Source organism: Emys orbicularis, chromosome 2 (assembly GCF_028017835.1).
Source record: "Emys orbicularis isolate rEmyOrb1 chromosome 2, rEmyOrb1.hap1, whole genome shotgun sequence".
In the NCBI taxonomy this organism is placed as follows: Eukaryota; Metazoa; Chordata; order Testudines; family Emydidae; genus Emys; species Emys orbicularis.
In genome coordinates, this window is record NC_088684.1 from 2,404,411 (window position 1) to 2,529,286 (window position 124,876).

Genomic DNA, 124,876 nt, shown 5'->3' on the forward strand with positions numbered 1-124,876 from the left:
TCTCGGAGGGGGGAGGGGGGCCCCGCCAGGGGACGGGAGGGGAGGGGCTCTCGGAGGGGGGAGGGGGCCCCGCCAGGGACGGGAGGGGAGGGGCTCTCGGAGGGGGGGCCGCCAGGGGACGGGAGGGGGAGGGGCTCTCGGAGGGGAGAGGGGGCCCCGCCAGGGGACGCCCCCCGGTCAGGTCTCGATGGGGCTGAGCGGCGGGACGGCCCCCTTGAAGCAGGCCGACTCGTAGTGCTTGTTGAGATAGGACTTGAGGGCGAAGGTCTTGCTGCAGCGTTTGCACTTGAAGTGCTTGAAGGCCGAGTGGGTCTGCATGTGGGCGCGCAGGTTGGAGCGGTCGGCGAAGGCCTTGCCGCAGTGCGCGCAGCCGAAGGGCTTCTCGCCCGTGTGCGAGCGCATGTGGCCCTGCAGCAGCCAGGGCCGGCTGAAGGCCTTGCCGCAGATGTCACACTTGTGCTTGAGGTCGTGGGTGAGCAGGTGCATGGCCATGGCCGGCATGGAGACGTAGACCTTGCCGCAGGTCGGGCACTTCTTGGCCATCTTGCTGTCCAGGCTGCGGTGCGTCTGCTTGTGCCGGCTGAGGTTGGAGGAGGTGGCGTAGGTTTTGCCGCACTCGCTGCACCGGTGCCGCTGCAGGCTGCGCGCCCCGCTCACCACCTTGCGCCGCGACCGCCCGTCCGTGATGAAGAAGGCGTCCACCGCGTAGCCCTCGCTCACCGCCGCGTCCCCGTTGATGTAGCCGGCCGCGATCTCCGAGTGCGGGCTGTCGGGCTGGTCCGAGTCCGGCGCGCCATAGTCCCCGTGCGCCCCCGGGTAGATCGGGTCAGGCGAGGGCACCTTGATGGCGCTTTCGCTTTCGCCTTCATAGACCGACGGGGTGATGTAGTCACGGATGTACCCTGCGGGGAGGGGGAAGGGGAGGGGGCGGAGAGGGAGAGACACGGAGAGGCTTGTTAAATCATGGATGGGCCCGGGGAGATTAGCTGGAGAGCTCTCTGCTTAATAGATGCAACAAGCTAGTCCCGCGAGTGGCCCCCCTTGGTTTGCCTGCGGCAGGGGGGCCGGCTCCGGGATGAAGTGCGTGGCGATGAACCAGGAGCCGGCTCTCCACTGTCATGCTAATGGCCCTGGCGTTTGATGAACCTTCCCCGCCATCCACCCTCTTCATCATTCCCCGAGATTCCCGCTCGCTTCGCCGGCTGCTGGGCGCAGATAGGCAGAGGGAGGGAGGGAGGGAGGGAGGCTGGGGAGATGCGGCAGCCAAGCGCTGCTCCGGCTCCTCGAACTGGGGGCTGCAACTCCGAGCACTCATTGAGATGCCTCTGAATGCAAAGCGAGGACATGGATGTGATGTGCCCCTCCCCCACCCCACAGAGGTGACACCTGCCTCTCCGGGGAACGCTCAAGGTCAGTTTGGGGGCCGAGCCTACAGAGGGGGGCCCGGGGCATGACCTTTCCTTCCCTCCCAAACCACTTCAGCCAATTCCCTCCCGATTATGCAACACGCTGCAGACACGCTGCAGTCAACAAAAGCCAGGAGCCAGCGAAGTGCGCCGCGCCAGGGCTTGGGGCAGCCTCTGGGAGCCGGGGTCATTCCTAGAGGAACTTTTCACCCAGAGGTTTAGTCACCTCGGCCCCGATTCATCGCCTAGCGCCAGCCAGGGGGGCAGCCCGCCGCGCGGAGAAGCCCGGAGGTTGCTAACAGTTGTCCTTGAACTTGTCTAGTGGCAGACAAAAGGGCCTTCCAAACAAAAACATTTCTGCAGCGGTGAATTCCAACCCCTTTCCCCCGCCCCCCCCCCCGCCGCCCCCGGCTGGGAACTCTCCCCCACCCCTGCACCGCCTTGGTACCGTCTTTTTGTCAAGGTCTAATTTTAGTGCCGTGGTAGGAACAGAGCGATTGGGTTGCATTAAAATGTGCAGAGTCAACAGCCTCCGAGAGGCAGAGCCTGCTCAATATGGCTCTTGGCGAGCCGCATTCCAGGGAAGGAGGCAGGCGGCACATAGGAATGTGTCCCCCAGTGCATCTCAAACGGCCAGGCAGCCCCAGCCCCGGCCCCAGGGCCACCAGCCACACACGCTCCCTAGCCAGCCCCAGCCCCAGTAACATCTACACCAGCCCCCGCGAGCTAGCGCGGCTCTGTCTTTACCCTTGTCATGGAGCCGCGAGCTGAAGTCTGCCCGAGATCTGCCGTACGAGTTCTCTAGATCCGCCGAAGAGAAATCATCGAGTTTGACCTTTTTGACCAGGAAAGATCTTGGCATGGTTTCTACACGCGGCCGAAACGGGAGACACGCGGCAGCTGGCCGATTGTTGCTGGGTCAGCGATTAGAGGGGGGAAGAAATGGACCCCCCCCAAAAAAAAATCTTTAAAAAAATGCCAGTTAGAAAAGAGCTCCTGGGCGCTATGGCTTTGGGGCTTGCTGTAGGTTTGGCTCGCTCCGACGTGCAGTCCCAAGCCCCGGAGCCCGAGCAGTCTTTGCCTGGTGCAATCAGTCCTTGTTCCAGCCCGAGAGCCAGCGGGTTTTGTGCAGCAGAGGAGGCGGCTGGCTGCCCAGGCCCTTCCCGTCGCCCTCCAGCGCGGTTCCAAAGCCCACCCTGAGGTCCAGGGTCACCAGCCCAGAGCTGGGTCCTCAGACATCGCCCGCGAGTTCAGCACTGGACAGCTCCCGGCGCTCGGGAGCGGCTCCAAGCCTGGGTTCCCGGCGTCCCCCCTGCGCCGTGTGCTGCAATCCTTATTGTTCCGCTCGGGGCTGGCTGCTTCTTGTCGGCGCTGGACAGCTCCCAGGCTCTGCCGCAGCCGCGGTGGAAGGTCCTGAATTTCTGAAGACTCTCTGATCAGCTGTTTGGATTTATAATGCAGCGATCAGGTGGTGGACGGAAATGGAAGCGCTTAATTTAATCCATCAAAAAAAAAAAAAAATCTCCCGGGAACAGCAGTGAGACTAGATGATTTAGTGACGCTGTTGTGAGTCGCCTCCTGCCCGGGCTTTCTGCGAGTTAGATCAAAAAGGGAGAGGAGAAGAAGGGAGACAGGGTGCCCTGGTGAGGCCCAGGGGCTCAGGCCTGTCTTTGACCCCCCGGGCACTCAGGCAGGTTCCCGAGGGGCAGCTCCGGGATCCTGGGAGCAGAGCGCCGCCCTGGCGCGGCCGGACCTAATGAGAGACTATTTCTTTGATTGATCGGTGGTGGAATACGGAGGACCTGTGGTCTCTGTGATGCAATAAAAAAAGCGACATGTTCACTTTTTAATGAGGAAAGTACCAAGCTGGCTCGTCCTTTTGCTCCGTCTGGTTTGGGGAGGCAGTGGGGTGCAGTGGTTGGAGCAAAGGCTGGGGCAGGACTCCTGGGTTCTTTCCCAGCTCTGGGAGGGGAGTGGGGTCTAGTGGTTAGAGCTGGGGGGCTGGGTTGGGAGCCAGGACTCCTGGGTTCTTTCCCAGCTCTGGGAGGGGAGTGGTGCCTAGTGGTTAGAGCAGAGGCAGGGCGTCAGGACTCCTGGCTTCTACCCCCAGCTGTGCGAGAAAGTATCACCTAGTGGTTAAAACAAGGGGGATGTGAACCAAGACTCCTGGCTTCTAGTCCTGGCCCAGCTATGTGAGAGTGGGCCCGATGCTTCATTTCTCTGGGCCTCCACTTCTCTAAAGGAGTGGATAAGCGACACCCCCACATCCATGCTGTGAGCCCCCATTAATTCACTCTTGCAAAATCCTTTCAGATCTTCCATGGAAGCTGCCCAATCAGTGCAAAGTATGGGCAGCATTATGAGTTTCTTCCAGCTTTCATTCCTGCCATTTCCTTACAACTCCATTACTAGTGGGTTAAAGCGCGTGTGTGTGTGTGTGTGGGGGGGGGGTCCTTCCTGGGTTTTGAATAGCTCAGTCCTTACTCAGCCAAGCCTCCCGTTGACTCGCAGCCTGAATGAAGGCCTCAGGAGGTGACCCCTTGTTGGTAGTTACTCTCTGAACCCCGCCAGGGTGCTGGGAACGCGCAGTCCCTGCACAAAGGACGTTGCAAGCTCAAGGTTTGATCGATGGAAATAAAGCAGAAGAAGACAACAGACCCTGGGATTTGAAGTCCTTTCTCAAATACCTCCCCACCCCCACCCCAGGGGTCCAGATCCTGAGCACCTGCCGCTCTCATTGGGGTCGAAACATCTGCCAGGGACGGGTCCCTTCCAGGGGCTTTGCCTGGCTTCGGGCGGACAGTGAATCCCCTCTGGAATCTCCCCTCCCTCCCCCTGCAAGCCAGTAGCCGCCTCCTGCAGGATATTCAGTCCAAGCTCCAGGTTGCATTTGTTTTTCCCGTGGCCCCCGTGAATCTCGGTTTGATCCCTGCTGCTCTCCTTCCCGGAGTTCTAATTAGCAGCAGCGCTGTGCACCTCAGGGCCTCTGGAGCCGGTCATTTGTTCGGATTTTCCACCCTCCCTCTTTACCCCCAGCAGATTGATGTGACTGCAACCAAGCTAACAATCCGCAGCCGCCTGAAGTTTACAAGTCACCCTCTTACATCACGTCCTCCGGGCCAATGGCGTTCGGCTCATGCTAATGAGGCGCGCAGGGGAGCAGAAGGCCCCCCCCTTCCCCAACGATTCCTTTAGGAGACATATGTCCCTAATTAACACACACCCGGGCACGGGCCTGTTCCTATTGTCTTACACCGGGTCGCGTTTGTTCACTTCTGCAGCGAGAAACCGAGGCGGGCTCTTCAATGACCCCCCAGGCTCTTTGCAACCCCCTTGGACTTCAGCCTGGGGGAGCGGTGTCCCCCCCCGGGGGGCTGGGGGTCCTGCCGGTCTGTCTCGCTCCATTCACACGCACACGGTGCAGGGGGGCACATACAGATGTGTGCATCTGCCAGCCTGCACCTAGGTTTGCATGTGTGGGTCTGTCACACACACACGTGCATGCGATTTGCAGGTGAAAGGGGGGTAACATCTGACCCCAAGCAACCCGCGAATGAGAAACAAACTCTTGCCTCGCTGTTCAGGTTCTGTCGCCTGACAGAAAACGGATCGTTCTTTGCACCGGATTTTATTCCCTCGGCGGTTGAAATCGGGCTCACACTTGACTTCTCTTGTCATGTACAAACCGGCCCGGAGCCGGTTCCCGGCTCCACCCTGAGGCCAGTTACTGGGACGTCACTTGAGCAGAATCCCCCCTACGGGGGGTGTTTCCCCAGCACCTCCCTTTACGGCAGCTCCATGGAGGCGCTGCGGATCCCAGACCCCTGTAACCCTGGCGCGTCCTGCGGCTCTTGCCAGTTGGGTCAATCGGATCCCCACTCCCCTCCTTCGCAGCCTGGCCGCCCGCCCGGCTCAGGGACCCTCTGCCCCCCCCCCTTCTTCCAGGGGCTGCTGCCTGTATGAGCGAGCGGGAAACTGAGTCCCGACTGAAGCGAAGCGCGCGGCGGGGCGCACGGAGACTCGTGGCCGGGGAGGACCGCTGCTCTGCTGGTCCCGGCTCCCTGCAGCCGCCGGCTGGGGAAAGCGAGCTGCGTCCAACCCCCTGCCCCTGCGCTCCGCCACAGCTGGCGCCAGCGCTGCCCGGTTCGCCCCGGGGGGCTCCAGCGGCTGCTCGGTTTGATCTGATGACCGGACTAAGAATGTCCCCCGGGCGCAGGGAACAACCCCCACAGGAGACCGCTCGAGTCCCTTCCCAGGCTCCCCTAATACCTCCACAGCCCCTTGCGGGCGGCGGCTGGGCCCGGGGAGCTGCAGCTGGAGGGGAAGGAAGGCCAAGCTCTGGAAAGTTTCCAGGGGGAAAGTGGCTTAAAACACCAGGGAGGCTCAGCGAGCACCTGCTGTTCGACATATCAGCGCGGAACAGGCTGGCGGGGCGGGGGATCCGGATTGACACTACAAACCACAGGCAGGGACACGAGCCCCCGACGCAACAACCCGGCTGGCAGCCACAACCCGGGACACCCGAGCGCAACCGCACACCCCACACCAGACACACACACAACGAGACACAGCCATCCCCGATCACACACGCAGAGCGAGACCCAGACACAGCCATCCCCGATCACCCCCCCGCCTGAGCCCCACAGCTACCCCGGGGCTGCCCCCCAGCCAGGGACCCGAGCACCCGCGCGTCTGCCCGGACGCAGCGCGGTGAAGACCCCGCCAGGGAGAGCGCCCATTAAGCAGGTAAGTACAGTAATTGAGCGTTGGCTGTTGCCAAGAAGTGCTGATTTCAGCTAAATGGGGAAGAAAGATACAAGCTCCCTTCATTTGCATAATAATAGTCCATGAGGCAAAGCAACACTAAAACGTCTTGTCTGCTGTTAAATCAAAGCGCTTCATTAGCATTTAATTCTCACTCTTACGGGTTAGATTGGAAGCCAAGTGCTCCAGCAGCCCCAGAGAACCTCCCCAGGAATCCATGCAACCGAGAGCCTGGGGCGGGGGGTCGGCCCTGCTCTGCCCAGGGTCAGCCTGTGCATCTGGGCAGCCTGGCTGGTCCACACCCTCCCAGACCCTCCTCTGCCTCCAGCTCCTATTGAAGTCAATGGCCTGAGTCCCATTGGCTGGAATGGGGCTTTGCAGGGGCGAGGGGCCTCAGGGGACCTGGCTTCCGTTCCCAGTCTTGCCACTGACCTGGGGCCCATCCCTGCCTCTTTGTGCTCCCTTGCTTCCCTCCACAGCCTTTGTCTGTCGAGCAGGGGAGCAGGGACTGGCTCTGTGCAGGCCAGTTAAGGCCTTTCTGGCACTGCTGTAATGTTCCCTGGCGTAAATCAGGAGTGACTCCATTGCAGCCAGCCAGCCCCAGGCTGGTGTGAATGAGAGCAAGCCAGGCCCCCGCCCTGCGAGTGGCTCTGGCCTGCCCCTCCCCCTGACACCACGGATCCTCTCCCAGAGGGAGGCCTTAGTTAACTTCCTTTCTGTTCCAAGCACTTGATTTTTGCCTCATCATGCTTTCATCCCGAGGAGCCCTTTCTCCGCCAGGGCACTTGTGCTTGAATATGTTATTAACTTTATTGTCAGGCCCTGCAGCCGAGCTTGATCTGCATTACCATCCATGGCCCAAGGGCTTTTGCGACTCCGGCAGAAGGTGCAGCTGGGACCAAGTCACCCAAATCCCCCCTCCCCTCCCCGACCCAGCAGCTCAATCAGCAGCTCCAGAGAGGAGAGCATCAGAGACAACGCCTTGTGATTACTGGGGGGGTCCCTTTCTTCGGGCACTGGGAGCCTGCAGTGCTTCCAGTGAGGTGACAGCCAGAGCCTAGATACCATGGTGATGGGCCTTTAGATTCGGCTGTCCCATGTTATCGGCCATTTCGCTTCCCCTCAGATCTCGAGCAGCAGGTAGAACAGGATCAAGGACCTCCCGGCACCTGCTGCTTTATTTCAGTAACCAGGGTAGTCAATCATTTTTTGTCAAGGTCCAAATTTCTTGCTCAAGGTCCAGACTCCAGTGAAAATAACAACAGTAATGATAATAGAAAGTAAATAAAAAGATTTTGGGGTCCAGTCAAAAGCGTCCAGGGGTCCAGATTTGGCCCCGTTCCACCTGCTGCCAACCCCTGCAGTCCCCTTTGGTCAGAGCAATTAAGCAAAGGCATTTAAACAAATTGTGGCCAGAGACAGGGGAGCTAACATGATACAAGCAGAAGGGAATAATAGAAATGAGCCAGGGCAAACCCAAAGGTATTTAGGAGAAATTGCTGCACCTTGTGTTTGACCCACCAAGGAGCTGGGGTTGGATTTTGTGCAGACCCCCAAACCCGCAGCTACCCGGCCTAGTGAGAAGTGTTTTGTCGGGAGTGGGAGATGTAGGGAGTGAGCTTGCTAAACAAATGAAGAAAGCAGGCTGTGGATTGAAGCAAAAGCTTTTGAAGTCTGGTCTCCTGATAAAAAGGCTGCACAAAATAATCAGTGTGTTAACTAAATGGGATCCACCGAAGAAAAAGGAAGAGGAATACCCCTTGGGGTATAGTTCTGCCTGCGATATTTTAATCATGGTGTTTTATTCCATGAGCTTGCCATGGTAAATGCAGTCAGAAAGCTGGGCTTCCTTGGGTCTCCTAGGCAGGTATTCAGCCCTAGAGCCATCGACATTTGGGATTCTGCTTCTGTTCCAGCAACAGATCTTTCTGGGGCACGTTCAAGCTCTCCTTGCTTTCTGAAGTCTGCACCCTGAGGACTGGCCCTGGCCGCTCAGGCAGTGGCCAATCAGCTCAGGCTGTCAGGAACACTCAGTTGTCTCCCTGAGATAGTCGTCTGGTGGCCTGCCTGACATGAGTTTGTTGGGTCTCACCCCATTTCTGAGGGTGGTGTGTCAACATCCCCAAACTCCCCCCTCCCCCCAGGCACGAAGGCCCCTATCCTGGAAACACGCACGCGAGTGAGTTGTGCCCTTGCACTCAGGGGTACTACTCACAAAGGTAACATTACTCACGTGCGTAAGTGTCTGCAGGGTCAGGGCCTGCATGTTGTGTTCTGCAGAGAGGTTGGTTTGCACCGAGGAGCCTGACCTCTGTCATAGCAGGAGATCGCGGGAGGCAGCCTGGCAGGGTGGCGGTGGCATTGTACCTGCTCTGGATTCACGCAGACATTGCATTCTCTGGTACCACCCAGGGCCAGTGTTCACACAACTCAGAGCAGGCCGGGGACTAACCAGAGGGAACAAATATGTGGCCCAGGCTGCGCTGTCCAAACATCAGCTAATGAATCATTAAAAGGATGCCTCTGCAGACACCGAGAATTCTCCACCTCCTGCAAGACTAGAAGATCCAGCTGTTCCCATCAGTAAAGCAAGAGGCCAGCCCCTCAGCTGGGGGCTAAGCGGTGTCACACCCTGGACGTCAGGCACCCACTGGCTGTAATTGTTCACAGATCGGTCGGACAAGGGAACAAACCCTAACAGACCAATGCTCCCAGGTGCTGCGAACTCAAGCAGGCTCTGTCCCGACGGGCGGAGCACTCACAGCTCCTGGAGATTCAGTGGGTGCTGACGGCGCTCAGAGCTTCTGGAACTCAGTCCCTGCTGCCTCACCGCGGGGTATGTCTGCACTACGGCCGCCCAGCTACAGCAAAGCAGCCGTGGTGCCCCTGGGCACCAGGTTTGTATAATTTTTGGTGGTGCCCAGAACGGGTCCAAGCAGAGCCGTCCTGTCCATAAGAAGGACTGAGGCAACCGCCCCGGGCCCTGCGCTTCAGGGGGATGCAGGGGCCTGGGGGATAGTGGCGGGGGGTGTCACAGAGTGCAGGGGGAACACAAGGCCCTGCACCCCCGGCTTCCTGCGATTCACCATGACTCTCAGCCAGCCAGTAAAGCAGAAGGTTTATTTAGACAACAGGAACACGGCCCAAGATAGGTCTTGCAGGTACAGACAACAGGACCCCCTTAGTTTGGTCCATCTTGGGGCCTCAGGGACACCACAGCCCCCTTTGGGGGGTCAGAGCCCCATCTGGGCCCCCCTCCATTTCACCAGCCAGCTCCAAAACTCTAACTCCCTCCAGCCTCTCACTCAGCCTCCCCCCGGCTCCTCCCCCCACCTTTGTCCAGTTTCCCGGGCAGAGGTGTCACCTGGCTCCAACCCCCTTCCTGGGGTCTCACGTTACATGCTCAGGTCTCCTCCCTCAAGGCCAGTCTCCCATCCCCCAATGCAGACCGTCCCAGCCAAACTCCCCTGCAACCTTCTCCGGCCAACACTCCCCACTCAGCATTCAAAGACCACATTAAGAACAGTCCCAGTTTGTCACAGGGGGCCTGGCGCCGGCAGCAGCGAGCGACCTGGCCTCAGCCCCCCCCCCGTTTCGCTCCACCCCACCAGATCCCAGTGTTGCTCGGGGGAGGGGGCAGAAGCCAGAAAGAGGTGGGGGTGGGGGCAGGGGCTTGGGGGAAGGGGTGGAATGGGGGTGGGGAGGGGGAAAAGCAGGAGTGGGCTGGGGCCAGGTCACTCGCTGCTGCCGGCGCCAGGCCCTCCGCTAACCCCCCCGGCTGCCCTGGACCCAGAGCCGTCCTGTCCATAGGACGGACCGGGGCAGCCACCCTGGGTCCCGTGCCTTGGGGGGCCCCATGCTTCAGTGAGCAACCTGGCCTCAGCCCACCCCTGCTCCGCCCCCTCCCTGCCCCCATTCCACCCCTTCCCCCACGCCTCGCCTCTTTCCAGCTTCCGCCCCCTCCTCCGAGTGACTCCGGGAGCCGGCGGGGCGGGGAGGGGGCGGAGCAGGGTGAGCTGGGGCGGAGTCACTCACTGCTGCCTGCACCAGGACCCCTGCTAACCCCTCAGGCCACCCTGGACCCCACGTGCCCCCAAAGCGTGGTAAGCCCAAACAGTGGTGGAGCCGGGCCCACGTTCCTAAATATTGGTGGCGCACGGGCACCACGGGCCCATATAACTCGCCACCTATGGATAGTGTAGACACTTCCTACATTGACAGAAGGGGGGTTCCTTCAAGGGAGTTAGTCCACCTTTCCGAGAGGCAGGAGCTGGGTCCATGGAGGAATTCTGCAGCTGCCCTAGATGGATCTGCACCGGGAGTGTGGACAGCCAAGCCACAGCACTCCGGGTGCAAACTTTCGCCAGCCCTGAGAGACATCACTAGCGCCAGCAAATCTTTCAGTGGAGACCAGGCCTGGGAGTGCACAGCCCAGTGCCTGGCAGGCAGTCGCTCACCACGCAGCAATGCGCAGGGTGGATTAGAAATAGGGGGAAATGGGCAGAGCTGCAGATCCTGCGAGCCCCTTTCTCCCCGCGCTATCGTGGGAGCCCTGGTCCCAGCACCGGCTGATGGAGAGCAGAGCTGCCTTTACCGGGACACTGCAGTGCAGCTCACAGGGCAACAGGTTCCAGCCACCACTGTGGCCCACCGCTCAGCTGGAGATGGAGTATTGCCTGCTGGGAGTTGTAGTCTTTAGGGGACAGATTTTTGGAAGACACCGTTGGCAGCCAGGCCCTGGGAGCCACACTCTTTTGTGACTCTGACCCTGTGGATGGCAGCTCCAGGCTAAAGACAGGGCGGTTCTTATTGCTGGGTGAACGGCGGGAGATGGTTCCCAGGTGCATCGGCAGCTGGAAGCCGAGGTTGGATTGTCCAGTCCCTGTCGGCATGAACTTTCCCTGGATTTCCAGGAGAGCAGAGTTCTGCTCATCCCGACGGACGGAAAACACATTGTAGGGCCGTAGCAGAGATTTACATAAGGACTAACTGGAATTCATTGCAGGGGGCAGACCCAGCAACTTCTGCCGTTCCCACCAGCAGACCAGGACCCCGGCTGCCGTAAATCAGGGTCACTCTGTTGGAGACCAGCAGCTCTGCTGGTTACACCCGTTGACTGGCTCTGTCCCAGACAGGGCTGCTGCTTGGCTGCTGATGCTAGCAGGAGCACTGAGCTGTGCTGGTGGGGACCACAGCAGGGATCTGCCTGGGACACCAATGTGTCTTTGGGCAGAGCCCTGGGATTTACCGTCTCTATTCCCCATTCACTACAGCTATTACAACAAACTAGTCGTCTGGCTGGGGGCGCTCGTCTCAGCGTTGCAGTGAGCTCTCTGTAAAAGCCTCAGCGTCAGCCAGGACGCCCTTCAACAGCACCTGGAGTTTCCCTAAATAACAATATTTCAGACGTAACACAGTGTGTTCATTGTGTGTGCTGGTGACCGGCAAAGACAGCTACAAACGCAGCTCACACAACGAATCAACACAACGGAGGGAGAGAAGGGTTGAAATGTTCCCCATCCCCTGGTGGCTTTTATGGGGATCCCCTGGGAGACACATGCAACAATTCCCTGGGGGGGGGCACACTGGGATGCGCTGCAGACCCCACTCTGGCAGAAAAAGAGTGAACTGGAGTCAGAGAGAAATGCATGCACTCGGTTGCACCTAAAGGGTGGGTGAAGCCGACTTGGGGCAGAGCTGGGTGGCTGATTTAAAGCGTCTGAAGAAGTGAGGTTTTTACCCACGAAAGCTTATGCCCAAATAAATCTGTTAGTCTTTAAGGTGCCACCAGACTCCTTGTTGTTTTTGTAGATACAGACTAACACGGCTACCCCCTGATATTGATTTAAGGAGGCGTCTCAGCCCAGGGAATGGAGGTGACTGAGGAACTTCAGGGGAGGTGGAAAGGCCAGGGCAACCGTAGACCTTCTTCTGAGAAGGTAGCGCTGGCAAAAGGCTAGGAGAGACACTGAGTGAGGGCAGAAGCAGAGCAAGATCCTGTGGTGAGGCTTGACCAAAGGTCCAGACCCCAGGGCAGTACTCTGGCCATAGGGGTTCTGGGACAGAGAGGGACATGGAGAGCCTGGAGTGAATCAGACAGGAGCTGGGTCTCCAGGGAGAAAACTTTGGGAGGCGTCGCTCTGTCAGGGCTGGGAAGAACTCTGTGGAGCCCAGCCAAGGGTGACCAGTCTGGTGGGGTGAGCCAGGAAGGGGCTGGAGGAAAGGTCCCGGAGACAGGCTGAGGGATGAAGTGGTCCAGGGAGGCAGCGAGGAGGCTGAGGGAGCAGGCCTTAGCTGCTAGCTACAGGGTTAGCTGAGACCCAGAGCAGAGCGAAGGCTGGGGTTCTCCTACCAGCCACTGAGAAAGGTGGGGTGAAAGCCCCCTGAGATGAGCAGTGTGAGGGCCATTGAACCCGGGGTCGGGCGGCAGACGTGGCATAAGGTCTTTGGACTATTGTTCCATGGGACACTCAGACAGGGTGAGACTGAACATGACCTGGCCGGTGGGTTGAGTCCTGAAGAAGAAGCAGAGCACGACCGGGGGGCAGTCTGCTACTCCCTGCCCTGCCATGAGGAGGGGCCTCACTCTTCTGCGCCAGCACACCCATTGCTATGTGTCAGTGGCTGGGCGAATGGGGAGGGGCACCAGGAAAACGGAAATTAAAACTGGCCTTATAATAGCAAATATCGCAAGGGCTCTAACTCCTCCTTCTTCAGGGCATAGACCAGACCCGTGTCTGTCTCATCGTTCTCTTCCAGTGCCGGGGGTCTGCCAGGAGTCTCTGCCGCTGGCAGGGCCGTAGCAACAAAGAACGTGGCCCCCTCCGAACGGTGGCCCCCTCCGAACATATGTCCGGGCAGGGCCCCTTACAATGCAGAAACTGGAATGCGGTATTTATTTTGCCACTTTTAGGGGCCCCCTTCCTTGCGGGGCCCCCTCCGGTCGGAGGGTACGGAGGGCGCTCGCTACGCCTCTGGCCGCTGGCTTGGTGCTAAGCAGTGCCCCAGTAGATCTCCCATAGAGGGTGCCTGCTCAAGGAACATGGGCATTGCCAGTCGGGATCAGGTCCATCTAGACCAGTATCCTGCGCCAGCAGTGGCCAGCCCCAGAGGAAGGATCAAGAACCCTGAAGTGGGGAGTCATGGGATCATCGGCCCCATCCTCTCCCTTCGCAATATCTGCAGCACTAAACAAGGGTCTGGAGTGAGCGATGGGAAAGGGATGGTGCAAAACCGGGCAACTGTGCAGTGCCTGGGGACAATAAGGGGTCGAGGCGTTGGACACCTGGGCCTTTCATTGCATAGCCAGGGGTTAGTCAACTGTGGTGGGAGGCGGTGAAGCTGCGTGTCTTACCCTAGAGGAAGAGTGAGACCCACCGTGGGGCTGGCATGGTGGAGGGTGGGACGGGTTGGATCACAGAACCCACCTTGGGAGCTGTCACCTGATGTGCCAAGACTACCTCTGCCCCTGCCTTCCTGCCCCGTCAGCTTAGGACTTCTGTGCCCTGCCTGGTTTGAGCCAGACTCGCTAGCCTGCTGGAAACCCAGCCCCAGGTCTGTATCACGTCCCCTAACAGCTGCAGGTTTACCTGAAAGCAGCTAACAGAAGTGTTCTTGTCTTTAACACTCAGATGCCCAACTCCCAACGGGGTCTAAACCCAAATAAATCCGTGTTACCCTGTATAAAGCTTATACAGGGTAAACTCATGAATTGTTCGCCCTCTATAACACTGATAGAGAGATATGCACAGCTGTTTGCTCCCCCAGGTATTAACACATACTCTGAGTTAATTAATAAGTAAAAAGTGATTTTATTAAATACAGACAGTAGGATTTAAGTGGTTCCAAGTAGTAACAGACAGAACAAAGTAAGTCACCAAGCAAAATAAAATAAAATGCGCAAATCTATGTCTAATCAAACTGAATACAGATAATCTCACCCTCAGAGATGCTTCAGTAAGTTTTTTCCTCAGACTGGACACCTTCCAGGCCTGGGCACAATTCTTTCCCCTGGTACAGCTCTTGTTCCAGCTCAGGTGGTAGCTAGGGGATTCTTCATGATGGCTCCTCTCTCTCCCTTTGTTCTGTCCCACCCCTTTATATATCTTTTGCATAAGGAGGGAACCCTTTGTCCCTCTCTGGGTTCCCACCCCCCCTTCTCAATGGAAAGACACCAGGTTAAAGATGGATTCCAGTTCAGGTGACATGATCACATGTCACTGCAAGACTTCATTACCCACTTGCCAGCACACACATGTACAGGAAGACTCACAGGTAAAACACACCCATCTGCAGACAATGGTCCTGTTAATGGGAGTCATCAAGATTCCAAACCACCATTAATGGCCCACACTTTGCATAATTACAATAGGCCCTCAGAGTTATAGTTCATAGTTCTAGTTTCAGATACAAGAACGATACATTTATACAAATAGGATGATCACACTCAGTAGATTATAAGCTTTGTAATGATACCTTACAAGAGACCTCTTGCATGAAGCATCTCCCAGTTACATTGTATTCACTCATTAGCATATTTTTATAAACTCATACAGACTGCAGCGTCCCAGAGGGGTCCTCCCAGAGACTGTTGCAAAGCTGGGGCATAGCACCAATCCTGTGGCAGGTGGTGGCAGCGGTGGGATGCTGAAGTCACAAGAAGTATTTTACAATGTGACGTGCAGCAGTAAAGCAAAGGGAGTAAAAGGAAACAGCAAGAAAATGGCGTGTAACCACCTCCCTGAGAAGGACGTCACAAACCTGCGCAGGGAGACGGGGCCAAGCCTTGGGAAGCTGAACAGGGTGCAGCTGATTGCACGGCTGGAGAAGGATGAACGGGCCAAGAAGCAGGTTCCAGACCCAAGCGGGGCTCCAGAAAGGTCCGAGTGTGACAGAGGCAGCAGCAGACCCGGTTCCATGTCCAGCAGGGGGTCGTCACAACCTGGCTCCCCATCGATAGACTTGAAGCGGTGGAAGCTGGAGCCTAGAGCAAAGCAGCTAGCAGACCACGAGAAGCCATGAAAGCGTGAGCTGGAGGCGCAGAGGGGCAAGAGGACCCACTGAGGGGTAAGTGGGGAAAGACCCTGGGAGGCTCATTCTGCAGGGAACCTAGATACCAAATTGTTGCTCCTGTTTAAGGGGGGGGGGGTTTCTATAGATCCCTACGGCTCTGCCTGTGAGAAGGCTTGTGATTTGAATCAGGCTGACCCTGCGGACCAGCTCCGCTGTCTCACCCCATTCCTCATTCCCAAAGCCCTGAAGGCGCACGGCCAGATGGACGAAGTGGAGACTGGGGACCCTGAACAGATCAAACAGGCTGTGCTGCTTATATTTCAATTGACACCTGAGGCTCACAGGAAAACGTATCGGGGTGTGCAAAAGTCCCAGAGTGTGACCTGCATGGAAGCCGCCACCCTGATGGGAGAATCTCTCTGCAAAGGCGGTAGGGGAGTGAGCAGGGGTCACTATGCTGGAGGATTTGTATCCTAGCTGGATTGGAACAACTCTGAGATCTGTCCCCATGAGCTTCAAACGTGGCTCATGGGCAGGCAGGCTAAGGAGCAGCGCAGTGCGGGCTGCTTGGCAGATGAGTTTGTGGACAGTAGGTCTGGGTATGAAAAGCGGCCCAAAGGGGACTGGCCCGAGCATGGCTCCTGGGAAAGGGACTTGGGTAAACCCAAACCAGGGTCCTAGAGTCCTAGAATCTCAGGGTTGGAAGGGACCTCAGGAGGTTCTAGTCCAACCCCCTGCTCAAAGCAGGACCAAATCCCAACTAAATCATCCCAGCCAGGGCTTTGTCAAGCCAGATCTTAAAAACCTCTAAGGATGGAGATTCCACCACCTCCCTAGGTAACCCATTCCAGTGCTTCACCACCCTCCTAGTGAAATAGTGTTTCCTAATATCCAACCTAAACCTCCCCCACTGCAACTTGAGACCATTACTCCTTGTTCTGTCATCAGGTACCACTGAGAACAGCCTAGATCCATCCTCTTTGGAACCCCCTTTCAGGTAGTTGAAAGCAGCTATCAAATCCCCCCTCATTCTTCTCTTCTGCAGACTAAACAAGCCCAGTTCCCTCAGCCTCTCCTCGTAAGTCATGTGCTCCAGCCCCCTAATCATTTTTGTTGCCCTCTGCTGGACTCTTTCCAATTTTTCCACATCCTTCTTGTAGTGTGGGGCCAAAACTGGACACAGTGCTCCAGATGAGGCCTCACCAATGTTGAATAGAGGGGAATGATCACGTCCCTCGATCTGCTGGCAATGCTCCTACTTATACAGCCCAAAATGCCGTTGGCCTTCTTGGCAACAAGGGCACACTGTTGACTCATATCCAGCTTCTCGTCCACTGTGACCCCTAGGTCCTTTTCTGCAGAACTGCTGCCCACCCACTCGGTCCTTAGTCTGTAACAGTGCATGGGATTCTTCTGTCCTAAGTGCAGGACTCTGCACTTGTCCTTGTTGAACCTCATCAGATTTCTTTTGGCCCAATCCTCTAATTTGTCTAGGTACCTCTGTATGCTATCCCTACCCTCCAGCGTATCTACCACTCCTCCTAGTTTAGTGTCATCTGCAAACTTGCTGAGAGTGCAGTCCACGCCATCCTCTAGATCATTAATGAAGATATTGAACAAAACCGGCCCCAGGACCGACCCTTGGGGCACTCCACTTGATACCGGCTGATAGGTCACGGCTGATGTGGGCAGATCTCCTCCAAGGGACCTCAGAGACCTAAGCTGTAATAGCGGTAGGAAAACAGGGCATACGTGGGTAAAGTGGCCAAGGCTTGATGAAATAAGGCTTGCTCGGGGCAGAGAGGCTGCGTCATCCTCTATCCGACCAGGAAGGCAGCCCGTAGCTCGGCTGCGAGAGTGAACGGTGTGACTGAGCTTTCGGAGGGAAGCAGCCACACAGCCAGCTCTGTGGGACACGAGGGTGGTGATGGATCGGTTCCCTCGCCAGGCCCCCGCACACACATCCTGTTGGACTCTCCTGGGCTGAGGCACATCTGACCCCAGTGGGAGCAGAAGGGGGTGGTCAGTGGGGAGACAGCCCTGGGCTGGAGAGACTCTGGGACAGGGAGACCCCTTGGCAGACCCTGTGTGGAATAACCCCATTGAAGGCTGAAGGACTGTGACCTGGGTGAAGAGGCCAAACATGGAGCCATTCGCCCTGCCTATGGCTCAGACCCCTGGTCAGGCCCAGGAAGGGTCGGGGTAGCTGGGGGAGGGGGGTTCTCCAGGATAGCCACTCTGACGTCCTTTTGGGGAATGACTGTGTCATCCTGTCAGCTGCCTTGCTTGCAGCCTGGAGTGACCCCTTGGGCATTTGGTCTTCACCCAGCCTTATCTCTGGGGCTCTGGTGGCCCGGGGCCGGTGTGGCAGGGGTGCAGGGTGCTCCCCCACATTGGCAGGCTCCCTCCAGAGCTGTGTCTTAACCCCAGGACTGTGCATATGCCAGGAGCCCATTTCCCCTGTTGGGGCCAACCTGCTGCCCTCACCCCCAGGGCAGAGCCCCTCACCCCCCCGGGCGGGCTGTGCTTCAGGCTCTCCGGGTAAAGACCTCACCATGGCCATGGCCACCCTCTGACCAGGTGTCTCTGTTACCAGCAGCAGCCTCCAGCTGCGTCACCCTTCGCTGGGGCCTCTCCACCCTGGACAGGACGACCCTGTCTGGCCGTCACCCTGCCCTGCCTGGGTCACACTCAGCTGGGGGCTCAGCCCCCCAGGGCCCAGCTCTGCCCCTGCTCCCCAGCGACGGCAGGCCGGGAGCTGGCTGCCTCGGTCACAGCATCAGAGCCCGTGGGACTCACATCTCCGCTATGGAGCTGGGTGGGGCCGTTCCTCTGCCCCCTCAGGTCCAGGCATCTGGTTCCAGACAGGACGGTGTCCTCTGTGTGACAGGCCAGGGGGACCCTCCCTCTCCCTACCAGCCGAGCTCGTGCGTTATCACTCACCCCTCCACCCCCAATCTTCTGGCTGCTGTGGGTCAAACCCTGGGCTGGTGCAGAACCAGGGGCTGGATTTTGTCTTACATGGAGGCAGGTGGGGTCACCGCCCTCCTCGCTCCCTGGCAGAGGAGGGGAAGGAGCCTCGGCGGGGCAGGACCCCAGACCCATTTCAAACCCAAAGGTTTGGGGCTGGCAGAAGGCTGTGTGAAAACTCCTCTTGTGCCATCAGCCAGACCAGACCTGAGGGAGGACGTAAAACTGCTCTGGAAACTGTGACCCATCCCCAGCTCCGAACTCCCCCCGGCCGAACGCCTGCCAGGCCCAGCTCTGGCCAGGAGCGAAGCAGCGAATGCGGCTGCAGGCGGGGACCGGGGGGAGGTGCGTTTGCCGGGGGTTCTCCAGAAAGGGCCCAGAGGAGTGAGAGGCAGTGGTGTGGCGGGCACGGGGGCTCCCGGGCCCAGGCTTTGTTCCCGCGCCGGGAAGGGGCTGCCAGTGGGGACGGCAGACAAGGATCAGCCGCGCTATTTGCATAATGGAGCCGCAGCCTCGGCTTTACCCTCCCAAACTTTCCCAGAGAATTAGGTTCCCACACTGCAGGGCCGAGATAAAGGGGGTCCGGCCCCTCAGCCAATCAGCTGGCTGGGCTGCCTGCCGCTCCCCCTCCCCGCGCCCCCCCAGGGGACTGGTTATGACAAATAAGATTAATGTTCCCTCCATCACCTCGGCCTGGCCGGCACAAAGGGAGCAGCCCACGAGGTGATGCGCGAGAGAGGCCGGGGCGTCGCGTGGGACTCAAGTGCACACGTGTACGTGTGAGCCCCTCTGTGTGCACGGTGCACACCCAGCATGAGACGTGTGCAAGCACTGCATGCGTGTTCACCGGGGGGGGTGTGCCGCAGGCAGGTAGCCCAGGTACGTCGTGTGTGTGCACAGGTGTATGGACCAACACTGTATGGGCCAAATCCAGGCCTGGAGGAAGCTGGGATTTCAGAGGCAGTGCCCGGGCCCAGGATTGGCCCCAGGGGTCATGGCAGTCTCTGGGGGAGCGGGTGTATACTTGTGTGTGCATTACACACACCTGACACACAGATTTTCAAGAAGGTGCATGCCCAAGTGTGTGTGTTTTGCACCCACGCAGGTGTGTAAACTCCAGACATGCACAGTGCTGGAGATTCAAGGCCTGTGTGTACACGTAGTGTGAACACACTGTGGGCAGGTACATCCTATACCGTGTGTAAATGGACACACACACTCCACATGTGCTCTGCCAACACCCCTCAGTCCTGACCCACAGCCTCCTGCTACCCCAGCCCTGGGCACCCTCCCCCGCAAACACCCCTCAGTCCTGACCCACAACCCTCTGCTCTATCCCACAGCTCTGCCAGTGCCCCTCACTCCCGACCCACAGCCCCCTGCTAGCCGAGCCCTGGGCTTCTCCCAGCTCTGCCAGTGCCCCTCACTCCCGACCCACAGCCCCCTGCTAGCCCAGCCCTGGGCTTCTCTCAACTCTGCCAGTGCCCCTCACTCCCGACCCACAGCCCCCTGCTAGCCCAGCCCTGGGCTCCCCCCAGCTCTGCCAATGCCCCTCAATCCTAACCTGCAGCCCCCTGCTACCCTAGCCCTGGGCTCCCCATGCACACAGCTCTGCTGATCCGTCTCAGCCGCAACCTGCTGCTCCCACAGCTATTCCAGCCCTCGCCCTTCACCCAGCTTAGCCTGCGCCCCTCCTTGTGACTCGGGCACCGTCCTTTTCCTCCTTGGGGCCGTCCTTCAGCCCCAGCACCTGCCTCGCTCAGTTCATCACCCTGGGCCCAAGCCCAGCAATCTGGCTCTGGCCTGCAGAAGCAACCGGCCGGTTCCACCAGCTCCCACCTCTACAGGTCAGCGTGCTCCCGGCACTTCCAGGAGAGGGGCCTGGCTGGACTCGGCGGGCTCCAGGTGCTCAAGGGGCCTGGGCGTTGAACTCTCCCTTTGCCATACTGGGGGTGGGGGAGGGGCGCACCGATGGGCACCGGGGGAATCAAACAAATTAGCATTTTGATGAGCGAGGCGCAGAGCCCAATCGGGGACAGTTCCAGGAGGCTGCACCGAGGAGACGGCCTCATCTGGGCCAGGCTGGGCTCATTAAAAATGCTTAACGAGTCAGGGAGATTCCTGGCCCCTCAGCTGCAGGGAACCCCCTCCCCGGCACCACGGCTGCCTCCACGCATCGCAGCGCCCCTAGCATGGCAGCTGTCGGAGGGGGCCGCTGGGAGCCCGGTGCCGAAAGCTGGGGAGGCGAGTTTCAGGCTTGGGCTAAGGCGAAGCCTGGCCTGGGCCGGCTCCGTGTGCTGGCTCGTGGCCACCCCGCAGCAGACAGGAACCTGGCTGCCTGGCCCCACTTTGCCCGGCCCCCCCTCCGGGCCTCGCATGCAGAGCGCATGGACTGCACACGCAACCTCCCAGCCCAGGGCCAGCTCAGCCTCCCTCAGGCCCTTTCCTGCCCACATGCATCCCCCAGCTGGGCACCGAGCAAAGCTCTCCTAGTGCCCCCCCACTGCAGGGCAAAGTCCCACCTCCCCCCACCTACTGCAGGACTCCCTGGCACAGACCCCCCCAGCCCAGTCTCACCACCACCACCCCCGGACTCTCTGAGCTGCTGGCCTGCCTCGCTGCTCCTCCGGCCAGGGAATCCCGCTCATCTGCTTCCCCAGGGGTTGGGCCTCGCTGCCCCTGCACTGAGCAGCGCCATAGGAGGTGCTGGCTCCCTCCTGCCCTACTGGGGGCACCGTAGGGACCTGCCTTCGGAGGCAGGGCTGCTCAGGGCCATGGCTGGGCCTGGCAGCCATGGGCAGCAGGGCAAAGGTGGGGAGGGGGTGAGCGTCTCGCCGTGGCCCCACCAGACTTTCTGCCTCTCTCTCTCTCTCGGTGGGGGGCCGGGGTCCCACGTTTGCAGCTCCGCGGACGCGGCACATGGAGAGACTACCCTCCCCCCATGCCTCCGGAGAGGAGGAAGCCGAGGTCAGCTGGGCCAAGCCCCGTTCCAGGGACAGTGGGCTGGGGGGGCGGGGGAGGGAATAGAGGACAGCACCACCCTGTCCCTGGCGGATGCAGTGGGCAGGACCTGGGGGTAGAGCCCCTCCCATGGGGCACACGCCTGTCCTAGGCAGAGGCCTCTCCTCCCTCGCCGAGGAATCAGAGCAGGAGGGCTGCATTGTTCTCCGTGCAGTGTCGCTGCTGGCTCTCAGGTCCCTCGGGGGTGGGGGGTCTCCTCACCCTGATAAATTACCCTCCAGTCTGAGCAGCCCCCCACCCCCACGGCACTGGGCACCCCCCCTCCCTTGGCGGGCAGTGCTGGGCAAAGGTGGCAGGCGAGCGGGAGGCAGGCGCTGCTGCTGAGGTCTGCCCGGCCCCGGAAGGTGATGCCCCATCACCGGCTGGTTCAGGCCCCTGCCTCAGGGCCACTTAACAGAAACGGAGGCAAAACACCCCCCTGAAGTGGTTCCTCTGCCCCCCATGGGCTGCAGGTCCAGGGGCTTTTCCCCCACCTCTGCCAGCTGGCTCCTTGGCCCAGCACGTCACCAGCCCACCCGAGCTCGGCAGGACCCGGGCTCTTGGGGCCCTCACCAGCCTACACAGGGGGACTCCTCCGGAGAAGCCCCCTGGCCTGGGGAAGGAGCCAGGGGCACCGGGGATCCCCAGCCTGGCCGGATGGGCCCAGCCTGTCTGGAGCACACCCATGTGCGCTCCCATCCCTGCACAGGCCTGTGGCCTGGCACAGCCAGAGAGACCTGCCCAGGCCCTGCCCCCGTCCCGTGCACACGCAGTACCCCACGGGTGCACACGCACTCCCACGCACTAACCCGCTGGTGGCCGGGGAGGGGGCCCAGGCCCTCTGGGGGCCCCTGCAGGGCGCAGGGCCCCAGCTCCGGGCTGGGGGTCAGCTTGGGAGCCCCCAGCCCGGCTCCGACCAGAGCAACTCCCCAGCCCGGCTGCGCTCTGACCCAATTCTCCCATCCGGCCCCTGAGCCGGCAGCTGGGGCAGAGGCCCAAGGAAGGGCCGGACTCGAGGCCGCCGGGAGGGTCTGACCCCCTCCACGCCCCACCATCACCCTTCCCCAGTGTCACCCCCGCCAGGTGCCCAGCCGCCCTGCTCCCCCCGGCGGGACCCGGCGCGGATCGGGGCCCTCCCTGGCCAGGCGCCCAGCGCGCTCTCGCTCGGCCCCTCCCGGCTGCGGGGCTAATTGCGGAATAATCAAGCGGCGAGGCGCATGTGGCCGCCTGGTTAATGTGCCATAAACCCCCCTCCCCTGCCAATTCCCGGCTGCTCCCGCCCGCCCCCGAGCTGGGGGGGGGCCACATGCGCCCCTCGCAGCCCGCAGCCCCTCCCGCGCCGCAGCCGGTGATTTATCACTTCCCGGCGCGCTGGCGTGGAGCAGATGCGCTGGCGGGGCCGCTATCAGGGTCTGCGCCGGGGAAGGCTGCGCCCACATGCGTCCCCCCACCTTTAATTAGCCCCCAGCCGGCCGGGGCCGCCCGGAGCCGCGCGCGCCTGTCCCCGGGGCGCGCTCCGCTCAGCTGCGCCCCAGCGTCCGCCTTAATTGGCCTCGGTCCGTCTCCCCCCAGCGAACAGGTGGGCGCGGCCCGGGCCGGGGAGAGGAGCCCCCGCGTGGGGCGGGACCGGCCGGCCGCCAGCCGGGCGGGGCCGGGGACAGGACAGCGCCGCTCCCCGCTCTCTGCCCCTGGCGCGCCCGGCCCTGCCCTTCCCTGCGTCTCTGCCCCCGGACTGCAGCGGGACTCGCCCTGCCGCTGTCCCCGCGGCGAGCTCCGGCGGGCGAGCGCACAGGCCTGGCCCGCCGGTGTGCGGGGCCTGGGGACCCCGGCAGGGGCAGAGCCCGGGCAGAACCTGCTCGGAGCTCCCCAGCCCACCGGTGGCACCTGCTTGCCAGGGCTCAGCCAGCCCCGGGCTGTCCCTGAGCAGGGCAGGGAGCGGTGGGGTCTCCCCCCCCCAATATACACCCCAGCCCTGTCTCTTGTGGCGGTGCAGATCCCTCTGCTGACCGGCCGGGCCGGGCCGGGCCAGGCCAGGGCATACTTGGCTCCGGCCTCTACTCCTGGCTCTGCCGCCGCCTCCCTGGGTGATGGGCAAGACATTGCTCCGTGCCTCAGTTTCCCCATCCGTTCCTCTTGTAGGGCGCTGTAGCTAGACAGCTCTGAGGTGCCTGGCCTTGGATGGATGCCCTGAGCACCTTTCAAACCCCCCCATCCCCTCCCCCACCCAATATACGATGATCCACAGGTCGCCACTGAGAGTGGAGAGCTCCAAGGAAAAGTCAGGGTGCTCTGGGAAGTTGTGCCAGTGACTCAGCCGGGGGCACTCTCCCCCGCCAGCCCTGACCCACTGCCCCAGTCCTTTAGCTAAGGGCCGCTGAGCCCCAGAGAGGGAGCAGGCTCTGGGGGGGGGGGGGTGCTGTCCTCTCTGGGTCAGCCCTGAACCCCAAAGCCCCAATATGGGGCAAGGAGGCACAGGGCAGCAGGGAGGGCACTGGTGACTGAGTCAGGGGTGGCCTCCCCTGCCAGTCAGTGCTGACCCCAATGCCCCAGTGCAGTGCTAGGGGGTGCTCGCCCACTGGCCGTACTGACGCCAGAGCCAGGCTAGGGGGCACTGTGGTGCCAGGGTTACTCGTCTTTTAGCTGAAACATGAAACGGGCTGGCATGGAAGATGGCCCGGCACTTAACCCGAGGCCTGGCCAAAGTCCAGCTCAATCCCCCCCCTTCAGCTCTAGCTGGCTAGAAATTTCATCTTCACTCCCTGGCCCGCACTGCAGCACAGCGTGGCTGTGGGCTGTTAAAGAGCTGCCACGCGCCACCCCAGAGGCAGGAGCAGCGAGTCCCTTCTCAGAGTGCGACTTGGGACCCCGGAGGAGGAAAGATGGTGCAGAGCGAGAAGGCCGGAACAATTCCTCACGTTCCTCTAGTGCCCTCCGTCCTAGGCTCCTGGAGAACGTATGCCCGTGAGTGAATTTGGCCCCATGGCCTCCTGGGAGCTGGGCCAGGATCAATGACCCCATTGTACCTGGGACAGAGCTCATGCACATCACACGCTGTGCCTCTCGGGAGGCCGGAGTTACGGGGACCCCACTCACAGGGTGCCAGTGTCCTGTTCTCCTTCAGGGGTGGCACATCCTCTCTGGCCTCGGGCACCTCAGGCAGCTGGCTGTGGGGGGTTGCGCCCTCTAGAGCTCCCGGACTGGGCGAATCATGACTCATGCGTTGATTGTGCAGGTTTGCCGCTGCATCCGCGGAGAGACTGGTGCTGGCAGCAGCTCTGAGCTGCATTTACAAGGGATTCAGCCATTGGCTCCTTTACAGCTTCAGGGGATGCGAATTATGCCGGTCCCCTGCAGAGATCCAAGCCAGGCCATTGGCTGATGGTCTGTCCAGGGCTCCTGGATCCCTGGTGCTGGAGCTACTTGGGATACTGGCTTTCTGGGGGAGGCAGAGGCCTGGGGCCGCTGTTAATAACCCTCCCTCCCCCAGCACCCACACCGACCAGCCAGCTTCCTGCAACGCCTCCGGGGCAGCGCCGCCCAACAATCATGTCCTGCGCGCAGCAGCATGATAGCTGGGGGCGTTCAAAACCCGCTGGGCTGGGTTCTCCCTGCCTGGAACCTGTGTGCTCGTTAACACCAGTGCTAATGGCCCCCGCTCTGAGGGTGACTGGTACCCACGTGGCACTCTGGGATGCCCACGCAGCCTAGTCCTATGGGCTACACGCTCAAGGTGGCAACAGGGGGCACTATGGGCCATGTGCCCAGCGCTGTGACCTGGGACACGCCTAGTGTGGTGCTAGGGTTGCGGGATGCGGGCCCATGGCGGTGGCATCAGATGCCTGCCCTGGGCCTCTTTCCCGCTGCCCTGCATTGCTCTGGAGCTCATGTGGAGGGGCAGGGCTCCGTGCTAGGAGCCGGCCGGAGGGAGGTCAGTGTAGGAGCGTGCACCACGCTGCAGGCCCAGTGAGAGGCCACCGCCTGCTTGAGGGACAGAGCCAGGCTGGCTCTCGGCGGGCCAGGGCCTTGGAGGTGGCCCTGCGAGCCCCAGGGAGCGAGCTGGGCAACGGGCCGCGAGGCTGAGCCACCCGGGCCGTGACACACGGGCGTGGGAAAGGCCTCGCTGGCAGCAGTGGTGAGACAGGACCATGGGGTTCTGACACCCCCCCACCATGGCCTGGCCAAGTCAGGCAGGGCAGCTCCGCCCAAGCCAATGCCCTGCAAGTCAGCCGGGACACTGATTGGCTGGGAGAGCTCTTGGCCACTTGAGGTGATTGTTGGCTGCTTTGGGATTGGCTAGTTGAGGGCAGGGAGCTCAGCTCCATGGGGAAGCCATTGGCTGGCTGGGAGTGAGGTGGGGGGGGGGGTCTCTGGCCAGGCTGGGGCAGGTGTGGGGCAGGGCCCCTTGACTTCTCCATCACAAACCCCACCGGACTGTCGGGACCCTTGTGGCACGAGCCGTTTGATAGATATGGGCACAGGCCTTGGCTGGTTAGAGGGACTATCTCAATTCCACCCCTGGCAATGCCGACACAGCTCTGCCGGTGCCCCTCACTCCCACCCCGCAGCCCCCTGCCAGCCCAGCCCTGCCCCCCCCAGCTCTGCCAGTGCCCCTCACTCCCGACCCACAGCCCCCTGCCAGCCCAGCCCTGGGCTCTCCCCTCCCCCAGCTCTGCCGGTGCCCCTCACTCCCAACCCGCAGCCCCCTGCCAGCCCAGCCCTGCCCCCCCCAGCTCTGCCGGTGCCCCTCACTCCCAACCCGCAGCCCCCTGCCCCCCCCAGCTCTGCCGGTGCCCCTCACTCCCGACCCACAGCCCCCTGCCAGCCCAGCCCATCCCTGCCCCCCCCAGCTCTGCCGGTGCCCCTCACTCCCGACCCACAGCCCCCTGCCAGCCCAGCCCTGGGCTCTCCCCTCCCCCAGCTCTGCCGGTGCCCCTCACTCCCAACCCGCAGCCCCCTGCCAGCCCAGCCCTGCCCCCCCCCGCTCTGCCAGTGCCCCTCACTCTCGACCCACAGCCCCCTGCCAGCCCATCCCATCCCTGCCCCCCCCCAGCTCTGCCGGTGCCCCTCACTTCCGACCCACAGGCCCCTGCTACCCCAGCCCTGGGCTCTCCCCTCCCCCAGCTCTGCCGGTGCCCCTCACTCCCGACCCACAGGCCCCTGCTAGCCCAGCCCCGGGTTCCCCCCTCCCCCAGCTCCGTCGACACCCCTCAATCCCGACCTGCAGCCCCCTGCTATCCCACCCCTGGGTTCCCCCCTCCCCCAGCTCCACCGACACCCTTCAGTCCCGACCCGCAGCCCCTGCTAGCCCAGCCCTGGGCTCCCCCCTCCCCCAGCTCTGCCAGTGCCCCTCAGTCCCGACCCGCAGCCCCTGCTGTTCCAGCCTGCTTCTCTTCAGGACACAGGCTGCTGGCTTTGCTACCTACATCCCCACTTAGGGCTCCCCAGGCTGAGACCCCACCAAACTCATCTCACATGAAAGGCAGGTCCTGGTCAGATTCCATCACACAAGCAGGGGCCATTGCCAAGTGCTGCCCCTCTGACCGCCCCCCTCCCGTGCCCTTTGCCAGCCCGGATCCGAGGAGCCCCCTAGTCCCAGCCTGGCCCAGCCCCCCAGGGCCAAGTGGGTGCTGAGAACTCGGCCCTGCCGCTGGGAAGCCAAACGCGGGCGCTTCCGAGCAGGAAAACGCAACAGTTGGCATGAGAGGTGCTAATGGGCCGGCCCCATTCAGTGTGGCTGAGCCCCGGCAGGTGTTCGGGAGCCTTTTCAATAACCCGCTGATTTGCTTGGAGAGGCTCATTGTGGGCTAAGCGTTGCTCTGCCTTCGCGCCAGCCGCATGCCGGAGCCTCCCTCCACCTGCTCCAGCCGCACAAGCCCCTCGTTAGCCCTGAGTGCCGGCAGGAGAGGGGCCTTTGTTGGTGTGGGGCGCGGATGCCGGAGCTGCCTGGGCTCTTTGCTGGCAGCTTCAGGGGCAGAGGGGAGGGGGATGGGGCAGCCGGGCCTGGGCCCGGGCCTGGCCTAACGTCCTCCTGGCCCGGGCGCTCATGCTGGCCCCGGGGAGTGGGGCCTGGACCCCCTGCCTGGCACGGAGTCCCTGGGAGCCCAGCTGGGTGTGGGCAGTGAGGCTGCGTCCTCACATGTACAGATGTGGTCTCCTCACCTCAAAAAAGATATTCTAGCACTAGAAAAGGTTCAGAAAAGAGCAACTAAAATGATTAAGGGTTTAGAGAGGGTCCCATATGAGGAAAGATTAAAGAGGCTAGGACTCTTCAGTTTGGAAAAGAGAAGACTAAGGGGGGACATGATAGAGGTATATAAAATCATGTAAAAAGCAGCAGAGGGTCCTGTGGCACCTTTAAGACTAACAGAAGTATTGGGAGCATAAGCTTTCGTGGGTAAGAACCTCACTTCTTCAGATGCAAGTAATGGAAATCTCCAGAGGCAGGTATAAATCAGTGTGGAGATAACGAGGTTAAAATAAAAAATCATGAGTGATGTTGAGAAAGTGGGTAAGGAAAAGTTATTTACTTATTCCCATAATACAAGAACTAGGGGTCACCAAATGAAATTAATAGGCAGCAGGTTTAAAACAAATAAAAGGAAGTTCTTCTTCACTCAGCGCACAGTCAACTTGTGGAACTCCTTACCTGAAGAGGTTGTGAAGGCTAGGACTATAACAATGTTTAAAAGGGGACTGGATAAATTCATGGTGGCTAAGTCCATAAATGGCTATTAGCCAGGATGGGTAAGAATGGTGTCCCTAGCCTCTGTTCGTCAGAGGATGGAGATGGATGGCAGACGAGAGATCACTTGATCATTGCCTGTTAGGTTCACTCCCTCTGGGGCACCTGGCATTGGCCACTGTCGGTAGACAGATACTGGGCTAGATGGACCTTTGGTCTGACCCAGTACGGCCTTTCTTATGTTCTTATGTTCTTATGTCCTCTCCCTGGGCCATGCAGGGCAGCAGGTGGGGCTTACCCCCAGGCAGAGTCCCCCAGAACCTTTGTGTTGTGGGCCTTGCTTTGACATCCCTGCCCCTGACGGAGGTGCGGGGGTGAGGGCCCCTTGGGTGTGGCACTGGGTGATCGGGTCACAGGGCTGGCGGCTGGGAGAGGGCAGGGGAAAGCCAGGCTCTCGCTAAGGAGCCTGGCGTGTGGGACCGGGACCCCGTGATCAGCTCATCTCAGCAGGAGGGGGGCTGGGGTAGGGACTCCCCCCGGCTCCCCACACCAAGGCAGGGCTGAGGGAGATAGAGGAGACAGAGGCAGGCAGGGGAGGGGAAGATGGGGGGGACAGGCAGCAGGGAGGGGGAGGCAGTGAGGAGATGGGCAGGTGTGGGATGGGGCAGGCAGCGGGGAGTGGAGAGGCAGGGTGGGAGGGGGAAGGTGGGGCAGGAGCAGGCAGTGGGGAGAGGGGCAGGCAAGGTGGAGGGGAAGGTGGGGGGGTAGAGGCAGTGTGGGGGGAAGGTGGGGGCAGGCAGGGGGAGAGGCAGCGGGGAGGGGAAGATGGGCAGGCAGGGTGGGGGGAAGGTGGGGGTGGGTGGGGCAGAGGCAGCGGGGAGGGGGAGATGGGCAGGCAGGAGTGGGGGGAAGGTGGGGGCAGGCGGGGGTGGGGGAGAGGCAGTGGGGAAGGGGAGATGGGCAGGCAGGGTGGGGGGAAGGTGCGGGAGAGGCAATGGGGAGAGGCGATGGGCAGGTGTGGGGTGGGGCAGGCAGCGGAGAGGCAGGGTGGGAGGGGGAAGGTGGGGGCAGGGGCAGGCAGTGGGGAGAGGGGCAGGTGGCGGAGGCAGTGTGGGAAGGCAGTGGGAGATGGGCAGGCAGGGCGGGGGGGAACGTGGGGGGATAGAGGCAACAGGGAGGGGGAGATGGGCAGGCAGGGTGGGGGGAAGGTGGGGGCAGGCGGGGGTGGGGGAGAGGCAGCGGGGAGGGGGAGATGGGCAGGCAGGAGTGGGGGGAGGCATGGTAGGAAGGCAGTGGGGAGGGGGAGATGGTCAGGCAGGGTGGGGGGAAGGCGGGGGGAGAGGCAGGGTGGGGGGAAGGTGGGGGCAGGCAGGGGGGAGAGGCAGCGGGGAGGGGGAGATGGGCAGGCAGGAGTGGGGAGAGGGGCAGGTGGCGGAGGCAGTGTGGGAAGGCAGTGGGAGATGGGCAGGCAGGGCGGGGGGGAACGTGGGGGGATAGAGGCAACGGGGAGGGGGAGATGGGCAGGCAGGAGTGGGGGGAGGCATGGTAGGAAGGCAGTGGGGAGGGGGAGATGGGCAGGCAGGGTGGGGGGAAGGCGGGGGGAGAGGCAGGGTGGGGGGAAGGTGGGGGCAGGCAGGGGGGAGAGGCAGTGGGGAGGGGGAGATGGGCAGGCAGGGTGGGGGGAAGGCGGGGGGAGAGGCAGGGTGGGGGGAAGGTGGGGGCAGGCAGGGGGGAGAGGCAGTGGGGAGGGGGAGATGGGCAGGCAGGGTGGGGGGAAGGTGGGGGCAGGCGGGGGTGGGGGAGAGGCAGCGGGGAGGGGGAGATGGGCAGGCAGGAGTGGGGGGAGGCATGGTAGGAAGGCAGTGGGGAGGGGGAGATGGTCAGGCAGGGTGGGGGGAAGGCGGGGGGAGAGGCAGGGTGGGGGGAAGGTGGGGGCAGGCAGGGGGGAGAGGCAGTGGGGAGGGGGAGATGGGCAGGCAGGGTGGGGGGAGGCACTGTAGGAAGGCAACGGGGAGGGGGCCGGCTCCGTTCTCCCCACTGATGAGGTTGGTTCCAGGAGCCCCTATCAGCCCAGCCAGCTGGCGGCTCCCGGGCCTGCCTGCCCTAGATAAGGCCGAGCGCTCCCTGCCTAAGCCTGATTAGTCGGCGCTGGGAAAGGAGCCGGCGTTAGGGGGCTTTGTTGGGAGAATTACAGGGAGTGGCGCCTGGGCAGGGGCTGATAGCAGCGCTCTGTGCCCCATGGGGATGGGCCCAGGGGGGCTGGAGGTGGAGCCTGCCTGGCCTGTGCGGGCAGACGCCAAAGAGCCTCTGTCCAGCTCTGCTGGGCCACGGGTCCCCTGGGTCGCAGCGGTTGTCCTACAAGGGGGAAGGGCCAAGCCCTATTTCATAGCCTGATAAGCTGGCCCTATGTGGGGAAACTGAGGCACGGGGTGGTGTGACAGACTTCCCAGGGAGTCAGGAGCAGAGCTAGGAAGAGAACCCAGGAGTCCTGGCTCCCAGCCCCCGACTCTAACCCACTAGACCCTATTCCCCTCCCGGAACCAGGATAGAACCCAGGAGTCCTGGCTCCCAGCCCCCCTGCTCTAACCACTAGACCCCACTCCCCTTCTGTCACGGAGTGTGGGGGAGTCAGGGCCCTGCACCCCTCTTCCTGGGATTCACCGTGACTCTCAGCCAGCCAGTAAAACGGAAGGTTTATTGGACAATAGGAACGCAGGCTATAACAGGGCGTGTAGGTACAACCAGGACCCCTCAGTCAAGTCCTTCTGGGGGGTTTAGGGAGCTTAGACCCCAGCTTGGGGTTCCCTGCATTCACCACCCAGCACCAAACTGAAACCAAACCAAAACCCCTCCAGCAGCTCTCTCCCCCTTCCCCTCTGCTCCCCCTCCCCTTTGTTCTGTCTCCCGGGCAGGTGGTGTCACTTCTCCCAACCCCCCTCCCGGCTCAGGTTACAGCTCAGGTAGCTTCCTTCCCATCCCCAATGTAACCCCCCTGCAACATTCCCAGGTCAAATCCGCCCCACTCCCTGTTGCGTCACAGCCCCTCTGCCAGAGCCAAGATAGAACCCAGGAGTCCTGGCTCCCAGCCCCTTGTTTGCACAGCTTGCCCCGCACACACGGACAGATACCCGGTGTTGGGGAGGAGCTACTGGCAGGCAGTGGCAGCCAGGGAGTCCCATGACAGACCCACAGCATTGGGGGGAGCCGAGGGAATCGGTGCCCAGGGGCCTCTCTCCACCGTGCCCCACCGCCCTGACGCCCCAGTGTAGCCCCCGCGCCCCATTGGGGCCTGGTCTGGGAGTCAGGTCCTTGAACCTGCTCGGCTGCCCTGTGAGCGGGGAGCCAGGACAGCAGGCCCAGGGGTCTAGCCAGCTCCCCAGCCAGGCCCAGACCCTCCATCGGCCCCCTTGCCCATCCCGCCACCTTCTCCCCACCCTGCCAGCCTCGTCTCCTCCCGCTCCCCGCTGCCTGCCCCACCCCACGCCTCCCCATCTCCCTCCAGGATGGCCGCCTGTCCCCGACGGGCTGCACAGAGTGCTGGGGAGTTTCTTACACACGTGTCTGCAATACCAAGTGCGCGGCTTTGCGCCGTCCGCGGGAGGACTCGGGTCCCACGGGCCTCGCACACGGGACGCGCTACCTGGGCCAGATCCACAGCTGGTGTCGGGGAAGGCAGGGGCGCTGCACCCATTGGTACCAGCTCCGAATCTGGCCATTGCGCCTAACAAGCCCTGGCGAACGGGCTGTCACGTGGCATCCCAGGGTGCCATACTGTAAGGTCCCTGAGTTTCCATGGGGCAGAGTCAAGGGGGTTCAGGTGCCTTCGCTGAGGGTCCCTTTACTGGCTGAAGGTTTCAGCTCCGGCCCAAGCACCCCAGAGCCTGCACCTAAAACATTGTGCCCACAGCTTGCAGCACAATGGGCACCGTTCAGGACATTCGGGCTTCCTGGTGCCCTCCCTCTGCCTGAGTCCCTGGGCACCATCCCCAGCTCTGTGTCCTACCAGCCAGCCCTACTGACCCTCACCATCACCCCCTCCTCACCTCCTAACCCCATGGGGTCACGCATCACACTGCAGTTTGGATGCCCCCAAGCTCACCCTGGCATGTTGCTGTGTGGCTGTGAAACAGCAGCAGGTTCCACCCCAGAGGAGGCTGCATTTTAGAGGTGATGAATATGCATAGGAACAAACTGGCTAATGTGCATGTCCTCCACTGCCCTCTACTGGGCAGAGACAGAATTGCTCCCCAGTCATACCCCCTATACTGCTAACTGCTGGGAGAAGCCAAGTGGCAGGGCAGTGATTTGGGAGCCGGAGGCTCTGGGCTGGGTCTCCGCTGCCTGTGCTGGTGCCGGGTGGATAATGCAGGCCATTTCCAGCCATTAGCTGCCCCATGGCAGCTGAGACCGTTTGCAAGGTTCTGCGAGGGTTTTGAGAGGCTCATTACGGCTGGTGCCCAGATACCACGGGGATGGACACTACACTCCTGGCTGGATCGCTGGATCTCCATGGAGCATTCCCTCTTAGGCCTTTCCCCTGCCTCTTTATGGCACCTTCCAGCACCCGTGACTGCCGCTTCTTCCACCTGGCTGGGGAAACCCTTCTCCAAACCCCCCCTACCCCTGGGGCAGGTCTCTCTGCCAGTCCCAGTTAGCCCAGCCTGGATCAGGGCATGTCAATGGCCAGCAGTGTGACCTGCCAGCGGAGTGCTGCCTGCCACACCGGCAGGGAGGGTGTCTCCGGGGGCTGGGGGTACGGGAGAGGGCCCCGGGGCTGCTGGGGTTGAGGGGAAGGTAAGTTAAGGCTCGGAGGTTCCCCTCTCCCAGGGGCCCTGCAGCGAAGGCCTGGCTCTGGGCACTCAGGGGTTAACACTGAGGGTTTGATGCGGGGGGGGGGGGGGGAAAGGATGTCCAGGTGCTGGTAATTAGCTGTTTCTGCTAATTGGCCCCTCAGAAGTCAGCCGCGGAGCAGGTCAGCTGGTGTGAGGCCTGCGCCGGCCGATTGCTCGTGGCAGCGTTAATGAGACGGAAAGTTCTGCTCGGCGGCCGGGTGCAGCGAGGCCCCAGCCCGCTCGGCCCTTCCCCGAGCCCATCTGCGCGCCCCACCGATGCCACTCTCCTTGCCACGCTGCCAGCCGGGCACACAGGGACCTCGTCCCCCACCCAAGGGATGCAGCCATGGGGCACGGCGCTACCCAAGTGAAACCACTGGGCGGGCTGGGGCAGCCGAACGGGGAGGGAGAGCAGGCTGGGCCCGGCGCTGCACTCCAGAGCTTGCACAAGGGCCCTGGGTTCGTGCAGGCCACAGGCTGTCGGATCAGTTTCCCTCTGAAAAGGGGAATCTCCCTGCAGCACAGCGCCCCCTAGCACCGTACTGGGGTCAGCACAGATTGAGGGAGAGTGCCCCCTAGTGACACCCAGCCCTGCCCCCTGCAGCACAGCGCCCCCTAGCACCGCACTGGGGTACTGGGGTCAGCACAGATTGAGGGAGAGCGCCCCCTAGTGACTCCCAGCCCTGCCCCCTGCAGCACAGCGCCCCCTAGCACCGCACTGGGGTACTGGGGTCAGCACAGATTGAGGGAGAGTGCCCCCTAGTGACCCCCAGCCCTGCCCCCTGCAGCACAGCGCCCCCTAGCACCGCACTGGGGTACTGGGGTCGGCACAGACTCACGGCGAGCGCCCCCTAGTGACCCCCAGCCCTGCTCCCTCAGCACAGCGCCCCCTAGCACTGCGCTGGGTACTGGGGTCAGCACAGATTGAGGGAGAGCGCCCCCTAGTGACCCCCAGCCCTGCCCCCTGCAGCACAGCGCCCCCTAGCACCGCACTGGGGTACTGGGGTCAGCACAGATTGAGGGAGAGCGCCCCCTAGTAACCCCCAGCCCTGCCCCCTGCAGCACAGCGCCCCCTAGCACTGCGCTGGGTACTGGGGTCAGCACAGACTCAAGGCGAGTGCCCCCTAGTGACCCCCAGCCCTGCTCCCTCAGCACAGCGCCCCCTAGCACTGTGCTGGGGTACTGGGGTCAGCACAGATTGAGGGAGAGCGCCCCCTAGTGACCCCCAGCCCTGCCCCCTGCAGCACAGCGCCCCCTAGCACCGCACTGGGGTACTGGGGTCAGCACAGATTGAGGGAGAGCGCCCCCTAGTGACCCCCAGCCCTGCCCCCTGCAGCACAGCGCCCCCTAGCACCGCACTGGGGTACTGGGGTCAGCACAGATTGAGGGAGAGCGCCCCCTAGTAACCCCCAGCCCTGCTCCTTCAGCACAGCCCCCCCTAGCACTGCGCTGGGTACTGGGGTCAGCACAGACTCAAGGCCAGCGCCCCCTAGTGAGCCACACGTACTCTGGTTGGGTCACGGCAACCCTTTCCGTGTGCGTGGAGCTGGGATCCTGGTGTCTTAGAAGGGCTGAGAGGGGAGATCAGCTCGTGTCAAAGACAAGGACCAGGGGGATGGGGTGCATGGCCCACAATGAGAGCGAGGCCTCAGCCAAAGACATGCTTGAACCCAGAGCCAGACTCAGCATCAGATCTGAGCAGTCTGGTCTCTGCACAGGCCCCTCCTGTGTGCTGAGCACCTGGGGTGCTGGGAACGCAGGTCTGGGGCTCTGGGTAACCAGTCACCTGGCTGGGCTAGCTGGGGCCAACGCTGTCTTCAGGGATGTACAGGGTGGGCTCTGCCTCCCCCCACCAAGTCTCCCTGGCAGTGCCCCCTTTCCTGCGCCCGACAAAGGGCTGACACTCTTCACAAGGGCGAGCCCCGCAGCTCCATGGGGCTGAGCCGGGACCCTCAGGCTTCAGCATTCCTGCCTCACCGTGGTGCTCCAGTGGATCCACATGCGCTCAACCCCCAGCAGAGACTTCACCCCGTTGGGAGCGATGCAGCCAGCAGCAGGGATCTGCAGTGTCGCCGAGCAGCCTGTTCCCAGCCAGCCGGCATTTACCGTCAGCCGGGATCCAGGCTCGCCGGGGTGAGGTGCTGAACTCACTGGAGGGACCTGTCCCATGCGGAGCATGAGGGTGACCTGCCCTCTCCGCTGCTGGAGGGAAATTCCAACGGCTGGTGGTACGGGGTGGAGAGTGGCAGGTCCTGAGCCTTAACTCCTGCACCTGACCACACGAAGGTGTGTAAGGAGTTAGGGACCCAGTTCAGCCAGGAGGGTGTGCAGGGCGGGGGCTGACGAGTGGAAATGCCCCAATCCGGACACAGCCAGGCACTCAGAGAAGGAGGTTACAAAAGGCCTCAGCAGGGGAAGGCTCAGAGTCCGGGAGGAAATGTTGGGCACAAGGGAAGAGGGCGGGTGGGCCAAGAGGAGGCAGGCGGGAGGAGAAGGCTCCATGCACACAGGCACTGCCTCGCCACAGAGCAACGCAGGGAACCCTGAGCCCAGCCCAGAGGCTGCCCTCCGTCTGCCTAGCTGCTTCCTGCCCGGCTGGAGGTGAGCCCAGGAAAGAAAAGTCTTCCCAGTGGGGATTGGCAGAGAACAAGCGCTGACCTGGATCTTCCCCTGAGCAGGCAGTGAGCCCCCCGACGTCTCTGCTGTCAGCCTGCCCCAATCCGGGCTGGGCAGGCCGTCCCCGGGGGGGGCTGAGCCTCACAGGGGCTTCCATCCCCACCCAAAGGAGAGCCTGGCTGGGCTGTCTCTAGGCTGACAAGAGGGATGCTCTTCTCTGCAGTACCGTAGCCCCAACACGCCCCATTACAGACCGTCCCCACGGCGCCAGGCGCTGCACAGACCCAGAACAAAGAGACAGCAGCTGGTCAGCGCAGCAGGCAGTGGTCTCAGCAGCCCAGCCCAGCCCAGCTGGTAGCAGAGAGTTTTCAGGCGGGATTGGCGGGAGGGGATGGGGCAGCTTTGTGGCTGTTTACGGGGAGGGGGGCCCAGGCACCACAGGCTGGCAACAGACGGGGGGGCACAGTTATGAGTCTGCGCCCAGGGACTTGCCTAGCCATGCCCAGCCGTGATGGTGCTGCGCCGAAGGGGCCAGGCGGGTCTCTGCCGAGAGCTACACACTCGCTGGTTGTCACAGTCACTGCGGGAGGGACGTACGGAAAACACCTGGAGCGGAGCGTTCTGTACAAGGCATCACATGGAGACCCAAAGCTGCTGGAGGTGAAACTGGCCCCCCGGGGCAGGCGGTTCTGAGAGCGAACTGGCCCCCGTGGGAGCCCAGCCCCATGCTGACAGGTGAGCCGAGGTGCAGGGTGGTAAACAGCAAGGAGCCCTGGAATAGGGGGACCACCCGGGCGAACTGACGGCGACAAAACGCCCGGTTCTGAAAAGAGTCAGAAGGTCTGGCCCTGTCTAGGAGGGGAAGGAAGGACACCTGAGGGCACCCCTACCCCTGCTGGTGGTGACCCTCTGCCAGTGGGCGCGGCTTGTGAAAAGCAGACCCCAGCTCTCTGGACTGGCCAAGCACTGGCCGGCCTGGCCATTGGCTGGGAAATACCCCCCCAGCCAGGACAGGGCCGTGGTAACAAGCGTAGGCTCTAGACTGCGTTTGCTATTTGTCTCTTAGCTGTAGGCACGTGTCCAACCCTTGCACTGGCTTCTCTTTGAATCCTTCTCTTCAGCTCTTCAGTCCCTTCGGTTTTACCATGGGCCCGGCTCAGTGCACTCAGGAGAGGGCTGAATGGCGGTGAAGTTAGCGATGCACCGGTAATGACTGCTCCTTGGAACAGTTAGTCCTGGAACCCACAAGGGGAGAGGCAATTCTTGATTTAGTCCGAAGTGGAGCACAGGATCTGGTCCAAGAGGTGACTATAGCTGAACTGCTTAGTAATGGCAACCATTGAAACTATAGTAAAGAACAGAATTGTCAGATGCATAGATGATTTGTTAGGGAAGAGTCAACATGATTTTTGTAAAGGGAAATCATGCCTCACCAATCTACTAGAATTCTTTGAGGGGGTCAACAAGCATGTGGGCAAGGGTGATCCAGTGGCTATAGTGTATTTGGACTTTCAGAAAGCCTTTGACAAGGTCCCTCACCAAAGGCCCTTAAGCAAAGTAAGCTGTCATGGGATAAGAGGGAAGGTCCTCTCATGGATTGGTAACTGGTTAAAAAGCAGGAAACAAAGGGTAGGAATAAATGGTCAGTTTTCAGAATGGAGAGAGGTAAATAGTGGTGTCCCCCAGGGGTCTGTACTGGGCCCAGTCCTATTCAACATATTCATAAATGATCTGGAAAAAGGGGTAAACAGTGAGGTGGCAAAATTTGCAGAGGATAAAAATTAATCAAGATAGTTAAGTCCAAAGCAGACTGCAAAGTTTGCAAAGGGATCCCACAAAACTGGGTGACTGGGCAACAAAATGGCAGATGAAATTCAATGTTGTTAAATGCAAAGTAATGCACATTGGAAAACATAATCCCAACTATACATATAAAATGATGGGGTCTAAATTAGCTGTTACCACTCAAGAAAGATCTTGGAGTCATTGTGGATAATTCTCTGAAAACATCCACTCAATGTGCAGCGGCAGTTAAAAAAGCAAACAGAATATTAAGAACCATTAGGAAAGGGATAGAGAACCAGACAGAAAATATATTGCCTCTATATAAATCCATGGCACAGTATGCCGACAGCTTGAATACTGCTTGCAGATCTGGTAGCCCTATCTCAAAAAAGATATATTGAAATTGGAAAAGGTTCAGAGAAGGGCAACAAAAATTGTTATGGTATGGAACAGTTTTAGCATGAGGCGAGATTAAGAAGACTGGGACTTTTCAGCTTGGAAAAGAGATGTCTAAGAAGGGATATGATAGAGGTCTATAAAATCATGACTGGTGTGGAGAAAGTGAATAAGGAAGAGTTATTTATTGCTTTGCATAACACAAGAACTAGGGGTCACCCAATTAAATTAATAGGCAGCAGATTTAAAAGTATTTATTCACACAACGCACAGTCAACCTGTGGAACTCCTTGCCAGAGGATGTGGTGAAGGCCAAAACTATAACTGGGTTCCCAAAAGAATGAGGTAAGTACATGGAGGATCGGTCCATCAGTGGCTATTAGCCAAGATGGGCAGAGATACAACCCCCTGCTCTGGGTGTCCCTAAACCTCTGACTGTCAGAAGCTGGGAATGGGCAACAGGGGATGGATCACGTGATGATTCCCTGTTTTGTTCATTCCCTCTGAAGCACCTGGCATTGGCCACTGTCGGCAGACAGCAACAGAGGGTCCTGTGGCACCTTTAAGACTAACTTTCTGTTAGTCTTAAAGGTGCCACAGGACCCTCTGTTGCTTTTTACAGATTCAGACTAACATGGCTACCCCTCTGATACTTGTCGGCAGACAGGACACTGGGCTAGATGGACCATCGGTCTGACCCAGTGTGGCCGTTCTTATGTTAACTGGGGACTCTGCTTCCATGGAGGCCTCGGATCTGTGTGCACTGCGGCTGTCCAGTGGTCGAGGGACTGGGCAGTCGAGTGTGTACAGACAGATGGGAGGGACCTGTGCCCTGGGGCAGGGCAGAACTCTGCGGGTAACTATCTCCATAGATTGAGATCTCGGCTCTGCCCCAGGACTCAGGGAGCCTACGGGCTGGGGGTGCAGAGTGTCAGCCTCCAGACGGAAAGAGTGGGACTTGCGGAGCCCAGAATGGGGCCTTGTGCTACCAGCAGCCCATCGTTTGGGGTGAGTTTCCCACAGTGGGCACAGACGAGGTTCCCTCACACTGCAACCCCTTGGGTAGGCCCCATAGTGTCCCAGGGAGCTGCTCCCAAGCCCAGGGGGCACCTGGGAGAAGCACAAAGGGGCTTGTTTGAAAATGTCACCAGTGGGCGCTGGAGGCTGGCAGCCTGGACTGAGCGGCACCGAACGAGGTGACCGGTTGGGCGGGGACGGGCCGTGACGTGGCAGAGCAGGGGAGCCGGTGGCAGGAGCGAAGAGAGGGGTGACCCGGTCCAAGCGGCAGGCCAGGAGGAGGAGCTCTGCAGAAGCATTGCCGGGCAGGGCAGGGCTGCGTTCGTCCAGGCCAGAGAGCTGGAGGTTGCACTAATCGAGATGTGAGCTGGTGAGAGCCTGGGGGAGCGTTTTAGCTGCGTGGGCGGAGAGGAGAGGCCGGATCCCAGAGATGCTGCACAGAAGGAACTGGCAAGACTCAGACACAGCCTGGCTGTGAGGCCCTGGAGATGCCCTGGTTCCAGGCTGGAGTGACGGGCAGGATGGGTGGGGTTCTCCACAGTGATCCAAGTGCTGGAGGCACCTGGGGGTGGGGCCAGCTGCAATGGGCAGTCAGGCTGCATGTGTCCCCATCTCCCAGGCAGCCAGAGGCCCCCCCCTCCCCGAAAACCCCAGAGCTGGGGCTGGGAGTGTTCCTCTGAAACACTGACAGAGGCGCCGCTCCTGTACACCCCCCCCCCCAACAGCCACAGGTACCGGCGCACTGACGCTGATACACCCTGACAACCACACACACTGCTGCTGACAGCTGCACACCCTAACACTCACACTGACACTCTCAACCACACACACTGATAGCAACACCCACAGCCCCAATGCCTACATGCCCTGACACCCGCGCACACCGAGCCTGCACTCCCTGACACCTACACACACCGACACCTGCACACCCTGACCCCACACAACAATGCCTGCACATCCTGACACCCGTACACACCGACACCTGCACACCCTGACTCCTGCGCACACTGACACCTGCACACCCTGACACCCACACACACTGACACCTGCACACCCTGACACCTGCACAACAATGCCTACACATCCTGACACCCGTACACACTGACACCTGCACACCCTGACTCCCGCACACACCGACACCTGCACACCGACTCCTGCACACACCGACACCTGCACACCCTGACACCCGCACACACCGACACCTGTACACCCTGACTCCTGCACACACCAACACCTGCACGCCCTGACACCCGTGCATACTGACACCTGCACACACCAATATCTGCATGCCCCTACACCCGTGCACACCAACACCTGCATATCCTGACTCCTGCGCACACTGACACCTGCACACCCTGACACCTGCACATAATAACAACGACATGCTCTGACATCCGCACACACGCCAGCACACGCTGCTGCTGACACCTACGCACACATGCACCAACATCCACACACCCAACACCCGACACGGTGCTGCTGACATCTGTGCACTTTCTGACACCAACAATGACCCCAGCCACCCAGCCACCAACACACCGAGACACACAAGCTCTGCCGCCCTCCCGCACCGACATCGCTGCTCACACCCACCGACCCCCACATCACTGATGCTGACACCAGCCTTGACAGCGACAGGCCTGCTTGCTAGGGGCAGGACAAGCCGCTTCCGCTCTGTATCCGGGCCTGCGCCCCCCGCCCCCCGCCGGCTGGCCAGACCCAAAGCAGCCCCCGCAGCGAGGGGGAGCCCCCATCTCTCCCTCCTGCATTCCCCCTCCCCCCTCCCCCCCGTGGCCCTGATTATTCTAACGAGAGGCTGCAGCGTTAACGAGGCCGCTGTGGGGTGGGGGGGCCGAAGGAACTCTTGGCCAGGTGGCTGCAGCGGGGAAGGCGCTGCCGGGCGGCTGCGCAGGAATCTGCCCCCCGCCCCCTCCCCCCGGCTGGCAGGGGGAGCAGATGCTCTGGCAGCTCATTAGCTGCTCCTCTGCAAGGCCCGGCTGCCAGCTCCCATCTTCATCACCTCTCGCCAGCTCCTTTGTTACACAACCCCCCCCCCCCCCCCGCAGGTCTCCGTGTGCACGGGGAGGGAGCGCAGGCTAGTGGTTAGAGTGTGTGGGGGGGCAGCTGGGGGCTCAGACTCCTGGCTTCCATCCCTGGCTCTGGAAGGAAGTGGGGTCTAATGGTGAGAGCAGGGCAGTCTGGGAGCCTGGACTCCTGTGTTCGGTCCCTGGTTCTGGGAGGGCAGTAGGGTCTAGTAGTTTGGGCCGGGGAGGGGGGGGGCTGGAAGCCAGGATTGACTCAGTGTGATCCTGTGAAAGTCACAGCCCCATCTGTGCCTCAGTTTCCCCATCTCCGTCATGAGGCTGGCTGGTGCGTGGGTTAGTGGTGGCCGGAGGGCAGAGCCAGGCTCCAGGTGCGTTTCGGACCGTGGGGCCGGTCGGTGCCCTCAGTTCCATGGTGTGAGCCCAGCCAAGCCCCATGGGCGGAGCTGGGGGCCTGGTCTCTCTGCACACCCAGCTGGGCTGGGAGATTGGCCTTCAGCGTGTAGGCTGTGATCCGAGGGGCACCCCAGGGCCTGTTCGTCTCTGCTCCACCCTGCCTGGCCTGCCCCACAGTGCAGCACTCGCCCCCCCCAGCCCCGAGAGGCTGCACTTCCCTGCAGCCCATCAGGTGCCAACCAGCCCCACTGCTCCGCACAGATCTGGGGACACTGAAGCCTAGTGCCCTGCCAGGGGTGTGTGCTGTGCCCCGCCAAGGAGCCTGGGGCTTGGAGAGGGGGCTGGTGGGTAGCCTGGCCCAGCGGCCTCCGAACTCTGGGGGGGGAACAGCTTGTGCCAGACCCACAGGCCAGTCTGTGTCTGCAGGGCAGGGCCTGCTCTGTGCCCACGCCTGCCTGGGAGGAGATGGGGCAGCCGGGCTCTCCAATGCCACCCGGGGCAGATGGGCACAGCTGCCACAGGCACCAGTGCTGGCCTTGCCGGGCTGTGGGAGCGCGAACGCGGAAGGGAGGAGGTGCCTGCACGGGACCAGGAACGGAGCCGGGTCAAACACCCTGCACAGTGTGGGGCCCCATTTGGGGGCCTGTCCCTTCCCCCAGCGGACTCAGAGGGGCCCCTTCACCTGCCCTGCTAAGCAGCTGCCAAGAGCTGTTAACTCTTCCCTGAGCTCGCTGTCCCCCCCCACGCGCCGCCTGTCACTCCTCCCCAGGGTGGGGTTGCGGCGGATTCGCCATCACTGGCGATGTTTAAATCAATATCGGACATTTCTTCTACAAGCTCTGCTCCGGGAACGACTTGACGGCAGGCTCTGGCCCGTGCTGCACAGGGGGTCGGCCTGGATGGTCACGCCGGTGCTGTCTGGCCTTGGGAGCTAGGACTCCCTGGAGGTCAGGAGGATCCCAGCCTGCTGAGCAATGCAGGAGGGGCCCGGACCTGCCCCGCGCCCGAGGCCCTGAGATCACCTTTGTCCGGCCTTTGTGCTGGGTGCTTAGATGCTAGGCATCTTCAGCCCAGCAGAGAGAGACAAAAAGGGATGCATGGATGGATAGATTTTTTTGAGGTGTGGGGGGTGAGAGACAGACAGACAGCTGGCTGTGCAATGAGATGGTGGATGGATGGATAAAGGGAGATGGGGCACTAGACAGGCAGACGTGGAGAGACGGCTGTGCAGAGAGAAGAAGGCTGATGGACGGATGTGTGTGGCACTAGCCAGGCAGACGTGGAGAGACGGCTGTGCAGGGAGAAGAAGGCTGATGGACAGATGTGTGTGGCACTAGACAGGCAGACGTGGAGAGACGGCTGTGCAGGGAGGAAGGTGAATGGACGGGGGTGTAACATTATTGACATAATCTGGGACCATATAGAACATGGTGGCAACCAAAGTCCTGTAGTGGCACCAAATCTTGTATAAAGGGGGTCCCTGCATACTTTGCTGAGTTGCAAGGCGTATTTGCCTTCTCTCAATGGGTCAGTTGTATAGCTGATGGTCCTTAATGGGCCATCAAGCAGGCTAGGCAGAGCTAACACCAGCTTGTCTGGGGTGTCACCCAGAAGCAGAGCATAAGTTTGAAATACAGAGAGTATAGAGCCAATATTCATAACTTCAACTACAAAATTGATACACACATATAGACAGCATAATCATAACCAGCAAACCATAACCTTGTCTTAGACACTTCATTTGACCCCCTTTATACAAGATTTGGTGCCACTACAGGACTTTGGTTGCAACCATGTTCTATATGGTCCCAGATTATGTCAATAACGTCACACCCCCAATGCAAAATTGATGCAGGAAGGGATGATACAAACATCACTGACTGCATCCCAAGAGCTCCCCATCCTTGGGTCTGTCTCACTACAGCTAGTATTGGGTTAGAAGCCGCACCAGTGTATAACAGAAATGGTTTATCAAAGTCATGTTCAACAACATGATTGAATCTTTTTACAAACTTAAGGTAAAACTTGGTTAGAATAACAGTGGATTGGATCTGCTCTTGCAGCACGGCTCCTGTATGTTTCATGTGATCTTGCCAAGAGCTAAAGAAAACAGCTACTTTATCCATACAAGCTCTGGCAAATGTTTGGAACCCAATTAACATTACATCAATGTAGATATTAAGGTTGTTCATAGTACAGGAACCTTGGCATTTAGCCATGAAAGCAATATGGTAGTGTGCCTCAGTTTCCCTTTTCATACAGCACATTAGGTCTGGAATGTCTTTTCGCCTGTGTAAAGTTCCAATACTGTTTACAGGCATTACCTGTGAAACACCAGTATAACAAGGCCTTTTAACATAAAGTGTGTTCTCATGTATTCCTTTTAACATGTTCAAGGGATTTTCCAAAAGATTAGGCACATTGTACATTTTTAGAGTTTTTGGTAATAGCAACACATTCGTTACAAAAATTACCATTAGCAATAACAACAAATTCATTGCAAGTGTCCATTTACAATCATATTTGTCATGCCCCACCTTTGGCTCAATACCATTGGAGTTTGGGCATTTTAAGGTTAACCTGGGGCTTCCCTTTGCAAAATTCAGTTTTCTCTCTCCTCCTTGTCCTGCAGGTTCAAACCCTGATTTCTCTTGCTTAACAGAATTCACTGGCTGATGGGGTGGGCTCTCTGTGCTAACAGCTATTAGCAAGTCCTTCCTCTCCCAGCCAGGCAAGTAATTTGCATTACCACAGACAGGAGCCAGTCCACCAGTTTCCATATCCTTAACTGCTATCATTTCCAAGGCTGGACTCTGTCTTACAGAGATACCACACAAATCCAAAGAGTCTGAGGGTGAGAGTTTGCTTGATCTCCCCTGCATCCTCAAGCATTCGGCCATAAAACTGTTCTGCTCTGAAACACCAGTAACCAAATCTGTCCTCAGACCCTGAGGCACAGACTGCTCACTTAATGAATTAGCATGGAGACAGTCCTGTCCCAACACCATTGTCTTCCCAACAAGCTGGCCACACACAGCCACTTGGGTATAGGACTGCTTAACTTTCTTAACAGCTCTTACTCCATCTGAGACCTTCTCAAAGCTACCCACACTGGATCTTTCAAAAGGAAAGTCAGTGGATCCATTAACAACAGAAAATTTCTGGCTGTTAGGAACTGAAACTTCCTTGATTAAATCACTTTCACACCCTTTAGCTGTAGCAAGCTGCTTGCACAGATTCCTTAGCAGCTTCTCTAAGCAACATTTCACCCCTCACAGAAATTCTGCCCTTACCCTCTTCACCTAGGGCTTGCTCTAAAGGAACACTTCCCTGAGCAGCAACAGACTCTGTCTGGGTCTTACTCACATCCAGGATCACCTTTGGCCCATCAGGCTGATTTTTACACAATTCCCTTTCAGGCAAACCCATAGACTCACTAGATAACAGGTTAGAAACATTTCCCTTCCCTTTGCCACACACAAGTTCAGGAATCCTTTCCTTCTTGCTACAAGTTTCCACACCATCAGTAGGTAACACAATTAAATTACCTTTCTGCTCTCCTTGTGCCCTGGCTAGGATATCACCCTGATCAGACAGAGTTGCTACACCCTTTACCAACCACACATTAGCAACAGGTAAAATACAAGCACCAGAATTGTCTGGTCTCTGGGATGTTGCTAAGACACTAACTGGATGCAACCTAGTTCCAGTGCCATTCTCCCCAGCAGACACAGACTTAGGACCATTCCCTTCCTGGGCTTTAGTTGAATCCAGAACCAACTCTGAGACAACTGCACTATTCTCAACCATCACAGGCTGAAAGGCCCCTTCTGTCTGCTCCACAGACTTAGGCTTTGTCTTCACTACCCGCCGATCCGGCGGGTAGCAATCGGTCTATCGGGGATCGACTTACCGCGTCTAGTGAAGACGCGGTAAAATCGATCCCTGATCGCTCTGCCGTCGACTCCGGAAATCCACCTCGGCAAGAGGCGGCAGCGGAGTCGGCGGCAGCGCGGCAGCGGTCGACTTTCCCGCGTCCTCACCGCCAGGTAAGCCGACCTAAAATACGCAACTTCAGCTACGGTATTCACGTAGCTGAAGTTGCGTATCTTAGGTCGGACCCCCGCTGTAGTGTAGACCTAGCCTAAGAAGAGCCGGAGACACCTTCTTCCTTACCAGACACACAGCTACTCCCAACTGATAAACTGCTGCTCTTCTCACTACACTGAGCTACTTTTAGCAAATCACAGTTACCCTTTTCAGGTTCACTTTTACAAGCTGTACTAGCCACCAATCCATCACCCATTAAAAATCTACCCTTTCCCTCCTCAGTTAGGGCTTCCACCTGACCATTTACTTTAATCTGCTCCTGAGAAACATTTCCCTGACCAATGAGTTCTTTCTGTGCTTGATCTAATTCCAGATTCACTTCTGAGACATTCGACAGACATTCAGACACTCCCTTTTCAGACACACTGCTTTCTTGCACAGACAAACAGCTATTACCCACCATAGAATCATAGAATCATAGAATATCAGGGTTGGAAGGGACCTCAGGACCCCCTGCTCAAAGCAGGACCAATTCCCAACTAAATCATCCCAGCCAGGGCTTTGTCAAGCCGGGCCTTAAAAACCTCCACGGAAGGAGATTCCACCACCTCCCTAGGTAACGCGTTCCAGTGCTTCACCACCCTCCTAGTGAAATAGTGTTTCCTAATATCCAACCTAGACCTCCCCCACTGCAACTTGAGACCATTGCTCCTTGTTCTGTCATCTGCCACCACTGAGAACAGCCGAGCTCCATCCTCTTTGGAACCCCCCCTCAGGTAGTTGAAAGCAGCTATCAAATCCCCCCTCATTCTTCTCTTCTGGAGACTAAACAATCCCAGTTCCCTCAGCCTCTCCTCATAAGTCATGTGCTCCAGACCCCTAATCATTTTTGTTGCCCTCCGCTGGACTCTTTCCAATTTTTCCACATCCTTCTTGTAGTGTGGGACCCAAAACTGGACACAGTACTCCAGATGAGGCCTCACCAATGTCGAATAAAGGGGAACGATCATGTCCCTCGATCTGCTGGCAATGCCCCTACTTATCCAGCCCAAAATGTCATTAGCCTTCTTGGCAACAAGAGCACACTGTTGACTCATATCCAGCTTCTCGTCCACTGTAACCCCTAGGTCCTTTTCTGCAGAACTGCTACCCAGCCATTCGGTCCCTAGTCTGTAGCAGTGCATGGGATTCTTCCGTCCTAAGTGCAGGACTCTGCACTTGTCCTTGTTGAACCTCATCAGGTTTCTTTTGGCCCAATCCTCTAATTTGTCTAGGTCCCTCTGTATCTGATCCCTACCCTCCAGCATATCTACCACGCCTCCCAGTTTAGAGTCATCTGCAAACTTGCTGAGAGTGCAGTCCACACCATCCTCCAGATCATTAATAAAGATATTAAACAAAACTGGCCCCAGGACCGACCCTTGGGGCACTCCGCTCGAAACCGGCTGCCAACTAGACATGGAGCCATTGATCACTACCCGTTGAGCCCAACGATCTAGCCAGCTTTCTATCCACCTTACAGTCCATTCATCCAGCCCATACTTCTTTAACTTGCCGGCAAGAATACTGTGGGAGACCATATCAAAAGCTTTGCTAAAGTCAAGGAATAACATGTCCACTGCTTTCCCCTCATCCACAGAGCCAGTTATCTCCTCATAGAAGGCAATTAGGTTAGTCAGGCACGACTTCCCCTTGGTGAATCCATGCTGACTGTTCCTGATCACTTTCCTCTCCTCTAAGTGCTTCATAATTGATTCCTTGAGTACCTGCTCCATGATTTTTCCAGGGACTGAGGTGAGGCTAACTGGCTTGTAGTTCCCCGGATCCTCCTTCTTCCCTTTTTTAAAGATGGGCACTACATTAGCCTTTTTCCAGTCATCCGGGACCTCCCCCGATCGCCATGAGTTTTCAAAGATGATGGCCAATGGCTCTGCAATCACATCCGCCAACTCCTTTAGCACCCTCGGATGCAGCACATCCGGCCCCATGGATTTGTGCTCATCCAGTTTTTCTAAATAGTCCCGAACCACTTCTTTCTCCACAGAGGGCTGGTCACCTCCTCCCCATACTGTGCTGCCCAGTGCAGCAGTCTGGGAGCTGACCTTCTTTGTGAAGACAGAGGCAAAAAAAGCATTGAGTACATTAGCTTTTTCCACATCCTCTGTCACTAGGTTGCCTCCCTCATTCAGGAAGGGGCCCACACTTTCCTTGACTTTCTTCTTGTTGCTAACATACCTGAAGAAACCCTTCTTGTTACTCTTAACATCTCTTGCTAGCTGCAACTCCAAGTGTGATTTGGCCTTCCTGATTTCACTCCTGCATGCCTGAGCAATACTTTTATACTCCTCCCTGGTCATTTGTCCAATCTTCCACTTCTTGTAAGCTTCTTTTTTGCGTTTAAGGTCAGCAAGGATTTCACTGTTTAGCCAAGCTGGTGGCCTGCCATATTTACTATTCTTTCTACACATCGGGATGGTTTGTTCCTGCAACCGCAATAAGGATTCTTTAAAATACAGCCAGCTCTCCTGGACCCCTTTCCCCCTCATGTTATTCTCCCAGGGGATCCTGCCCATCTGTTCCCTGAGGGAGTCAAAGTCTGCTTTTCTGAAGTCCAGGGTCCGTATTCTGCTGCTCTCCTTTCTTCCTTGTGTCAGGATCCTGAACTCGACCATCTCATGGTCACTGCCTCCCAGGTTCCCATCCACTTTTGCTTCCCCTACTAATTCTTCCCTGTTTGTGAGCAGCAGGTCAAGAAAAGCTCTGCCCCTACCAGGTTAGAATCCCCCTCTCCATGGCCATAGCAAAACTGATTAAACACAGAAAACTGCCCAGAGTAATACCACATATCAACAGAGTTATAAACTGGATTTTCCAGAGGATCCAGTTTCTGCTGTTCTTCCCTTGCTTTTTGGACTTGGAGCTGAAGTCTGGCCGTCTCCTTCTCAGCCGCCAGAAGCTCCTTACGTGCTTGTTCTTCTCTCTTAGCAGCTTCTTTCTTTCTCTCGGCAGCCTCCTTCTTCCTTTCAGCAGCTTCTTTCTCCAGCTGGGCCAAGGCTCGCTTCTCTTCCATTCGAATTTCTGCCCGTTTTTGCTCATGTTCAGACTGCAGGCTGTCCATCCGGGCTGGCAGTTTCATTGCTTTTGCTGATGCTTTCTGGCTCATGGTCACTGATCTTTAACCAACAAAACTCTCAATACCAAAATTCAAATGTGGATAGCGTGGGGTTCTGACCCAAAGCTTAATTGACCTGGTTCTGTGGATCCTGCCGACTACGCCACTGTAACGATGTGGTTCTGGCGGGACGCAACTGAGAGTGCCAATCCAGGACAAATTGCTAGTGGGTGTCGGGGGGGTCTGTATGTGTACTGGTGGATGTCTGGAGGGGGGGTTTGTGTGTGCACTAGTGACTAGTGGGTGGCTGGACGGGGTCTGTATGTGCACTAGTGGGTGTATGGGGGGTCTGTGTGTGCACTTGGGGGGTCTGTGTGTGCACTAGTGGGTGGCTGGGCGGGGTCTGTGTGTGCACTTGGGGGGTCTGTGTGTGCACTAGTGGGTGTCTGGGGGGTCTGTGTGTGCACTTGGGGGGGTCTGTGTGTGCACTAGTGGGTGTCTGGGGGGTCTGTGCATGCACAGGGGGGTGTCTGTGTAGACACTATTGCAGGTGTCTGATGTATTTGCGCATGGGTGGGGGGGTGCGCACGGATACCTGTGTATGTGCATGCCCATGTGACAATCTACCTGGGGGTGAGGTCCCCCCACCCCTGGGCGGAGGAGCTGAGCCCTGGGGGTCAGCCCAGCCTGCCCCGGCCAGGGACTGTAGTGTGGCCGGATGGCTGGTTGCGTAGAGGCAGGACAGACCGTGTGGCGCAGCGTGTCTGACTGTGCATCACACTTGGCTGACCCCAGCCCTAGGGTGACTCTGCCCCTGCACCGTTCGCTCCAGCATCCCAGCACCAGCTAACGCCCGGGGGTGACGAAGGCCAGCCAGGAGCCCAGCGATCCCTGTTCTGCTGTGGGCTTGGAGCGGGGCCTCTCCTGTAGCCAAGACCAGGGGTGACTCGTCCCGGGGCGAGGCAGCGCTGGAGATGGGCAGGGGGACAGCTCCCACTCCTCCATTACCAGTGAGGCTGCCCAGGAAGGAGGAACCGGAGAGGTTGGATATGCAAAGCTCTGCTCTGTCTCAAACCTACCCCCAGGCCTGCTGGGACGCAGGGACTCTGAGTGCCTGGGGAGCAGCTGGCCCTGGGGCTGGGGTATGTGGGGCTCTGACCCCACAGAAGCTGCAGCTCTGGGGGAGTTTGCTCTGTCTGTGGAGCTGTACACAGGCATGGGGAGTGTCAGCAGGAGAAGGCAGGGGCCCAGGGAACTGCCATGGGGGTCTGGCAGCTCCGAGAGCCCCTCACGCCACGTCCATGCCCCTGGCAGCTCACAGGTCACGGCTGGGGCCTTTCGCTAGCAGGCTGCCAGGACCCAGCCGTGCCCACGATGGGGGCCCCCCAGCCCACTACAGCTGTGCTCTGCTGGGACGATGCAGCTGACAGGGCCTAGGATGGGGAGATAAAAGGCCCTGGACTTTGGAGCAAGCGGAGGGGATCAGACTTGGCCAAGGACCTGCCGGGCGAGCTGCTGCAGCAGCGGGGGAGCAGGCAAGATGGGCACGGCCACGCTCCGGGGCGAGCCGAGAAAGCAGGGGGGCTGCTGGGAGCGGGGCAATCAGCAGGACGCACAGCGGGCCAGGCTGGACTCCGGGGCTCAGGTGCTGCGGACACAGATCGGTAGTTGGGGGGTGGGAGACACTGACGATACCCAGCTGCAAGTCTTGCCCTATGGACCTTGTGGGTCTGATCCCTGGGAGCGCGGTCTGGGCCATCCAAGCCCCCAGGTAGGTCAGGGCCGCCCGGGCCTCCACCCCGCAGGATACGGCTCGCCCACGGGAGCAGTGCTGTGGTGCCGAGCGCAGGGAGAGGGAACCCTACCAAGATGGACAGGCAGCCTCTGTCCATGGGAGGCCGCGCGCCTGGCTGTGTCTTCCCCATGGGGCCTGCTTTGCTGCCACGTCCCATGAGCTCAGCTTGGGGGGAGCCAGAGACACGCAGGCAGCGCTGCTCCCCCTGCCATCGGGGCAGCCCCTTGCTCTCCTTGGCCTGCCCCTTTGTCTGCACCCGGGCGCCCGCCCTGTCACTGGGCACAACTGAAGCGGTAAATAAAGAAAGAGATCCCCTCCCCCCTGGGGATGCCACAGGCGGCTGGCACGGGGGGGGGGCATCGGCTTTACATGGAGTCTGGTGCCTTTGTGCACTTTATAAAAGCAATTAAAGGGCTCTGCCTCCCGCAGGCGCGAGAGCCGGATGGGAGTTGGGGGGGGAGATCCGGCCGGGCTGGGGTCTCTCCAGCGAGAGCCGGGGTGGGGAGGGGAGATCTGGGTGGGTGGCCGGGCTGGGGTCTCTCTCTTGCACTGGAAGAAGTTCAGTGGAGGCTCTGGGGTGAGCTCGGACCCTGGTTCGAGCCCTGGCGAGGTACCAGACCCCTGGCGGGCTCCCGCCCAGCGGCCAAGTGATGCCACCCTGCTCAGGCAGGACAGGCTGGGACGCCCCCTGAACTGGGCAGCCCATGACAGCCCCAGCCCATTCCTGAGCCTGGCGCTGTACAGGGCACGGTGCACAGAGCTCCCGCCAGGGTGCCGGGCCCTGGGAGTGCCCAGGGGCACGAGGGGGCAGCATCTCCAAGCTCCCCAGCCAGCCCCATCAAAACACTGGCTTGAACCGGCCTCCTCTGGGGTGAGGGCAGGCAGGGCAGCGCCAGCTCGGAGGGGGCACAGTGCTGCAGGCCCACTCCCACCACGCAGCTGGCAGGGACGTCTGTGCAACAAGACACCCGGTCCCCGGCCCCAGATGTGTCAGCTCCCCGGACGGGAGATGCTGGGAGGGCCCATGCATGCCCAGGCACCCACCCCTGCTGCCCTCACACGCCAGCCTGCTCCCCACTCAGTGCCCCGCTGCAGGGGGCAGCCCCTGCCCCATGTCTTGGGGGCAGATTCTTTCCCAGCCCCCTGCTGCCTTTGCTCTCAGGGTCTTCAACAGGTGCGGCACATGGGATCAGTTTAACCCTCTGTGTGCCAGTGGAGGTGTCTCCAATAGTCCCCTTTATGGCACCTTCTGCCCTCGGCTCTCAGGGGGTCAGGAGAGCTGGAGTCAGGGCCCCGCTCCAAACTTGGGTAAGTGTGATGACGTGGGGGATTTTCTTGGTTTTTCCGTGTTTTTCCAATGGTTTGCATGCGGAGGGGGTGGGACTCAGTTTCCCTGGGTGCTACGGGTTTAACGAGGTGATGGGAGAGGGAGTTTGTTGTTACAGAGGACCAGTGAGGGAACTTGGGACCCCAGCCGATGGTCTGGAGGATGGATACCCCAGCGACCGGTGACCTGGTGACCCGGAGACCCAGCTCAGGAGTCACAGCCGGTTCTGGCTAGTGGGAGGACAATGGGCTGCGGAGAGAGGACCCTGGTAACCTGCCGGTTCCAGCCAGAGGGACCAGAGGACGGAAGAGGGGAGAGGAGGCCCAGGCGACCCTGACCCTGTTTACCTGGAGAGAAGACAATGGACAGAGGCGGGGCTTGGGGACGGGGGTATCAGATGCCCAGCTGGGAAGCAGGGGGGCTCTGGGCTGGAGAGGGGGAGCAGGCAGAGCCCACCTGGATGCAGGGGAGACTGGGATGTGCGGGGCTGAGGGAGGCCAGGCCTGAGGCTGGAGAGTTTGCTGTGCTGGGTTCAACTCTCAATAAACCCTCCTGTGTTACGCTGGCTGAGAGTTGCTCCGGGCTAGAGAACAGGGCGGGGGCGGGGGGGGGGGAGGGCATCGTCCCCTTCGGGGGTGGAGGCCCCGGGGGTCCAGAGTGAGTGGACTCCCTGAGGGGGCCCACGGCAGAGACAGGTGTGCTAAGGCTCAGAGAGGTGCGGCTCCAGGAGGTGGAGGGGCCTGACCCTGGGAGAGAGTGGACCCCCGAGAAGGGCTGTCGCACTGAAAGGGGCACCCCCCACGGACTGCACGGGGCCAAGAGTGGGCAAGACCTGTGAGTCCATGACAGTAAGTCACTTAGATGCTCTGAGCCTCAGTTTCCCATCTGTGCAATGGAGATAGCGGCACCAGCCTGCGTCCCGGGGGTGTGAGGACAGAGACCTGACAGATGGGGCGGTGCCCAGACACTACAGTGGGGGGGCATGTGAGTACCCCAGACTGGTAAATAGCCCCCCCCCAGTGGGGCAGGTCACTGGCCCCATGTCACGGAGGGGCAGCCGGCAGGGCCGGCTCGATGGCTGGCGCCAGCTTGGCAGGCACTGGAGGGGGGAGCGGGGCTGGGATGCCAGCAGTGGGCCTGGCGCCAGAGAGCCCCTGCGAGCAGTGTCTGGGCAGGGTGCTGCTCGCGGGCCTGGCAACTCCCCTGGGACGGGCCCATCCCAGAGCTGGCAGCCGCCCCCGGTCCCCCAGGTACGTCCTGGAGGGAGGCCTCTGCTGAGGGATACCAATGAGCCAGCCATTCCCACCCCAATCTCACAGGCTTTGTCTGCGCCAGGATGGGACCCAGGGGCCCTGGCAGACGTGATTGATGGAGCCAGGCCCCCCAGCATGGATGGCGCATATCGGCCGCAGCACAGTAAGACTAATGAAGGGGGGGAAACTGACGCTCCCTCCCTTCGGAAGGGGGCGAGACCAGCGCCTCCTTGGGCCGCTCGGATCGGCGGGAGAGAGCCTGGCTGGCTCTGCGGGCTGGACCTAGTGGGCCCCAGGCAGAGATCGTCCCAGGCAGGGGACCTAGGGCTGGGGGGAGCAGGGTGCCAGGAGGGTTAAAATAAACCAGAGCTACCTCTGCACTGGCAGTGCTGGATGGTGCACCAAAGCACCCGCACGAGGGGGCTGGGCCCAGCCGTGCATGAGATGGGAAGGAGTCCTAGAATCTCAGGGTTGGAAGGGACCTCAGGGGGTATCTACCAACCCCCTGCTCAAAGCAGGACCAATCCCCAACTAAATCATCCCAGCCAGGGCTTTGTCAAGCCGGGCCTTAAAAACCTCTAAGGAAGGAGATTCCACCATCTCCCTAGGTAAGGCATTCCAGTGCTTCACCACCCTCCTAGTGAAATAGTGTTTCCTAATATCCAACCTAAACCTCCCCCACTGCAACTTGAGACCATTGCTCCTTGTTCTGTCATCTGCCACCTCTGAGAACAGCCGAGCTCCATCCTCTTTGGAACCCCCCCTCAGGTAGTTGAAAGCAGCTATCAAATCCCCCCTCACTCTTCTCTTCTGGAGACTAAACAATCCCAGTTCCCTCAGCCTCTCCTCATAAGTCATGTGCTCCAGACCCCTAATCATTTTTGTTGCCCTCCGCTGGACTCTTTCTAATTTGTCCACATCCTTCTTGTAGTGTGGGGCCCAAAACTGGACACAGTGCTCCAGATGAGGCCTCACCAATGCCGAATAGAGGGGAATGATCACGTTCCTCAATCTGCTGGCAATGCCCCTACTTATACAGCCCAAAATGCCGTTAGCCTTCTTGGCAACAAGAGCACACTGTTGACTCATATCCAGCTTCTCGTCCACTGTAACCCCTAGGTCCTTTTCTGCAGAACTGCTGCCTAGCCACTCGGTCCCTCGTCTGTAGCTGTGCATGGGATTCTTCCGTCCTAAGTGCAGGACCCTGCACTTGTCCTTGCAGCTGTTCCGCACCGTCAGAGGAGGGCAGGACATTCAGCTCCTTTGCCAAGCGCCCCTGGCCCCTTTGTGCTCCCCGGCACCCAGCCAAACTCTGCAGCTGGCCAGGCCCGGGCAGGTTCGAACCCCCTGACGGTGCCAATGGGACCTGTTGGGGTCTGCTCGGACCGGTACGCGGCTCTGTCACCGCCCGCCCTGTGACAGCAGGGGCCTCTGCGCTGCGGGGGTCTGGGTGAATTCCCTGCCATCAGTCGCCTGCCCACGAGCACCAGGCCTCACCCTGGCTCTCACCAGCCTGGCAGGGCAGCACCAACCCCCCTTCGGTCCTGGGTCCCCCACATCCACCCCTCCGAGTTCTTAATGCCCACTCGGACTGTTCCTCTGGTCCATGGGCGTGAAACCAGCCCCCCAGATACCAGCTCACTTTGGGGCACGCACTCCCCTGTTTGCACCCCGGCTTGGGAGAAAACGAAAGGATTATTTCATGGGCAAGCTGCAGATTCCCAGACGAAATTGGGTTCGGGGGGGGGAGGGGAGCAAACCCAGCCGAGTTACACAGACGTTAACGGCACCCTCGGGTGTTACACTTCCAGCCTGGACAAAGTCCTGGGTGCAAGCAGCATTCCCTGGTGCTCTAACCCAGCCCCCCAGTGTCCCCGCAGCCCCAGGAGGGCGCCAGGCTTCCCAGCCAGCTCCCACCGCGGGACTGGCCCGGGGGGCTCACTCTGGGGACGGGTTTGGGGTTGTTTGTCACTCGCTGTAGGGCCTCCAGGGGGGGAAGCTCCCTCCGGGCTCAGTGCCCGACGCCTGGCTAGCGGCTCCCATGTGCGGCGATGGGTTTATCCTGGGCTGGAGCCGGCTCATCCGAGCCCCTCCCTGCAGGGCTGCGCGGTGGGGCTGGTCACATCGCTGTTGCATGACCATTTTCGGCCTAGGCACACGTCCCTTCACCCCCTGACTGGCCAAGGGGCAGCTGTGGCTGGGAGAGGCCGTGCAGCGAACTGACCTAACGCCCACGGCCGGTTTACCTGCTTGGGGGGGTGGGGGGGGTTAAGCCACTGGGTCTCCCCAGGGGGTCTCTGGACCTGATTGCCCAGGTGTGCTAAGCACCGGCCCGAGAGAGCCAAACCCCTTCCAGCCGCCCAGCCCCACTGCTCCCTCACAGGCGGGGGGCAGAGCAGTCGGTTCTCCGCTGCCCTCGGCCGGGACCGTTGGCTGAGAAACTGGAGCTCCCGGCCAGCCTAGGGGAGCGCCTGACCCCCGGGTGGCTGCACCGCGGGCTCACGGAGCCGGCCCTGTCCCAGGCTCTGCTCTGGCCATGGGGAGAAGCAGCGGAGAGTCCAGGGGTCATGTCTCGGACAGGCTCTTTCCTGGCAGGGTGACATGCCGGGTACGGGGCGGCCGATGGAGGCTTGTTTGCAGCCGGCGCCAGCTGCTGATTAAGAGATTGTGAAAGCTACACGAAGGGCGGATCCAGGCAAAGACACTGGGGGTGGGGGGTCGTGAATAAGGCCAGTGGATGGTTCTGATACATCTGGGGGTGCAAACAGGCGCCCGGGATCTTTCACTGGGGGTGGGGGGAGCTGCCTGGTCCCACGGGCGGAAGAGCACAGCCAGGCCTGGCAGTCCAGCACTGGAAGGACTCGGGGAGCGTTGCTCTAGAGGTGAAAGTATCTTGTTAAAGAGATCGAGGATCCAGACCGTGTCCGATGGTTTTATTTGACACGTGGCCATTTGCTGCCTGCCCGTCTCCTGCCCGTCGCTCGGCTCGCTGAACCTTGTGCCGTGACCTCTGTCTCGGTTTCCCTAGAGCCGTCTGTGAGCGCCGGGTGAAGGGTGGGCAGCAGCAGGGGGTGGGTAGCAGCCAACGGGTGGGCGGTGGGGGGGGTGGCAGTGAGGGGCTGGGTGGTGGTAAGTGGGGTGGGCAGCAGCCAGAGGGTGGGCGGCAGCGGGGGGCTGGGGGGTGGTGAGGGGGGTGGCAGTGAGGGGGTGGGTGGTGGTAATGGGGGTGGGCGGCAGCGGGGGGCTGGGGGGTGGTGAGGGGGGTGGCAGTGAGGGGGTGGGTGGTGGTAATGGGGGTGGGCGGCAGCAGGGGGCTGGGGGGTGGTAAGTGGGGGTGGCAGCGGGGGGTGGGACAAGCTCCCTGTCGCCACACTGGCACATCAAGCGGCGCACCCAAGCGTGCAGCGCACTGTCTGTGGCACACGAGCGTGCAGCGGGTGTGCTAAGGCAGGAGCAGGCCGGTGCGCGTCTCACCCCAGCATGGAAGAGACCAGGAGGACCCGGCCTCGGGGCAGCTGCCCAACGGGGCAGAGCCCTTTGCCAGGAGGAGACCGGCTGGGCTCGGCCGTGCCCAGGGCTGGCTGCCAGTCACACGGGCTGGGCAGGGCAGCACGTGGCTGTGTGAACCCGCGAGCCCCAGCACCCTTCCCTCGCCAGCACGGGGCACCTCCGAGCAGGCGCTGGGCTGGTGCCCGACCCCCCCGACTGCCCTGCAGCGACGCATGCTGCTCTCTGGGGCTGGATGCCCACCGACCACTGGCACCCTTCACACACCTCAGCGCTCTCGGGCTCCCCAGCCCCATGTCCAATGGGGAAACTGAGGCACAGACCGGGACGGGACCTGCCCAGTGTCACGGAATCCCCCTGGTCGCCTCTTACCCCGACCCACACGTCCTCCTCACCCAGTTGCAGAGCCCACTTCAGCCAGGATCGGGCCGAGGGGGTGTGGGGGGGTGTCCTGGGGCTTTGCAAACTGCCCCCTGCCCCGCCCAGCCCAGTGCTCGGAGCCACCGAACTGTTTGGAGTGCGACGTGCCCCAGCTAGCGGGGAGCCCGGCCCGACAGCCCCGTGGCTAGGAGAAGGGATGACCAGCGAGGCAGGGACTGGGCCCCCGTTAGCCAGGGGCCAGGACTTGCTCTGTCTGGGGGGGCTGGCCGTGCAGGGCGGCTCGCACGGGGCAGTGCCAAGAGCCGGTACATTGCCAGCTGGTTTCCAGCAGCTGGTTTCCAGGAGCAGAGAGATGCAGCCAGGCGAGGCCCAGGGCGCTGTGCCCAGCCTCACCTCGGCCCCAGGTGCCCCCACCCCGCATGGCTGGGCATCCCCCCCAGAGAGCAGCCGTCTCGCCATGCTGCTGCCCCGTCGTCCCCCTGCCGGGGAGCTCGCCGGCCCGTTAGCCTCCACCGAGCCCTGGACCCGAGCGCCGAGTCTGCCTGGCCAAGGGACCCTCCCAACAGGCTGGGGGAGACCAGCCGAGGAGGGAAACCTGATGGTTTGGACCAGGCACCCAAGCAGGCAACTCTGACCCCGTGCGGCGCGGCCCGTGGACACCAGCCGCGATCAGCTGGGCCCCTCTGGACGCCCCCGGACACAGGACTCTCGGCCTCCCTGGACAAGCTGGTCTCGCTGACCACCGCCCGTCCCCAGCCTCCATGGGCAATCAGTCAGCCCCAGCCCCTCCTGGCCAGCGCCTCCAGCCAGGGCCAGCCTCGGGGGAGGAACCGGGCCCCGGGGTGATGCTCTGAACAGGCCCAGCCAGGGGAGCCCGGGGCACTGGGGCAGCCTGGGGGCGCTGCAATCCCCAGGGCTAGCTCTGGGGGGGGATGGGCTTGAGATGCCTGGGGGGTCTGGCAGCTGCTCCCTCCTGGACGTGAGGGGGGGGTCGGCCCCTGGCAGGCTGGGGGGCTCTTTGATTGGGCAGTTGGCACAGCCACAGGGCCGGACACCCAGGGACTGACGTGGGAGGCGCCCGCCCGCCCCCCGAGGAGGGACCGAGGTGCCCAGGCTGCCTCCCCCGGCCCCCCACGTCCCCACTCAAGGGCCAGTCGCGGAGGGGCTGTGGGGCTGGGAGGGGTGAGACTTGGCAGCAGGGTGGGGGAGGGATCGGGGTGGGCGCCAGGGCTAGGGATGGGGCAAAGCCCCAGCGGATACGCTGCAGGGGCCGCCCCCATCCCAGGCCCAGAGCGGGTGGAACCAGCAGGGCCCCCCAGTGCAAACAGCTGTGAGCAGAGCGGGAGGCAGAGCTTTACTGGGGCGCCGCCCCCCCTCACACCTGCAGCTCCTCGTCCTGCTCCAGCGGGGGCCGGTGGCGGATCACGTGGCGCGTGGACACATCCAGGTAGTCGAAGTAGTTGAGTTTCAGCTTGCGCGCGATCCGCCTGCCCAGGAACTCCATGTGCTGGGGGCGACAGGCAGGGCGGGGGGCATGAGGCCAGGGCAGGCGCCCAGGGCCAGCGGGGGGGGGGGGGGGGGTGCCTGTGGGGTGGGGACAGGAGGCCAGGCAAGGGGATCCGGACGGAGATGGGCGGACCCCCACCAAGCACCTGCCCCAGGGTGTCTCCCCCCACCCTGGAAGGGGCCACTCAGCCTGCATGGCCCCTTCACTGCCTGGCCTTGCCATGGGGCCTGGGAACATGAGCTCCCCCAAGCACCCACACACAGACACACTAGTCCTGAGAGAGCCCCTGCTCCAAAGCAGCCTCCCGGCCTGCCGACAACCTGTGCAAACTCACAGCAAAGGGGCTGGGCTGGCAGGGGCTGCGGGTCAGGAGTGAGGGGCACTGGCAGAACTGGGGGGACCCAGTGCTGGGGTAGCAGGGGCCTGCAGGTCAGGAGTGAGGGGCACCGGCAGAGCTGGGGGGACCCAGGGCTGGGGTAGCAGGGGCCTGCAGGTCGGGAGTGAGGGGCACCGGCAGAGCTGGGGGTGGGGGAGCCCAGGGCTGGGCTGGCAGGGGCTGTGGGTCAGGAGTAAGGGGCACTGGCAGAGCTGGGGGGACATAGGCCTGGGATAGGGAGCTGCGGGTCGGGAGTGAGGGGCACCAGCAGAGCTGTGGGGACCCAGGGCTGGGCTAGCAGGGGGCTGTGGGTCGGGAGTGAGGGGCACTGGCAGAGCTGGGGGTGTGGGAACCCAGGGCTGGGGTAGCAGGGGGCTGTGGGTCGGGAGTGAGGGGCACTGGCAGAGCTGGGGGGACCCAGGGCTGGGCTAGCAGGAGGCTGCGGGTTAGGATTGAGGGGCACTGGCAGAGCTGGGGGTGGGGGAGCCCAGGGCTGGGGTAGCAGGGGGCTGTGGGTTGGGAGTGAGGGGCACTGGCAGAGCTGGGGGTGGGGGAACCCAGGGCTGGAGTAGCAGGGGGCTGCGGGTTAGGATTGAGGGGCATTGGCAGAGCTGGGGGGAGCCCAGGGCTGGGGTAGCAGGGGGCTGTGGGTCGGGAGTGAGGGGCACTGGCAGAGCTGGGGGGAGCCCAGGGCTGGGGTAGCAGGGGGCTGTGGGTCGGGAGTGAGGGGCACTGGCAGAGCTGGGGGGAGCCCAGGGCTGGGGTAGCAGGGGGCTGTGGGTCGGGAGTGAGGGGCACTGGCAGTGCTGGGGGTGGGGGAACCCAGGGCTGGGGTAGCAGGGGGCTGTGGGTCGGGAGTGAGGGGCACCAGCAGAGCTGTGGGGACCCAGGGCTGGGCTAGCAGGGGGCTGTGGGTCGGGAGTGAGGGGCACTGGCAGAGCTGGGGGTGTGGGAACCCAGGGCTGGGGTAGCAGGGGGCTGTGGGTCGGGAGTGAGGGGCACTGGCAGAGCTGGGGGGACCCAGGGCTGGGCTAGCAGGAGGCTGCGGGTTAGGATTGAGGGGCACTGGCAGAGCTGGGGGTGGGGGAGCCCAGGGCTGGGGTAGCAGGGGGCTGTGGGTTGGGAGTGAGGGGCACTGGCAGAGCTGGGGGTGGGGGAACCCAGGGCTGGAGTAGCAGGGGGCTGCGGGTTAGGATTGAGGGGCATTGGCAGAGCTGGGGGGAGCCCAGGGCTGGGGTAGCAGGGGGCTGTGGGTCGGGAGTGAGGGGCACTGGCAGAGCTGGGGGGAGCCCAGGGCTGGGGTAGCAGGGGGCTGTGGGTCGGGAGTGAGGGGCACTGGCAGTGCTGGGGGGACCCAGGGCTGGGCTAGCAGGGCTGCAGGTCGGGAGTGAGGGGCACTGGCAGAGCTGGGGGTGGGGGAACCCAGGGCTGGGGTAGCAGGGGGCTGCGGGTCGGGAGTGAGGGGCACCGGCAGAGCTGGGGGTGGGGGAACCCAGGGCTGGGGTAGCAGGGGGCTGTGGGTCGGGAGTGAGGGGCACCGGCAGAGCTGGGGGGACCCAGGTCTGGGGTAGCAGGGGGCTGTGGGTCGGGAGTGAGGGGCACCGGCAGAGCTGGGGGGAGCCCAGGGCTGGGCTAGCAGGGGGCTGCGGGTTAGGATTGAGGGGCACTGGCAGAGCTGGGGGGAGCCCAGGGCTGGGGTAGCAGGGGGCTGCGGGTCGGGAGTGAGGGGCACCGGCAGAGCTGGGGGGACCCAGGGCTGGGCTAGCAGGGGGCTGCGGGTTAGGATTGAGGGGCATTGGCAGAGCTGGGGGGAGCCCAGGGCTGGGGTAGCAGGGGGCTGTGGGTCGGGAGTGAGGGGCACTGGCAGAGCTGGGGGTGGGGGAACCCAGGGCTGGGCTAGCAGGGCTGCAGGTCGGGCTCTCTGATCTCTCAGGTTCACAGTGGGCTCAAGGCTGCAGTGGTGACATGCACCAGGCACAGCACGTGGGCTCGAGTGTGGTGCCTGGCACGGCCCCCTGCCATGCCGGGAGGGCAGGGCCAGGCCAGGCTGCTCACCTCGTAGTTGTCCGACAGGCTGGCCAGGGCCAGCACCTCCAGCCCGTGGCCGTTGATGATGAGGCTGTAGAAGCGTTTCCCGTAGGCTGCAGGACAGGCCAGAGGCAGCCGGTGAGGGGCGAGAGTCCCGTGGGGGGGACGGGACGCCCTCTCCCCGGGCAGGGGCCGTACCGTCTGTCTGGGCCATCAGCCGGACGTAGATCTGGTGCAGGGGCCCCTCCTCCCACAGCCGCCTCTTGATGTAGATCTGGTAGCAGCCCCGGGCGTGGTTGATGACCAGGTGCCGCTTGTGCATGGAGCTGAGGAGGAGCCAGAAGCCGACCAGGATCCCGTAGACGAAGAAGCCGGAGTAATCCTGGGAGACCTGCGGGGACGGACCCGGGAGCCAAGACCCAGAGCCGGCGGGGGAGCAAGCGAGCCAGAGGCACCTGCTGGTCCTGGCTCCCCGGCTGGGGAAGTAGCTGGAGGACCCGGGGGGAGGGGTCCCCAGTTACCTAGAACCCACCCGGGGGCAGGGGGGAATGGAAACGACACCCTTTGCCTGGCCCAGTACCAGCCCCTGGGGCCCAGCCGGGGTGAGGACAAGGGGCTGGCGGGGGGCTCTGGGGCACGGCCTGGGACCAGCCAGGTGCTCTCCTACCTTCTCACTCTTCAAGTAGTTCTCACTCTTCAAGTAGAAGACCCCGCCCAGGACACAGAGCAGGAAGATCAGGGCCCCCTTCCACAGCGTGTCCTTGTAATACTCCATGACAAACACTGGGGGGCGATAGAGAGAGCTCAGCATGGGGCCGGGGCCAGGACCCAGACCCACCCTCCCCCGTGCCAGCCAGCAAGGCCCAGGGCAATCACCACACTGGGGGGAACCTGGGGCTACCCCAGACAGGCCAGCAGCAAGACTCAAACCTGGGACCTTCAGTTCTAAGACCGGCCCACTCTGTCCCCGGAGCCACAGGGCCGAGCGTACAATGGGAGCACGTGGCAGCAGGCTCTTCCCTTTGGCGTGTGCCGGTCAGTGTAAGGGGCCATGGGCACCCGCACGTAGGCAGTGAGTTCCACGGGGCAGGCAGAATGCCAGCGGGTTCCGGAGCAAGGGAGCGGAGGCAGCGCATTTGTGGGTTCCAGATCACATTCTGGAGCAGGGAAGGCAGACAAGTGCCGGTTCCAGAATGGGCTCTGCAGTATGTAATGCAGAACTCTTGCTGGCTCTGGAGCAGGAAGACAGAACAATTGTGGGTTCTGGAGTGGGGAAGGCAGAACCTTTGTGGGGTCCGTAGTAGTTTCTGGAGGAGAACAGACAGAAGCAGGTTCCAGATCAGGTTCTGGAGTGCAGGAGCCAGCATGGCTGTGAGTTCTAGAGTGGGCTCTGGAACGGGGAGGACAGACAATTGCTGTTTCGGAGAAGGGAAAGAGGAGTGTTTGCAAGCTCCAGAGCAGAGTCTGGAGCAGGGGAGGCTGACTGGTTGTGGAGCTGGGAGGGCAACACTTGCTAGTTTTGGAGTGGGTTCTGGAGCAGGGAAGGCAGGAGGCTTGTGGATTCTGGAGTGGGGCAGGTTGAACATTTGTAGGTTCTGGAGCGGGGTGTGCAGAACATTAGTGGGTTCCAGAGCAGGTTCTGGAGTGCAGAAGGTGGTTTCAGGGCCCCTCTTCACGACACTCCCACCCAATGATGCTGCATCAGACACATCCTCCTGTGGGCGTCTCAAACACCTCCAGGAGCTTCGGGTGACGTGGGACCATGTACCCTGGAGACCTCCAGAGCCCAGCTTCCTGGGTCTGGTGCCGGGGCATGCTCCTCACCATTGGGCTGCTGCACCTGGAAGGGGTAATGCGTGTTCTGCTGCAGCCTGCGTGCCAGGCTCCTCTCCACATTGAAGAAGGTGAGGTTCCAAAGCACGAAGGCGCCTCGCAGCATGGCTGCTCCCGAGAGGTGGGCGTCCGCCCACACCGACAGGGGCTGCCGAGGGAAGGGCGAAAAGCCAGTCAGTCAGCAGGGAAACGCACCCTGTGCTACATACAGCCAACCCTGGAATTCATCAGGCCCATGTCAGCAATGGGGAAACTAAGGCACGGAGCTGGGACGTGCCTCAACCAAGGTCACCCAGTGAGTTGGTGGCAGAGCTGGGAATAGACCCAAGAAGCCAAGTCCCAAGTTAATATCCCATGGTGTCGTCCGGGAGGATCCCAAAGGGCTCCATAGACTCTGTCCACAGCCACCACTTCCCTGACCACTGATATGCAGCCACCTCTGGGGTGGGATGCAGCAGCTGTTTAACAGCCGCTGTACCACCACACAGCAGGAGGGGCAGGATAAGCCCCGATCTACTTGAAAATACGGGGGGGAACTGAGAGGCAGAATGGAATCACCGAGCTGGGCTTTGGCCAGGACATCGGGGGGGATCTCAAAGGACCACAAGCAGTCAGGGCCTCAGTCAAAAGAGCTTCCAGCAGCAAGTACCCCTAGCATTGCTGACAGCAACCCAGCACCCCCAGAGCCATGCTGGGGCCTTGAGTTCAGCGCTGACTCACAGAGCGCCCCCTATCGAGCTCCCTGCAGCACAGCACCCCTCACGCCGCCTGGGAGCCTGGGGGTCAGCACCGAGACATCTCCCATCTAACAACTGACCTGCCCCAACCCCCTGAGCCAGTAAGAGCTGAGACCGTCACAGCCCCAGCTCTGTACCCAGGCCCCCACAGCACAGGGCCCCCCGGTCTCAGCATTTGCCAAGTCGCCTGGCCCATTGTCAGCTCCCCCTACCCGCAGGAGCTGGGGAGTCCCGGCTGGGGAACAGCGTTTCAGCAAAGACCGATTCGAGGGCCTTGTCTGTGGCAAGAGAGGCTCAACAGCAGGGCCCTTGCGGGGGGCGGGGGGCACGGAGTGCACTGCTGCGCCATGGCAACCGGCCCCTGTGGGCTCTAGAACAGGCGGACAGAGTTCTAGAGAACCCAGGACCCCGTTTCCAGGGCAACAGCGCTCAGAGAAGGGCGGTGCCAAAGCAGGCCGTGTCCCCAGCCCCATGCACCAGGCCCTAGAGGAGGGCCTGGGAGTGCGGGGGGCTTGGGAGGGACTAGCACCAAGACATTGGGCAGCCTGCGCATTGGCCTGCGGGGCAGCCTGGCTCCAGCTGGCACCCCGTGCTTCCCCCTCCGGCTCCTAGGGAGCCTGGCCTTTAAAAGCCAGGACCTCCTGGCTAAGCTCTCGGTTGCCAACATCTCAGCGGGAAGGTCCCAGGCACCGGCTAGGACCCACCCCCACTCAGCAGCTGCTGAGCACCCCTTACTCCGGGGGAAACTCTGCACCCCTCCGCATGCGCAGAATTCATGGCCAATGCAGAATTTGTTTTCCTTGCAGAAAATGCAGTTCTGCCTGAGACGTGCTGCAGTTCTGCCTTTCTCCCACCAGAGGCTGCCGTGGCGCCAGAACAGACAGGAACAGCTGACCGCGGTCGCATTCATCACAGCACCCTGCCCACGGAGCCAGGGTAGGAGGCACAGGATGGGGGAGGGGCAGAGAGTCGTGCACACGGGGCTGCTGGGGGGGCCACAGAAGCTAGTGGGGTGACAGCATTGAGCCAGGGGCTGTGTGGGGCTGCAGGGCCACATGGGGACAGGGGCAGCCCGGGTCTGCATGGGGGAAGCTCCCCAGCTCCCTAACAATCCCTCCACCCCCCACAAATCTGTTCCATAATTCTCCCCCCCACACCCAACATCCCTCCAGGTTCACTCCAAGGCTGCTTCCCCCTCCCTCAGCTCCTCCGTTACCCCTGACTCCCCCACCTTTGCACTGCTTCTGGGAGGTGCAGGAAATACCGTTCTCTATTGTAGTTTAAATGAATTACTCAGAGTTCTGTATTAATATGCCTAGTAAGGAATCTCTTTGTCAAAAAACATTTTCTGAATCTTTTTTTGTTGTCTGCATTGTTACAGACACACTTGCTGACAGGTATTTGGAAATAAATGACCAAAATAATCGAACTGGTGTGATTATGGTGTGTTATTTGAAAAATAAAATATGCAGAATTTGAAAATATTGTGGGCAGAATTTTTGATTTTCTTGGCGCAGAATTCCCCCGGGGCCGGTAACCCCGGGTGGCTGGTAACTCCGGGGCCGGTAACCCCAGGGCCGGTGACCCCGGGTGGCTGAAGCCGGGAGCCGAGGAGACCTATCCCCTGTGGCGGGAAGGGAAAGCTCACTTAGCCCATCCCTTAGTGAGTTGAAGGGCTCAGGGGTCCCCAGGCCGCTGGGGAGGCAGTGTAGGACTCATGAATGAAATTGTTTTTCATTGTTTACTTTATTAATGTAACTTCATAAGTAAAGTTTTATGAATGAAACAATATTCATTCATAAAACCGGTTACCCCAATAACTGGCTAATTAACAGTTAAGATGCTTGTTAAGAGCCATAGCTGTTCAGTCAGCTGCCTTTGTAAGTTTCACTGTCAATCCAATTCCTGCTTAAATCACTGAGACTTGCACTGTTTCAGTATTGTAATTTCTGTTCACCATTTATTACACTTGCCTACAGTGTAACTTCTGTTCACTGTTTGCCATCCATTATACTTGTCTATCTTGTAACTTCTGTTCACTGTTTGCCATATTGTAATTCAAACCCCATTTTACAACGCTTACTCCATTTTGTAAGGGCTTGCTGCAACCTTCATTTTTGCAAACCCTGCTGTAATCTTATTAGTTTAGTTTAGATGTGTGAATGAGGTATGTATGGATGATGGAATCAACCTCCAGCCCCAGCCTGTCCTGATTAAATAGAGTTCAAACACCAAGGGCTGAAGATGCAGACAAGAGCCCTAACAAAGTAAGAAGAATCCACCCTAAAAAGAAAAGGTGCAATAGAAGGAAGATCAAAGCCCGGTCCCAGGCTGAAAGTGTCTGCAATTGACGGGTGATCAATCACCAAACCCAGAGGCAGGGTGACACAGCAAGACCTATAGACTCTGGATTCAAACTAAAGCCTACAAAAAGGATGGGTGAGATGGAAAACTTTGGAGGAGGGTAACATTCTGCTGCCAACATGGAAGGGCATCGGTGCATGCCCAACAGAGACCCAGCTCGTCCTTGTGCCCGGCTTTCCTGGCCAGTTAGCCGCCACAAGCTACGAACCCAAGCTGCAAACTCAAGCCACAGACTCAAGCAGGACTGGTAACTATGCAGCAGCTGCAGAACATCTGATGGATGTGTGTGTGTGTGTGTGTGTGTGTGTGTACAGGTATTAGGTATAATGTGTGTGTGTATAAGGATTAAGATATTAGTTATTGGTCATAAATCAAATTGTTATCATAATAAATGTGGCATCTTTCTCTTGTCCCCTTTAATAAGATCCTGCTAGTTTTTATTGGTATAACAGCAGGAGGAGAGGCCAGTGGGCCCTGCTCTTGGCCTGTTCTGCGTAGGCTAACTGGAGCTGAGCCCCTGCCAGGCCTGGGTCCATTCTTGGGCGAGCTGGGCCATTGCTTCCTTTCTCCCGGCCCCAAGGCTGAGCTGAGCTGGCATCACATACAACCCCTCAACCCTGGCCTGTCTCCCACTGTCCTATTGGCCTTGGCTCTTTGCCCCCAGGGTGTGGCTGGGCCTTGCAGAGAAATACAGGGGCAGGGCCCTGCCCTGGGAGATCACAATCCTCTCGTCCCAGCAATGTGTGTTTGACGCTAGACGCCCCTCACGAGTGCCGCCCGCCTGGTCTCTCAGCCCTGTAGAGCAGCCGTTCTGGGGAGCCCATCACAGCCCAGTCTGCTCGCAGGGCACAAGACCCAGGTGGCCGGAAGAGGGTGAAGCAAGGTCCTGAGAAGCCCCCCAGTGCAGGGGAGATCAGGGAAGCGTAGCTGGGCCCAGCGGGGGGCGTCCCCCGATGCCCACTAGGGGAACGTTGTGCTGACTTGCTTGGCCAGGTCGTCTGGGAGCCAGACCCACTGAGAAGGGGAGGCCCTTGGTGGAAGCTGCACTCTGCCTAGCCACTCGGGCAGCAGAGATACCAGACCAGAGGCAAGATGTGGGTCCTTCACACCCCGAGTGCCACCGCTGGGTCCTATAGACTGGGGGGGGGGGGGGGGGCCTCAGCCAGACCCAGGAGTCCCCAGGTGCGTGTACAACCCGTGTAGGGTTCTTAACGTTCTAATCCCTGAAAACCGAACACCCCTGCCCCACCCCTTCCCCGAGGCCCTGCCCCTGCTCCACCTGCCCCCCCCCCCCGCCCCGTCGCTCACTCCCCCCAGCCCCCAGGACTCACCTGCCACCTGCCGAGCTGGGTTGAGAGGAGGTGATGTGGAGCCCGCCCAATCAGGGCTTGCCGGGGGGGGGGGGTTGGTCCCTGGAGCGAGGGGCTGGGGAGGGGAATCGGGGCACGGCGGGGGGGGGGGTCAGTCCCTGGAGCGAGGGGTCAGGGAAATGGAGGCACAGTGACAGGGGGGTCAGTCCCTGGAGCGAGGGGTCGGGGAGGGGAATTGGGGCACGGTGGGGGGAGGGGGTCATTCCCTGGAGCGAGTGCTGGGGAAATCGAGGCACAGCTGGGGGGGGGGGGGTTGGTCCCTTGAGCGAGGGGTGGGGAGGGAAATTGAGGCACAGTGGCAGGGGGGGTCAGTCCCTGGAGCAAGGGGCTGAGGAGGGGAATCGAGGCACGACGGGGGGGTTGGTCCCTAGAGCGAGGGCTGGGGAAATCGAGGCACAGCTGGGGGGGGGGGGTTGGTCCCTGGAGCGAGGGCTGGGGAGGGGAATAGAGGCACAGTGGCAGGGGGGGTCAGTCCCTGGAGCAAGGGGCTGGGGAGGGGAATCGAGGCATGGCGGGGGGGTTGGTCCCTAGAGCGAGGGCTGGGGAAATCGAGGCACAGCTGGGGGGGGGGGTTGGTCCCTGAAGCGAGGGGTGGGGAGGGGAATTGAGGCACAGTGGCAGGTGGGGTCAGTCCCTGGAGCAAGGGGCTGGGGAGGGGAATCGAGGCACAGCGGGGGGGTTGGTCCCTAGAGCGAGGGCTGGGGAAATCAAGGCACAGCTGGGGGGGGGGGAGTTGGTCCCTGGAGCGAGGGGTGGGGAGGGGAATCGAAGCACAGTGGCAGGGGGGGTCAGTCCCTGGAGCAAGGGGCTGGGGAGGGCAATCGAGGCACAGCGGGGGGGTTGGTCCCTAGAGCGAGGGCTGGGGAAATCGAGGCACGGCGGGGGGGGGGCAGACAGGTTACCCTGCCCACACGGCTCCGGCACGTACTTTGGAGCCCAGTCCGGGCGCAGCCAGTTCGGCCAGGCCGGGGTGGGAAGAGCAGCAGCCGCCGAACAGACCCGTAGCTCCAGGCCCCAGCAGCAGCTGCTCTTCCCGCCCCCGGGTGGCGGAGGCGGGTTACTGCAGGTAACTGGACTTTTAACATCCCGCCAGCTGTGCTGCCAGCTTCCCTTCTCGACCAGATGTTCAGGTCGAAAACCGGATCCCTGGCAACCCCACCCCTGTATCCGCCATCGTCTCAATACAATACCTCACGGAAGGGGTGAGTGGGGTCAGACCTGGCTGGCTGCCGTGGTCACGGCAAGAGGTTTGGACGGGAAAGAACTTGCGAGGGATGCGATGTGCAGGGTCCTGCCTTTCACACCTGTCACCCGAGCAGGCAGGTGTGAGCTCTCGCAGGCCATGCTGAGAACAAGGGACAGCCGTGGAGACAGGCTGGCCTGGCCAGAGAACCCAGGCGAGCTCCTGGAAGAGGAGGCGCTGGGCTCAGAGCCACGCACCTGTGCCTATATAAGCAGCAGAAGTGGTTCTCCATTACAGGACAGACTTTGTCTGGGGAGGGGGAAGGTGTCTGGTGACCAGTGGGCCCCAGCTGCAAGGACTGGCCTGGGGGCGAGAAATCCCCTATGACAGGAAAGGGACTTGCTAACAAGTGTCGACTTTTGATTGCGTTTTTTGTTTTTCGCTTGCCTGGAACCTTACGTTTCCAACTCCTTCTACTGGCTTTCATTTGAATCTCGGCTGAAGCTCTGTTAAAGAAACTTCAGTTTGGTTTCTCTAGAAACCTTCGGGCCTGGTGCTCAGGAGAGTGATGAACTGGGGTGAGAGCTGTGAACTGGGGTGCTGTGTCCATGGAGGCAGCGGATCTGGGTGCACTGCGGGTGTCCAGAAGACGGGGACTGGGCACTCGGGTATAACGAGGCGGGTGTGTAAATTGCTAGCCTGTAGAAAGAAGGAGTGAGGCTGGGGAATTTCCCTGGGGGGGGCGTACACAGGGCTCCCTCCTGCTATGAGCCGGTGGTAGCGATTCACCCCAGAAACCCTGACAAGTGCCACAACCCAGCCTAGGAATTCAGCTCAGGAGAGGCCTGGGCCAGAGAAGTGTTGTGTGTGTCCTGGGGTCCTCCAAGCCTCCCGAAGCCCCCGGGTGGAGAAACACCCCTTCCCCTGAGAAGCTGGGTTACAAAAGCCATGTGGTTGCTGGAATCCACTGGGCTTGGTGGCCTGCAGCTCCCCACTCCTCCTCCCCAGGGCTCTGACTCCCTGCCAGGCTGCAGCAGCGGGCAAGTCCCTCCCTGCACGGTGAGCGCCAGGCCCTGGGGACAGACCCATGAATTCCCTGCAGGAACAGCCCTTTATTTTGGAGCACCGGGCGCTGCGCCGGACAGTAAAACACTGACAAATCCAAGAGGAACGTCATACAAAAAGGGGGCGCTATCAAAATGGGGAGCGGGGGACCAGGCACGGCTGCTCCTCCCAGGGGAACAGGCTGCCTGCTGCTACAGCACCAGGTGGGTGCCCAGGTGCCACCCACGCTGCCAGGAACGTCCCAGCGAAACACCAGCCCCTGGCACTCAGCCTGTGCGTGGGGTTGCTCCTGGCGCAGGCCTGGGCCTCAGGCCTGTCTCTGGAGAGGGGAGGTGCTGGTGTCATTACGACGTATCCTGTGCAGCGGCCGGCTCGTCGGCGCTGGCCAGCAGCTTGCTCAAGCACTGGTGGATGTCCTCCTGGCCCCGATACACCTTCTTCATGCCCCGGGGCAGGTAGCGGCAGGACGACAGGTTGAGGTAGCTCAGGGCAGGACAGCTGATGATCAGGGCACTGTGGGGAAGCAGAAATGCCTCGAATTGCATCCCTCGGCTACATGGGGCGTCCCCCTAGATTTAGCACGTGGGGCGGCAGACCCAGCGCGGAGCGGAGCCATGGTGGGAGGCTGAAGGAGGCCAGGGGCCGGCCCACATGCCAGTGGTGGCACAAGAGAAGGTGGGAGGCCATGTGGGAGCTGAGCAGAAGGGCCCAGCCAGGAAGAGGCGGCGCAGCGGGACAGGGCCGCAGTGCGGAAGGAGAGCGGGGCAGCGAAGGGACTCGGGGGGCGGAGGCCGGCGGAGCAGGAGAGGCTGGTTTTCGGGGGAGAGGAGGCTGCAGCAGCTGAACTGCGAGCCAGCCATGCAGAGAGTCAGTTACACACAGCAGCTCTCCGGGCGAGAGGGAGGCTTTGCAGCTCAGGTCCCGGGGGGAACGCAGCCATGGCCGGTGAGCACCAAGCCTGGAAGAGCAGGGGGCTCCCAGCTGGCTGCCCCCAGCCCCCCTGGTGGCACTCACCTGACAGTGCTCACGGTGACCTTGGTCCCAGTCAGGTTGAGGGATCGCAGGGCTGCCCGGCTGCTGCCCTGCCCGAAGGCGGCCATGGCGCACTCCAGGTCGTGCTCGCTGAAGCGCTGCCCTGCCAGATCGAGCTCCTGCAGGCTGTGGTGCCACTTCCAGGTGAGCAGATGGCTGCCCACCGAGGGCAGGAGCAGGTGGTTATTGCTGCAGTACAGGCCCAGGTACAGCTGCTCTAGATCTGGGATGCGGAGAGAGATACGACGTTACTCGAGAGAGTTCAGTCCCAGGCACTGCGAGAGTTCCAAAGGGACCTCACAAAGCTGGGGGACTGGGCAACACAATGGCAGATGAAATTCAATGTTGGTAAATGCAAAGTAATGCACATTGGAAAACATCATCCCAACTCTACATATAAAATGATGGGGTCTAAATTAGCTGTTACCACTCAGAAAAGATCTTGGAATCACTGTGGATAGAGTTCTCTGAAAACATCCACTCAATGTGCAGCGGCAGTCAAACAAGGTAACAGAATGTTAGGAACGGGATGGATAATATGACAGTAAATATAATGCCTCTATATACATCCATGGTACACCTACACCTTGAATATGGCGTGTAGTTCTGGTTGCCCCAACCCCAAAAAGATACATTAGAAATGGAAAAGGTTCAGAGAAGGACAACAAAAATGAGTAGGGGTATGGAATGGCTTCCCTATGAGGAGAGATTAATAAGACTGGGACTGTTCAGTTTGGGAAAGAGACGACTAAGGGGCAATACGATAGAGGTCTATAAAATCTTGACTGGTGTGGAGAAGGGGAATAAGGAAGTGTTATTTATCCCTTCACATAACAAGAACCAGGGGTCACCCAATGAAATTAACAGGCAGCAGGTTTAAAATAAACAGAAGCACTATTTCTTCACACAACGCCCAGTCAGTCTGTGGAACTCTTTGCCAGGGGATGTTGTGAAGGCCAAAAGTGTAACTGGATTCAATAAAGAACTAGGTAAGTTCCTGGAGGCTAGGACTATTAGTGGCTATTAGCCAGGCTGGGTAGGGATGCAGCCCCATGATCACCTGAGACATCTGACTGACAGAAGCTAGGAGTAGACCATGGGGGATGGATCACTGGATGATTGCCCTGTTCTGTTCATTCCCTCTGGGGCACCTGGCACTGGCCACAGTCGGAGGACAGGCTACAGGGCTAGATGGACCATTGATCTGACCCAGTCTGGCCGTTCTTATACGATGGGGGTTGCTTTAGAATAACTATATCCTCTCCCATTTCCACAGCACCAGGCACCCTAGTGGGCCTTGCCACGTTTACAATGGTGTCAGCTGTGCTCAGGGCACAGGGCTGGGAGCCGGGACTCCCGGGTTAGATCCCCCCTCTCTATGCCTCAGTTTCCCCACCTGCATAAGGGTGCTGATGACACTGACACCACCTCCCATTTGCAGACTGCTGCGAGCACCACAGACCCACAGTTCTCTATACACACGGCGTATCAGCTAGCTAGCGATCACCAGTGCCTCTAATCCACCTCTGGCTCTAGGCCTCCATGATGTTATTCAGAAATCCTACAGTGGACTTTGCTCAAGCCAAACTCAGAGACCTTTTTTCTCTCCTCCCCCCCTTCTAACCCTGGCCTCCTGTGTGCCTCCACCCGAACTCACCACCACTGGGGCGAGAGCCTTCTCCTCTTCAGCAGCTGCTCTCTAAAGAGCCTGCAGTGCCTCCCCTGGGTCTCAGCAGCTCATCTCCGCTCTCTGCCCCCTCACTCTGCTGCTGTCCTTTCAAACGGTAGCACGCACTGGCCTTGCAAAGCTTGCAGGAAGCAGGACCCTACACGTCTGTAAACGCTGTCCTTCTGAAGGCTCACCTACTCCAAAGCCCTGCTGCAATGCAGCCATTTCTGGGGCGGATAGCAACTACTATTCCACAGAGTCCAAGGCCCCCCTAGACCTCGACAAGGCAGGTGGACGACAGCGCTTCCTCACCTGAGTGCTGCACAGAGGGGCCGGCCAAGGACCGGGCACAGAACCAAAGCTCTCCGGCATCTACACCAGGGGCGGGCAAACTTTTTGGCCTGAGGGCCACATCGGGTTTCCGAAATTGTATGGAGGGACGGTTAGGGGAGGCTGTGCCTCCCCAAACAGCCAGGCATAGCCTGGCCCCCGCTCCCTATCTGACCCCCCACCGCGTCTCACCCCCTGACAGCCCCCCCGGGACTCCTGTCCCATCCAACCCCCCCCATCCCCTGACCGCCCCTGGACACCCCGCCCCTTCCAACCCCTCCTCTCCTTCCTGACTTCCCCATCCAACCACCTCTTCTCCCTGACCCTGACTGCCCCCTGCCACCCCATCCAACCCTGCCTCCTTCCTGACTGCCTCCCGGGGACCCCTGCCCCCATTCAACCCCCCTGTTCCCCGCCCTCTGACCGCCCCGACCTTTATCCACACCCCCGCCCACCACCCTGAACTCCCCTGCCCTCTATCCAACCCCCCCGGTCCCTGTCCCCTTACCGCGCTGCCTGGAGCACCGGTGGCTGGCGGCACTACAGCCGCGCCGCCCAGAGCACCAGGACAGGCAGCCGCGTCGCCCGGCTACAGCCAGCCACGCCATCGCGCAGCACAGAGCTCCGAGTCAGTTGCCCGGCAAGAACTCGCAGCCCCGCCGCGGCTCAGTGAGCTGAGGCTGCGGGGGAGGCGGAACAGCAGGGGAGGGGCCAGGGACTAGCCTCCCGGGCCAGGAGCTCAGGGGCCGGGCAGGAGGGTCCCACGAGCCGCAGGTGCTACACATTAGGCTCAGGGCCTCACCAGGAGGCAGAAAGACTGTCCCTAGCTGCACCAGATGCACCTGTCCTCCACACGAGACACCCCCCTCCTCCTCCCCAGAGAGGGCGACTCCAAGGCTCACCAGGGCACGGCAACTCCTGCAGCCCCTTGGGTGTCACGCGGAAGCAGCCACGCAGATCCAGTACCCGCAGCCTGGTGGAGGCCTGCAGGATCTTCTGCAGGACGCCGTCACTGATAAAGGAATAAGAGGTGGAGGCCAGGCACAGCTCCTCTAGTTGTGGGAAGCCCAAGGAGGTGGGGACGAACCGAGGGCTTGGCTTCGGGGACCAGACCACATTGAGCAGACGCAGCACCTGGAAGGGAAACAGATGGGGGCAGGAATGACCCACCAACCCCAGACAACAACCTCCCAATCAGCTGACAACGATGGCTACTACTAGGAGCATAGGAGCAGACTCCGTGGGTGCTCTGGGGCTGGAGCACCCACGGGGAAAAATTGGGGGGTGCTCAGCACCCACCGGCAGCTCCCCGCCCCCCCGCCCAGCTCACCTCCGCCTCCGCTCCGCCTCCTCCCCTGAGCGCGCCGCGTGCCCGCTTTTTCCCCCTAGCTCCCAGCGCTTGCGCCGCGAAACAGCTGTTTTGCGTGGCTGAGAGGGAGGGGGAGGAACGCGGCGCACTCGGGGAAGAGGCGGGGCTGGGCCGGGGCCGGGATTTGGGGAAGGGGTCCAATAGGGGCAGGGAGGGGGCGGGGACTTTGGGGAAGGGGTTAGAATGGGGCAGGGAAAGGGTGGAGTCGGGGCGGGGCCAAGGGGGCGCAAGCACTCACCGGCGCCAGGGAAAGTTCGTGCCTATGGGCAGGAGCAACCCCTGGCCTGCTCCACTCAGGGCTGCTTTAAAGAGTAGGCAGCAAACATTGACCAGGTGCAGCTCCTGATGCTCTACAGTGCACCCCGGGGAAACTACAAATCCCAGCATGCAATGCAGCCAAACGCACTGCATGCTGGGAACAGCAGTACCCTTGGACTATAGCTGTCTCTATTCCATGCATGTACACCGTGCCCATCATGGGGACAGGAGGGCACAGGAGAATTAAAACAGCCAGTGCAGATCAACCCTACCTCCTCCCCTCCCTGCCTGCCTCCCATGGGGTGACAGACACCCTGCTCCAGGCACAAATCAGAAGACAGAGGGAACAAACAGATCCTGCACTGCGTCCTAGAACTGGCTTGGACAGGCTCAAGCAGCAGGCAGGAAGGGGTTCCCCTGAGGACACCCTGAAGTCCTGTCCCAGAAGGGAGCTGCAATGGGCACAGTGGGAGAGGCGACCCCTGAGACAGCCAGGCTGCTCAGGGCCGTCCGGAAACGAACCAGGCCCTGGATGTGCACTGGGAAGGCACATGCCAGCGCTGTGCACAGCACCAATAAAACCGGCCCTGCCCTGGGCAGCGTGCACCACAATCGTCTGAGCTGCGTCTGCCCAGATGCCCAGGGAAACTGGAGGAGGGGTGAGCTCCAGACATGACGTCACTGGCACACACCGCTGGGGTGGGCAGAGCTCCGGACACGGGCGAGGGTCTAGGGAAGAAGCAAGTCTCTAGGAGGGATCTGAAGGGGTGCCTGGTACCTAGGGTTTGGGAGGTCTCCCACCAGCAGGGGGCAGCGTGGGAGAGGGCAAGGCAATGCACGGCCATAAAGCAATGCCAGGACATGCAGGCATCACCTGCTGAAAAGCAGCTGCCCCGCTGTGAATACCTGCGAGCCCCTCGTCCAGGGACTGCCCAGCCTCTCCAGAGAGAGAAAGCACCCAGTGGCAGGGGACGCCCTCAGGTCTCAGGAGACCTCTCCTGGCTGCAGGGGCACACTGGGCGAGCGCACTGCATTGAACCGAGCACCATTTGCAGCCATGGGTGGCCACACAAGCTGCCAATGCAGGGGGGGGACGCAGACCGAACAGGGAAGGGGCAGGAGAATGAACCGACCTGAGCTTCCGGGAAGCCTGTGAACCCAGAATTGCCATGTCCAAGGACCCACCCAGCGGGGGAAGGAATAAGCTAGCATTGGCGCTGCAGGGCGGCAAAGGGTTCCCGGGGTAGGGGAAGCGGAGAGAGGAAGGAAGCAGAGCTCACGGGTACCTGCAGCTGCTGGCAGGCTGCCTGCAGGTGCTCTACTGAGAGCTGGAGGTGCTGGCTGCTCTGCTTGATCTCCGTGGTCACCTCCAGGAGCTGCAGCCCAAGGCAGCAACCGCTCTGCAGAGGGGCGACAGGTTCAGAGAATGAGGCACTCCCGGCTGATCGGTCAGGCCCCACGCCCAATGTGACCCAAGTGTAACGGATGCAGTGACACCCACAGACAGCCTGGAACAGCAGCCCTGAGAGGTACGATCTGCCCTGTTCATCGCAATGGAGTGTTAACTCTGAAACCTAATGATGCAATGTGAGCTGCTGACCATTTCACAGCTGAGCAGGGCTGCCAGGAAGAGGAATGGTTACAATGGAAATCTGACACTGACTCAATGGCATCTCATTTCAGAGTCGGGAATGGGGAGCGCCCGGCTTGTGGGCGGAGCCTGGGGAAGCACCACTCCCAATTCAACCCCTGCCTCTTGTTGTTCCAGTCTCAGCAGAAGCAGCTTCCTGGGTCTCATAAGCCTCTGTCGAAGCAGGCTGAGAAACTGTCCCATCCCACGTACGTATGGTGCAGTCCAGCTCTGACAGGGAACACTCGGGCAAGGCCAACCCCTCTACAACTCCCCCTCCCCCGGCGGCCTTTGCCCGGCTTACCGAGAGCGTGGCGATGATGGCATTCGTTTGGCTGCTGTACGTCAGCCAGAGCTGCCGGATCCGAGAGCCAGCGGCCTCCAGAAAGCTCACCACAGCCGAGGAGTCAACCTGGGAACAAACCAGAGGAGGCCATCCAGTGAGGGGTTACCACCCAGCACGAGGCAGCCAGACGCCATGCACCGCCCTCAAAGCTGTCTGAGCAGGGGCTGGCTAATTAGCCACAGAAAAAACTCCATGCCTGTACACAGCTGTTGGCTACAGCAGATTAGGAAGCCCCTGTCTGGGCGAGCAATACTGGGACGGGATAAGGGGCTCGTCAGGCATGTCTGGGAGGGGGCTGGGCGCTGTCCCAGGCAATGGAGTTGACAGTCTCAGCGCAGGCCAGGTGGATTTGATTGGCTGTAGCTCAGTGTTCTCACGTTCCTAGGGGACCAGAGGGCTGGCAGATGGCTCCTCTCTGGCAGGGCACACAGTGCTCCCCTGGGGGGCTGGGCAGAATGGGCCTTACGACACATTTCCTAGCCTCGCCCCCCCAGCAGGTAGCAATAGTGATGTGGCTGCAGCATCGCCCCACAGGACGGCCCCCTTGTATTTCTGGGAGGGCTTCCTGGGCTCCCTGGCCTAAACTGACCCCGTCTCCCCTCAGCTCAGCAGAGCCCCGCACGCCCCTACCTGGGAATTCTGCAGGTTTAAGCTTTCCAGCCGGGGGCAGCGTTCGGCCAGTGTGCTCAGGGACTTGGTGGTCACTCCATTGCAGTAGGTCAGCTTGAGGGATAGGAGAAGGGGGCAGGACTCCGCAAGGGCCTGTAACGAGAGAGGGCAGTGAGCCAGCCGGCCCTGCCAGCCCACGAGCAGACCCTGTAAAAGGCGGGCTACACGCAGGCTGGGGGATTCACGTTCGCCACCTCGCTCCAATTAAATTCCCTGCGAGGAAGACGATTCTGCTCTCAGTGCTGACAGAGGCTGTGACTGACAGCAGAGAGGCCCCGAAACTCGGAGCCTGAGGGCTGGATATCCTTTGCACTTTGTGCCACTGGCTCTTAGTCGCAGAAGGCCGCCTGTTCACAGAGCTATGGCTACATTCATCCAAAACCAGGGATCGGTGTGGGCTGGCCGGCGTCCCAGGGCAGAAGGGCATTGCCCGTGGGGAGCAGCCACCAAGGATGGCAGAATATCACGCCAAACTGACCCCTGCCGTCTCACCTGCAGGACAACGGGCACGTGGCTCTTCCAGTGACAAAGAGCAAAGTCCCGGAGAAGTGAAAACCTGCATGGAGGAAAGAGAGAGTTAATCTGGCTGCCGAGCCAGCCTGCATCCAGCCGTCCTGGGAGAGGACAGTATAAAGGGAGGAGGGGCAGCGCAGCGTCCAGCCCCTAAGGGGAGCTGGAGTGGGAAGGAATGTGGGGGTGACAGCAGGAGAGGGCCAAGGCATGTGTCATGCACAGGGGATAGGACACCCCCCTCTAGAACGCAGCACCCACCTGTTCAGGACCAGCCACTCCATCGTGCCGAGGATTCTCTTCTCGGTCTGGGGAGGCTGCTTTTCGCCAGGCTCCACCCAGCAGAAGCCGATTGACACCTTCTGCCACAGCACGGGATTGGAGGCTGCCCCGTACCACAGCCGGCACACACGGGCCACTCTGGGGATGGAGACAGCCGTCACTGCAATGGCACACGCCCGCTTAGACACGTAGCGGAGCCATCTCAGCACAGCGGGCCCCCAGGGGCCCACCGCCAGCGGGTGAGAGCCCAGCTAATGGTCAGGCAGAGCTTTTCAGGTGGGTCAGACCCCTTCCCCCAGCCCTTCCGCCCGAGTCTGTGACCCAATACAGCAATGAGCGTCGCTGGGAGCCCCCTGGAAATGCCCCTCAGGCTGGAGTGGTGGCAGAACAGGCCGCATGTGGGCCAGGGCCGGCTCCAAGGTTTTGGCCGCCCCAAGCAGCCAAAAAAAAAAAAAGCCGCGATCGTGATCTGCGGCGGAAGGTCCTTCGCTCCGAGCTGGAGTGAGGGACCGTCCGCCGAATTGCCGCCGAATTGCTGGACATGCCGCCCCTCTCCGGAGTGGCTGCCCCAAGCACCTGCTTGACAAGCTGGTGCCTGGAGCCGGCCCTGATGTGGGCTCCGGGGCCTCTGCCCATGGAGAGTCGGTGATGCACACACTCCGTGAATGTCACTGGCCACCCATTATCCACCAGGCCCGTCTCAAGGCCTTGCTCTTAGGCTTTCAAACTTTGCACATTATAGGGCCAGCTGTCCACGGCACTGAGGTGCCCGAGGCTGACCAATAGGTACCACCGGCCATCTCCACTGAGGAGCACAACTCTGGCCACTCCTCCTCCTTGTTGAGTGCCAGCGCGCACTGGTGATGTCCCTCAAGGCCAGGATCAAGCTACTGGGCCAAATTCAGCCATGGAGTAGGTGGCAGCAACACCTGGTGACTTCAGCAGGGAGCTGCAAGTGCTTGCCCCAGGACTGACTTTGGTCCCAGTTCCTTCTCAGTCTGTTGGTTTACAGCGGGGTTCTGGGGACTGAGATGACAGGGTTGGGGGTTGGTTTGCCCCCAGCCCTCCTGTGACACCCTGAACTTATCAGCCAGGCCCTGCTCTGGGAGGTTTATATTTTGGCTTGGCAGAATTCACTTTTTATTCTTTATAATTCTTACACATAATATCAATGGTCTAGCTAATACCTAGTCCTGCCAGGAGTGCAGGGGGCGGGACTATCTGACCTCTCGAGGTCCCTGCCAGTCCTACCGTTCTCGGATTCTGTTTATTTGTAAGCCGGTTTTGTTTAGACTTTTACCAATTTACGTTTTCACAGTTGTGTGAAATTATTAGGGGTGGGGGTTGAGCACAGACAATAATTATTTAACGAAAGTAGCAGTTGAGATTCAAAAGTTAAAGCTACCTAAATGGCACCTCTGCTTCAGCTCCCTTAGCACCAGCATTACAACACGCTTTACACACAAGCAGCACTTCTCTTACATTGCCCATCTGTACATGTTGATTATTAGTGCTGGGAATACCTTTTCCTCGGTTTGTGGGTGTGCATGCTGAAATCGACGTTTACCGCTATTTACCAGTACAAATCTAATCCTTCCAAGCCCATTTAGATTGGTTCAAGTGCCCAGCGGCTGGGGGCACAGGGCACCTGTGCAGAATGTCAATGTAAGATTCCCCTGGGGGTACTGGAGACCCATAACACAGGGACTGCAGGCTGACCCCCCCGAGGCATTGGGCTACCTCACCACTGCTCTGGTTAGCCCATCAGGTGGGACCGGGGAAGGTGGAGAGACACGACGGGAGAACACGGCATGGTGAAAGGAGCCTCGGAAATACTTAGAGACGTTGTCAAGTGAGGGGTTTCTAAGCTCTGGGAGAAGAGCCCTCATGGCCGCCTGTCTTCTCTTCCTGGACTACTGCTTTACAAAACGAGTTCAAAGCCACGCCAGTGATAGACACACGATGGCAGGGTGTCTGGACTATTCTGGTAAGTGAATCCCATCGCTCTAGGCATCAGGCTGTGGGTCAGCAAAGTGCCCCCTTTGTACTCAACTGCCCAGCTCCTGGTAGGTCTCGAAGATGTTCTACTGAGCATTCATTACAATGGGCCAGGGCAGCATGCAGGGCCAATGATCCCGAGAGGCATTGGATTCTGCCTCCCCCAACACCAGCAGAATTGGCAGCTGGCTCCCTGCTGCAGAACCTGCATCGGTGGCGACGCTGGCAGGGGCAGAGAGCGTCTAGCTCGGCCTGCAGAACCAGGAGGGTCAGTTTGCAGTGCCAGCCGTTACAGCCAGCTTGCAATGAGTGAAGGGACCGGCTTGGATCTGGAATCAGAGAGGCTAACCCTGAGATCCCACCACGTCACATCCCTCGTTACCCTCTGTCTTAGGTACTAACGTGTTGTGATAACTGAGCCTAGAAAGTTACCCTCGTTGTGAGCTCAACTGTGAAAAGTGAGTGAACGATTGTCTCACACTAACGTCTCACAACACGCGTGGATGTGGAAGGGTGTGAAAAGGCAGCGATCACAGCAGTGGCTGCCTGAAAGGACGGGACGGGACTACCGTCTGACTGAGTGATGGGGAAGGAGCAACCTTCATCATCACGGCTGCCACCCGCACCATCTCCTGGGACCCAGCATGACACCCTGTGCCTTCTCCATCCTAATCCTGACAGGTGTCCTGACCGGAGTGGGCCAGAGAGAGGGACCCAGATGGCACCATCACCTCTACCAACGCTGGCTGAATCCTGAATGCCACCTGGGATGTGAGACACTCCCCTCCCCCAAACCTAACCTGTCCTTTTCCTTCCCCATCTTATTTCTTTTCTTTCCTAGCCCTCTCCTTTTCCCTTCTGTCTCACAACAGGCTGGCTTAGCTGGACAAGACTGCTCATTCCCCACCACTGCTGTGAGCCTGTGACGAGACGCAGCTAAGCAACGTCCTGAACAGCCTGAGGCTGGTCCGAGTTTGCCAAGTCTCAGCGTGGCGGATCAGACTGTGGGCTGGGTCTGTGTTTCTCCAGCAGGGAGTCTGCAAGTGAGAGTCAGCACCAGAGACGGGAGCTGCATCTTTGCTGCTCTTTTTTCCTTCCCTCGTGAGTGTATTTGTCTTGTTTTGTCTTTTAGGGAACGGGATTGGACTTGAACATCAGCCACAATGCCAGCTCCAGCCCATCTCTACTAACGTCTTCGCTCTTCCTCCCCGGACAATTATTGCCTCTTTAACACCAGACGAGTGTCTAACGGGGGTTGGTTCTAAAAACTCGCTCCAGCTGAAGGGAAAGGGAACAAGGGAGATCTGACATTTCAAATGCTTTCACATTTTATCCCCCTCCCTTCTTTTCTGTGTCTTTAATAAGGGTGAAAAGGACGTTTAATGGGGTGTTTGCCATGGGACTATGCAGGCTGAGGTCTCTGCGTACCAAACCCTGAACCTTGTTCAACACAATTTAATGTTGGACTGGTACAGTGTCTTGTTAACACCTTTGAGTCTTTGGGCCCCTTTATTCCATCTAAATGAATACACTGTACGGGCCCCATCACCAGAGGATCTGAGCATTGCACACTCTTCAATGGATTTAGCAATTTATCCTCACAAACGGCCCTGGAGGGCAGGGCACAGCTATTGTCCCCTCTGGAGAGAAAGGGAACTTAGGCAGAGGGACAAAGGGCCAGATTTTTAAAGGTATTTAGGTGCCTAGTGGGATTTTCAAAGGCGTCTAGTACCTGACTCCCATTGATTTCAAGATCTTTACAAAGCTGGCCCTAAGTGACTTGCCCGAGGTGTGACAAAGTGGGGGATTTTCTTGTTTTTTTCCGTGTTTTTCCAATGGTTTGCATGCAGAGGGGGTGGGACTCAGTTTCCCTGGGTGTTACTGGTTTAACGAGGTGAGGGGAGAGGAAGTTTGTTGTTACAGAGGACCAGCGAGGGAACTTGGGACCCCAGCCAATGGCCTGGAGGATGGACACCTCAGCGACTGGTGACCTGGCGACCCGGAGGCCCAGCTCAGGAGTCGCAGCCGGTTCTGGCCAGTGGGAGGACAGTGGGCTGTGAAGAGAGGACCCCGGTGACCTAACCAGCGGTTCCAGCCAGAGGGGGCCAGAGGACGGAAGAGGGGAGAGGAAGCCCAGGCGACCCTGTTTACCTGGATAGAAGACAATGGACAGAGGCAGGGCTTGGGGCCGGTGATATCAGATGCTCTGGGCTGGAGAGGGGGAGCAGGCAGAGCCCACCTGGATGCAGGGGGACTGGGATGTGCTGGGCTGAGGGAGGCCAGGCCTGAGGCTCTGAGAGTTTCCTGTGCTGTGTTCAACGTTCAATAAACCCTCCTGTTTCACGCTGGCTGAGAGTCGCTCCGGGCTGGAGAACAGGGTTGCATCAACCCCTTCGGGGGTGGAGGCCCTGGGGGTCAGAGCGCGTGGACTCCCTGAGGGGGCCCACGGTGAGAGACAGACGTGCTAAGGCTCAGAGAGGTGCGGCTCCAGGAGGTGGAGGGGCCTAACCCCGAGAGAGAGTGGACCCTCGAGAAGGGCTGTCTCACTGAAAGGGGCACCCCCCACGGACCGCACAGGGCCAAGAGTGGGCACGATCTGTGAGTCCGTGACGCGAGGTCACCCAGAAAGTCTGTGACGGAGCAAGGAATTCATAGATTCCAAGGCCGGAAGGGACCGTTGTGATCATCTGAATGGAACCAAAGTCCCAAGCTAGTGCCCTAACCACTAGACCATCCCTCCTCTCATCACCCCGGCCCCCCATTCCCTCCGACCCCAGCAAAGCAGGAAGCAAGGATGGAATACTAGCCCAAAGAGAAGGAAGCCCGCGAGCGTGCTCCCGTAAGCATTGAGTGACTGTGCCGTGCTGACCGCATGGTCCCTGCTAACCCACTTCCCAGTACCTCCACATACCTGCAGAGCAAGGGCACGGCCCCCTCAGACGCCACCAAAGACTGGAAGATCTGCACCAGGATTTCTACTGGGAGGCGCTCTCCCCAGGAGGCCCCAGCAGCTGCCCCGCTTTCCTCAGCCTGGCCCCCAAGCACAGACTCCTTTGCAGCCAGAGCCCCTCCTTTCTCTCTCTTTCTCTCTCCTGCCACACCCGTCTTTTGGATGCGCTGCAGCCGCTGATTCTTTGCTGGCGCTTGGTGCTTTCTCTTTGCCACTCTCCTGGGAGGGCGGTCTTGCCCGTCACCTATGTTGGAAATGATCAGCAGCATGTCATTGTCCGTCTCTTGAACAAAGTAGTCCGGGGCCACTCTCCTGGGGGCCTTGAAAGCCTTCTTCTTTTTAGAGGCCTTGCTGGCATCCCCTGGTCTCCCACTTGCCTTGGTGCTCTGCTTCTTGGAAGCATTCTGCCCTGTGCCGGATGGTTCTGAAGAAGCCCCAGCCTCTCCCAAGTTCTCTGCTGCCCTGGGCTCTTCCATAGTAGCCCGTATCGGCTGGGCTAATCGGCAGGGACAATCTGGCCACACGTTTCTGGCACAAAAGACAGGTGACAATCCCTGCTAGGAGCGTTCGGGTCCTGGCCGCATGTTCCTACTGAGGCACCCCGGCAGCTAAGTGAAAACCAACACAGGCCAAGGACAAAAGCTGAATCTCATTCACTGGTTCCAGCCTCCGAGTGTTCACCCATGGACAGGGCGTGGTGCTCGAAATGACGGATGTGTGTTCTGTTCCCGGCTCTGATGGGGATGTTCGACCCCAGGTGACACCTCTCTGCAACTCCGTTTCCCCAGCTGTAAATTGGGAATGAAGATTGTGACGAACTGGGACTGTTCTTACTGTGGTCTGTGAATGCTGACAGGGGAGTGTGGCTAGGATAGTCTGCATTGGGGGATGGGAGACTGACCGACGGAGAATACCTGAGCACGTAACATGAGAACCCAGGAAGGGGTTAGAGGCCAGGTGACACCTTTACCCGGGAAACTGAACAAAGGCTGTGGGAGGGGTGGCTGAAGGCAGAGTTTCAGGAGCTGGCTGGGAGGCAGACTGGGCTCTGACCTCCCAAGGGGGCTGGGGCGCCCTGGGAGCCCAAGATGGACCTAACTGAGGAGGTCCTGTTGTCTGTGCCTGCAAGACCTGTCTTGGACTGTGTTCCTGTCGCCTAAATAAACCTTCTGCTTTACTGGCTGGCTGAGAGTCATGGTGAATCGCAGGAAGCCGGGGGTGCAGGGCCTTGTGTCCCCCCACACTCTGCGACAAAGATCAATGGATTTTATGGCCAGAAGGGACCATCCTGACCATCTAGTCTGAACTCCGGCATCGCACATGCCAGAGACCCCGCCCCAGTGAGAGTCTGGATCCAGCCTGAACTAGAAAGACTCTAACCCAACCCAAAGGGGGTGACCTACCCAGAGCCCGGAGAGATCGACAGGGGAAATAAAGTATAACTGTTCCCAGGAGCCTTTACATGCACGGCCCTAACTTCCCGCTTCTTCCACACAGCGCCCAATGAACTCCTGCCAGTGCCCCTGGAGACATCTGCCTATCTTCAGGGCTTCTCACCCTGGGGTCACCCCCAGCCCTGCGCCCCATTTCTGATCTGCCATGGGAGTGGACTTGCTGGGTCACTCGGGGCTGAGCACGCTGCAGGAGCTGGGTGACACTCCAGGAACCGGCGTGGCACTGGGGGCAAATCTGCGTTTATGTCAATGTGGTGGGTGAATTTACTGGCGGCGGAGAGGTGTGGCGCTCTCCCTGCCCTGCTCTAGCCAGAGGATGGCACTGCTTCAGGCCAGCGCTGGGGGGCTGGGATCCTCCTGCTGGGTCCAGCCCAGGGGGAAAGTTGATCCTACGGCAGAGGGGAAGGCGCAGGTGGAGACATGCGGCTGAATCTGCAACCTGGGAGCCCGGACCTGGCAAGCTCCGAGGGGGACTGAATGTGGAGAGAGGTGGGGGACGGGACTCGGGGTGGGGGACGGGGTGAGAAGGGGGAGGGGCGGAGGGACAGGACTCAGGGTGGGGGAGGGGCGAGAAGCGGGACGGGTGGGGGGGGACAGGACTCGGGGTGGGGTGGGGGCGAGAAGGGGGACGGGACTCGGGGTGGGGGAGGGGCGGGAAGCAGGACGGGTGGGGGCGGGGGGACAGGACTCGGGGTGGGGGAGGGGCGAGAAGCGGGACGGGTGGGGGCGGGGGGACAGGACTCGGGGTGGGGGAGGGGCGAGAAGCGGGACGGGTGGGGGCGGGGGGACGGGACTCGGGGTGGGGGAGGGGCGAGAAGCGGGACGGGTGGGGGCGGGGGGGACGGGACTCGGGGTGGGGGGGGCGAGAAGCGGGACGGGTGGGGGAGGGGCGGAGGGACGGGACTCGGGGTGCGGTGGGGGAGGGGTGGTGGTCAGGGGTCCCGTGGGGCAACCCAGGGGTCCCGCGCTGAGGATTGTGGGAAGGGGCAGGGGAGCCGCGCGCTGCTGACCGGGATCCCCGCGCGCGCCGCCGGTTCCTCAGGCTGGGGCCCGCGAGGCCGGATGTTGCGGCGCCATCCCGGATCCGTCACTTCCGGGGCGGGGCCACCCCACTCGCGGAACCGGGAAGGAGGCTGGAGCCGCGTGCGAGTGAGAGAGCGGGGGGGGGGGACGTGGCGGTCCGGGGAGGCGGGGGGAGGAGGGAAGTGGGGGTGGGTGGGCTGGGAAGGGGGGCTGTGAGGAAGGGGAAGGGGGGGAGATGGGGGGGGAAGTGGGGGTGGGAGGGCTGGGAAGGGGGGCCGTGAGGATGGGGAACGGGGGGAGAAGGGGGACGGGGGGAAGTGGGGACGGGAGGGCTGGGAAGGGGGGCTGTGAGGATGGGGAACGGGGGGAGAAGGGGGGGAAGTGGGGGTGGGAGGGCTGGGAAGGGGGGCCGTGAGGATGGGGAACGGGGGGAGAAGGGGGACGGGGGAAGTGGGGACGGGAGGGCTGGGAAGGGGGGCTGTGAGGATGGGGAACGGGGGGAGAAGGGGGACGGGGGGAAGTGGGGGTGGGAGGGCTGGGAAGGGGGGCTGTGAGGATGGGGAACGGGGGGAGAAGGGGGACGGGGGAAGTGGGGGTGGGAGGGCTGGGAAGGGGGGCCGTGAGGATGGGGAACGGGGGGAGAAGGGGGACGGGGGAAGTGGGGGTGGGAGGGCTGGGAAGGGGGGCCGTGAGGATGGGGAACGGGGGGAGAAGGGGGACGGGGGGAAGTGGGGGTGGGAGGGCTGGGAAGGGGGGCTGTGAGGATGGGGAACGGGGGGAGAAGGGGGGAGGAGGGAAGTGGGGACGGGAGGGCTGGGAAGGGGGGCCGTGAGGATGGGGAACGGGGGGAGAAGGGGGACGGGGGAAGTGGGGGTGGGAGGGCTGGGAAGGGGGGCCGTGAGGATGGGGAACGGGGGGAGAAGGGGGACGGGGGAAGTGGGGGTGGGAGGGCTGGGAAGGGGGGCCGTGAGGATGGGGAACGGGGGGAGAAGGGGGACGGGGGGAAGTGGGGGTGGGAGGGCTGGGAAGGGGGGCTGTGAGGATGGGGAACGGGGGGAGAAGGGGGGAGGAGGGAAGTGGGGACGGGAGGGCTGGGAAGGGGGGCCGTGAGGATGGGGAACGGGGGGAGAAGGGGGACGGGGGGAAGTGGGGGTGGGAGGGCTGGGAAGGGGGGCTGTGAGGATGGGGAACGGGGGGAGAAGGGGGACGGGGGAAGTGGGGGTGGGAGGGCTGGGAAGGGGGGCCGTGAGGATGGGGAACGGGGGTAGAAGGGGGGGGAAGTGGGGACAGGAGGGCTGGGAAGGGGGGCTGTGAGGATGGGGAACGGGGGGAGAAGGGGGACGGGGGGAAGTGGGGGTGGGAGGGCTGGGAAGGGGGGCTGTGAGGATGGGGAACGGGGGGAGAAGGGGGGAGGAGGGAAGTGGGGACGGGAGGGCTGGGAAGGGGGGCCGTGAGGATGGGGAACGGGGGGAGAAGGGGGACGGGGGGAAGTGGGGGTGGGAGGGCTGGGAAGGGGGGCTGTGAGGATGGGGAACGGGGGGAGAAGGGGGACGGGGGAAGTGGGGGTGGGAGGGCTGGGAAGGGGGGCTGTGAGGATGGGGAACGGGGGTAGAAAGGGGACGGGGGAAGTGGGGGTGGGAGGGCTGGGAAGGGGGGCTGTGAGGATGGGGAACGGGGGGAGAAGGGGGATGGGGGGAAGTGGGGGTGGGAGGGCTGGGAAGGGGGGCTGTGAGGATGGGGAATGGGGGGAGAAGGGGGATGGGGGAAGTGGGGGTGGGAGGGCTGGGAAGGGGGGCCGTGAGGAAGGGGAACAGGGGGAGAAGGGGGACGGGGGAAGTGGGGGTGGGAGGGCTGGGAAGGGGGGCCGTGAGGAAGGGGAACGGGGGGAGAAGGGGGACGGGGGAAGTGGGGGTGGGAGGGCTGGGAAGGGGGGCTGTGAGGAAGGGGACTGGGGGAGAAGGGGGACGGGGGAAGTGGGGGTGGGAGGGCTGGGAAGGGGGGCTGTGAGGATGGGGAACGGGGGGAGAAGGGGGACGGGGGAAGTGGGGGTGGGAGGGCTGGGAAGGGGGGCTGTGAGGATGGGGAACGGGGGGAGAAGGGGGACGGGGGAAGTGGGGGTGGGAGGGCTGGGAAGGGGGGCTGTGAGGATGGGGAACGGGGGGAGAAGGGGGACGGGGGGCTGTGAGGATGGGGAACGGGGGGAGAAGGGGGACGGGGGGAAGTGGGGGTGGGAGGGCTGGGAAGGGGGGCTGTGAGGATGGGGAACGGGGGGAGAAGGGGGACGGGGGAAGTGGGGGTGGGAGGGCTGGGAAGGGGGGCTGTGAGGATGGGGAACGGGGGTAGAAGGGGGACGGGGGAAGTGGGGGTGGGAGGGCTGGGAAGGGGGGCTGTGAGGATGGGGAACGGGGGGAGAAGGGGGATGGGGGGAAGTGGGGGTGGGAGGGCTGGGAAGGGGGGCTGTGAGGATGGGGAATGGGGGGAGAAGGGGGATGGGGGGAAGTGGGGGTGGGAGGGCTGGGAAGGGGGGCTGTGAGGATGGGGAACGGGGGGAGAAGGGGGACGGGGGGAAGTGGGGTGGGAGGGCTGGGAAGGGGGGCTGTGAGGAAGGGGACTGGGGGGAGAAGGGGGACGGGGGGAAGTGGGGGCGGGAGGGCTGGGAAGGGGGGCTGTGAGGAAGGGGAACGGGGGAGAAGGGGGATGGGGGGAAGTGGGGGTGGGAGGGCTGGGAAGGGGGGCCGTGAGGAAGGGGACTGGGGGAGAAGTGGGGACAGAGGGAAGTGGGGGTGGGAGGGCTGGGAAGGGAGGCTGTGAGGATGGGGAACGGGGGGAGAAGGGGGACGGGGGAAGTGGGGGTGGGAGGGCTGGGAAGGGGGGCTGTGAGGATGGGGAACGGGGGGAGAAGGGGGACGGGGGAAGTGGGGGTGGGAGGGCTGGGAAGGGGGGCTGTGAGGATGGGGAACGGGGGGAGAAGGGGGACGGGGGAAGTGGGGGTGGGAGGGCTGGGAAGGGGGGCCGTGAGGATGGGGAACGGGGGGAGAAGGGGGACGGGGGAAGTGGGGGTGGGAGGGCTGGGAAGGGGGGCCGTGAGGAAGGGGAACGGGGGGAGAAGGGGGATGGGGGGAAGTGGGGGTGGGAGGGCTGGGAAGGGGGGCCGTGAGGAAGGGGACTGGGGGGAGAAGGGGGATGGGGGAAGTGGGGGTGGGAGGGCTGGGAAGGGGGGCCATGAGGAAGGGGAACGGGGGGGAAGTGGGGACGGACCCTGGGGGACATGCCCGGAGCCCCGCAGCATTGGCGGCCCGGAGCCCGAGGCTCGGCCAGGGGGAGCCGTTCTCCAGGCCCAGGCAACCCGGGGGGCTGGGGAGCTCCCCGGCAGGGGCAGAGCCAGGGGCCCGGCCTGGGGTGATTCCTGCCCGGGGAGGGGGGCTGGGAAAGCCCCCAGGGCCCCCAGTCGCCCAGGCATGATGTGGGGCGTGGGCCGGGGCAGGGGCTGTGAGAGGCTCTTAGGCCGTTGTATGGACCAGCGGCTCTGGACCTTTCCAGGCTCCTGCCCCACTGGCAGGACTCGGATTTGTCTGCCCTGCCCCCAGGTTTCACCTCAGTGTCACAGCCAGGCCAGGACTGAGCAACGGCTTCCCTTCTCATTTCTATCGTGTCGGTATCAAATAAACCAACTATCGCACGTGCATGTCAGTGCACAGAGCCGTGGACACGAGTCGTGGTGTGAAGTCTGAGTTTGTCCTGACATCGCTAGTGCTTTTTCTGTAGCCTGTTGTAAAACCATGCAACTATCCAGATGAGCTGATGGACCCCCGCAAGACCTCTCAGTACCCCCGGGGTGCACCTACCCCTGCTGAGAGCCACTGGCATCTATAACTCCTAAATAACGGGCCATAAGGAGTGCGGTCGGGGTGGGGGTCACTGGTCCGGATCCAGCCGGCTCAGTCCTCAATCAGGCAGCTCTGACGGGCTGGCTGGGGTTCTCAGAAGAAGCCAATAAACTAGCAGATAAGAGGGGCCCATTGGGTGCTTAGTGGGGATTTCACAACACTTTTGATAAGGCGTCTCCATAAAAAGCTCTTCGGGGAAATGAATAACCCCTGGTAGGAGGGGAAGCGTTGTGGTGTGTTGGCCGCTGGCTGGGTGGGGCGAAGCAGGGAGCTGTGGTGAGCAGCAGCTGGCCTGTTTGGATAGAGGTTAATAGTGGGTGACTTGTTTGGGTGTTGGGCCCTGGGCTGTAGAGATTTAGAGGAGGGAGTGACTGCGGGTTGATGAAATTCACCAAGGACCCTAAGGTGTGTGAGAGGCTCAGCTCCAGGTGGGAGTGAGCGTGGCCATGGGTAAGGCGACTTGTGCTGGTGGAGATGGTGTCTCACGCTGCAGGGCTCTGCATTTCCAGGACTTGCCCGGAGAGAGCTCAGGAGGTGTTGGGGACCTTGAGTGGTGCTGGAGTCTCATCTCATGGGCTGTCTGGCTGCCTCCCAACCGTGAGAGAGAATCTCCTGAGGCTGCAGAGAAGGGCACTGCGGATGGCCAAAGGTACGATGGGGTAATTTAGCTCTAGGATGAACGAGAACTGGTCCGTCCAGCCGCCTTCTTTCTCCCATCATCTGAGCCCCTGGAGTTCCACAGGGACACTAGTGGCAGGTCCATTTAGCTCAGGTTAAAGGAAGTCCTGGTTTGTGGAGCAGACTCGGCTTCCTGCGGCAGGAGGGCAGGGAGATCAGTGCTGGGGCTGGATCTGAAAGCTGCTGCTGTTGGTAGCTGTCGTGTTAAACTTGGAGCGGGTGGATCTCTGCCCGCTCAGAAACACCCATTGCACAACTTCCCGCAGGCCCCGTTGCACAATTGGCCTGGCGCACGCTGCCTGCGGGGAAGGAGCCGTGCGAGGTTTGTCGAGGTGCTCGATGCTCTTATCCCAGCACCTGGCGCTCAGCTCTAGAGCTCAGCATGATCCGTGCCCTGAAGAGCTTGTGGCCGTGTACAAGAGCAGGGAGGTTTGCAGAACCTGAATTCCTGAGCCGTGCTGGGCTGTGTTGATTTCCGGGGCAGCTCTGCATTTCTGACTTACCCACTCCTCCCTTGGCATAGGGACAGCCAGTTGTTCCCACCCCCGTTCTGCATCTGCACTTGGGCAGGAGGGTCTTTTTAATCGCCGGATTCCAAAGGGATCCGCCATCCTGACTTCTGGCATGCCCGCTCTGTGCCGGCTGCCACAGGGCAACTGCCGGGAGCCCTCCCAAGGGTGCAAACGGGACTCTGGCTCCAGTAACACTGCAGTGACTTGCCTTGCCCTATGGCCCCCTGAGATGAACACCCTGGAGGGGTTAGAGCAGTGCTCCCCAACTTTTTCCGTGGGGCGGGCACCAGACGACTAGCCGCCGAGGACCGTGGCTGCTGGACAAACAGCCGCTGAAACGCCGCCGTGAAGCGGAGACGTCAAGCGGCGTCGCCGCCGAAATGCTGCCGTGAAGCAGCGTCATCAAGAGGCGGCATTTTGGCGGTAGTGCTTCTCGGCAGCATTTCGGCGGCTGCTTTTCCGGCAGCCAGTAGGCGGGCACACATGGATGCCCCGGCGGGCGCAATGGCGCCCGCGGGCACCGCATTGGGGACCCCTGGGTTAGAGGAAGCAGCATCAGGCCGGCCGCAAGGATGAGGTGCCTGTAGGACATTCCAGGTTGCAATCTGGAGCAGGGAGGGGCTGCGTCACCACTTGCCCTGCAACCTTGGGGGCCTCCCAATGCTTTGCTGCTGTAGCTGCCGACAACCTGTGCAAACTCACAGCAAAGGGGCTGGGCTGGCAGGGGCTGTGGGTCAGGAGTAAGGGGCACTGGCACAGCTGGGGGGACATAGGCCTGGGATAGGGGGCTGCGGGTCGGGAGTGAGGGGCACCAGCAGAGCTGGGGGGACCCAGGGCTGGGCTAGCAGGGGGCTGTGGGTCGGGAGTGAGGGGCACTGGCAGAGCTGGGGGTGGGGGGACCCAGGGCTGGGGTAGCAGGGGGCTGTGGGTCGGGAGTGAGGGGCATTGGCAGAGCTGGGGGGACCCAGGGCTGGGCTTGCAGGGGGCTTTGGGTCGGGAGTGAGGGGCACTGGCAGAGCTGGGGGTGGGGGAACCCAGGGCTGGGCTAGCAGGGGGCTGTGGGTCGGGAGTGAGGGGCACTGGCAGAACTGGGGGTGGGGGGACCCAGGGCTGGGGTAGCAGGGGGCTGTGGGTCGGGAGTGAGGGGCAACGGCAGAGCTGGGGGGACCCAGGGCTGGGCTAGCAGGGGGCTGTGGGTCAGGAGTGAGGGGCACCGGCAGAGCTGGGGGTGGGGGAACCCAGGGCTGGGGTAGCAGGGGGCTGTGGGTCGGGAGTGAGGGGCACCGGCAGAGCTGGGGGTGGGGGGACCCAGGGCTGGGGTAGCAGGGGGCTGTGGGTCGGGAGTGAGGGGCACCGGCAGAGCTGGGGGGACCCAGGGCTGGGCTAGCAGGGGGCTGTGGGTCGGGAGTGAGGGGCACCGGCAGAGCTGGGGGGAGCCCAGGGCTGGGCTAGCAGGGGGCTGCGGGTTAGAATTGAGGGGCATTGGCAGAGCTGGGGGGAGTCCAGGGCTGGGGTAGCAGGGGGCTGCGGGTTAGGATTGAGGGGCACTGGCAGAGCTGGGGGTGGGGGAACCCAGGGCTGGGCTAGCAGGGCTGCAGGTCGGGCTCTCTGATCTCTCAGGTTCACAGTGGGCTCAAGGCTGCAGTGGTGACATGCACCAGGCACAGCACGTGGGCTCGAGTGTGGTGCCTGGCACGGCCCCCTGCCATGCCGGGAGGGCAGGGCCAGGCCAGGCTGCTCACCTCGTAGTTGTCCGACAGGCTGGCCAGGGCCAGCACCTCCAGCCCGTGGCCGTTGATGATGAGGCTGTAGAAGCGTTTCCCGTAGGCTGCAGGACAGGCCAGAGGCAGCCGGTGAGGGGCAAGAGTCCCGTGTGGGGGGGGGGGGGGACGCCCTCTCCCCGGGCAGGGGCCGTACCGTCCGTCTGGGCCATCAGCCGGACGTAGATCTGGTGCAGGGGCCCCTCCTCCCACAGCCGCCTCTTGATGACCAGGTGCCGCTTGTGCATGGAGCTGAGGAGGAGCCAGAAGCCGACCAGGATCCCGTAGACGAAGAAGCCGGAGTAATCCTGGGAGACCTGCGGGGACGGACCCGGGAGCCAAGACCCAGAGCCGGGGAGGGGGGGGAGCAAGCGAGCCAGAGGCACCTGCTGGTCCTGGCTCCCCGGCTGGGGAAGTAGCTGGAGGACCCGGGGGGAGGGGTCCCCAGTTACCTAGACCCCACCCGGGGGCAGGGGGGAATGGAAACGACACCCTTTGCCTGGCCTAGTACCAGCCCCTGGGGCCCAGCCGGGGTGAGGACAAGGGGCTGGCGGGGGGCTCTGGGGCAGGGCCTGGGACCAGCCAGGGGCTCTCCTACCTTCTCACTATTCAAGTAGTTCTCACTCTTCAAGTAGAAGACCCCGCCCAGGACACAGAGCAGGAAGATCAGGGCCCCCTTCCACAGCGTGTCCTTGTAATACTCCATGACGAACACTGGGGGGCGATAGAGAGAGCTCAGCATGGGGCCGGGGCCAGGACCCAGACCCACCCTCCCCCGTGCCAGCCAGCAAGGCCCAGGGCAATCACCACACTGGGGGGAACCTGGGGCTACCCCAGACAGGCCAGCAGCAAGACTCAAACCTGGGACCTTCAGTTCTAAGACCAGCTCACTCTGTCCCCGGAGCCACAGGGCCGAGCGTACAATGGGAGCACGTGGCAGCAGGCTCTTCCCTTTGGCGTGTGCCGGTCAGTGTAAGGGGCCATGGGCACCCACACGTAGGCAGTGAGTTCCACGGGGCAGGCAGAATGCCAGCGGGTTCCGGAGCAAGGGAGCGGAGGCAGCACATTTGTGGGTTCCAGATCACATTCTGGAGCAGGGAAGGCAGACAAGTGCCGGTTCCAGAATGGGCTCTGCAGTATGTAATGCAGAACTCTTGCTGGCTCTGGAGCAGGAAGACAGAACAATTGTGGGTTCTGGAGTGGGGAAGGCAGAACCTCTGTGGGGTCCGTAGTAGTTTCTGGAGGAGAACAGACAGAAGCAGGTTCCAGATCAGGTTCTGGAGTGCAGGAGCCAGCATGGCTGTGAGTTCTAGAGTGGGCTCTGGAACGGGGAGGACAGACAATTGCTGTTTCGGAGAAGGGAAAGAGGAGTGTTTGCAAGCTCCAGAGCAGAGTCTGGAGCAGGGGAGGCTGACTGGTTGTGGAGCTGGGAGGGCAACACTTGCTAGTTTTGGAGTGGGTTCTGGAGCAGGAAAGGCAGGAGGCTTGTGGATTCTGGAGTGGGGCAGGTTGAACATTTGTAGGTTCTGGAGCGGGGTGTGCAGAACATTAGTGGGTTCCAGAGCAGGTTCTGGAGTGCAGAAGGTGGTTTCAGGGCCCCTCTTCACGACACTCCCACCCAATGATGCTGCATCAGACACATCCTCCTGTGGGCGTCTCAAACACCTCCAGGAGCTTGGGTGACGTGGGACCATGTACCCTGGAGACCTCCAGAGCCCAGCTTCCTGGGTCTGGTGCCGGGGCATGCTCCTCACCATTGGGCTGCTGCACCTGGAAGGGGTAATGCGTGTTCTGCTGCAGCCTGCGTGCCAGGCTCCTTTCCACGTCGAAGAAGGTGAGGTTCCAAAGCACGAAGGCGCCTCGCAGCATGGCTGCTCCCGAGAGGTGGGCGTCCGCCCACACCGACAGGGGCTGCCGAGGGAAGGGCAAGAAGCCAGTCAGTCAGCAGGGAAACGCACCCTGTGCTACATACAGCCAACCCTGGAATTCATCAGGCCCATGTCAGCAATGGAGAAACTAAGGCACAGAGCTGGGACGTGCCTCAACCAAGGTCACCCAGTGAGTTGGTGGCAGAGCTGGGAATAGACCCAAGAAGCCAAGTCCCAAGTTAATATCCCATGTTGTCATCCGGGAGGATCCCAAAGGGCTCCATAGACTCTGTCCACAGCCACCACTTCCCTGACCACTGATATGCAGCCACCTCTGGGGTGGGATGCAGCAGCTGTTTAACAGCCGCTGTACCACCACACAGCAGGAGGGGCAGGATAAGCCCCGATCTACTTGAAAATACGGGGGGAACTGAGAGGCACAATGGAATCACCGAGCTGGGCTTTGGCCAGGACATCGGGGGGGATCTCAAAGGTCCACAAGCAGTCAGGGCCTCAGTCAAAAGAGCTTCCAGCAGCAAGTACCCCTAGCATTGCTGACAGCAACCCAGCACCCCCAGAGCCATGCTGGGGCCTTGAGCTCAGCGCTGACTCACAGAGCGCCCCCTATCGAGCTCCCTGCAGCACAGCACCCCTCACGCCGCCTGGGAGCCTGGGGGTCAGCACCGAGACATCTCCCATCTAACAACTGACCTGCCCCAACCCCCTGAGCCAGTAAGAGCTGAGACCGTCACAGCCCCAGCTCTGTACCCAGGCCCCCACAGCACAGGGCCCCCCGGTCTCAGCATTTGCCAAGTCGCCTGGCCCGTTGTCAGCTCCCCCTACCCGCAGGAGCTGGGGAGTCCCGGCTGGGGAACAGCGTTTCAGCAAAGACCGATTCGAGGGCCTTGTCTGTGGCAAGAGAGGCTCAACAGCAGGGCCCTTGCGGGGGGCGGGGGGCACGGAGTGCACTGCTGCGCCATGGCAACCGGCCCCTGTGGGCTCTAGAACAGGCGGACAGAGTTCTAGAGAACCCAGGACCCCGTTTCCAGGGCAACAGCGCTCAGAGAAGGGCGGTGCCAAAGCAGGCCGTGTCCCCAGCCCCATGCACCAGGCCCTAGAGAGGGCCTGGGAGTGCGGGGGGCTTGGGAGGGACTAGCACCAAGACATTGGGCAGCCTGCGCATTGGCCTGCGGGGCAGCCTGGCTCCAGCTGGCACCCCGTGCTTCCCCCTCCGGCTCCTAGGGAGCCTGGCCTTTAAAAGCCAGGACCTCCTGGCTAAGCTCTCGGCTGCCAACATCTCAGCGGGAAGGTCCCAGGCACCGGCTAGGACCCACCCCCACTCAGCAGCTGCTGAGCACCCCTTACTCCGGGGGAAACTCTGCACCCCTCCGCATGCGCAGAATTCATGGCCAATGCAGAATTTGTTTTCCTTGCAGAAAATGCAGTTCTGCCTGAGACGTGCTGCAGTTCTGCCTTTCTCCCACCAGAGGCTGCCGTGGCGCCAGAACAGACAGGAACAGCTGACCGCGGTCGCATTCATCACAGCACCCTGCCCACGGAGCCAGGGTAGGAGGCACAGGATGGGGGAGGGGCAGAGAGTCGTGCACACGGGGCTGCTGGGGGGGCCACAGAAGCTAGTGGGGTGACAGCATTGAGCCAGGGGCTGTGTGGGGCTGCAGGGCCACATGGGGACAGGGGCAGCCCGGGTCTGCATGGGGGAAGCTCCCCAGCTCCCTAACAATGCCTCCACCCCCCACAAATCTGTTCCATACTTCTCCCCCCCACACCCAACATCCCTCCAGGTTCACTCCAAGGCTGCTTCCCCCTCCCTCAGCTCCTCCGTTACCCCTGACTCCCCCACCTTTGCACTGCTTCTGGGAGGTGCAGGAAATACCATTCTGTATTGTAGTTTAAATGAATTACTCAGAGTTCTGTATTAATATGCCTAGTAAGGAATCTCTTTGTCAAAAAACATTTTCTGAATCTTTTTTTGTTGTCTGCATTGTTACAGACACACTTGCTGACAGGTATTTTGAAATAAATGACCAAAATAATCGAACTGGTGTGATTATGGTGTGTTATTTGAAAAATAAAATATGCAGAATTTGAAAATATTGTGCGCAGAATTTTTGATTTTCTTGGCGCAGAATTCCCCCGGGGCCGGTAACCCCGGGTGGCTGGTAACTCCGGGGCCGGTAACCCCAGGGCCGGTGACCCCGGGTGGCTGAAGCCGGGAGCCGAGGAGACCTATCCCCTGTGGCGGGAAGGGAAAGCTCACTTAGCCCATCCCTTAGTGAGTTGAAGGGCTCAGGGGTCCCCAGGCCGCTGGGGAGGCAGTGTAGGACTCATGAATGAAATTGTTTTTCATTGTTTACTTTATTAATGTAACTTCATAAGTAAAGTTTTATGAATGAAACAATATTCATTCATAAAACCGGTTACCCCAATAACTGGCTAATTAACAGTTAAGATGCTTGTTAAGAGCCATAGCTGTTCAGTCAGCTGCCTTTGTAAGTTTCACTGTCAATCCAATTCCTGCTTAAATCACTGAGACTTGCACTGTTTCAGTATTGTAATTTCTGTTCACCATTTATTACACTTGCCTACAGTGTAACTTCTGTTCACTGTTTGCCATCCATTATACTTGTCTATCTTGTAACTTCTGTTCACTGTTTGCCATATTGTAATTCAAACCCCATTTTAAAACGCTTACTCCATTTTGTAAGGGCTTGCTGCAACCTTCATTTTTGCAAACCCTGCTGTAATCTTATTAGTTTAGTTTAGATGTGTGAATGAGGTATGTATGGATGATGGAATCAACCTCCAGCCCCAGCCTGTCCTGATTAAATAGAGTTCAAACACCAAGGGCTGAAGATGCAGACAAGAGCCCTAACAAAGTAAGAAGAATCCACCCTAAAAAGAAAAGGTACAATAGAAGGAAGATCAAAGCCCGGTCCGAGGCTGAAAGTCACGTCTGCAATTGACGGGTGATCAATCACCAAACCTGGAGGCAGCGTGACACAGCAAGACCTATAGACTCTGGATTCAAACTAAAGCCTCCAAAAAGGATGGGTGAGATGGAAAACTTTGGAGGAGGGTAACATTCTGCTGCCAACATGGAAGGGCATCGGTGCATGCCCAACAGAGACCCAGCTCGTCCTTGTGCCCGGCTTTCCTGGCCAGTTAGCCGCCACAAGCTACGAACCCAAGCTGCAAACTCAAGCCACAGACTCAAGCAGGACTGGTAACTATGCAGCAGCTGCAGAACATCTGATGGATGTGTGTGTGTGTAGGTATTAGGTATAATGTGTGTGTATAAGGATTAAGATATTAGTTATTGGTCATAAATCAAATTATCATAATAAATGTGGCATCTTTATCTTGTCCCCTTTAATAAGATCCTGCTAGTTTTTATTGGTATAACAGCAGGAGGAGAGGCCAGTGGGCCCTGCTCTTGGCCTGTTCTGCGTAGTCACACTGGAGCTGAGCCCCTGCCAGGCCTGGGTCCATTCTTGGGCGAGCTGGGCCATTGCTTCCTTTCTCCCGGCCCCAAGGCTGAGCTGAGCTGGCATCACATACAACCCCTCAACCCTGGCCTGTCTCCCACTGTCCTATTGGCCTTGGCTCTTTGCCCCCAGGGTGTGGCTGGGCCTTGCAGAGAAATACAGGGGCAGGGCCCTGCCCTGGGAGATCACAATCCTCTCGTCCCAGCAATGTGTGTTTGACGCTAGACGCCCCTCACGAGTGCCGCCCGCCTGGTCTCCTCTCAGCCCTGTAGAGCAGCCGTTCTGGGGAGCCCATCACAGCCCAGTCTGCTCGCAGGGCACAAGACCCAGGTGGCCGGAAGAGGGTGAAGCAAGGTCCTGAGAAGCCCCCCAGTGCAGGGGAGATCAGGGAAGCGTAGCTGGGCCCAGCGGGGGGCGTCCCCCGATGCCCACTAGGGGAACATTGTGGTGACTTGCTTGGCCAGGTCGTCTGGGAGCCAGACCCACTGAGAAGGGGAGGCCCTTGGTGGAAGCTGCACTCTGCCTAGCCACTGGGGGAGCAGAGATACCAGACCAGAGGCAAGATGTGGGTCCTTAACACCCCAAGTGCCACCGCTGGGTCCTATAGACTGGGGGGCGGGGGGGGCTCAGCCAGACCCAGGAGTCCCCAGGTGCGTGTACAACCCCTGTGTAGGGTTCTTAACGTTCTAATCCCTGAAAACCGAACACCCCTGCCCCACCCCTTCCCCGAGGCCCTGCCCCTGCTCCACCTGCCCCTCCCCCCGTCGCTCACTCCCCCCAGCCCCCAGGACTCACCTGCCACCTGCCGAGCTGGGTTGAGAGGAGGTGATGTGGAGCCCGCCCAATCAGGGCTTGCCGGGGGGGGGGTTGATCCCTGGAGCGAGGGGCTGGGGAGGGGAATCGGGGCACGGCGGGGGGGGGCAGTCCCTGGAGTGAGGAGTCAGGGAAATGGAGGCACGGTGACAGGGGAGTCAGTCCCTGGAGCGAGGGGTCGGGGAGGGGAATCGGGGCACGGTGGGGGGAGGGGGTCGGTCCCTGGAGTGAGGGGCTGGGGAGGGGAATTGAGGCACAGTGGGTGGGGGGGGTCAGTCCCTGGAGCGAGAGGCCGGGGAGGGAAATCAAGGCATAGTGGGGGGAGGGGGTCAGTCCCTGGAGTGAGGGGCTGGGGAGGAGAATTGAGGCACAGCAGGTGGGGGGGGGGGTCAGTCCCTGGAGCGAGGGGCTGGGGAAGGGAATTGGGGCACGGTGGGGGGAGGGGGTCGTTCCCTGGAGCGAGGGCTGGGGAAATCGAGGCACAGCTGGGGGGGGGGTTGGTCCCTGGAGCGAGGGGTGGGGAGGGAAATTGAGGCACAGTGGCAGGGGGGGTCAGTCCCTGGAGCAAGGGGCTGGGGAGGGGAATCGAGGCACAGCGGGGGGGTTGGTCCCTAGAGCGAGGGCTGGGGAAATCGAGGCACAGCTGGGGGGAGGGGGGGTTGGTCCCTGGAGCGAGGGGTGGGGAGGGAAATTGAGGCACAGTGGCAGGGGGGGTCAGTCCCTGGAGCAAGGGGCTGGGGAGGGGAATCGAGGCACAGCGGGGGGGTTGGTCCCTAGAGCGAGGGCTGGGGAAATCGAGGCACAGCTGGGGGGGGTTGGTCACTGGAGCGAGGGTTGGGGAGGGGAATCGAGGCACAGTGGCAGGGGGGCTCAGTCCCTGGAGCAAGGGGCTGGGGAGGGGAATCGAGGCACGGTGGGGGGGTTGGTCCCTAGAGCGAGGGCTGGGGAAATCGAGGCACAGCTGGGGGGGGGGGTTGGTCCCTGGAGCGAGGGGTGGGGAGGGGAATCGAGGCACAGTGGCAGGGGGGGTCAGTCCCTGGAGCGAGGGGCTGGGGAGGGGAATTGAGGCACAGTGGGGGGGTTGGTCCCTAGAGCGAGGGCTGGGGAAATCGAGGCACGGCGGGGGGGCAGATAGGTTACCCTGCCCACACGGCTCCGGCAGGTACTTTGGAGCCCAGTCCGGGCGCAGCCAGTTCGGCCAGGCCGGGGTGGGAAGAGCAGCAGCCGCCGAACAGACCCGTAGCTCCAGGCCCCAGCAGCAGCTGCTCTTCCCGCCCCCGGGTGGCGGAGGCCGGTTACTGCAGGTAACTGGACTTTTAACATCCCGCCAGCTGTGCTGCCAGCTTCCCTTCTCGACCAGATGTTCAGTCGAAAACCGGCTCCCTGGCAACCCCACCCCTGTATCCGCCATCGTCTCAATACAATACCTCACGGAAGGGGCGAGTGGGGTCAGACCTGGCTGGCTGCCGTGGTCACGGCAAGAGGTTTGGACGGGAAAGAACTTGCGAGGGATGCGATGTGCAGGGTCCTGCCTTTCACACCTGTCACCCGAGCAGGCAGGTGTGAGCTCTCGCAGGCCACGCTGAGAACAAGGGACAGCCGTGGAGACAGGCTGGCCTGGCCAGAGAACCCAGGCGAGCTCCTGGAAGAGGAGGCGCTGGGCTCAGAGCCACGCACCTGTGCCTATATAAGCAGCAGAAGTGGTTCTCCATTACAGGACAGACTTTGTCTGGGGAGGGGGAAGGTGTCTGGTGACCAGTGGGCCCCAGCTGCAAGGACTGGCCTGGGGGCGAGAAATCCCCTATGACAGGAAAGGGACTTGCTAACAAGTGTCGACTTTTGATTGCGTCTTTTGTTTTTCGCTTGCCTAGAACCTTACGTTTCCAACCCCTTCTACTGGCTTTCATTTGAATCTCGGCTGAAGCTCTGTTAAAGAAACTTCAGTTTGGTTTCTCTAGAAACCTTCGGGCCTGGTGCTCAGGAGAGTGATGAACTGGGGTGAGAGCTGTGAACTGGGGTGCTGTGTCCATGGAGGCAGCGGATCTGGGTGCACTGCGGGTGTCCAGAAGACGGGGACTGGGCACTCGGGTATAACGAGGCGGGTGTGTAAATTGCTAGCCTGTAGAAAGAAGGAGTGAGGCTGGGGAATTTCCCTGGGGGGGGCGTACACAGGGCTCCCTCCTGCTATGAGCCGGTGGTAGCGATTCACCCCAGAAACCCTGACAAGTGCCACAACCCAGCCTAGGAATTCAGCTCAGGAGAGGCCTGGGCCAGAGAAGTGTTGTGTGTGTCCTGGGGTCCTCCAAGCCTCCCGAAGCCCCCGGGTGGAGAAACACCCCTTCCCCTGAGAAGCTGGGTTACAAAAGCCATGTGGTTGCTGGAATCCACTGGGCTTGGTGGCCTGCAGCTCCCCACTCCTCCTCCCCAGGGCTCTGACTCCCTGCCAGGCTGCAGCAGCGGGCAAGTCCCTCCCTGCACGGTGAGCGCCAGGCCCTGGGGACAGACCCATGAATTCCCTGCAGGAACAGCCCTTTATTTTGGAGCACCGGGCGCTGCGCCGGACAGTAAAACACTGACAAATCCAAGAGGAACGTCATACAAAAAGGGGGCGCTATCAAAATGGGGAGCGGGGGACCAGGCACGGCTGCTCCTCCCGGGGGAACAGGCTGCCTGCTGCTACAGCACCAGGTGGGTGCCCAGGTGCCACCCACGCTGCCAGGAACGTCCCAGCGAAACACCAGCCCCTGGCACTCAGCCTGTGCGTGGGGTTGCTCCTGGCACAGGCCTGGGCCTCAGGCCTGTCTCTGGAGAGGGGAGGTGCTGGTGTCATTACGACGTATCCTGTGCAGCGGCCGGCTCGTCGGCGCTGGCCAGCAGCTTGCTCAAGCACTGGTGGATGTCGTCCTGGCCCCGATACACCTTCTTCATGCCCTGGGGCAGGTAGCGGCAGGACGACAGGTTGAGGTAGCTCAGGGCAGGACAGCTGATGATCAGGGCACTGTGGGGAAGCGGAAATGCCTCGAATTGCATCCCTCGGCTACATGGGGCTTCCCCCTAGATTTAGCACGTGGGGCGGCAGACCCAGCGCGGAGCGGAGCCATGGTGGGAGGCTGAAGGAGGCCAGGGGCCGGCCCACATGCCAGTGGTGGCACAAGAGAAGGTGGGAGGCCATGTGGGAGCTGAGCAGAAGGGCCCAGCCAGGAAGAGGCGGCGCAGCGGGACAGGGCCGCAGTGCGGAAGGAGAGCGGGGCAGCGAAGGGACTCGGGGGGCGGAGGCCGGCGGAGCAGGAGAGGCTGGTTTTCGGGGGAGAGGAGGCTGCAGCAGCTGAACTGCGAGCCAGCCATGCAGAGAGTCAGTTACACACAGCAGCTCTCCGGGCGAGAGGGAGGCTTTGCAGCTCAGGTCCCGGGGGGAACGCAGCCATGGCCGGTGAGCACCAAGCCTGGAAGAGCAGGGGGCTCCCAGCTGGCTGCCCCCAGCCCCTCTGGTGGCACTCACCTGACAGTGCTCACGGTGACGTTGGTCCCAGTCAGGTTGAGGGATCGCAGGGCTGCCCGGCTGCTGCCCTGCCCGAAGGCGGCCATGGCGCACTCCAGGTCGTGCTCGCTGAAGCGCTGCCCTGCCAGATCGAGCTCCTGCAGGCTGTGGTGCCACTTCCAGGTGAGCAGATGGCTGCCCACCGAGGGCAGGAGCAGGTGGTTATTGCTGCAGTACAGGCCCAGGTACAGCTGCTCTAGATCTGGGATGCGGAGAGAGATACGACGTTACTCGAGAGAGTTCAGTCCCAGGCACTGCGAGAGTTCCAAAGGGACCTCACAAAGCTGGGGGACTGGGCAACACAATGGCAGATGAAATTCAATGTTGGTAAATGCAAAGTAATGCCCATTGGAAAACATCATCCCAACTCTACCTATAAAATGATGGGGTCTAAATTAGCTGTTACCACTCAAGAAACATCTTGGAGTCACTGTGGATAGTTCTCTGAAAACATCCACTCAATGTGCAGGGGCAGTCAAACAAGGTAACAGAATGTTAGGAACGGGATGGATAATATGACAGTAAATATAATGCCTCTATATAAATCCATGGTACACCTACACCTTGAATATGGCGTGTAGTTCTGGTTGCCCCAACCCCAAAAAGATACATTAGAAATGGAAAAGGTTCAGAGAAGGACAACAAAAATGAGTAGGGGTATGGAATGGCTTCCCTATGAGGAGAGATTAATAAGACTGGGACTGTTCAGTTTGGGAAAGAGACGACTAAGGGGCGATACGATAGAGGTCTATAAAATCTTGACTGGTGTGGAGAAGGGGAATAAGGAAGTGTTATTTATCCCTTCACATAACAAGAACCAGGGGTCACCCAATGAAATTAACAGGCAGCAGGTTTAAAATAAACAGAAGCACTATTTCTTCACACAACGCCCAGTCAGTCTGTGGAACTCTTTGCCAGGGGATGTTGTGAAGGCCAAAAGTGTAACTGGATTCAATAAAGAACTAGGTAAGTTCCTGGAGGCTAGGACTATTAGTGGCTATTAGCCAGGCTGGGTAGGGATGCAGCCCCATGATCACCTGAGACATCTGACTGACAGAAGCTAGGAGTAGACCATGGGGGATGGATCACTGGATGATTGCCCTGTTCTGTTCATTCCCTCTGGGGCACCTGGCACTGGCCACAGTCGGAGGACAGGCTACAGGGCTAGATGGACCATTGATCTGACCCAGTCTGGCCGTTCTTATACGATGGGGGTTGCTTTAGAATAACTATATCCTCTCCCATTTCCACAGCACCAGGCACCCCAGTGGGCCTTGCCACGTTTACAATGGTGTCAGCTGTGCTCAGGGCACAGGGCTGGGAGCCGGGACTCCCGGGTTAGATCCCCCCTCTCTATGCCTCAGTTTCCCCACCTGCATAAGGGTGCTGATGACACTGACACCACCTCCCATTTGCAGACGGCTGCGAGCACCACAGACCCACAGTTCTCTATACACACGGAGTATCAGCTAGCTAGCGATCACCAGTGCCTCTAATCCACCTCTGGCTCTAGGCCTCCATGATGTTATTCAGAAATCCCTCAGTGGACTTTGCTCAAGCCAAACTCAGAGACCTTTTTTCTCTCCTCCCCCCCTTCTAACCCTGGCCTCCTGTGTGCCTCCACCCGAACTCACCACCACTGGGGCGAGAGCCTTCTCCTCTTCAGCAGCTGCTCTCTAAAGAGCCTGCAGTGCCTCCCCTGGGTCTCAGCAGCTCATCTCCGCTCTCTGCCCCCTCACTCTGCTGCTGTCCTTTCAAACGGTAGCACGCACTGGCCTTGCAAAGCTTGCAGGAAGCAGGACCCTACACGTCTGTAAAGGCTGTCCTTCTGAAGGCTCACCTACTCCAAAGCCCTGCTGCAATGCAGCCATTTCTGGGGCGGATAGCAACTACTATTCCACAGAGTCCAAGGCCCCCCTAGACCTCGACAAGGCAGGTGGACGACAGCGCTTCCTCACCTGAGTGCTGCACAGAGGGGCCGGCCAAGGACCGGGCACAGAACCAAAGCTCTCCGGCATCTACACCAGGGGCGGGCAAACTTTTTGGCCTGAGGGCCACATCGGGTTTCCGAAATTGTATGGAGGGCCGGTTAGGGGAGGCTGTGCCTCCCCAAACAGCCAGGCATGGCCTGGCCCCCGCCCCCTATCTGACCCCCCCCGCGTCTCACCCCCTGACAGCCCCCCTGGGACTCCTGTCCCATCCAACCCCCCCCCATCCCCTGACCGCCCCTGGACACCCCGCCCCTTCCAACCCCTCCTCTCCTTCCTGACTTCCCCATCCAACCACCTCTTCTCCCTGACCCTGACTGCCCCCTGCCACCCCATCCAACCCTGCCTCCTTCCTGACTGCCTCCCGGGGACCCCTGCCCCCATTCAACCCCCCTGTTCCCCGCCCTCTGACGGCCCCGACCTTTATCCACACCCCCGCCCACCACCCTGAACTCCCCTGCCCTCTATCCAACCCCCCTGCTCCCTGCCCCCTTACCGCGCTGCCTGGAGCACCGGTGGCTGGCGGCACTACAGCCGCGCCGCCCAGAGCACCAGGACAGGCAGCCGCGCCGCCCGGCTGGAGCCAGCCACGCCACCGCGCAGCACAGAGCTCCGAGTCAGCTGCCCGGCAAGAACTCGCAGCCCCACCGCCCAGAGCATTGCACCAGCGGCGCAGGGAGCTGAGGCTGCGGGGGAGGCGGAACAGCAGGGGAGGGGCCAGGGACTAGCCTCCCGGGCCAGGAGCTCAGGGGCCGGGCAGGAGGGTCCCATGAGCCGCAGGTGCTACACATTAGGCTCAGGGCCTCACCAGAAGGCAGAAAGACTGTCCCTAGCTGCACCAGATGCACTTGTCCTCCACACGAGACACCCCCCTCCTCCTCCCCAGAGAGGGGGACTCCAAGGCTTACCAGGGCACGGCAGCTCCTGCAGCCCCTTGGGTGTCACGCGGAAGCAGCCACGCAGATCCAGTACCCGCAGCCTGGTGGAGGCCTGCAGGATCTTCTGCAGGACGCCGTCACTGATAAAGGAATAAGAGGTGGAGGCCAGGCACAGCTCCTCTAGTTGTGGGAAGCCCAAGGAGGTGGGGACGAACCGAGGGCTTGGCTTCGGGGACCAGACCACATTGAGCAGACGCAGCACCTGGAAGGGAAACAGATGGGGGCAGGAATGACCCACCAACCCCAGACAACAACCTCCCAATCGGCTGACAACGATGGCTACTACTAGGAGCATAGGAGCAGACTCCCTGGGTGCTCCGGGGCTGGAGCACCCACGGGGAAAAATTGGGGGGTGCTCAGCACCCACCGGCAGCTCCCCGCCCCCCCGCCCAGCTCACCTCCGCCTCGCCTCCTCCCCTGAGCGCGCCGCGTGCCCGCTTTTTCCCCCTAGCTCCCAGCGCTTGCGCCGCAAAACAGCTGTTTTGCGTGGCTGGGAGGGAGGGGGAGGAACGCGGTGCACTCGGGGAAGAGGTGGGGCCGGGCTGGGGCCGGGATTTGGGGAAGGGGTCCAATAGGGGCAGGGAGGGGGCGGGGACTTTGGGGAAGGGGTTAGAATGGGGCAGGGGCAGGGAAAGGGTGGAGTCGGGGCGAGGCCAAGGGGGCGCAAGCACTCACCGGCGCCAGGGAAAGTTCGTGCCTATCGGCAGGAGCAGCCCCTGCCCTGCTCCACTCAGGGCTGCTTTAAAGAGTAGGCAGCAAACATTGACCAGGTGCAGCTCCTGATGCTCTACAGTGCACCCCGGGGAAACTACAAATCCCAGCATGCAATGCAGCCAAACGCACTGCATGCTGGGAACAGCGGTACCCTTGGACTATAGCTGTCTCTATTCCATGCATGTACACCGTGCCCATCATGGGGACAGGAGGGCACAGGAGGATTAAAACAGCCAGTGCAGATCAACCCTACCTCCTCCCCTCCCTGCCTGCCTCCCATGGGGTGACAGACACCCTGCTCCAGGCGCAAATCAGAAGACAGAGGGAACAAACAGATCCTGCACTGCGTCCTAGAACTGGCTTGGACAGGCTCAAGCAGCAGGCAGGAAGGGGTTCCTCTGAGGACACCCTGAAGTCCTGTCCCAGAAGGGAGCTGCAATGGGCAGAGTGGGAGAGGCGACCCCTGAGACAGCCAGGCTGCTCAGGGCCGTCCGGAAACGAACCAGGCCCTGGATGTGCACTGGGAAGGCACATGCCAGCGCTGGCACAGCACCAATAAAACCGGCCCTGCCCTGGGCAGCGTGCACCACAATCGTCTGAGCTGCGTCTGCCCAGATGCCCAGGGAAACTGGAGGAGGGGTGAGCTCCAGACATGACGTCACTGGCACACACCGCTGGGGTGGGCAGAGCTCCGGACACGGGCGAGGGTCTAGGGAAGAAGCAAGTCTCTAGGAGGGATCTGAAGGGGTGCCTGGTACCTAGGGTTTGGGAGGTCTCCCACCAGCAGGGGGCAGTGTGGGAGAGGGCAAGGCAATGCACGGCCATAAAGCAATGCCAGGACATGCAGGCATCACCTGCTGAAAAGCAGCTGCCTGGCTGTGAATACCTGCGAGCCCCTCGTCCAGGGACTGCCCAGCCTCTCCAGAGAGAGAAAGCACCCAGTGGCAGGGGACGCCCTCAGGTGTCAGGAGACCTCTCCTGGCTGCAGGGGCACACTGGGCGAGCGCACTGCATTGAACCGAGCACCATTTGCAGCCATGGGTGGCCACACAAGCTGCCAATGCAGGGGGGGATGCAGACCGAACAGGGAAGGGGCAGGAGAATGAACCGACCTGAGCTTCCGGGAAGCCTGTGAACCCAGAATTGCCATGTCCAAGGACCCACCCAGCGGGGGAAGGAATAAGCTAGCATTGGCGCTGCAGGGCGGCAAAGGGTTCCCGGGGTAGGGGAAGCGGAGAGAGGAAGGAAGCAGAGCTCACGGGTACCTGCAGCTGCTGGCAGGCTGCCTGCAGGGGCTCTACTGAGAGCTGGAGGTGCTGGCTGCTCTGCTTGATCTCCGTGGTCACCTCCAGGAGCTGCAGCCCAAGGCAGCAACCGCTCTGCAGAGGGGCGACAGGTTCAGAGAATGAGGCACTCCCGGCTGATCGGTCAGGCCCCACGCCCAATGTGGCCCAAGTGTAACGGATGCAATGACACCCGCAGACAGCCTGGAACAGCAGCCCTGAGAGGTACGATCTGCCCTGTTCATCGCAATGGAGTGTTAACTCTGAAACCTAATGATGCAATGTGAGCTGCTGACCATTTCACAGCTGAGCAGGGCTGCCAGGAAGAGGAATGGTTACAATGGAAATCTGACACTGACTCAATGGCATCTCATTTCAGAGTCGGGAATGGGGAGCGCCCGGCTTGTGGGCGGAGCCTGGGGAAGCACCACTCCCAATTCAACCCCTGCCTCTTGTTGTTCCAGTCTCAGCAGAAGCAGCTTCCTGGGTCTCATAAGCCTCTGTCGAAGCAGGCTCAGAAACTGTCCCATCCCACGTACGTATGGTGCAGTCCAGCTCTGACAGGGAACACTCGGGCAAGGCCAACCCCTCTACAACTCCCCCTCCCCCGGCGGCCTTTGCCCGGCTTACCGAGAGCGTGGCGATGATGGCATTCGTTTGGCTGCTGTACGTCAGCCAGAGCTGCCGGATCCGAGAGCCAGCGGCCTCCAGAAAGCTCACCACAGCTGAGGAGTCAACCTGGGAACAAACCAGAGGAGGCCATCCAGTGAGGGGTTACCACCCAGCACGAGGCAGCCAGACGCCATGCACCGCCCTCAAAGCTGTCTGAGGAGGGGCTGGCTAATTAGCCACAGAAAAAACTCCATGGCTGTACACAGCTGTTGGCTACAGCAGATTAGGAAGCCCCTGTCTGGGAGAGGATAAGGGGCTCGTCAGGCATGTCTGGGAGGGGGCTGGGCGCTGTCCCAGGCAATGGAGTTGACAGTCTCAGCGCAGGCCCGGTGGGTTTGACTGGCTGTAGCTCAGTGTTCTCACGTTCCTAGGGGACCAGAGGGCTGGCAGATGGCTCCTCTCTGGCAGGGCACACAGTGCTCCCCTGGGGAGCTGGGCAGAATGGGCCTTACGACACATTTCCTAGCCTCGCCCCCCCAGCAGGTAGCAATAGTGATGTGGCTGCAGCATCGCCCCGCAGGATGGCCCCCTTGTATTTCTGGGAAGGCCTCAGGGGCTCCCTGGCCTAAACTGACCCCGTCTCCCCTCAGCTCAGCAGAGCCCCGCACGCCCCTACCTGGGAATTCTGCAGGTTTAAGCTTTCCAGCCGGGGGCAGCGTTCGGCCAGTGTGCTCAGGGACTTGGTGGTCACTCCATTGCAGTGGGTCAGCTTGAGGGATAGGAGAAGGGGGCAGGACTCCGCAAGGGCCTGTAACGAGAGAGGGCAGTGAGCCAGCCGGCCCTGCCAGCCCACGAGCAGACCCTGTAAAAGGCGGGCTACACGCAAGCTGGGGGATTCACGTTCGCCACCTCGCTCCAATTAAATTCCCTGCGAGGAAGACGATTCTGCTCTCAGTGCTGACAGAGGCTGCGTGACTGACAGCAGAGAGGGCCCGAAACTCGGAGCCTGAGGGCTGGATATCCTTTGTACTTTGTGCCACTGGCTCTTAGTCGCAGAAGGCCGCCTGTTCACAGAGCTATGGCTACATCCATCCAAAACCAGGGATCGGAGCGGGCTGGCCGGCGTCCCAGGGCAGAAGGGCATTGCCCGTGGGGAGCAGCCACCAAGGATGGCAGAATATCACGCCAAACTGACCCCTGCCGTCTCACCTGCAGGACAACGGACACGTGGCTCTTCCAGTGACAAAGAGCAAAGTCCCGGAGAAGTGAAAACCTGCATGGAGGAAAGAGAGAGTTAATCTGGCTGCCGAGCCAGCCTGCATCCAGCCGTCCTGGGAGAGGACAGTATAAAGGGAGGAGGGGCAGCGCAGCGTCCAGCCCCTAAGGGGAGCTGGAGTGGGAAGGAATGTGGGGGTGACACAGCAGGAGAGGGCCAAGGCATGTGTCATGCACAGGGGATAGGACACCCCCCTCTAGAACGCAGCACCCACCTGTTCGGGACCAGCCACTCCATCGTGCCGAGGATTCTCTTCTCGGTCTGGGGAGGCTGCTTTTCGCCAGGCTCCACCCAGCAGAAGCCGATTGACACCTTCTGCCACAGCACGGGATTGGAGGCTGCCCCGTACCACAGCCGGCACACACGGGCCACCCTGGGGATGGAGACAGCCGTCACTGCAATGGCACACGCCCGCTTAGACACGTAGCGGAGCCATCTCAGCACAGCGGGCCCCCAGGGGCCCACCGCCAGCAGGTGAGAGCCCAGCTAATGGTCAGGCAGAGCTTTTCAGGTGGGTCAGACCCCTTCCCCCAGCCCTTCCGCCCGAGTCTGTGACCCAATACAGCAATGAGCGTCGCTGGGAGCCCCCTGGAAATGCCCCTCAGGCTGGAGTGGTGGCAGAACAGGCCGCATGTGGGCCAGGGCCGGCTCCAGGGTTTTGGCCGCCCCAAGCAGCCAAAAAAAAAAAAAAAAAAAAAAAAAAAAGCCGCGATCGCTATCTGCGGCGGAAGGTCCTTCGCTCCAAGCCGGAGTGAGGGACCGTCCGCCGAATTGCCGCCGAATAGCTGGACGTGCCGCCCCTCTCCGGAGTGGCTGCCCCAAGCACCTGCTTGACAAGCTGGTGCCTGGAGCCGGCCCTGATGTGGGCTCCGGGGCCTCTGCCCATGGAGAGTCGGTGATGCACACACTCCGTGAACGTCACTGGCCACCCATTATCCACCAGGCCCGTCTCAAGGCCTTGCTCTTAGGCTTTCAAACTTTGCACATTATAGGGCCAGCTGTCCACGGCACTGAGGTGCCCGAGGCTGACCAATAGGTACCACCGGCCATCTCCACTGAGGAGCACAACTCTGGCCACTCCTCCTCCTTGTTGAGTGCCAGCGCGCACTGGTGATGTCCCTCAAGGCCAGGATCAAGCTACTGGGCCAAATTCAGCCATGGAGTAGGTGGCAGCAACACCTGGTGACTTCAGCAGGGAGCTGCAAGTGCTTGCCCCAGGACTGACTTTGGTCCCAGTTCCTTCTCAGTCTGTTGGTTTACAGCGGGGTTCTGGGGACTGAGATGACAGGGTTGGGGGTTGGTTTGCCCCCAGCCCCCCTGTGACACCCTGAACTTATCAGCCAGGCCCTGCTCTGGGAGGTTTATATTTTGGCTTGGCAGAATTCACTTTTTATTCTTTATAATTCTTACACATAATATCAATGGTCTAGCTAATACCTAGTCCTGCCAGGAGTGCAGGGGGCGGGACTATCTGACCTCTCGAGGTCCCTGCCAGTCCTACCGTTCTCGGATTCTGTTTATTTGTAAGCCGGTTTTGTTTAGACTTTTACCAATTTACGTTTTCACAGTTGTGTGAAATTATTCGGGGTGGGGGTTGAGCACAGACAATAATTATTTAACGAAAGTAGCAGTTGAGATTCAAAAGTTAAAGCTACCTAAATGGCACCTCTGCTTCAGCTCCCTTAGCACCAGCATTACAACACGCTTTACACACAAGCAGCACTTCTCTTACTTTGCCCATCTGTACATGTTGATTATTAGCGCTGGGAATACCTTTTCCTCGGTTTGTGGGTGTGCATGCTGAAATCGACGTTTACCGCTATTTACCAGTACAAATCTAATCCTTCCAAGCCCATTTAGATTGGTTCAAGTGCCCAGCGGCTGGGGGCACAGGGCACCTGTGCAGAATGTCAATGTAAGATTCCCCTGGGGGTACTGGAGACCCATAACACAGGGACTGCAGGCTGACCCCCCCGAGGCATTGGGCTACCTCACCACTGCTCTGGTTAGCCCATCAGGTGGGACCGGGGAAGGTGGAGAGACACGACGGGAGAACACGACATGGTGAAAGGAGCCTCGGAAATACTTAGAGACGTTGTCAAGTGAGGGGTTTCTAAGCTCTGGGAGAAGAGCCCTCATGGCCGCCTGTCTTCTCTTCCTGGACTACTGCTTTACAAAACGAGTTCAAAGCCATGCCAGTGATAGACACACGATGCCAGGGTGCCTGGACTATTCTGGTAAGTGAATCCCATCGCTGTAGGCATCAGGCTGTGGGTCAGCAAAGTGCCCCCTTTGTACTCAACTGCCCAGCTCCTGGTAGGTCTCGAAGATGTTCTACTGAGCATTCATTACAATGGGCCAGGGCAGCATGCAGGGCCAATGATCCCGAGAGGCATTGGATTCTGCCTCCCCCAACACCAGCAGAATTGGCAGCTGGCTCCCTGCTGCAGAACCTGCATCGGTGGCGACGCTGGCAGGGGCAGAGAGCGTCTAGCTCGGCCTGCAGAGCCAGGAGGGTCAGTTTGCAGTGCCAGCCGTTACAGCCAGCTTGCAATGAGTGAAGGGACCGGCTTGGATCTGGAATCAGAGAGGCTAACCCTGCGATCCCACCACGTCACATCCCTCGTTACCCTCTGTCTTAGGTACTAACGTGTTGTGATAACCGAGCCTAGAAAGTTACCCTCGTTGTGAGCTCAACTGTGAAAAGTGAGTGAACGATTGTCTCACACTAACGTCTCACAACACACGTGGATGTGGAAGGGTGTGAAAAGGCAGTGATCACAGCAGTGGCTGCCTGAAAGGACGGGACGGGACCACCGTCTGACTGAGTTTTGGGGAAGGAGCAACCTTCATCATCACGGCTGCCACCCGCACCATCTCCTGGGACCCAGCATGACACCCTGTGCCTTCTCCATCCTAATCCTGACAGGTATCCTGACCGGAGTGGGCCAGAGAGAGGGACCCAGATGGCACCATCACCTCTACCAACGCTGGCTGAATCCTGAATGCCACCTGGGATGTGAGACACTCCCCTCCCCCAAACCTAACCTGTCCTTTTCCTTCCCCATCTTATTTCTTTTCTTTCCTAGCCCTCTCCTTTTCCCTTCTGTCTCACAACAGGCTGGCTTAGCTGGACAAGACTGCTCATTCCCCACCACTGCTGTGAGCCTGTGACGAGACGCAGCTAAGCAACGTCCTGAACAGCCTGAGGCTGGTCCGAGTTTGCCAGGTCTCAGCGTGGCGGATCAGACTGTGGGCTGGGTCTGTGTTTCTCCAGCAGGGAGTCTGCAAGTGAGAGTCAGCACCAGAGACGGGAGCTGCATCTTTGCTGCTCTTTTTTCCTTCCCTCGTGAGTGTATTTGTCTTGTTTTGTCTTTTAGGGAACGGGATTGGACTTTAACATCAGCCACAATGCCAGCTCCAGCCCATCTCTACTAACGTCTTCGCTCTTCCTCCCCGGACAGTTATTGCCCCTTTAACACCAGACGAGTGTCTAACGGGGGTTGGTTCTAAAAACTCGCTCCAGCTAAAGGGAAAGGGAACAAGGGAGATCTGACATTTCAAATGCTTTCACATTTTATCCCCCTCCCTTCTTTTCTGTGTCTTTAATAAGGGTGAAAAGGACGTTTAATGGGGTGTTTGCCATGGGACTATGCAGGCTGAGGTCTCTGCGTACCAAACCCTGAACCTTGTTCAACACAATTTAATGTTGGACTGGTACAGTGTCTTGTTAACACCTTTGAGTCTTTGGGCCCCTTTATTCCATCTAAATGAATACACTGTACGGGCCCCATCACCAGAGGATCTGAGCATTGCACACTCTTCAATGGATTTAGCAATTTATCCTCACAAACGGCCCTGGGGGGCAGGGAGAGAAAGGGAATTTAGGCAGAGGGACAAAGGGCCAGATTTTTAAAGGTATTTAGGTGCCTAGTGGGATTTTCAAAGGCGTCTAGTACCTGACTCCCATTGATTTCAAGATCTTTACAAAGCTGGCCCTAAGTGACTTGCCCGAGGTGTGACAAAGTGGGGGATTTTCTTGGTTTTTCCGTGTTTTTCCAATGGTTTGCATGCGGAGGGGGTGGGACTCAGTTTCCCTGGGTGTTACTGGTTTAACGAGGTGAGGGGAGAGGAAGTTTGTTGTTACAGAGGACCAGCGAGGGAACTTGGGACCCCAGCCAATGGCCTGGAGAATGGATACCTCAGCGACTGGTGACCTGGCGACCCGGAGGCCCAGCTCAGGAGTCGCAGCCGGTTCTGGCCAGTGGGAGGACAGTGGGCTGTGAAGAGAGGACCCCGGTGACCTAACCAGCGGTTCCAGCCAGAGGACGGAAGAGGGGAGAGGAAGCCCAGGCGACCCTGTTTACCTGGATAGAAGACAATGGACAGAGGCAGGGCTTGGGGCCAGTGATATCAGATGCTCTGGGCTGGAGAGGGGGAGCAGGCAGAGCCCACCTGGATGCAGAGAGACTGGGATGTGCTGTGCTGAGGGAGGCCAGGCCTGAGGCCCTGAGAGTTTCCTGTGCTGTGTTCAACTCTCAATAAACCCTCCTGTTTTATGCTGGCTTAGAGTCACTCCGGTCTAGAGAACAGGGTTGCATCAACCCCTTCGGGGGTGGAGGCCCTGGGGGTCCAGAGCGCGTGGACTCCCTGAGGGGGCCCACGGCAGAGACAGACGTGCTAAGGCTCAGAGAGGTGCGGCTCCAGGAGGTGGAGGGGCCTGACCCCGAGAGAGAGTGGACCCTCGAGAAGGGCTGTCTCACTGAAAGGGGCACCCCCCACGGACCGCACGGGGCCAAGAGTGGGCACGACCTGTGAGTCCGTGACGCAAGGTCACCCAGAAAGTCTGTGACGGAGCAAGGAATTCATAGATTCCAAGGCCGGAAGGGACCGTTGTGATCATCTGAATGGAACCAAAGTCCCAAGCTAGTGCCCTAACCACTAGACCATCCCTCCTCTCATCACCCCGGCCCCCCATTCCCTCCGACCCCAGCAAAGCAGGAAGCAAGGATGGAATACTAGCCCAAAGAGAAGGAAGCCCGCGAGCGTGCTCCCGTAAGCATTGAGTGACTGTGCCGTGCTGACCGCATGGTCCCTGCTAACCCACTTCCCAGTACCTCCACATACCTGCAGAGCAAGGGCACGGCCCCCTCAGACGCCACCAAAGACTGGAAGATCTGCACCAGGATTTCTACTGGGAGGCGCTCTCCCCAGGAGGCCCCAGCAGCTGCCCTGGGCTCTTCCATTGTAGCCCGTATCGGCTGGGCTAATCGGCAGGGACAATCTGGCCACACATTTCTGGCACAAAAGACAGGTGACAATCCCTGCTAGGAGCGTTCGGGTCCTGGCCGCATGTTCCTACTGAAGCACCCCGGCAGCTAAGTGAAAACCAACACAGGCCAAGGACAAAAGCTGAATCTCATTCACTGGTTCCAGCCTCCGAGTGTTCACCCATGGACAGGGCGTGGCGCTCGAAATGACGGATGTGTGTTCTGTTCCCGGCTCTGATGGGGATGTTCGACCCCAGGTGACACCTCTCTGCAACTCCGTTTCCCCAGCTGTAAATTGGGAATGAAGATTGTGACGAACTGGGACTGTTCTTACTGTGGTCTGTGAATGCTGACAGGGGAGTGTGGCTAGGATAGTCTGCATTGGGGGATGGGAGACTGACCGACCGAGAATACCTGAGCATGTAACATGAGAACCCAGGAAGGGGTTAGAGGTGAGGTGACACCTTTGCCCGGGAAACTGAACAAAGGCTGGGGGAGGGGTCGCTGAAGAGAGAGTTTCAGGAGCTGGCTGGTGATATGGCTGGGAGGCAGACGGGGCTCTGACCTCCCAAGGGGGCTGGGGCACCCTGGGACCCCAAGGTGGACCTAACTGAGGGGGATCCTGTTGTCTGTGCCTGCAAGACCTGTCTTGGACTGTATTCCTGTCGTCTAAATAAACCTTCTGCTTTACTGGCTGGCTGAGAGTCACGGTGAATCGCAGGAAGCCGGGGGTGCAGGGCCCTGAGTCCCCCACACTCTGCGACAAAGATCAATGGATTTTATGGCCAGAAGGGACCATCCTGACCATCTAGTCTTAACTCCTGCATCACACATGCCAGAGACCCCGCCCCAGTGAGAGTCTGGATCCAGCCTGAACTAGAAAGACTCTAACCCAACCCAAAGGGGGTGACCTACCCAGAGCCCGGAGAGATCGACAGGGGAAATAAAGTATAACTGTTCCCAGGAGCCTTTACATGCACGGCCCTAACTTCCCGCTTCTTCCACACAGCGCCCAATGAACTCCTGCCAGTGCCCCTGGAGACATCTGCCTATCTTCAGGGCTTCTCACCCTGGGGTCACCCCCAGCCCTGCGCCCCATTTCTGATCTGCCATGGGAGTGGACTTGCTGGGTCACTCGGGGCTGAGCACGCTGCAGGAGCTGGGTGACACTCCAGGAACCGGCGTGGCACTGGGGGCAAATCTGCGTTTATGTCAATGTGGTGGGTGAATTTACTGGCGGCGGAGAGGTGTGGCGCTCTCCCTGCCCTGCTCTAGCCAGAGGATGGCACTGCTTCAGGCCAGCGCTGGGGGGCTGGGATCCTCCTGCTGGGTCCAGCCCAGGGGGAAAGTTGATCCTACGGCAGAGGGGAAGGCGCAGGTGGAGACATGCGGCTGAATCTGCAACCTGGGAGCCCGGACCTGGCAAGCTCCGAGGGGGACTGAATGTGGAGAGAGGTGGGGGACGGGACTCGGGGTGGGGCAGGGGGCGAGAAGGGGGAGGGGCGGGGGGACGGGACTCGGGGTGGGGGAGGGGCGAGAAGCGGGACGGGTGGGGGGGGACAGGACTCGGAGTGGGGTGGGGGCGAGAAGGGGGACGGGACTCGGGGTGGGGGAGGGGCGGGAAGCAGGACGGGTGGGGGCGGGGGGACAGGACTCGGGGTGGGGGAGGGGCGAGAAGCGGGACGGGTGGGGGCGGGGGGACAGGACTCGGGGTGGGGTGGGGGCGAGAAGGGGGACGGGACTCGGGGTGGGGGAGGGGCGAGAAGCGGGACGGGTGGGGGCGGGGGGACAGGACTCGGGGTGGGGTGGGGGCGAGAAGGGGGAGGGCAGGGGGACGGGACTCGGGGTGCGGTGGGGGAGGGGTGGTGGTCAGGGGTCCCGTGGGGCAACCCAGGGGTCCCGCGCTGAGGATTGTGGGAAGGGGCAGGGGAGCCGCGCGCTGCTGACCGGGATCCCCGCGCGCGCCGCCGGTTCCTCAGGCTGGGGCCCGCGAGGCCGGATGTTGCGGCGCCATCCCGGATCCGTCACTTCCGGGGCGGGGCCACCCCACTCGCGGAACCGGGAAGGAGGCTGGAGCCGCGTGCGAGTGAGAGAGCGGGGGGGGGGGACGTGGCGGTCCGGGGAGGCGGGGGGAGGAGGGAAGTGGGGGTGGGAGGGCTGGGAAGGGGGGCCGTGAGGATGGGGAACGGGGGGAGAAGGGGGACGGGGGAAGTGGGGGTGGGAGGGCTGGGAAGGGGGGCTGTGAGGATGGGGAACGGGGGGAGAAGGGGGACGGGGGGAAGTGGGGTGGGAGGGCTGGGAAGGGGGGCTGTGAGGAAGGGGACTGGGGGGAGAAGGGGGACGGGGGAAGTGGGGGTGGGAGGGCTGGGAAGGGGGGCTGTGAGGATGGGGAACGGGGGGAGAAGGGGGACGGGGGAAGTGGGGGTGGGAGGGCTGGGAAGGGGGGCTGTGAGGAAGGGGAACGGGGGAGAAGGGGGATGGGGGGAAGTGGGGGTGGGAGGGCTGGGAAGGGGGGCTGTGAGGAAGGGGACTGGGGGGAGAAGGGGGACGGGGGGAAGTGGGGGTGGGAGGGCTGGGAAGGGGGGCTGTGAGGATGGGGAACGGGGGGAGAAGGGGGACGGGGGAAGTGGGGGTGGGAGGGCTGGGAAGGGGGGCTGTGAGGATGGGGAACGGGGGGAGAAGGGGGACGGGGGAAGTGGGGGTGGGAGGGCTGGGAAGGGGGGCTGTGAGGATGGGGAACGGGGGGAGAAGGGGGACGGGGGGCTGTGAGGATGGGGAACGGGGGGAGAAGGGGGACGGGGGAAGTGGGGGTGGGAGGGCTGGGAAGGGGGGCTGTGAGGATGGGGAACGGGGGGAGAAGGGGGATGGGGGAAGTGGGGGTGGGAGGGCTGGGAAGGGGGGCTGTGAGGATGGGGAACGGGGGGAGAAGGGGGACGGGGGAAGTGGGGGTGGGAGGGCTGGGAAGGGGGGCCGTGAGGATGGGGAACGGGGGGAGAAGGGGGACGGGGGAAGTGGGGGTGGGAGGGCTGGGAAGGGGGGCCGTGAGGAAGGGGAACGGGGGGAGAAGGGGGATGGGGGGAAGTGGGGGTGGGAGGGCTGGGAAGGGGGGCCGTGAGGAAGGGGACTGGGGGGAGAAGGGGGATGGGGGAAGTGGGGGTGGGAGGGCTGGGAAGGGGGGCCATGAGGAAGGGGAACGGGGGGAAGTGGGGACGGACCCTGGGGGACATGCCCGGAGCCCCGCAGCGTTGGCGGCCCGGAGCCCGAGGCTCGGCCAGGGGGAGCCGTTCTCCAGGCCCAGGCAACCCGGGGGGCTGGGGAGCTCCCTGGCAGGGGCAGAGCCAGGGGCCCGGCCTGGGGTGATTCCTGCCCGGGGAGGGGGGCTGGGAAAGCCCCCAGGGCCCCCAGTCACCCAGGCATGATGTGGGGCGTGGGCCGGGGCAGGGGCTGTGAGAGGCTCTTAGGCCGTTGTATGGACCAGCGGCTCTGGACCTTTCCAGGCTCCTGCCCCACTGGCAGGACTCGGATTTGTCTGCCCTGCCCCCAGGTTTCACCTCAGTGTCACAGCCAGGCCAGGACTGAGCAACGGCTTCCCTTCTCATTTCTATCGTGTCGGTATCAAATAAACCAACTATCGCACGTGCATGTCAGTGCACAGAGCCGTGGACACGAGTCGTGGTGTGAAGTCTGAGTTTGTCCTGACATCGCTAGTGCTTTTTCTGTAGCCTGTTGTAAAACCATGCAACTATCCAGATGAGCTGATGGACCCCCGCAAGACCTCTCAGTACCCCCGGGGTGCACCTACCCCTGCTGAGAGCCACTGGCATCTATAACTCCTAAATAACGGGCCATAAGGAATGCGGTCGGGGTGGGGGTCACTGGTCCGGATCCAGCCGGCTCAGTCCTCAATCAGGCAGCTCTGACGGGCTGGCTGGGGTTCTCAGAAGAAGCCAATAAACTAGCAGATAAGAGGGGCCCATTGGGTGCTTAGTGGGGATTTCACAACACTTTTGATAAGGCGTCTCCATAAAAAGCTCTTCGGGGAAATGAATAACCCCTGGTAGGAGGGGAAGCGTTGTGGTGTGTTGGCCGCTGGCTGGGTGGGGCGAAGCAGGGAGCTGTGGTGAGCAGCAGCTGGCCTGTTTGGATAGAGGTTAATAGTGGGTGACTTGTTTGGGTGTTGGGCCCTGGGCTGTAGAGATTTAGAGGAGGGAGTGACTGCGGGTTGATGAAATTCACCAAGGACCCTAAGGTGTGTGAGAGGCTCAGCTCCAGGTGGGAGTGAGCGTGGCCATGGGTAAGGCGACTTGTGCTGGTGGAGATGGTGTCTCACGCTGCAGGGCTCTGCATTTCCAGGACTTGCCCGGAGAGAGCTCAGGAGGTGTTGGGGACCTTGAGTGGTGCTGGAGTCTCATCTCATGGGCTGTCTGGCTGCCTCCCAACCGTGAGAGAGAATCTCCTGAGGCTGCAGAGAAGGGCACTGCGGATGGCCAAAGGTACGATGGGGTAATTTAGCTCTAGGATGAACGAGAACTGGTCCGTCCAGCCGCCTTCTTTCTCCCATCATCTGAGCCCCTGGAGTTCCACAGGGACACTAGTGGCAGGTCCATTTAGCTCAGGTTAAAGGAAGTCCTGGTTTGTGGAGCAGACTCGGCTTCCTGCGGCAGGAGGGCAGGGAGATCAGTGCTGGGGCTGGATCTCATAGACTCATAGACTTTAAGGTCAGAAGGGACCAATATGGTCATCTAGTCTGACCTCCCGCATGATGCAGGCCACAAAAGCTGACCCACCCACAACAGAATCTTCCAGCCTGCGACTCCTGCCCTATGCTGCGGAGGAAGGCGAAAAACCTCCACGGCCTCTGCCAATCTACCCTGGAGGAAAATTCCTTCCCGACCCCAAATATGGCGATCAGCAGTACCCCGAGCATACAGGCAAAAGTCTACAGCCGGACCCTCATTTTACCCGCGATGGCACGTTAATGACTAATTGACTAAAATCACATAATCCCTTCAAACCATTCCCTCCATAAACTTATCAAGCCTAATCTTGAAGCCAGAAAGGTCTTTCGCCCCCACCGTTTCCCTCGGAAGGCTGTTCCAAAATTTCACCCCTCTGACGGTTAGAAACCTTCTTCTAATTTCAAGCCTAAACTTCCCCACGGCCAGTTTATATCCATTCGTTCTCGTGTCCACATTACTACTCAGCTGAAATAATTCCTCTCCCTCCTTGGTATTAATCCCTTTGATATATTTAAAGAGAGCAATCATATCCCCCCTCAGCCTTCTTTTGGTTAGGCTAAACAAACCGAGCTCCTCGAGTCTCCCTTCATAGGAAAGGTTTTCCATTCCTCGGATCATCCTAGTGGCCCTTCTCTGTACCCGTTCCAGTTTCAGTTCATCCTTTTTAAACATAGGAGACCAGAACTGCACACAGTACTCCAAATGAGGTCTCACCAGCGCCTTGTATAACGGAAGCAGCACCTCCCTGTCCCTACTAGAAATACCTCGCCTAACGCATCCCAAAATAGCATTAGCTTTTTTCACAGCCATGTCGCATTGCCGACTCATAGTCATCCTACGATCAACCAGGACTCCGAGGTCCTTCTCCTCCTCCGTCACTTCCAACCTATGCGTCCCTAACTTATAACTAAAATTCTTATTAGTCATCCCTAAATGCATCACCTTACACTTCTCACTATTAAATCTCATCCTATTATTTTTACTCCAATTTACAAGGTCATCCAAGTCTCCCTACAGAATATCCCTATCCTTCTCCGAATTGGCAATACCTCCCAACTTCGTGTCATCCGCAAACTTTATCAGCCCACTCCTACATTCGGTTCCGAGGTCAGTAACGAATAGATTGAATAAAATCGGACCCAAAACCGAACCTTGAGGAACCCCACTGGTGACCTCCGTCCAACCCGACAGTTCCCCTTTCAGTACTACCCGCTGCAGTCTCCCCTTTAACCAGTTTTCTATCCACCTCTGGAATTTAATATCGATCCCCATCTTTTCCAATTTAACCAATAATTCCTCGTGTGGGACAGTATCAAACGCTTTACTAAAATCAAGGTAAATTAGATCCACCGCATTTCCTTTATCTAGAAGGTCTGTTACTTTCTCAAAGAAGGAGATCAAGTTGGTTTGGCACGATCTGCCTTTCGTAAACCCATGTTGTAATTTGTCCCAATTGCCATTCACCTCAAGGTCCTTAACTACTTTTTCCTTCAAAATTTTTTCCAAGACCTTGCATACTACAGAAGTTAAACTAACAGGTCTGTAGTTACCCGGGTCACTTTTTTTCCCCTTCTTAAAAATAGGAACCACATTAGCTATTTTCCAGTCCATCGGTACCACCCCCGAGTTTACAGATTTATTAAAAATTATCGCCAAGGGGCTTGCAATTTCTCGCGCCAGCTCCTTCAATATTCTAGGATGGAGATCATCTGGTCCCCCTGATTTAGTCCCATTTAGCTGGTCAAGTTTGGTTTCCACCTCTGATACTGTAATGTCAATCGCCCCTCCTTTATTCCCCTCTATCCCGCTCCCTCTATTCCTAAGCCCTTCATTAGCCTTATTAAATACCGACGCAAAATATTCATTTAGATATTGTGCCATGCCTAGAGTATCCTTAATCTCCACTCCATTTACATGCTTCAGCGGTCCCACTTCCTCTTTCTTTGTTTTCTTCCTATTTATATGGCTATAAAACCTCTTACTATTGGATTTAATTCCCCTCGCGAGGTCCAACTCTACACGGCTTTTGGCCTTTCTCACCGCATCCCTACATGCTCTGACCTCAATAAGGTAAGTTTCCTTACCGATCAGCCCCCTCTTCCATTCTTTGTACGCTTTCTGTTTTTTCTTAATCGCCCCTTTGAGACGCCCGCTCATCCAGCTAGGTCTAATTCTCCTGCCCACTAACCGTTTCCCCTTTCTCGGGATACAGGCCTCTGACAGCGCGTGCAACTTCAGCTTGAAATAATCCCAGGCCTCATCTGCCTTTAGCTCTCTAAGTATGTTAGCCCAATCTATTTCCCTAAGTAGTTGCCTTAATTTATTAAAGTTGGCCTTTTTGAAATCGTAGACCATAGTCACAGTTTTATTTCTGTTAATCCTTCCATTTAGTTTAAACCGAATTAGCTCATGGTCACTCGAGCCAAGGTTGTCCCCTACTATCATTTCCTCAACTAGGTCCTCACTACTCACCAGCACCAAATCTAAAATGGCATCCCCCCTTGTCGGTTCAGCTACTGCTTGCTGAAGGAATTCATCTGCTAGCACGTCTAGGAACATCTGAGCCCTATTATTGTTGCTAGCATTTGTTCCCCAATCTATGTCTGGGAAGTTAAAGTCCCCCATGATCACACAGCTCTTATTAGTTTTTACTTCCTTAAAAACATTAAATAGTTCTCTGTCCGCATCCAGGCTAGATCCCGGCGGTCTATAGCACACCCCAAGCAGTATCTCAGGGGAGGCTCTAGTAGTTCTTTTACCCAGTGTAATCATTGCCCAGACAGACTCTGTCTTATCCATTCCATCAGTTATTATTTCTTTACATTTTAGTTCATTATTCACATACAGTGCCACACCCCCACCTTTACCTTTTTTCCGGTCATTCCTAAACAGCACATACCCTTCGATACCTGTGCTCCAGTCATGACTACCGTTCCACCATGTTTCGGTTATTCCTATGATATCAGGTTTCATTTCTTGGACCAGGAGCTCCAGTTCCTCCATTTTGTTACCTAGGCTTCTCGCATTGGTGTATAAACATCTTACCGTATGCTGTCTGTCCTTTTTCTCCTTAGTTATGCATTTTGGTACGGACCCCCTAGTGTCCATCCGCCCCCTCCTTCTAGTGTCCAATTCCCTACCCCTATCTATATTTGCGCTTATCTCTTTGCCCTCATTTTCAGTGTTGGAATCTGGCGTGGAGATTAACTGGACATCTCCCAACCGTCTCCCCCAAGTTCCTAGTTTAAAGCCCTTTTGATGAGATGAGCCAGCCTCCCTCCCAGAAGTCTATTTCCTTCCCTACTCAGGTGAAGTCCATCCCGCGAGAACAGCTGTCTGTCCCCGAAAGCCTCCCAGTGGCCATACATCCCAAAGCCCTCCTTATAGCACCACTCCCTCAGCCAGCTATTTATCCTCACAATTCTGTCTGCCCTTTGCTGTCCTTCTCTAGGAACAGGCAGAATCCCACTGAAGATAATCTGAGCCTCAACTTCCTTAAGTGTCCTCCCCAGCCTTGCATAATCTCCCTTGATTCTCTCTAGCGAGAACCTAGCCGTGTCATTCGTTCCTACGTGAAGGACGATCAAGGGGTTCTTACCCGCTCCCTTTAGGATCCTTTTCAACCGCAGGTCCACATCCCGTATCTTAGCGCCCGGCAGACAGCACACCCTTCTGTTTTCCGGGTCCGCCCTGGTCACAGGCCTGTCTAACCTCCTCAGTAAGGAGTCCCCAATCACATACACCTGCCTTTGCCTAGGGGCAGCGCGATCTACCAGTCTATCCCCTGTTCCCTGCGGCCGTAAGTCCTGTCTGTCTCCATTTACCCTTATAGTCCCCCTGTTGCCACCCTGTATCCTCCCGGGGCCGAGTATTGGTGCTGTCTCCATCAACTCCTCCCCCCTGTCTATTGGACTAGCTGCCCTTCTTTTCTTCCTCTGCCTCCCACCATCAGTTACCAGCTGCTGCGTCCCCTCCTCGTTAGCCAAACACCCAAACCTGTTCCTGAGTTCTATTTCCCCCTCACTAGCCCTCCTTTTCCTTGGCCTGCTTCTCACGGTCACATGCTTCCACTGCTCTTGTTGTCCTCCTGACGTTCCCCCCTCACAGACCATAGCCCCCGCTTCCACCTGCACCCCCGAGCATTCCCCTTCAATTACCCCTTGCCTTTCCTCCATTAGCTGTTCAAACCCCCTTCTAAACTCTGCCAGGGTCTCTACCTGCATCTCCAACCCCCGAACCTTTTCTTCTAACAGAGCAAGTAGGCGGCATTTCATACAAACATACCTCTGATCCGTTGCACCTGCTAGGACTATATACATACCGCAGCTGCTACATGCTTTCATCTGCATTGTGTCCCCTGCTGCTTGGCTCATGGCCGCTATGGTCTCTGCCTGCAGCCTCTGAGGGAACAGAGCACACCGACTGCCGCGCCCTCCTGCCTCCCCTTCCACCCCTTCCACCTCCCCCTGTAAACTCCCCACTTAAACTCCCCTCTTAGCCGCCCTGTTTGCCGCCCGCTGCTAGCTGCTCGCTGCCTGGCTGGGAGGCCTCTTTTATAGGTCCCCTAATCAGCCAGGCTCCGCCCCCTAATCAGGGCTCGGGGCTCAGCACACTGCCCCTACAGGCCTCTACACACACAAGCACCACAAAGACAGACGCAAGTACAGGTACCTTCTCCTCCAATGAGACTCACTCCCACTTAAACTCCCCTGTTAGCCGCCCTGTTTGCCGACCGCTGCTCGCTGCTAGCTGCTCGCTGCCTGGCTGGGAGGCCTCTTTTATAGGTCCCCTAATCAGCCAGGCTCCGCCCCCTAATCAGGGCTCGGGGCTCAGCACACTGCCCCTACAGGCCTCTACACACACAAGCACCACAAAGACAGACGCAAGTACAGGTACCTTCTCCTCCAATGAGACTCACTCCCACTTAAACTCCCCTGTTAGCCGCCCTGTTTGCCGACCGCTGCTCGCTGCTAGCTGCCTGGCTGGGAGGCCTCTTTTATAGGTCCCCTAATCAGCCAGGCTCCGCCCCCTAATCAGGGCTCGGGGCTCAGCACACTGCCCCTACAGGCCTCTACACACACAAGCACCACAAAGACAGACGCAAGTACAGGTACCTTCTCCTCCAATGAGACTCACTCCCACTTAAACTCCCCTCTTAGCCGCCCTGTTTGCCGACCGCTGCTAGCTGCTCGCTGCCTGGCTGGGAGGCCTCTTTTATAGGTCCCCTAATCAGCCAGGCTCCGCCCCCTAATCAGGGCTCGGGGCTCAGCACACTGCCCCTACAGGCCTCTACACACACAAGCACCACAAAGACAGACGCAAGTACAGGTACCTTCTCCTCCAATGAGACTCACTCCCACTTAAACTCCCCTCTTAGCCGCCCTGTTTGCCGACCGCTGAAAGCTGCTGCTGTTGGTAGCTGTCATGTTAAACTGGGAGCAGGTGGATCTCTGCCCGCTCAGAAACACCCATTGCACAACTTCCCGCAGGCCCCGTTGCACAATTGGCCTGGCGCACGCTGCCTGCGGGGAAGGAGCCGTGCGAGGTTTGTCGAGGTGCTCGATGCTCTTATCCCAGCACCTGGCGCTCAGCTCTAGAGCTCAGCATGATCCGTGCCCTGAAGAGCTTGTGGCCGTGTACAAGAGCAGGGAGGTTTGCAGAACCTGAATTCCTGAGCCGTGCTGGGCTGTGTTGATTTCCGGGGCAGCTCTGAATTTCTGACTTACCCACTCCTCCCTCGGCATAGGGACAGCCAGTTGTTCCCACCCCCGCTCTGGATCTGCACTTGGGCAGGAGGGTCTTTTTAATCGCCGGATTCCAAAGGGATCCGCCATCCTGACTTCTGGCATGCCCGCTCTGTGCCGGCTGCCACAGGGCAACTGCCGGGAGCCCTCCCAAGGGTGCAAACGGGACTCTGGCTCCAGTAACACTGCAGTGACTTGCCTTGCCCTGTGGCCCCCTGAGATGAACACCCTGGAGGGGTTAGAGCAGTGCTCCCCAACTTTTTCCGTGGGGCGGGCGCCAGACGACTAGCCGCCGAGGACCGTGGCTGCTGGACAAACAGTCGCTGAAATGCCGCCGTGAAGCGGAGACGTCAAGCAGCGTCGCCGCCGAAATGCTGCCGTGAAGCAGCGTCATCAAGAGGCGGCATTTTGGCGGTAGTGCTTCTCGGCAGCATTTCGGCGGCTGCTTTTCCGGCAGCCAGTAGGCGGGCACACATGGATGCCCCGGCGGGCGCCATGGCGCCCGCGGGCACCGCATTGGGGACCCCTGGGTTAGAGGAAGCAGCATCAGGCCGGCCGCAAGGATGAGGTGCCTGTAGGACATTCCAGGTTGCAATCTGGAGCAGGGAGGGGCTGCGTCACCACTTGCCCTGCAACCTTGGGGGCCTCCCAATGCTTTGCTGCTGTAGCTCCCAAACTGGGCTCCACACAAACAGCCTGCCAGCACGCGGGTCACCCCCCGAGTGTCTGTGTGTGTAGCTGCAGCTCTGACCCCAGCAGCCTGTCAGCAAACACCAGCCACACACTGCCTTCCAGGAGCCGTGGTTACAAGCTGCAGGGTGATCCCAGCACACTCCCAGTCCTGGATTCCCCCCTCCCCCCCCGCACACACAAAGGTTGTTCTGCACTGTCCAGCCCCCTCCTCAGCGTACAACAGTCGCTCCCGTAAATGAAGTTACCCAACCAATTCACAACGCTGGATTCATTTTAATTAAAGAATGAAACAAGTTTGTTTATTTACAAAGAGGGAGATTTTGAGTGACTACAAGCATAAGGCATTGAAGTCGGAAATTCTTACAAGAGAGAGATGAAGATGAAACGCTTTCTGAGCTTACAAACTAGACTTGGGTCCTGCTGAAGTCCCATACTGCAGGTTTTCAGTATATTGCTGACCAAACCTGTAGGCCAGGATCTGCTTCCGAAGTCCACAGACTGTTTCTTTTGTCGTCGATTGTCTTTGGTGGAAAAGAGAGATGGAGAGGGAGAGAGAACTGGGTGTGGTTTTGCCCCTCACTTTTACAGTTCAATCATCCTTTGAAATGCATTTTCCTGAGAGTTACCCCTAGTTAAAGTTCATTCACCCCGTAAAGAAGGCCATGTGGTGTCTGGTGGTGAAAGAGGATGCACGCTGGTTCTTCTCACCTTTGTTTGCTGAAATGCAGATT

The 124,876-nt window shown here is 60.2% G+C and overlaps 4 protein-coding genes across 4 annotated transcripts; all 4 read right to left on the reverse strand.

Moving 5' to 3' along the window:
- Positions 1-177: 177 nt before the first annotated feature.
- SCRT1 (scratch family transcriptional repressor 1) lies at positions 178-2,268 on the reverse strand. The gene is made up of 2 exons (XM_065399711.1): positions 2,154-2,268; positions 178-902 (listed from the first exon to the last, which is right to left on the reverse strand). The coding sequence occupies exons 1-2, from the start codon at positions 2,266-2,268 to the stop codon at positions 178-180; spliced, it is 840 nt and encodes a 279-aa protein (XP_065255783.1).
- A 55,450-nt stretch (positions 2,269-57,718) lies between these two features.
- TMEM249 (transmembrane protein 249) lies at positions 57,719-67,902 on the reverse strand. Its single transcript, XM_065400163.1, has 6 exons — positions 67,777-67,902; positions 62,079-62,235; positions 60,922-61,037; positions 60,453-60,645; positions 60,282-60,367; positions 57,719-57,850 (listed from the first exon to the last, which is right to left on the reverse strand). The coding sequence occupies exons 1-6, from the start codon at positions 67,900-67,902 to the stop codon at positions 57,719-57,721; spliced, it is 810 nt and encodes a 269-aa protein (XP_065256235.1).
- A 933-nt stretch (positions 67,903-68,835) lies between these two features.
- On the reverse strand, positions 68,836-84,397 carry LOC135873577 (F-box/LRR-repeat protein 6-like). The gene is made up of 10 exons (XM_065398194.1): positions 84,314-84,397; positions 81,811-82,637; positions 76,881-77,039; positions 76,602-76,665; positions 76,071-76,202; positions 75,399-75,506; positions 74,751-74,864; positions 72,740-72,971; positions 69,821-70,061; positions 68,836-69,319 (listed from the first exon to the last, which is right to left on the reverse strand). Exons 2-10 carry the CDS (start codon positions 82,323-82,325, stop codon positions 69,151-69,153), a joined length of 1,734 nt encoding a protein of 577 aa, XP_065254266.1. The 5' UTR covers positions 82,326-82,637; positions 84,314-84,397; the 3' UTR covers positions 68,836-69,150.
- A 15,467-nt stretch (positions 84,398-99,864) lies between these two features.
- Positions 99,865-115,000, reverse strand: FBXL6 (F-box and leucine rich repeat protein 6). Its single transcript, XM_065398243.1, has 10 exons — positions 114,917-115,000; positions 112,827-113,257; positions 107,914-108,072; positions 107,633-107,696; positions 107,100-107,231; positions 106,442-106,549; positions 105,794-105,907; positions 103,785-104,016; positions 100,850-101,090; positions 99,865-100,348 (listed from the first exon to the last, which is right to left on the reverse strand). The coding sequence occupies exons 2-10, from the start codon at positions 112,943-112,945 to the stop codon at positions 100,180-100,182; spliced, it is 1,338 nt and encodes a 445-aa protein (XP_065254315.1). The 5' UTR covers positions 112,946-113,257; positions 114,917-115,000; the 3' UTR covers positions 99,865-100,179.
- Positions 115,001-124,876: the final 9,876 nt, after the last annotated feature.

Bases quoted from the DNA above. Each gene is read 5' to 3' on its own strand.
- TMEM249 (XM_065400163.1), bottom strand. From the start codon at position 67,902: ATGGCCTGCGAGAGCTCACACCTGCCTGCTCGGGTGACAGGTGTGAAA. The intron at 62,236-67,776 runs GTCTGACCCCAC...TTCCCTCGGCAG, and splicing joins TGACCACGGCAGCCAGCCAG to CCCCTGTCGGTGTGGGCGGA. The intron at 60,368-60,452 runs GTACGGCCCCTG...CCTGTCCTGCAG, and splicing joins GCTGATGGCCCAGACAGACG to CCTACGGGAAACGCTTCTAC.
- SCRT1 (XM_065399711.1), bottom strand. From the start codon at position 2,268: ATGCCAAGATCTTTCCTGGTCAAAAAGGTCAAACTCGATGATTTCTCT. The intron at 903-2,153 runs GTAAAGACAGAG...CCCTCCCCGCAG, and splicing joins CTCGCGGCTCCATGACAAGG to GGTACATCCGTGACTACATC.
- LOC135873577 (XM_065398194.1), bottom strand. From the start codon at position 82,325: ATGGAAGAGCCCAGGGCAGCAGAGAACTTGGGAGAGGCTGGGGCTTCT. The intron at 77,040-81,810 runs GTATGTGGAGGT...CTCCATCCCCAG, and splicing joins GCCGTGCCCTTGCTCTGCAG to AGTGGCCCGTGTGTGCCGGC. The intron at 76,203-76,601 runs GTGAGACGGCAG...CTCTCGTTACAG, and splicing joins ACGTGCCCGTTGTCCTGCAG to GCCCTTGCGGAGTCCTGCCC.
- FBXL6 (XM_065398243.1), bottom strand. From the start codon at position 112,945: ATGGAAGAGCCCAGGGCAGCTGCTGGGGCCTCCTGGGGAGAGCGCCTC. The intron at 107,232-107,632 runs GTGAGACGGCAG...CTCTCGTTACAG, and splicing joins ACGTGTCCGTTGTCCTGCAG to GCCCTTGCGGAGTCCTGCCC. The intron at 105,908-106,441 runs GTAAGCCGGGCA...GCCCCTCTGCAG, and splicing joins CCATCATCGCCACGCTCTCG to AGCGGTTGCTGCCTTGGGCT.